This window comes from Hydra vulgaris, chromosome 08, assembly GCF_038396675.1.
Source record: "Hydra vulgaris chromosome 08, alternate assembly HydraT2T_AEP".
NCBI classification, from domain to species: Eukaryota; Metazoa; Cnidaria; class Hydrozoa; order Anthoathecata; family Hydridae; genus Hydra; species Hydra vulgaris.
The window spans coordinates 31684263-31812500 of record NC_088927.1 but is presented as its reverse complement, the minus strand read 5'-3'; the positions used below and the strand labels follow the sequence as shown (position 1 = coordinate 31812500).

Genomic DNA, 128238 nt, shown 5'->3' with positions numbered 1-128238 from the left:
CTGAAAATGATCTTTAAAGTGACCTACTTTAAGTTACTTTCAATTTTAATAAAAGTAGAAAGTAAAAAAAAATAAAGACCCCTGGAATGAGGTGTTTCTTAAGTTTTATCCTTCTTCAACAATAAATGTTTTACAATTTATTAAAAAAATAGTCGATTTTTTATTTATTTTTGTTCCTTAAATGTGTTTTTTTATTGTCAAGGGGAGCAAAAAGTTGTTTTGAATAACCAAAATTTCTAATAACTGCAGGTCCGAATAACTGAATTTCTGCATAACGGCTTTTGCATGAGTATGTTAAAGAAAATTCACAGTAAATAGAAAATAAAAAGGAAATGAAAATTGCTTCGAATAAGCAGAAAATTCTAATAAGCGCCATTTCAAATAACCTATATATATATATATATATATATATATATATATATATATATATATATATATATATATATATATATATATATATATATATATATATATATATATATATATATATATAATTTATATATAAATATATATATATATATATATATATATATATATATATATATATATATATATATATATATATATATATATATATATATATATATATATATATATATATAATTTATATATTTATATATAATTTATATATTTATATATATATATATATATATATATATATATATATATATATATATATATATATATATAAATTATATAAATAAATAGGTTATTTATAAATATAAATTATGTAAATAAATAGGTTATATGTATATATTTATATTTACTTTTTAAATTTAATAATAATTCAATAAAAAAAATTTTACATTTGCTTTCACACTACTAATGGTACAAGTTTTATTTTTTGATTTAGATTTTGTATCTCAATGATATCCTGGCCTATCGATACGATATCCTGTAAATTTTATTTTTATATTTTGCATAAATATATATACAAACACTCACACACATTAATCTTAAAGAAAATATTTATATTTATATATATATATATATATATATATATATATATATATATATATATATATATATATTAATTGTATATTTTAAGCTTTTTTATATTTATCATTGTATTTTACTGTTTGTATTAAAAAACGATTTTGGAAATATTGCAAGAGCGGAGTTCAACTTGCAATTTAGTTTTATTTGTCAAATCAATATATATTATAGCCACGTTTTAATACGTTAAATAATATTTTGCGATATTTTCTACAGCACATTTAAGCGTTGATTCAACGTTATATTTCAACCTTTACTCGGCGTCTTTGAGTCACGTTAATTTGACGTTTTACTAACAACGTTACAAATCCTTGCAAAATAGACTGATTTAACAGCGTTTATGCAACGCTTTTTAAGTAACCTCTTTTCAACGTTAAGTTGCGACGTTTGTTCAACGCTTTTTATGTAACGCTATTTCAACGTTTAGTTGCGACATTTTTGTAACGTCATTTAGTAACGTTTTTTCAACGTTACGCTTTAACGTTTAATCAACGTCTATTAAACAACGCTACATATCTTTGCAAAATCGATTGCTTTGTCAACGTTTCCGCAACATCTTTTGCGACCGGTTTTCAACGTTGATTCAACGCTGACATGTTTGCTGGGCACATACACACACGCACACACACATAGATATACGTGTGTATGAGTTTGTCTGTTTCCAAATTCCCTTAGTAGTTAAAATTTATTTTCTTAAATTTTGCATATTAATATAAGGTAAGGGAGGACATTAACCTGAGTTAAAATTATTTGAAACAAAATTTTTAAGTAAAATTGTTAAAATTAGAAACGAAGCATTGAAAAGAAAAAAAAAATTCTGAGAAAAAGTATGAAAATTAAAAAAGGAATAAAAATAAATTTTTTTATACATTAATTTGATTCAAAATTAGCAAAGCAAAAGACTCAGAAGTTTTAATATTAAGCATTAGAATCACATTAAAAAATCATAATAAAATATGTTCCCTACTTCAAACATTTAGGAAAGACTGTAGACTTGTAGTTTAAAGTAGCAAATTTTCTGGTATGTATATATTTTTTCAGATGTGGATCGTAAAATAAAATGCTGTTACGTTGTCTTTATAGATTGAAAAAAGAAGCTATGATTTTAAAGGTTGATCAGGTCTTTAAACTTGAAATACTAAATTTTAGCTACCATTACTTATATTCTTTCCATTATATTCTAGTTAAACCATTATTTACTAATTATCTTAAACTACCTTTAAACTACCTTTAAACTACCTCTAAACTACCTTTAAACTACCTTTAAACTACCTTTCAAGTGAAAGAAACTTAAAAGCTTGATAAGTAAGTGGAAATATATTTGGACTTTTTTCTCCTTCATTATTGAATCGTTCAAACAAGTACTTTCACATTTCAATTAATTGAAATTTTCGGGAACTTTACAACCTTTTTGAAATAATATCAGTTAACATTTGTGCCCAGTTTCTTCTGTCAAACTTTTATAGAAAGGTATGAATTTCATCCCATATTTACGCAGCATAAGTTGAGTCTCGTTTTTCTAAAACATATTTATTTCTTTTCTATAGAACTTTTTATTCTTAACTATTGAGTGAAATCAACGGGAATGAAAACTTATTCAAAATTCTACAAATGCAACGTGAAGCAACGGGAATGAAAACTTATTCAAAATTCTACAAATGCAACGTGAAGCAACGGGAATGAAAACTTATTCAAAACTCTACAAATGCAAATTTTTTAAATTTTTATTAAAAAGAAAATTCTTTCTATTAAAAGCTAAAAAAGCTGTTATATTCTTTTAAAGAATATAAGAATTTGTAATTCCTTAAACGTAGAAATGCTTGAATTTTATTTTTATTATTCTATTTTATTTTTACTTACAGTTAATTTTAATTAACTGTACATAGTTGTATTACTATACTAATATTATATAAATTGTATAACTTACTTTACTTGTAGTAAAAGTTTAACATTTAGTAGCGCTAAATAAACATAGCGTTATTAAACAAGCGTTATATAAACATAGCGTTATAAAAACATAGCGTTATATAAACATAGCGGTGAAACAAAAATATTGAAAGCTTTAACATCATTAAAGAGACTGGTATAGAGGGTAAAAAAATCTCATACAAATTTTTTACTTACCAATAAAAACTTGCACAAGATTTTAACTGGAAAATAAAATTAGGAGTAAAAATTTTCAACACCTACTATCTCCATAATTGAAAGCTTACAATGTCTATGCTACACCATTAATATCGGCCTTGTTACCCAAAAAACTTTCCTGGATAAATAAATCATTTTCTAGTAAAAAAAACTGTGATAAACTTTTACACTTATTTGCTAAAATATTCTTCTCAAGTCGTGCATAAAATATATATTTATCTAAAAAAATATATAAAAACTCAAAAAACAAAAATAACCAAAACTTATCAATATACTTGATAGTAATAATGTAGCGGTCTGCAAACCTTAACCAGCGGTTCATCACCAAACCTTTACAAACGGTTCGCCATCAAACCTTTACCAGCGTTTCGCCATCAAACCATTAGTTCATCAGGTTATCATAAGTAAAGAAAAAGAAAAAAAAAAGCAATTACCAAAAATGAATTAATAATTATATTTTGATATTTTTACACTCTAATTAAAATCAAACTATTATTATCGACGAAGTATATAATTCACTTAATTAGTATTTTATATAGTAATCAAAAATAGAAATACAGTATTGAATGCAATACTGAGATTATTTGTTGTTATTGTTTTTTATCGTTAGATTAAAATTACTTAGGCAGTATACACCCACTGTATATTGCCTAAGTAATTTTATGTAAAACCAAATCTGAGTTTTGAATAAAACGTGTCTCAAATGCGGTTTGTTAAAACACTTACAAAGTACATAATACACTATAAAGATATGCCTTATACGATAATGCATGTATAAATATATGCTTTACCGAACCTAAAACACGACTTTTTAGGTTCAATAAAATCTATCTTTAAGCTTACTTTAATTATATTATATAACTTTTTTTTGTTTTTCCTATTTTTTTCCCTTATCGATAAAAAAAAGAAGCTGTATTAAAAAGTTTTTAAGGTTTAAATTAAACGACAATAAAAAAAACATAGTTTTCCAGATTTACTCCATGATCAGGAAATGATAGAGATGTATAAAGCTATTTAAAAACTTTTTTCATTCAAACAACAGATTTTCTCAGCACCAAATTGACTTTATAAGTAAGAAAAAAATGTGTTTTTTTGTTTAAATATCGCTTTTTAATTAATGTTATCAACGCTTTCTATAGATGTTATTGGGCTAACTAATAACAATCAAACAATCCGAAATAAATAGCCTAATAAATTATTAATACATGTCTGGCTTATACTAAAAATATATATTTTTAAAAGGTTTATTAATTATCTTTTATCGCGTTAAAAATAGTATTACGTAGACAATTTTTTAGTTAGTATTTTTCTGATTTATATTGCGTTTTTCAAACTTTTAAATTTAATTTTTTAATTGTCTACATACCATTCTTTGAAATTTTTTTATACATACAAACATACATATATACATACATAAATACATACATACATACATACATACATACATACATACATACATACATACATACATACATACATACATACATACATACATACATACATACATACATACATACATACATACATACATACATACATTTAAAATAATTTTTTTTTTTTCAAAAAAAACTACGGAAACAAAATCTTTGATAAATGGTATGGAAAGGGGCCTCCTGCTTTAAAAAAGTCATACATTCATACATACATGTGTCTTATTGTGTTGCGCGACATAATGATAAAACACTCCTCAAAATTTCATAATACACTGTTGTGCAAAAACATTTTAAAATGATTTCAATATTATAGTGTTGCGTTCATATAGGAAATTAAAACTTAGCTTTGATTACGAAGCGCAGCCAAGAGTTGTTATAACAATATATATTTTATGTAAACATTACAACATTTTAAACGCTTTTTGAAGAGCTCAAAATTTAATTTAAATTTTACTATTTAATTATAAAATATTAAATTAATTAATTAAATTTTATTAAAAATAATTAATTTTAATGCTCAAGCATGCACAGTTAAACACTGATGAGAAAAAAGTCTTTTCTAACGAAGCAAAAAAATTCGATTATTGACATGATTAGATTCATTGGTGGCAGCCAAGCCGTTCATTTAAAAACAAATTATATAACTCTTATACATTTAAATAATAAGAAGTTCTTGACATCACAATATGCTACCATTATAAGCAAAGGTTGTTGCCTTAAAATTTTGGTTCTTTTCAAATTGCTGCAAAAGCAGATGTTAATTAATGCCAACTATTCATGATGCTATTCTCATTTGACGCAAAAAAACTTGAAAAAAACTACAATAAACCACCATTGACCAAATTGCACATGTATCAACTAAATTTCGGAAAAGACCACATAACATGGAAAAAAAAGCAGCAACAATTAATATTTCTTGACAAAAAGCAATTTTGTCTTGCTAGCCCTATAGGGCCGTATTAGGCCTAATATACTGAATTATTTTCACAATTAGCGTTATTATATTTATTATTATACTTATATATATATATATATATATATATATATATATATATATATTTCTCTCTTTTTCTTTTTTTTTTTTTTTTTTTTTTAGTTATATATTTCGTTGTTAATAGTATTTACAATAACAATGTTCATGAATAAAAAACAATATATGACAGGGGCAAAAAGAAGACTATAGTTGCCTTATCACTAAGCCCCGTAATAAATATACCGTAAATTACAATGCTAATAAAAACCGTAAAAGTTACATATGCTATAAATTATTTTTTTTTATTAACGCTTAAGTTTACTTTACTTACTAAAAAGACCAACAATAAAGAAGAAAAAACAAACAAACAAACAAACAAAAAAAAACAAAAAAAGACAAAACAAAAAAAAAAAAAATAAACAGAAACAAGACTAGAGACAAGATTATTTATCATATTTATGTATTAGAATAGACAATCTTAGTAATAAACAATTATTAATACTAAATCATTAATAATAGTACTCTCATTTTAAACGCTTCAGAAGAAATTTAGTTCATTGTCGTTTAGTAAAAGATTTTGCTTAAGTTTAGTTTTAAATTGATTAAGCGAAGAAAGTGGTTTAAAATCATTATTTAAAAGTGTATTCCAGAGTTTAGGTCCTCGGTTTGTGATTGAGTATCTAGTGGCAGAATAGTAGGTTTTGGATTGAGTATAGTTATTATTTGAAAATCTTGTGCTGTATATGTGATTTATTTTTTTAAATAAAGAGTTGAATTAATATGGTGCCATTTTTTTATCAAGTTTAAACATAAATATAAGAACATGATAGAGATTTAAATTATAAACATTTAGAATATTAAGTTTACTAAAAAGTATTTTTGAATGAGAGAAGCGATTTTCATTTGTAATAATCCTAATGGCGTGTTTTTGTTTACATAGAAGTTTACTTAGCTTTGTAACATTGGTGCTGCACCAAGCAATGTTAGCATAGTTTAGGTAACAGTGTATAAATGAAAAGTATATGTATTTAAGACAAGATTGGTTTAAGACCTGTTTAGCTTTATACAGTATACCAATATTTTTAGAAACCTTATTCTCACCAACACTTATATGTTCTCTCCATGTAACATTTTCATCGAGTATTACGCCCAAAAACTTTGACGATATTTCCCTTTTTATTATTTTTTTATCAATGAAAAGATTTGGAAGTTTAAGTGAAATATTTTCTTTTTTATGAACACGATGGAATAATTTGTATTTAGTTTTAGTAATGTTTAAAGATAATTTATTGGCTTTAAACCATTGGGTTAGGTTATCAAGTTCTTTGTTAACTGTTAAAAATAAAAATAAATAAATATATATATATATATATATATATATATATATATATATATATATATATATATATATATATATATGTATATATAAATATATATATATATATAATATATAAAATATATATATATATATATATATATATAATATATTTAATATATAATATATTAAATATAATATATATAATATATAATAATAATATATATATATATATATATATATATAAATATATATGTATATATAAATATATATATATATATATATATATATATATTTATATATTATTATTATTTTTTTGAATAAAATAAATGCAATATATAATATACTGCGTTTGTTTATTTATCTTAAATATTATACAATTTATTATAATGTCAATGTCATTTACATAAATATTAAATAAATGTTAAAATTGTTTCCGTAAAATATTATTTTATTTAAATTACAAATATATATTTCTGATTATTAACATACCGTGCTATAATATCCACGGATAATGAGATTCCTTTTAGTGGCTATATAAATCAAATTTACAATCAATATTACCACATGTCGCGTTAATATGAGTGATTTTGACAGCTTATATTTTATTTTTATCAAAAAGGGTTACTTTTTCTTATATTACAACTTTATTATTGTATGTATGTATGTATGTATGTATGTATGTATGTATGTATGTATGTATGTATGTATGTATGTATGTATGTATGTTTGAATGTATGTATGTATGTATGTATGTATGTATGTATGTATGTATGTATGTATGTATGTATGTATGTATGTATGTATGTATGTATGTATGTATGTATGTATGTATGTATGTATGTATGTATGTATGTATGTATGCATGAATATATGTATGTATGTATGTATGTATATATAAACTTTTATATAAAATCTTGTTTTCCTAAAACGTCCTCTTAACGTCTTGTATATTGTAACTGATTAGATTAATAAGAAATTATTAAATTTTATTAAAGCTTGAACATCTTTACTATCTTATTGTCAAACCATATGTAGCCAAAACTTTTAATCAGGCAGCATTTTTTGATCATTTTTAGCATTTAAAAACTATGCATTCTTACGTTCAAAAAATATAACTATACAAAGTTTGAACCCCCTTCGATATGAGGGTATTACAAATTTTATAAGGTCATAATTTTTGAACGCTTAAAGTTTATTACATGAAAATTAAAACTTATTATGAATATCAATTTAGTTGAGAATACTAAAAAAAAGAATTTTTAACTTGTTGCTCTCACATTTAGGGAATTTATTGCCAAAATTTAATGTTTTTTTGTTCCAAGCTGGTTGCTTGGAACAAAACTCCAAACATTTATATGTTTATACTCATGTCAAATAAAGATGCTTTGCAAAAAATTGTGGTTATTGGAGCCTGGAAACAAAAAAGCCCCAAAAATATTGCCCCCCCCCTACCCCAAACGTGAGAGCAACAAGTTGATTAAATAATATATTTTGTACTATTTTGTACTATTTTTAACTAGACTTATATTCATCGAGAAACTTTAAGTTTCATAGTATAATTTCTCGGTGTTTAAAAATTATAACCATATGAAATTTACAACCCCCTCAAATTGAGAGGGGTTTAAACTTTGTATGGTCATAATTTTTGAACGCTAAAGTGTTTTACTGTGAAATTTAAAATTTATCGATGAATATAAGTCTAATTAAAACAAGTACAAAAAAAATATTTGATCAACTTGTTGTACCCCACGTTTGGAGCCGGAAGGGAGGGGGGTGCTAAAATATCGGGGTTTTTTGTTCCCAGACTCCAATCATAGCAATTTTTTGCAAAGCATCCTTATTTGACATAAGTATAAAAATATAAATGCTTGGAGTTTGCTCCATGTCAAGAAGTTAGCTATCTCAAAGACCAAAAAATGCTGGATCCACCCCTGATGCAATTCGACTGATCCTGTAATAATTCTAGTTATACGTATAATGCATAAAAACTAACTCTGCTAAATATGATGTTGGAAGTGTATTTTAAATTTAAATTACTTTAACAACTTACAAAAGTCTGGTCTGCATGCATTGTTTAGTTTAAAATAATTGGCTTTTGTAAAATAAATTTTTAAAATTTGCACTAAGAATATATAAAGCATATATTTACTTTAAGCATCAAGTAAGTGTTTTAGTAGTATATTAATTAGTTTTGTGGAATAACCTAACAATATAAACCTTATTTTATAATATATTTAAAAATAGTAAAGAGTAAGCTGAAATGATATTGTTGCGAACTTCCTCATTTTAAACCATTAGTTTTATTTGAAAATTTTAGTGACGTCTGAAAATTAAAAAAAAATCATGAAATCATTAGTTTAAGATGGCATGAGCTTGTTTAACATGTTTAATTACAATTGCATTAAGAAGATGCAAAGTGTTTAATTTCCAGTTAAAACTTTTGGTTGGTTTTTAAAGCTAGAAATTAGAAAAAATTATAAGAAGAAGGTTCAGACTTCGTTATCTTTTTATTTTAATTGTTTTCGATTGTTTGCTCGTTTGAATTTATTTTGATAGTAACAAACAATAATTTGAAGCATTTGTAAAACCATACAAAGTATAAATAGTTGAACGTCCTTTAAAAGCTAACATATCCGCGATAGCAATTATGTCACATAACATTAGGTAACAGCTGTACTACGTGGGTTTATTTTAATTTTGTTTTACGTCAAAGTTATGACGGTATCGAATATCTTATCTTTTTACAATTAATATTTTATCTTTATTACGAAGCATCGTTTGTTAATACCTTTTCTAATTTGTAAATAATTATTGCATAATTATTGTTAATACCTTTTCTAATTGTATTGTATAAAATGCTGTAACTAGTATATTTTATTAAAAAAACTAACTTTTTTTAACATTTTATAATATTTGGATGATTTTGGATGATTAAATGATTTTCAAGTTAGTTTTATAATACGGTCTGCATCATTTTGGATTGCACCATCAAGAATAAATTAAAATCCGATAAACACTTTTAATGTGTAATGGTGTAACTCCTTTAAGCTAATGCACGGATTTTGAAGTTAAATTTTTTTCACATTTTTTGACCTCAAAGCTACTTAACAACATTTTAAAACGCAAGAAATATTCTTAATCGACTAAAATTTATTGTTACTCAAAAGAGTAAACAATTATCTTTTAATTTAATTTCTATTAAAAGAAATTGAGCCAAGGGTAAATGTTGAGTAAATGTTTTATTTCGGAAATTATTAATAAAATGTTACAAAACACGTACACTTCAGTAATTAGGCGGCGCCGCTGATCTAACAAAGGGAAAGTAAAGCAGTATGAAAAAATTTAAACCAATTAGCAAGAATAAGTTTTATTTTTTGTTTCAAAGTTGACTATTCTTTCATTATTGTCTAAGTGTTTTTATTTAGTAAAATTTAAAGGACTTGTAAGTGCAAAATCTACAATTTAAACAAGTTATTTATGGTATAGTAATAAACTGTTTTGTTTCCGAAATACTTTGTGTATTTATAAGCAATTAATTGTTTACAACTTTGAATAATAAACTGTAAACACGAGTCATCTGTGTCATACATCAAATGAGAACATATTGACAGCTCTTATACTGCATTGATTGCTTAATGTTCATGTACTTATTTTTACTTAAATTATAACTATCAAAAATTCATGCGGCAGTAGTAACATTTACATTTAAATGATTCTATGCATTTATTATTATTATTTTTTTAAAGTTAAAAGCTCACAGAAGTAGTTTAAAATATATTTCCTGTCTATATAATAAACTCTAGATTAAATTTTTTTAACGAAAAAAAAAAAAAAAATTAATAATATAGTTTAAAAGCATAAAATTTGAAGTAATTATGAAGAGAAAAAAATAATTGCAATATTTGAAAATGAAGATGTTTTCGAAAGCAATAAGCCTAAGCATATATGCATATACATATATATATATATAAATATATATATATATATATATATATATATATATATATATATATATATATATATATATATATATATATATATATATATATATATATATATATATATATATATGCTTATGCAGAATCAAAATTTGTTCTTTCAAGTTTCAATATTTGATTTTAATTCTGATCGTTAATGTGAAGTTATCACAGCATAACAGCTGTGGAATTCATTAAGCCGTAAGTATCCTTAATATTGTTTCATGATATCCGAGGATACCTAGAGATACTATGCTTTTACAATTCAACGACATACAAAACACCTTTTATTTTTCTAAAATATATTTTCAATTTCGAAAATTTATCAGAAGCTGTTGAGGGCGCCGTCACCCTTTGTCGTTTTTGGAAAACTATAAAGTAATAATTATTTTACTTTATCTTCACTATTTTGAATTTTGAAATTTGAAACGATTTAAATGATAAAAACTTTAGGATAGGCATATAAAAAAAAAAATTTATTACTTATACAACTTTTTCATTTATATCTAGGTTTCGATACAGTAGCAAAACATTATTATGAATTACATAACACAATCAATAACTTATTTTTTTCAAAGAATGGAAATAAATCAGGACAATTTTAACCTCGCAATATGGCTCAAAGTTGCCCTTCGTATTAAGTCCGACACCGCAGGTTACGTTAACATGCTAAAATAAACAAAATATTCTAATAAAATAAATTCTTAAAGTATGCGACTTTAAAATATTAGAAAAGTTGAAAAAAAAATAAAAATAAATAAAAACTTTTGAAAAAAAAAGATAAATATAAAAATTAACATTCCAATCTATTTTCCTGACCTTTGTCTTTTCAACAACAACAACAATAAACAACAACAACAATACAAAAAACAACAACAGCAATACAAAAAGCAAACAAACAACAATACAAAAAACAACAACATCAACAAAGACAACAACAATAACAACAAATAAATAATTATTTTGAAGTTAAAAAAAGTGCCACTAATAATAAAGTAACTTTTTTTTAGTAATGGAATGATTTAAATTATTAAATACAAAAGGGAAACAGTGAACAAATATTGGACTTCACCGTGACGCACATTTTGATTAGTGGATTTTATTTGACTCGTTAATGATAGTCTTATAACTCAGGATTAGTGGCTTTTTGTAAATAATCATTTTAAAGGTTCTAATAAATCCAGTAAGTCGTACTACTTTTTCTATTATATAAAACGTGAAATCATTTTGTTTCAATGCTGATAAAGATAAGTGTTTTTCGATGTAGTTTTACTCACTGTTTAAAAAATAAAAATTCATCCATTCTATTGGTATTTAAAAGTACGTCTGACTCGAAGTGACATACTTGAGCTGAAAAAAAAATTGATTATTTTTGTTGCAAATTGTTGATTTATATTTATTGTTGAATTAAAGTTGGTACTTATTTTTTTTTTTGCGTGACAATGCTTTGTGAGTATAAAAGTTAATTTTTGGTTCAAATCATCTCCGACAACAACAACGCGCAAATACAACGTCTTTCAAATGCATTTTACATTAATAACAAATACAAGTAATAAAATTCTTAAAATATTCGTATTGTATAAATAAATGAAATTAAAAAAAAAGCATGTATTTGTATAATAAAATTTTATATATAATTAATATAAGTAAGTAATAAATTTATTATTATGTAATAATAATTAAAATAATGATAATAATAATATGTAAATAATACTACGTATCGGTGAAATTTTATGCTAAATAAAATCGTTTGCAGTTCAAATATTATTTTGTTTTCAATAATTTTTAAATTAAGTTAAACAACAATTTAAGCAGAACGATCATCACACTAGAATACACGGAAAAGTAGAAGTATATATTTTTTATTAAAGTGAGCGATTGGTAACTTTAACAACTTTATCGAGTTGTGAGAAAACGCTTAATAATTATTGTTTTCAAAAAAAAGATAATCCCACGTTTTGTGTCTAAAGTCTAATTATCTTAGCTTAGCATAATATTGTACTGTCTCTCATATTTATATTATATGTTATAACTACTATTTTTTGAAATTAATTAACTTATTTATTTTGCAGCCTTAATGTATATTATCGTATGTCAAATTTGTACTTAATGTATCACCTTATTGTATCTTGTTGCATTACACTTGCATACTTTCGTATATTAACTATTTACACTATATTAAGAACTAAATTTGTTGTACAGTAAATTCCTAATATGCTACATCTATCTAACTGATGGAACAAAAATGCACCTTCAATCATAAAACAACCAGTTTACATTCAGCTAAAGAAATTGAAGAAGACATGACTGTTTCCACTTCAAAAAGACAAAGAACTTCACCCTCTCTTGATAACTTGTTTAGTAATAAAGAAGGTACTTTTTTAATTATTTTCATTCCAATGAAATGGTTATAAATTTTAAGCACACACATATAACATATACATACATACATACATACATACATACATACATACATACATACATACATACATACATACATACATACATACATACATACATACATACATACATACATACATACATACATACATACATACATAAATACATACATACATACATACATACATACATACATACATACATACATACATACATACATACATACATACATACATACCTACCTACCTACCTACCTACCTACCTACCTACCTACCTACCTACCTACCTACATACATACATACATACATACATACATACATACATACATACATACATACATACATACATACATACATACATACATACATACATGCATGCATGCATGCATAAATACATACATAAATACATAAACTGAGCTTTCAGTTCAGTTCCAGTTTAGCATCATCGATGATATTTTGTGCAGATCATAGTATGCTGTGTAAGATAATAGAGTTAAGCACATCCACATTATGTTATAATGTGTAAAACTTGCAGAAAGAAAATATATGGCTGCTTCTACTTTGTTGGATAATCTGAGCAATTGTTAAAATCCTCAAGCCATGTAATTATGGCTAAGAAATTATTAATAGCAGATTTTTTCAGGAGCCAGCAAGTGGACAAAAATTCCTGCAAAGTGGTTTGCTCTGAAATTATTAAAAAATTGATTAAAAATAATGTTTTTAAAAGCACTTTAACAAAAAGTAATAGTAACATAAATAATACAAACTACTGCAACAACTAATGTTGTAGAGTCTAAAATTTAAATTTTATACTTTAACAGTTGTTAACTAATGTTTATCTAGTTTAGCTTTGAAAAAATTTACTGTCTTTGCAAATACAAATGTTTATGGTAATCCATTTCAATGAACTTCTGTTTGTAAAAGAAATATTTTGAAAAAGAGCTTTATAAAGCTCCTTTCCGAAGTATACCACAGTATCTTATCAATCCCAGTTCTTATTTTGTAAAACGTAAATTCCTAATACTTGTTTTAAGTGTTACGAGAAAATGCTTTTAGTTCAGGTGCTAGTCATGTTGCTTGACTTTTAGTTTTTTTCTGAGTGATTGATATTTTTTGTATTACTTGGACTCTATACTAGAGCTGCAAATTTTAGGTGTCTAACCAGTGATGGTAACATACATACATACATACATATATATATATATATATATATATATATATATATATATATATATATATATATATATATATATATATATATATATATATATATATATATATATATATAATTCTATAGATTGTTGCATTTGGGAAGTAAGGAAGGTAAAAAATGATTCTTACAGCAACAAATACGTCACTTTTAATTACTTTTGACTTTCGTCCAACATTTGTGTGTTTTCAGAAAGTTAAAACATTAATTTAATTACAAATTAATTGCTTTTTAAAAAACCGCAAAAATGCTAAGTTAATTGACCAGAATGTTTTTAAAAACATTCTGAATGTTTTTAACAATATAAACAATGTTTTTATTTTTGTTTTTTTTAATAAAATGTTTTTATTTTTATTTATTTTTTTAATGTAAATCATGCGCAGAGTGTTGCTACATCGACTATCTTATAGCCTGACTCGCTGAGGGTTTGGTTGGGGCAGGCAGCCTATCAATTATAAAAAAAAAAATTCTGGTCTTGCATTTTAATTTTTACTTTTTGTCAACAAAATACGGAAAAAACTTTCTGACAACATATAAGAGTTCTATATATGTATGTATGTATATATATATATATATATATATATATATATATATATATATATATATATATATATATATATATATATATATATATAAATTTATATATATATATATATAGATCTATAGTTTGTTGTCTTTGGGAAGAGCGGAAGGAAAAAAGTGATTCTTACGTCAACACATACGACACTTTTAATTACTTTTGACTTTCGTCCAACATTTGCCTGTTGGACGAAAGTAAAAACCATTAATTTAATTACAAATAAATCGTTTTTTAAAAAAACTACAAAAACGCAAATTTAATTGACCTGAATGTTTTAAAAACATTCTGAATGTTTTTAACAATATAAACAATGTTTTTATTTTTATTTTTTTTAATAAAATGTTTTTTTTTTAATTTTTTTAATAAAATGTTTTTTACTTTTATTTTTTTTTACTGTAAATCATGCGCGGAGTGTTGCTACATTGACTATCTTATAGCCTGACTCGCATGGGAGTGCTGCTACATCTACTATCTTTTAGCCTGACCTGCAAGGGAGTGTTGCTACATTGACTGAGGGTTTGGTTAGGGCAGGCAGTATATCAATTAATAAAAAAATTCCGGTCTTGCATTTTAATTTTTACTTTTTGTCAACAAAATATGGAAAAAACTTTCGGACAACATCTGCGGGTTGAATATATATATATATATATATATATATATATATATATATATATATATATATATATATATATATATATATATCAGAGATGCGGAGTCCCAAAAGGACTCCGGCTTTATATCTCTACTTTTTCTAAGTCTGTAGTGTCCATTATACTTAAGGACTCCAGGCTCAAAAAATGATTGTTCCCCTAACCTAATAGTCTTAATTTTTTTCCAATTAGTAGTCCATACACTTATTTATAGTTTTAGAGCTCCTGGATACCAAAAACTAGGATAAAGTAATCTTTTTGCGACTTTCAAATCCGGAGTCCTTTTTGGGATGCATCCCTGATATATATATATATATATATATATATATATATATATATATATATATATATATATATATATATATATATATATATATATATTAGTAGAAAATCACTTAACAAAAATTTTTTCCATTTGACACTGTGTTTCATCAACAAAGATTCATCAGAAATCAAATCTTTGTTGATGAAACACAGTGTCAAATGAAAAAAATTTTTGTTAAGTGATTTTCTGCTAATATATAATTGCTCTGTTCTTTTAAGAAATATATGTTCTTTTAAGAAATATCTATTTTTAAATATAGAATTAATATTACAAGCTATTTCGGCAATGAGTATAGTGATAAAGTTTGCAGATTTGGTGTCGCAATACGATGGTTAGGGTGAGTTTTCAGAATGGATACAGAAATTGGAACTGGTTGCAAAACTTCAAAAAGTTGACGAGTTGCATGTGGTGCTCCCCTTATTTCTCTCTGGCGGAGCGTTTGCCGTTTATCAAGGTCTTAGTGATGAAATAAAAGAAGACTACAAAGAAGTGAAAAATGCACTGACTACTGCCTTCTCTGCTTCTCCGCTAACAGTATACGAAGAATTCGTAAATCGCCGTCTTAAAGAGAACGAGTCTGTTGACGTATATTTCGCAGAATTAACGAGGCTGAGCAAGCTAATATCAACTCACGTAAGCGAAGAGTGGATAAGGTGCGCATTCATTCTCGGGTTACCTGACGAAGCAAGAAAACAGCTGCAAACCGCATGCTCAATATCAACAATGTCGCTGTACCAGATTGCTGAAAAATCAAGAAGTTTGGTAATTTTACGTCGTAAAGAATCATGTTTTGTTAGTTGCGTGAATCCTGTTGCCATCAGTCCAAGGCAGGTTCCTCAAGGACGCGGAAGAAAGACCGTAACTTGCTACCGTTGCGGCGAGGATGGACATATCAGTCAAAATTGTAGCGAAGAAATTGACAAGAAGAGGTGCTTTGTGTGTGGAATGGACAATCACCTGGCCCTGCACTGTTCTAAAAAGTGTAAGAACTCAAAAAACGTGGAAGGGAAGCCACCCGTTTTTGTGCGAGCGGCTTCCCACAAAATTTAAAACCGCCAACTCTCTGCGTATATGTTAATGAAAGAAAAATAAAAGCCGAAATAGCTTGTAATATTAATTCTATATTTGTTTTTCTCACACACTTTGTAAATATCTTTACTCAATATATATACATTTGCAAATACCCCCGAGGGTATAATAAACATTATAAACGTTATATACAATGTAATAAATGACACACCCACAACGTTCCTTCTGTCGCAATACAACAATAGTTTATATATAATACAGTTATTTACACTAATTACAATCAAATCTTTGTTGATGAAACACAGTGTCAAATGGAAAAAATTTTTGTTAAGTGATTTTCTGCTAATATATAATTGCTCTGTTCTTTTAAGAACATTGAGCACTCTATTGTGTAGAATACTTTTTAAAGTTGTTTAAATATATATATATATATATATATATATATATATATATATATATATATATATATATATATATATATATATATATATGTTACCATTTCTAAGGAAATATAATAGTTATAATTATAGAGTTATAATAATAAGGTCAAAATGAGTTAATTTGGTCATTCTTCTTCTTTTTTTTCATATATATTGCTGGCAAAAAGTTTCTGGACAAGACATGATTTTGTATTAAAATACCTTAATATATTAAAATATATATACTTTTGTAAATCAATTGAAATATATTTATAAAATAATTCAATGATATTGTAAGGCTCTAGAGCAATTTGAACAAAATGATAAACAATAAATACAAAGTATGTCTGTTAAGCGAAATATTTATTTTACATAAATATTGTCTGCTGTCAGCAAAGCTGTACTATCGCATATGGATTAAATGCAATCGCACTGGGTTCCCTATATTTATGGGGTTAAAAACTAGCACTAGAAATGTTTTGGTTTCTAGTGCTAGTTTTTAAGAAATCAAAATCTTAGGAAAATTTTAGTGCTAAGTTACTCTTTTATTAGAAACTGTTTTATTAGGAGTTCAAGTAATATTTCCTAATTTTATTAGGAGTTAGGAGAATATTTCCTAATTTTTCACAAAAATAACATCAACAAAGCACAAAATTAAAACGAAGCACTATCTACAAACGGAAACAACAGTTTAAATGAGTATTTAAATTACATGTGCAATCAAATGCGATTGAAATTCACTTAAAATTTGTCTTAGGAAAAGTTTTTACTTAATAAATCAATTGAATGGAAACAATAATGGAAACAATATATACCTAATAGTTCTGTTGTTTTATTGCTTCAAGTTGTTTAATTTTTATTTATTTTTTAAACTGTTAATTTTTTAAACATACAACATTAAATTACCTCAAATGGCGAAAAGATGTTATGAAATTGGCACTCAATAAAGAGCAAATACTGCAAAATACTAAATTAAAGAAGTAGTCTTGCGCTAGATGAACTTAAAAATAAGCGCCTAGATTATAAAACTCTTGCTGCATATTTTATAAAAAAAAACTCTTATGAATTTGATGTGCTCTCAACAATTTGGTATCACTTGTTATCAAAGGTTCACATTCTCAGCCAATTGCTTCAGTAAAAGAATATGGCAGTTATTGCATTACAACATGCTATGCTTTTATTGCCTAATGTAATAATTTTTAAAAACAATTTTAAACAGATTATGAAAGGAGCACAAGAAGCATTGGTAGAAATAAATTTTATAGCACTGTTCACTAAATGGTCTTCTTGTGATACCCAAATATTAACAAGTTTAAAAAAGAGTGTCTTGATAAATCACCAGAACCTAGTTTACACTTAACAAAATGGAGAGAATGTAATCTCAAGACATTGGCAAAGAATCTCTTGAGATTATGTACTCTGGTGAAATTTAAATATGAACTTTCTATTTAAAGATATATTTCTGAAGATAATTATATAAAATACTATTATAGAGAACTTAGAGTTCATTTTAGAAAGAAATTTAGAAGAATTATATCCAAATGTATATACCATATATCAAATAATTTTAGCAATATCCATTATGGTTGCTTATTGTTAGCAATCATTTTCAAAACTAAAATTAATTAAAAAGTTATCTACGGTCTACAATGTCACAGGAAACACTTTTAGGATTAGTAATACTGTTAATAGAAAAAGCCACCGCCAGAACTATTGATTACTAAGATATAATTGATGAATTTACAAGTAAAAGGGCTAGGAAAATTGATTTATAATATCTTTGTATAATTTTTTCAAAATAAAACCCAGTGAAAACAAATTCAGTTGACAGTCAATTTTTTTTTTGGGCATCAAAATTTTATTTTTTTTTGTTTCAATTTTCATCTAAGTAATAGTTCTTCATGACTGAAACTAAACACAAAAATTACTTAATGCTTAACAACTATTGAACTCGTATTCTTTTTACAATAATATTTTCAAATAGAATCTATGTGTTTTTTTAAATTTAAACTCGCAATAACTAAAATTCAAATTACCTGCTAATGTTAAATTGTTTAAAATAACGCTCCTGCGTACAGATTTTTATTCAGTTAAAAAAAAGAAGTTTAATAATTTACAAATTTGATAATCCAAGTAATTTGATGTTTATTTTTTTTTTAATATCAAAGCAAATTTTATGCAATATTAAAAAAAATTTAAACTGAATTTTAAGGGGATTCCAAACCTCCGGTTCATATTAAAGAGAATCATTAAAAAAAAAATGTTTGGGCTAAATTTTTTTGATTAAAACAAAAGTATAAATGCATACCAAGAAAAACTAACTTTTTTATTTTAGCCGAAGCTTGCCTTCTCCGTTTTGTTAGGCCAAAAAGTTGGCATAATATATGCAGCAATCTACAGACTTGATAATTTATTCAAGCGTGTTTTGTTCCTAAAAGTTCCTAAAAGTACATGACGTCATTGATTTTTTTTGTTTGTTTGCATAATCAATCTTTTACACAAACATAAAAATCAATGACTTCATGTACTGAAATTCTAGTGTTAAATAAAACAAGATTTTAATAAATGTATATATTTTGAAAAGTCCTATTATAGAAAATTTTTAGGAAAAAAAAAAGAAAAAAAAAAAAGGTAACAGTTAAAAGAAAAAATGTTCTCAGCTAAATACAGCAATTATTATATATTTTTGTATTATTATAAAAATATTATATTAAATATTTTTATTAAAACAATAATTAAAAAAAAAAACTTCAATCATTTATAAAATAGAGGTTTTTTTAGCCACCAGTAAAATGTAAATAAGTAAAGCAAAAAAAATATATATATATACTTGGACTTTAGGGTATACACTTGGACTTTAGGTTGGTCCCCCGAAGGGCAACTGACTAGTTTGTTAATTTTGGTTGCCTGCTGACTTTTTGAATTGCCCGACACTATTTTTTATAAAAATTTTTGCATTCAGTAGATTTCTCACATATAATCATTTTTCATTATAGGGCTAAGTGTAGAATACAAGTAATTTACGCAAATAAAAGTAATAATATAAACTATTGATAACATTCACTTTCTATTGATAACATTCACTTTTCTATTAATAACATTCACTTTTCTGAATGAGCAAAAAAAAAACTTTTTTTTTTTTTTGCCTTGTTCAGTAGCACTATGCAGCTCGCTTTTTTGGTAGAAAGTGACCTGCATAGTGCTTCTTAACAAGGCATGTCAAAGTTTTTTTTTTTTGACAGGTTTAGTTCGATTACTTTATCTCTAAATCCTTAAATAAAATTTGTAAAAATATAAATATAAAGTAGTATATTTGTTTAAATGATAAAACTTTAGTTTTTTTATGAACTGTTTTATTAAATATGTTTAAATGCTCGTACAATTTTCTTATGTTCTAATTAATAATAGAAAATGTGGAAAACAAACTTTGACACTGTGACTTTAAAAATATAGTTTTAAAATCATTTTTCGATTGTTACTTTCCTTTTTATAGAATTTTTGAATTAAAAAAAAACAAAGTAGAACTGCCGATAAAAATCAATAGTCCTTTTGGGCGACTTAATTGCGTCAAAGGAATATTTTTAGCCGCCCTCCACAAAATTCGGTTGTCTGGTATCATCGGACGACCACAAGTGTACACCCCTGCTATAGTTTAAAACAAATAAAAGTAGCATTTTAAACAGCTTGTTTAAAATCTAAATGGTTTTATGAAATTTTGTATATGCATTTCCCAAATTACATCATAGTTATTTTTAAAACCTTGTTTTTAAAACTCTGATTTTTTTTCAACCAGTCTAGCATGGCCAGCAAGTCATGCTTGACCAGTTTAAACCTCTACTTAGGCAAGCAAGCACAGAGAAAAGGGACAAAAATACAAGTTGTGGACAAAAGAAGATTGGAAAAATGTATTGTGGTTAGATAAGTCCAAAGTTAAAGTTTTCAGTAACCAAAGACATGTCAATGTAAGAAGTACAGCGAAAATTCCATCATTAAAACATGGAGGTAGATCTGTTATAATGTGGGGATGTTTTGCTTTAACTGGCACTGAAGATCTTGTTAAAATTGATTGTATAATGAGAAAAGAACTTAAAAAAATATTTATAGAAAATGCTATTTCATATGGTTTATGATTAACTGGTCCGAGATTTTTGTTCATGCGGGATAATAATCAAATGTTAAAGTCAAATTTTAAAAGCTTTTAAAAAATGTTATAAGTAATTTTAATTGCATTTAGTTACAAAGAGATATTGGAATTTAAAATACATCTTCTTAAGATCATCATGAAATATTTTACTTGATTTAGTTTTTCATTGCTTTTTAGTTATATTATTAGTTTTATTATTTATTATTATTAGTTAAATTAAAAAAAAAAAAACATGCTTCAAAATGCAACAACCAAATTTTTAAAAACCAGTGTGAGAAAACAGGGAACATTAGACTTTGGGGAACATGTAGCTTTTTAAAATATTTCTAAACATGCATGAAATTACCACCTAAAATGTTTATGCATGTTTTGTCTGTTGATAAGCTATTAGGGAAAAAATTATCAATCCATCTTCATTAGCATTAGTACTTATACAGAATAAAATTTGATTATTGATATAAATTGTTATTTTTTCAAGTTTCAAAAAATCCGCAGAGAATCTCTTTTGCAATCTTAAACTCTTAAACTTTCATGTTGTTTATTGTTTAATGATATCTTGAGTTAAAACCTTTATGTGTTATATTATTTCATGATATCTTGAGTTAAAAACCTTAATGTTTTATATTATTTGAATAATATATCTGTATGGTACTGTTTAACTGTATATTACTGTTGTTACTGTATGGTACTGTTACTGTATACTCTTGATTGTGTACTTCAAAGATTACTAAAGTTTACTAATTCTTTTAATAGACTTTTAATCAGAATAAACACACAAGTATATTTTATTACTTATCATATACATCAGTTCATTGAGTATTAAAGGTCTGTATATGACCTTAAAAAGTACTCGAAACAAGCACTATATACTATCCACTAATATTTTAACTGACAATGAGAAGAGTTTGATTACAAAAAATAATAATTGCACAATGATTATTCAAAGTTGCTACTTTAATGTGAAGTCACATACAGTTTGAAACATGTTTAACCTTGTGGCAAGCGTTATCTTTAAAATTATGACCTTTATTGCAAAAAATATCGCTTTTCTTAATATCATTCATTATTTATACAATGAGGGCCTAAATTTTTTGTTTATAAATTTAAATGAAAAATGGCATACAAATCTCAAAGCTGTTTTTTTTTCCATTTTCAGTTTTTTTAATTAAATTTTTCTAAACATCTTTTAATTTTATCAAGCAGTCAAAGGGTTAACTGAACTATTTTTTTATGTTGTGATTAAATACATTATTTATATTGTTTGCAAAACTATAATATGTAAGATTTACTAATCTAAAATTTTTGTTCATAGAATATGTTTTGATTGTTTTTAAGGTAACTATGTTGAATATGTAATGCCGAAATATATTTAAAAAATTAATATTTTGAGAGACCCTTAACAAAACATTTTCAATTTTCAAGAAAAACAAATGAATAAAAATATGACAAGTTATTCCTTATTAATAGTTGTGATCTTTGAGTAAACAATTTTTTAACCCTTAGACCACATGACCACTGCTATGAAAAAAAACTTTTTGTTCAGTTTCAGTTTTATTTGGTCCTAATTTAAAATTTTTAATCTGAATACAAGAAGAAATACATATGTATTCCTTCAATTATACTCAGTTTTATATATATTCTTTTAAAAATATTTTACTATTTTTTTTCCTTTCAATTATAGTACTTGCAAGAAGGTTAAAACATAGACCAGATCGTGTGTCTTTGGTTGAGCGTCACATTATTCCAGGTTGGTTATCTACAAGTTTCTTTAAAAAATTTTTTTTTTCATTTTTTTCACTTTTTATCATTTCTTAATACTTGCCACAAATTTGAACTTAACTTATGAATCTGATTTTCTTGTTTTAAGCTAAAGTAAGAAAATTTTTGTTTCAATTTTTTTGAATAGTTAAATATTATTTTTGAAATTTTTGTTTTGAAACTTTAGAGTAAATTGTTAAGTTTTTTTATTTTTTCATAAAAATTTGATCAAATAATTTTGTAATAAAGAATAATCTTACCTCATCTTTAATCTCAAAATATCATATATGCAACAACTTTGTTGTAAAAGTCAAGGTTCAAAGATCTTTTATTTTAAAAATGTCTTTAAGTTACAATTGTTTTAAATGTTTTGTATAGTTTTGTATTAAATAAGCATATTAACATTTTTTACAATATCATATCATTATTACTATTACTATCATATTATTCTGTGCGGTAAAGGTAGAATATTTGCTTTATAATTGAGAAGTTCCGAGTTTGATCCCCACCACGTCACTGGTAGTATTGCACTCAAGGCTTGTTTGTCATGGTTTGAAGTTCTAGAGTTAAGAGAGGGTTGTAACAATAATTAAAAACAAAAGTAGCCTCCTTGACTTGAATTGGCCCCCTCTGCCTTGGAAAGTGAATACATTAAAAAAATATTTTGTTGTTGACATTTATCTCATTATTTACTAACAAACTTATAATTGAAGAGAATAATTAGTATATTTCATATAGCAAATATAAAAAAAAAAGCTTTATATCATTTACCCCAGGAAAACTATAAAAATATCTAGCATTATTTGCATTTATTTATTAATCACAGCTATTATATATATATATATATATATATATATATATATATATATATATATATATATATATATATATATATATATACAATCTATTTTTTGAAGAAAACTAATTTAAAATCATAATAAGGCATTATTTTTAGTAAATTGCATTTAAAAAAGTTTATATATATTTTTAAAGTTGTCTAAGAAGCATCGATTTGAGTTGTGTTCAATAGACCCAAGTCATATTTTTATTTTTTTGAAGAAATATTTCATGTAAACCATGACCAAAGTCATTAAGTATGTATTATATTTGAATTATTTGATCAAAAGTTTAAATATAGTACTTCAATTGATGTTTTAAATGCAAAAAAAAACTTTACTCATTCAAAGCACCAATTTAGAAATACAAAATAAGTAATTTTTTAATTTTTGTTTCCTGTTTTTGAAAGAATCAAGAGCTTACTTGTAGTTTAATTTCCACAGTTTTTTTTGCCACTTATCTAAATATGTAATAAAAATCACATTTTAATATTCAAATATTATTATAATATTCAAATTTGAAAGTCATAGTACTATTAAAAAGTTTAGATAAAATTTTGTTTAAGGAAGAATTTAAATTGAAAGCTACTATTAATTTAAAACAATATGACTCCATAAAAATTTTGCTTTTCCATCTTAAAATTAATTGAACTTAATTATCTAGTAATTTTTCTTCCGCATAAAACATTTTTTATATGTTATATGAGTCGATTTTTAACACCCTTTTCTCAAAGTTGAAGATTTTAGATAAAAATCTGATTAAATGTATGGACCATTTTGAATCTTCTTTAAAAATATACTTAAAAACTTGCAAAGAGGTTTCCCATAAATTACTTTATGCTCTAAGGAAGAAGAGGGGATAAGAGATTTGTTTCTTTGTTATGACTTGCACAGGAATTGAGAGTTACAATTTTGAGTTACAATTTACAATTAAAGAGTTACAATTTTGTTTTTCTTATAGACCTTTTTTCTGTAGGCCTTTTCTTCTGAAAAACTAATAAATGTTGATTAGATCCACATTATACCACTGACCAACATTACCCTACTTTACCCTACTTTACCCTACTTTAAAAAAACATAAAAAATAAGAAAGTTATTTACTTTTAATTAATTTTATATCATAATTAGAAAAATTATTGTCTTTATTGTCTTTTTTATTCAAATTTTAAAACTTGTTTGCAAAGCAGGCCTTAGCAGTATTTTCCATGGTAACTGTAAAACTTTTTATTACTAATTATGTTCATTATAAATACAATAGATTTTTTTCCAACCAATAAAAATATGTATAAATGTTTTTGAAAATAAATAAAGGTTTGTTTTGAAATCTGTATTTTTGTGTATTGTATAATTGTTAAAATATAAGATTATGAATGTATATATTTTTTACATTTGTTTAGCTCAATTAACAAATCCTGGCATATATGACAAAGTCACTCAGTTGGAGAGGAGAAAGGTAATAAGTAAACATTTGTGCTTCTTTTAATAATAGTTTTTTTCAAGTTTGTGTTATTAAAATAACTTTTTTTTTTTTTTGCTTTAATAAAAGTCTTTTTTATGTTGATACAACCCAAACATGCAGTTTTTGTATGTACTGAAACATTCTTTAGTCTTATTTAGTATGACATCAGTGATATTTAGTGTCAACCTAAATTAGCAGTATTTTTTGCCCACTTTTAAAGTAAACAAAAATACTGCTTCTCTCTCTCTCTCTCTCTCTCTCTCTCTCTCTCTCTCTCTCTCTCTCTCTCTCTCTCTCTCTCTCTCTCTCTTTCTCTGTCTCTGTTTCTCTCTCTATATATACATATATATACAAGATGTGTTCAAAAAATACCTGGAATTTTTAAATTTTGCGGGTTTGTAGAGTCCGATTGTCGGCATTTTTTTTTTGTGTTGGTATACATGCCCCTAAAGTATGATAAAATTCTCAGCTATATTTATTGTTTACTTTGTCTGTGGTAGTCACTAAGGTTCAACGTGTTTTTATGAGCTTGGCGATTTTTGCTTGTTTAAAAAATGGAAGATTTGAAGAGTCAAAGAATTTGTATTAAATTTTGCGTAAAAAATAAAATAAAGTGTAACAAAGTGTGTGAAATGTTGCAAAAAGCTTATGGTGAGTCTGCTATGAAGAAAAAAAGTGTTTACGAGTGGCATAAGCGTTTCCATAATGGCCGCAAAGACTTTGAAGATGACGAATGCTCCAGTTGACCCAGCATGTCAATAATCGATGAAAATGTGAAAAAAGTGGAAAAAATTATGAATGAATGAACGCCGAATCACAATAAGAGAAGTTGCCGATGAATTTGGCATATCAAAATGTTTTGGGCATGAAATAAGTGGCAGCAAAATTCATTCCAAAACGTTTGCTTGAAAAGGTCATAACCGGTAATGGAACATGGGTGTATGGTTACGATGTCAAAACCAAAGCACAATCGTCACATTGGAAGCACCCTGAATCACCAAGACTGAAAAAAGCACGTCAAGTTCGATCAAATTTAAGGTTTTGCTTACTGTTTTCTTCAATTATAATGGCGTAGTTCATCATGAGTTCTTACCACAAGGTTGTATGGTTAATAAAGAGTATTACCTTGAAGTTATGCGACATTTACTGAAGCAATCTGAAAAAAACGCCCAGTTTTATGGCATTAATTCATGACTTTTGCACCACAATAATGCACCTGCTCACTCGCCATTGCTTTTTCATAATTTTTTGGCCAAAAACAACACTGTAGTCATGCCCCAACCTCCATATTCACCAGATATGGCTCCGTGTAACTTTTTCTTATTCCCAAAAATGAAAAAAATCTTAAAAGGCTGTTGTTTCACTAGCATAGATGAGATTAAAAGCGCATTGCTAAATGAACTAGAGGCTATCCCAAAGATCCAGTTTGAGAAGAGTTTCAAGGATTGGCAGTAGCGTAGACAAATAAATAAATATTTTTTTGAAAAAACAAAAATTCCAGGTATATTTTAAACACACCTCGTATATATATATATATATATATATATATATATATATATATATATATATATATATATATATATATATATATATATATATATATATATATATATATATATATATTAGGGTGGTTCACATACCATAGCCAAAAAATAAGTTATTTCTAATCAAGTGCTAATACTTTTTTGTGTTTCTTTATATCACTGCAGCAAAAGTGTCAATTATTTTTGAGATACTACTTTGTTTAATACTGCCTCAAAGCACCTGAAGTTTGTATGGAATACGGGTTTACAAGTTTATGGATTGCTATTGCTTTGCAATACTATTATTTAATATTAAAAATTGTTTCCAAATATATTCCAACAAACTTACTTATTTAAAAAAATAGCACAATACATTTATAAATATTAAATATCTTATGCAGTGAAATAAATATTAAATATTCTATGTAAATTACACACTAGTCTGATATTTATAATTTCACAATAAGTTTCTCAAATATTCAAATTATAAGTAAAGTACTAGACATTGTTTTCAAAATTACTGAATAATACTAATTTAACAAAGAAAACACGGAGTTTTTTGGTCAAAATTAGCTTTATTCACCAACGTAATCTCCATCAAGAGCAACGCAATCATTCCAGCGCCGCTCTAACATTTCAATACCACTTTTGCAGACAATTTATCTTTTGCTTCAAAATAGGCCTCAAAATTTCTTACTGCTTAGCATTTTTTTGAGGTCTGCGAACAGCCAGTAGTCGCTGGGAACCAAATCTGGCAAATACGGTGGATGTGGAAGCAATTCGAAGTTCAATTCATGTAGTTTTGCCATTGTTTTGATTGACTTGTGACACGGTGAAAAAATGATGAAACAAATTTTTTTTCTTTGCCATATGCGGTCGTTTTTTTGCAATTTCGGCCTTCAAATGCTCCAATAACGCTATATAATATTCACTGTTGATGGTATTTCCCTTTTCAAGATAATCAATACATATTACACCACGCACATCTTAAAATACCAAAGCCATAACCTTTCAAGCCGATTGGCTTTCGGGCGCTTTGGACAAGTTTCACCAGTTGCTGTCCGCTCAGATGACGATCATTTTGATTCCGGAGTGAAGTGATGGATCCATGTTTCATCCATTGTCATATATCGACTCAAAAATTCCGGTTTGTTACGTTTAAGCATGGCCAAACACTGCTCAGAATCATCAACACGTTCTTGTTTTTGGTCAACAGTGAGCAAACGCGGCACCCACTTTGAACAGAGCTTTCTCATAGTCAAATGCTCATGCAATATAAAGCCAACACATTCTTTTGATATATTTACGATGTCAGCTAACTCACGTAACTTCACTTTTCAATCATTCAAAACAATTTTGTGGATTTTTTTGATGTTTTCTGGTGTTACCGCCTCATTTGGATGTCCACTGCGTTCTGCATCATCGGTGTCTCTACGAACATGTTTGAAGTCAGCAAACCAACGTTTTATTGTTGTTTTTGATGGAGAGGAGTCACCATAACACTTCTGAAGCTGAATCATCTCAAGATGAAGCATCTAGAGAAGATCAGGCCAGCTTCAATAAGACTCCAAAACGTGCAAAAGTAGTGGCCAAGCATGTTTTAACACCTGAGGTTGCAGCAGTGCTGGATCGTACAAATATCAGCGACAAAAAAGCTGCGTTGATCCTCACAGCAGCAGCACAAACCTTCAGTAACCAAAATGTAACTATCTTGCTACTGTCTCCCAGTAGTATTCGTAGAAGCAGAAGAATGCACTGAATCCATCAAGCTAACAGCATGAAGGCTTCATTTGCTGCTGATGGCCCCTTGGTTGTCCATATTGATGGTAAACTACTTCCAGCCATCAGTGGTGAACCAAAGAAAGAAGACCTTATCGCAATTCTGGTAACAGGCTGTCATACCAAGAAACTTCTTGCCATCCCCAAAATTGAACAGGGAACAGGAGAACAGGTGGTACAGTCAACATTTGCAACTTTACTGGAGTGGAATCTGATGGAGCAGATTTTGGAATATCATTTGACACAACTGCATCTAACACAGGTCATTTAAATGGATCTTGGGTTTTACTGGAGAAGAAGTTACGCAAAGATCTATTCTGGCTTGCTTGTAGACATCGTGTGCTTGTGGTATGTGGAGGCGTGTTTAAGAAATTGTTTGGTCTATTTCGTCGTTTTCAGGAATTTTAGCCTCAAATAGGCCAAGGCGATTACAAGTGTTGTATGGATAGTTGTTTAAATGCCAGTCTTGACAACCTCAAGTATGATGTACTCATTTTCAAAAAGAATGCTCTATCGGACAAGAAGAATGTTTTCCGAGAGAAGATTACCGAGAACTTCTTGAACTCACATTGATTTTCCTGGGACACTGTCCTCCAAGAGGTGTTAGTTTCAGAGTTTTTGGTGCATTCCATCATGCGAGATAGATGTCAAAGTTGCTATACAATTTGAAAATCTTTCTGTTTCAGTCTAGAGTACAGTTTGTTTGTCACACTGATTTATGTGAAGGCATCTCCAAATGCATGCAATGCTCTGAGCGATGATCTGAACTTCATTCGAGCCATTGCAGACTACCATTCAACTAATGATGCAGTAGCCTAAGCGGCTACCAGTGTAATTGGGCGTCATTTATGGTACTTAACAAAGAAATGGTACCTCTTAGCCTCTTCTCAGACATGTTGACACTGAACACAAAGCAGAAAATAGCGAGTCGACTGAGAGCACCCAGCCGGAAGAAATGAAAATTGTTCAGTCAGATATACAGGAAAAGAAAACTTCAGCACAAAAATTCTCTATCATTTCATTGGACCTGAATCCCACCTGTTCTTAGCAGCCCTTCAAATTGACACCTCCTTTCTGTCAGAAGATGTAGATAAGTGGCCGGAACTGCCATTGTTCATCATTGGAAAGAACACTGCTGAATCTTTAAATTAATTAATGACAGTGCTGAGAGGGCTATCACTTTAGCCACTACATTCAATTCCTCACTGACGAAACAGGAAGACCAGAAACAATATCTGTTTCAAGTTGTTGAACAACATCGTAAATGCTTTCCTAACTCAAAGAAAGCTACGCTACTTAATAAACATAAATAGACATTAGTTGTCTGTTTGTGATAGGCCTACTGCAGTTGTGACAAATATCAAACTTGAAACAAAGCGCTATAGGTCGAACTCGAATATACAAATATCAGTGAACTATTACAAATATTTGTCTACTTAGTTAATTAAACAATCAAATATTTACATTTTATTTACCATTGCATTTCAATAGCAAAAAGTGCGAAGTATGTTCACTTTTGACTCAAAATTTCAAATTAGCCAAATTATGAAACTTCATGGTCTTTGAGGCAGTTCTACAATATACGTTACACCAAAAATATTTTTTGTGGCTTATTTTATGAGCAAAAGGAACACAAAAAAATATATATTTGTGTGTGTGTGTGTGTGTTTATATACATGTATATGTATGTATGTATTTATGTATACTGCATAAAATTGCATCTGTATTGGTTTTATTTTGTATGATAGACAAGTGATTTTCTGCAGAAGAAGATTCGTGTACGACCTAGTCGTAACCAGTTAGTCCAAAGACATATACTGACAGGTGAACAAGAACCATTTGTTTACAGCAATTGTATCTCATCAATTAATTTGTTTTTTTATAAAAATGATAAATTACTCATAAAATATTTTGAGTAAGTTGATAAAATTTCATCAAAGTTTTAAAAATTCGATTATTGTTTAAGAATTAAAGTATATTGACTAAGATTATTGTAAAAGATTTTAAGAAACAACACAGTTGCAATGTAGTTAAAATACATTTTTTGCTTTTAATTTGATATTCTTACAGTAATATTTTTAGTAATTTTTTTAATATTCAGTAACAATCATCATGTTTAACTTATTTTAGACACTAAAGCTGATGGGACTTTACTTCAGTCACTTACAAAACTTGAGCGTCAGCGTATCGCTGATCATCTTAGTGAGCATTTACTTCAAAGACCTGGTCCTTTAGAACTTATACAGGAAAAGATTTTATCTGTTGAATCACCTATACAAAATGCCCTTAAAGAAGTTTCATTTGAAAATTTAAACAGAAATGTAGCAATGATTTCAGAATTAGAAAGTAAAATCAACACCCTTAAGTGTGCTCCTTCGCCTAGTTCTCCTTTGCAGAGTCCTTTACTTCACAAAAATTTCTTTGAGGCTGTTCAAGTCTCATCAACAAGTAATTTAATTTCAGATTTAAACAAAAAAGATCATCAAAAAGAACAATTAGTTAAATCCATATCCAATGAACTTCCAAATATATCCAATGAACTGTCAAATCAAATTCAATTTAAAGATTTTTCAACAAACGCTTTGTTTATACCAACACAGATTTCGTTATCCCAAAAAGAAAATGATAAGCTTATCAAAGCACTTGCAAATAAAAAGTTTCGACCTCAGAAACAAAGGGTAAAAAAATTAAAATTTCACGAGTGTCGCCCAGCTGATATGCACTCTTTAAAAGATAATCATATTGACGAACGTTATCAGAGTTTACTTGATCAGCAGACCTTGTATCTACGTTTGCAAGTTATGCAACAAAATGCAATGTTAAATGCAATTCAAGGTAATACAGATAATATGGTTAACGTGACAGAGAAAATTGAGAGTGTTGTAGAAAAAAACACAAGTATGAACAGTAAACCTGCTGTACTATTATCATTAGATGGCAAAAATCTTGAAGAGATGCGGGTTATAGAGTTGCGTGCACATTTAAAACAGCGTGGCTTGCTTGTTTCAGGCTCTAAAGCCCGACTAATTCAACGTTTGTTGGCTTATGAAGAAGGTCATTCAACACAAACTGATTATAACAGAGTTAAAGATTCACTGCTATTAGCTTCTCCTGAAAATTCATCTTGTCTTTCAATCTCTAATTCATCTGTTCTTCAAGTTACAACTTATTCTACTGCAGGAGGAAAAACGTATCAACTCATATATGCAGTTCCTAATCAATCTATTCCAGAGTATCAAATTAGTCAGACAAGTTTTGCTCCTACTCAACAAGTGCAGCACATTATTCAACCTTTAGTTAGTTATGCAAAAATAGACGATGTTAAAACAGGGATCAAAACAATTTTTCCAAAATCTTCTGAGCCTTCCCTTCAATTATCTTTAAGTGGCTCATCAACAATTATATATCAACAGCCTCATTATGTCAGTGAAAAGACTATAATTCCTCACTATTATCAATCTAATGGTGTGACATATATGATGCCACAACATATATCTGTTCATCCATCTGCTAACGAATTAGGCCAACTTTCTCAAAGTGTGCCTTCAACTATTAAGTACTCAAACGATTACATAATAAGTCCAACGATTGTAAACATTTCAGACAGTTTTAAAGTTTCAAATGTTAAAAATGATCAGTTAAGAGAAAGATCATTTTCAGAGCCACATAAGCCAAATAGTTTCATATCAAATTTAAATGAAAATAAGCAGACTAATAAAGATTCAGCAAGTACTCCTGTTCAAGATATAAACTCTCAAAAAGATCATTTACACACTCAGAGAGATGTGGTAAGTTTTAGCTAAATGCTATTCAACTTTTTTTTATTTATTATAGTTGCATATAATTTTGTTTGAATGATGGATAAGCTCTCATTCATATATGTACATATTTGTATGTATGTATGTATGTATGCATGTATGTAAATACATACATACATACATACATACATACATACATACATATGTGTGTGCGTATGTTTATATATATATATATATGTATATATATATATATATGTATATATATGTATATATATATATATATATATATATATATATATATATATATATATATATATATATATATATATATATATATATATATATATATATATATATAATATACAGGTCCGTATCAACCAGGGGGGACAACAGGGGCATTTTCCCCCCCAATAATTTTGAAAAAATTAACTGAAAAAATGACTTTAAAAAAATGTGTTTTTTAAAAGCATATCATGTTGGGTCTCAAAAGAAGTGAAATTTTATAAAAATTTGAAAAATAGTAAAAGAATATATATATATATATATATATATATATATATATATATATATATATATATATATATATATATATATATATATATATATATATATATATGTATATATATATTTGCGTGTTTAAAATAATAAAATTATTGTTAGATTTTTTTTCATTCAACATTTTGTCATTGTTTATGAAGTACATTTTTATGTAGTTGTACTTCATAACAAGGACTACATTTTGTCCTTGTTATAAAGTACAACTTGTTTGTTTATTAAGTACATTTTTATATTGAATGGGAAGAAAAAAGTTAAAAAAGTGCTGTGGTTGGACCCTAGAAAAAAAATCCTGTGGTCAAACCCTAGATGCAAACTAAGTATTATTACTTTAATAGAGAACTATTTTGAATTTGAAAAAAAATGTTTAGCTTTTTCTGTTAAAATTTCAAGAAGCTTTAAGGGTAACTGCTTAGATTTAAAATTTTAAAATGTAGTATGTTAGGTACTTTTATTTTTAAATATAGTATGTTAGGTACTTTTAATGGCAGAGAAAATTTTATACTGCTCAGATTGAGATCATTAAATGAAGTACAAAAATAGAATCTCCGGTAGATTAAATGAAGTGCATATAATTTGCTGGAACATGTTAAATGTTCTTTCATATTTCAATAGTCTTTCATATCTCTATAGAAGTAGTTTTATTCTTTACATGCAGCGAAGTGTACATTTATTTATTAAATCAGTCAATAAATGTATAGAGATAGGTGCAATGAGTGAACATGCGTTCACTATTTTTTTTAAAATAGGCAAAGTGTATATATACTGAAGGTTTTAGTTAAGTCTATATATATATATATATATATATATATATATATATATATATATATATATATATATATATATATATATATATATATATATATATATATATATATATTTATACATCTTCGCTTCCAACAAGGCTGCAAGCAGCCACTAATTAAAGTTGGAAGTTACTGAAAAAGAAAAGATGAAGATTGTAGAGCAAGATAACGATTGACGGACGACTTAAAAGATTGCAAATTATAAGAATCAGGAAAGCAAGATGAAGGAAGCAAATTCCAAAGAGCTGATGTTCGAGGAAAAAAACTAGACGAATAAGCGTTTTTAGAGCACTTAGGAACAGTCACAGAAAAAGGATGACACTTAATTGAGTGACGAGTAACACGAGAATGAATTATAGTAGATGGCACAAGAGAGGCTAGCTCTTTAGAGCAGTGCCCATAATAGTATTTGTAGAAAAGAGAAAGAGAAGCAACATTACGATGATGTGATAATAGTTGGAGGTTGGCTGCAAGAGCAGGTCCAACTATGTTTACAATGCGTTTTTGAACCTTGTTTAATAGGGCATCATTGGAAGATCCGCCCCAGATATGGCAACAATATTCCATAGAAGGCCAGATTTGAGATTTATAGAGATAGAGAATAGAATCCGAAGTAAGAAAGTGATGATAAAGAGATGCAACCTTAGCAGATGCTAATTTTGTAACTGATATATATATATATATATATATATATATATATATATATATATATATATATATATATATATATATATATATGTATATATATGTATATATATATATATATGTATATATATATATGTATATATATGTATATATATATATATATATGTATATATATATTTAAACAACTTTAAAAAGTATTCTACACAATAGAGTGCTCAATGTTCTTAAAAGAACAGAGCAATTATATATTAGTAGAAAATCACGTAATAAATTTTTTTTTCCATTTAACACTGTGTTTCATCAACAAAGATTCATCAGAAATGGATGATCAAATTATTAAAACTTAAATTTATACCGAAAATTAAATTACAGGAAGTTGCAAATGTCTTAACTATTGTAAATTTTCACACATTTGTGGAATTTGCTAACACTATTATAAAAAGAATTCTTTAAAAATGATTACTTATGCTATTTTTTAAATGTTTTTTCAAAAAGCTACAGTTGCACAAAAAATATGGAAAGAATTATAAAAGGTCACAATAAGGTTTTGTTAAACAAAAAAGAAATCCTAAATGAAAAAACTACAGAAAATTTTAATTGTAAACAAAAAATCAATTGTCCAATGAGTGGAAGTTGTTTATCAAAAAATGTGGTATATAAATGTGTTGTTTCCTCTAAGAATGTACCTGATAAACAATATATTGGCATAACAGAGGGTGAATGGAAAAAACGTTTTGCCAATCATAAGCAATCTTCAGTCAATCAAGAATAAAAAAGTATTCAAAACACACCATGCTGTCAAAATATATATGGGAATTAAAAGAAAAAAATATTGATGATTTTATACTGAATTGGTCTATCCTTAAAACAGCGCCTGCATATAACAATATTTCCAAAAAATGCATACTATGCCTACATGAAAAATTTGAAATAATTACATATGCAAATCAAGTATGTTTATTAAACAAAAGATCGGAGTTAATTTCTAAATGTAGGCACGAAAATAAGTTTCTCCTAAAAAACTATAAAAATAAATGAGTTCAAATAATATTTACATTAACTACCCTTTTTAAAAAAAAATTTAAAAAAATAGCATAAGTAATCATTTCTAAAGAATTCTTTTTATAATAGTGTCAGCAAATTTCACAAATGTGTGAAAATTTACAGTAGTTAAGACATTTGCAACTTCCTGTAATTTAATTTTTGGTATAAATTGAAGTTTTATTAATTTGATCATCCATTTCTGATGAATCTTTGTTGATGAAACACAGTATTAAATGGAAAAAAAATTTTATTAAGTGATTTTCTACTAATATATATATGTATATATATATATATATATGTATGTATATATATATATATATATGTATATATATATATATATATGCAGTAGTGGTGTAGTGGTAGAGCGCTCGCTTCGTAAGCGAGAGGTTCAGAGTTCGATTCCCACCACGTCCCTGGTAGTACCGCGCTCAACTTGTTTCTCCGCGCAGCGGCCTTGTTCGTCAAGGTTCGTGTTTTGGAGTTATAGAGTTGAGAGAGGGTGATAACCACAAGTAGCCTCCTCATCTGTAGTGGCCTTCTCGGCTTTGGGGAGGTGAATTATTTTAAAAAATATATATATATGTATATATATATGTATATATATATATATATATATATATATATATATATATATATATATATATATATATATATATGTATATATATATATATGTATATATATATTTATATGTATATATATATATATATATGTATATGTATAGGCCTCGGTGGGAGTAAATGAGTGCCAGGGCGTAGAAAAGCTCTCTTAAAACAAACATGACGAGCCATGCGAGCTGCTGCTCAAAACAGATTCTTACAAGAGCTTTTAGTTTTTGCACGATCTGTTTATTTATAAAAAAAATTGTTTATTAAATACAAAACTTGGTTTTATACTTGTTACAAGAATATGTTTGTAATGTTAATGTTACAAGAATATATATATAACAAGCGTCATTTGTTGCATTGTCAAACAATTCTTTAGAGAAGCATTGTCTTTGGGTTTTCACACTAGCTGTTCGTTTACTTATTAACATTACTTATTTAATAAAAAATTTGACCAAGAGGTATAGAAATTTTTACTGCTTATAAAAAATGTTTTATATTTTCTTACTATAATAGAATGCAAGCATTTTAAGAACTATTACAACAATCAAAATATGCACTATAAAAGTGAATAATATATTAAAGTAATTTTATATATATATATATATATATATATATATATATATATATATATATATATATATATATATATATATATATATATATATATATATATATATATATATATTTATATATATATATCAGGGATGCGGAGTCCTAAAAAGGACTCCGGATTTGAAAGTCACAAAAAGATTACTTTATGCTAGTTTTTGGTATCCAGGAGCTCTAAAAATATAAATAAGTTTATGGACTACTAATAGGAAAAAATTTAAGACTTTTAGGTTAGAGGAACAATCATTTTTTGAGCCTGGAGTTCTTTAGTATAATGGCGGCAAGGACTCCGGGCTAAAAAATAACAAGTTTCAAGTCATTAAATCTCATGAAATTTTTTCTTATAGCATATCATAAGTCAACAAACATGTTTAGAGCTTCTGGAAACTACAGACTTGGAAAAAGTAGAGATATAAAGCCGGAGTCCTTTTGGGACTCCGCATCCCTGATATATATATATATATACACACACACACACACACACACACACACACGTACACACACATAATGCTTGAAAAGAGGCGTGATGCCATCCTGTCACCTTTATATAAAGTATAAATTCAAAATCTAAAAATATGAGTTTTCTCATGATGCACGCTATTACCCAAAATTAAAATTTTTTAATTTTTCTTTAAGCACAGTATTTTTCTTCTTATTCTCTAAAATCCCCTCATTAAAATCCCCTCATTAAAATCATATCAAAATATTTTTATAGCTTAATTTCAGCAGTATATAAAATTCAATTTTTTGTTTAAAATTTTGTACATTAAATGTAAAATCAAATTCTGTACATTTTTCTCAAAAGGATACAAAAATATGTCAAAGAAATTATTTGAGCAAATACATTTAAACAGATTCTTGGAAAGATTTGTAAAATTTTCTTCTTTTTATCCTTGACCTAGCTTTCAGATGGAAGTCTGACATTATGTGACAGATACTAATGCTGGTAATAAGCCTCTGTTGCATATTGTCAGAGTTTCGCCGACAATGTTGAGTATCCACCAACAGTTGTTAACAATAGCTGACTAAGCACCAGCAAATAGTGTTTACATTAAACAAACAACTAACTATTTGTTATTTTATTTCATATTATTTGATTTTTACCTTTACTGCTATGGATTTTGCATGCATTCTCATGTAAACTTCTTTATGGGGGTATAATATCCATAAGAATTATTTGTGTTCTAAACATTAATGTCTAAAATAATTTATACAAACTGCTAACAATGTCCGAAGGGAGTTGACACAAGTTTGCTCATCAATAATTAGGTAGCTATCGAACTTTGTCAAATTGTTGTCATACAGTTTTCTTGCTCATGTTTTGATGCATTTTTACTGCTTTTCTGTATGGTTTGGATATTTTATCTTGCAATATAAATGAAAACTGTAAAAATTCTTTTCACAAAAAAACATGATGTATTGTATTTATTTCCTCTTTAATAGTCAGATAGCCCAGGATTCTTTAAGTATGAACAATGAATTTTTGAGTCCAATTTTTTTTTTTTGTTAAACCCCTTCTTTTTTGAAGAAAGGATTCTTGGATCCTGACTTGCGATTGATAGATTAAAGTTCATTGTAATGTTTGAAAATCCAAGAAACAGTTGACTGACTAACTTAGGCTAGTTAAGAAGTTGTTATAGATGATGATCCAGTCATTTATAAGTAAATGCCATCACTCTCAACATTTATAAAGCTTTTGATAAAGTTTAGCATGCTGGTCTTCTCCATAAGCTTTCTTCTTATGGTATATCAGGTAACATTTTTAAAATTATTGACTTCTTCCTTACCAATCGTAGTATAAAAGTTCTCTTCGATAGGCAACACTCTTCTTCATATCCTGTAACTTCAGGGGTTCCTCAAGGTTCTATCTTTGGCCCTACACTCTTTTTAATTTACATTAACAATCTTCCAGAGACTCTCACATCATTGTTTACATCAGCGAACAATTCTACAATGTGGCATTGTTCGTTGATGATACTACCATTTATTCTTGTTTTGATAAGAAGACAACATTCTCTGATTGAGCTTGAAAAAGATCTCACTTCTGCTACAGCATAAGGGGTCTCAGTGGCTGGTGAACTTTAACTTAGATAATACTCAATTTTTTTTAGCTAATCATTATTGCAATAATCTAGATCTTCCTATATTTATGAATTGATATGTTCTCAATTAGTCATCTACCCTACTAAGGTTGCATCCCTTTATCATGCGCACCACTTTTTTACTCCGAATTCTACTTTTTATCTCTATAAATCTCAAATCCGTCCTTGTATAGAATACTGTTGCCATATCTGGGGCGGATCTTCCAATGGTGCTCTTTGTCTTTTAGACAAGATGCAAAAGCGCATTGTAAACATAGTTGGACCTGCTCTTGCAGCCAACTTCCGACCATTATCACATCATTGTAATCTTGCTTCTCTTTCTCTTTTCTATAATACTATAATGGGCACTGCTCTAAAGAGCTAGCGCCTCGTGTGCTATCTACTAAAATTCATTCTCGCGTTACTCGTCATTCTATTAAGTCTCATTAAGTGCTCCAAAAATTCTTATTTGTCTAATTTTTCCTCGAACATCAGGTCTTTAGAATTTGCTTCCTTCATCTTGCTTTCCTGATTCATATAATTTGCAATCTTTTAAGTTGTCAGTCAATCGTTATCTTGCTCTATAAACTTCATCTTTTCTTTTCCAGTAACTTCCAATTCTAGTAGTGGTTGCTTGCAGCCTTGTTGGAAGTAAAGATGTTGAAAAAAAAAAATTTTTTTTACATCTTTACTTCCAACAAGGCATCTTTTTTTCATCTTTCAGGAAAATTTTTTTGTTTTTTGTTTTTAAAAAAGTAGTGAGCTTTGTTTATATTTAAAAAGTTTACTTTTTTTTTGCGTTTTTTGTTAATTTAAAGTTCTCAAAAGTTTAGTCTTAATAAGAATTTTATTTTTGCTATGCTTTAATATTTGTTTAACGATTAGTATTGTTCATTTAACAAATTACACTGTTAGTTTACTGAATAATAATATATGTTCAACAAATATTACAATTCATTTAACAAATAGTAGTATTTGTTAACCTTTGTAACCTAAGTTTAATAAATATTCGGTATTCAGCTTTGTTTAACTTTGATTGGCTTTTTATTTTTTTATTCGGCTTTGTTTAACTTTGATTGGCTTTTTATTTTTTTTATTCGGCTTTTTTTAACTTTGATTGGCTTTTTATTTTTTTTATTCGGCTTTGTTTAACTTTGATTGGCTTTTTATTTTTTTATTCGGCTTTGTTTAACTTTGATTGGCTTTTTATTTTTTTTATTTGGCTTTGTTTAACTTTGATTGGCTTTTTATTTTTTTTATTTGGCTTTGTTTAACTTTGATTGGTTTTTTATTTTTTTATTCGGCTTTGTTTAACTTTGATTAGCTTTTTATTTTTTTTATTCGGCTTTGTTTAACTTTGATTGGCAGAATTCAATAAACTGCTTAATGCTAACTATTCGCTTTCAAAGTTTCTCTTTGCACAGTCATTGATCAAGGTCATTAACAAAATTTTTGACTACAGTAAATAACTAACTGCCAGCTAACTGTACTTACCACCTTACACAGCTTGTGACTTGTGACAATCCTAAACTTGTTTGAAATATTGCACTCATATGTCTTATTCACTTCCTGCTCTACAATAGCAGGAATGCAAGAATTGTTCAGTCAAGTTGGTACTTGAATGAACAATTCTTGTATTCCTGCTATTGTATATATATATATATATATATATATATATATATATATATATATATATATATATATATATATATATATATATATATATATATATATATATATATATATATATATCATTATATCTCTGCATACTGGCAGTCAATGCAGACTCTTTGGGGTATAGATCTTTGAAACAAAATGTTATTTTGAAGTCAGTAAGATCATTTGAGACTGAGTTTGCAACCAGGTATGCTTCAGAAACAAGGGCAGACAGATATAAAGAAGGTTGCTGTTTCTACCATGTTTCTATCCTCCTTGTTACAAACTTATAAACTTGGTGTCTTATCCATAATACTCTGAGTACGAAAAGTACAAAACATCAGTCATAAACCTGAAGAGTAACATTTTCACTATCGCAATTTCTTCAAGTCTTACTTTTTTTATTTTTTTATTTATTATAATTACATATTGTTTTACAAAACAAATTTTATCAGTTTTTTCATTTATGAGGTGTTATCTTATAGTTTTCATGGCAGGCTCCAGATTGTTGGAAAGAAAATCCAGGAACATCTCTAAGTAAATGCTAAAAACATCTAAGGTAATGCATCTCTATTTAGGGTTCTTACAGAAACCATCTTGGTAGATCAAATCTCTGTAAGCTGCAGAGGGCAGGCTATTACCAGCTGATTGAAATCTGGTAGATCTAAAATCAAAATAGACAAATTATCTTTAAGTTTATTGTTATGATTTTTTGCTTTTATTTCTTTGTTTTGTTTTATTATTGACACTTATTAACTTTTTCCAAAATTGTAAAACCCTTTGGGGGTGTATTTGTATAACTAGTTGTAACCCCTGGGGGTGGGAAGTTTTATCATACTTTTATAGTGTATTTACAAAAATGTTTTTGGTTCTACCTGGGAGATTTAATTATAAAAAATTTGATAAAAACTAAAAAAACAATGTGTACATTATTTAAAATGTAATGCTATTTACCTCCAAGAGGTGCAGAATGCTCACTACAGTTGAGTAAGATGTTTTTGGTTTTATTTTTTTAATTGTTGTTAAACCTTTTTCTCAACTCTATAGTTTTGAAATACAAACAATGTATGTAATGAAGCACTCATTGATGACTATTTTAGTATGACATCATCAGTGACATCATACTTAAATAGAAGGCAAGTAACTCCTACACCAACCTATGTCTATGAGGGTTTGACCGATTATGTTTGACCAACCAGACTTTTAGCAATAGGCGTAAGTCTGGTTAAGGCTTCTAGAGGTAGGCACAAGTCTATGTTATGTCTATCTCTAAAAGATCCATTCATTTATGTGAAATTTAATTACATATATATAATATATATATAATATAATTAAATTTTCATTTGATTATATTATATTTATGTGAAATTTATGTTATATATATATATATATATATATATATATATATATATATATATATATATATATATGTATATACACACACATGTTAAATAACATATTATTTTTTCATGATGCAAGTTTTTATTAGGTTTTTAAAATTTAATGCTTTATTTTTTGGCTATTTTACTTACTCTAAACTGTAAACAATAAGCCAAAATCATCATTAAAGTTGTCTACAAATGTCTTTATGAGTGATAAAGCAATGTATTTGAGGGCTACCTTATGTAGACATTTGTAATATGCCGCATTGATCCCTAAATTAATCACTTGATGCATGACTACACCTAACCCTTGTTAAACCAGCTAATGAGTTATTTAAAAGTATTTGTTAACTCTTTTATGCGATTAATTTTTTTATCTCTTATGCAATTATTTTTGTTATCTTTTTTATGCAATTACTTTTGTTATCTCTTTTATGCAATTATTTATGTAATTAAAAAAGCTAATTCAATTTTTTTAAATTAAATTTAGAATGGTGCAAAGTCAATTAGTGAAATAGACGATATCATTGATATAATAGGAGGTGTGTATTATATATTTTTTAGTTTTAGTATTGTTAGAAATGGTTACGTTGAATTTTCATTAAGTCTATTGGTTTTGAATGATTTACTATTCTAGAATTATCAAGACCTTCGTCGCCGGTCAATGAAAATACTAAATTTACTACACAAGTTCCTAATAAATGTGATCTGCATCAACGTTCTTTATCTAGTAATAAAAAAAATAATAACTTTACATGTACTCAACAGTCAAGTTTTTTCTCCATTTCTGATATTTTAAGTAATTCAGATAACTTTGAAACGATTTCTTACAACAGGTTGGACTCTCATTGCGAGAGAAAAACAAACCATTCATTTTCTTCCCAAAATGGAGATTTCAATGACAATGATCAGCTGTTAAATAATTTTGAACCTAATGAATCGTTTCCTAAGCAAGATGATTCGTTAGGTAATAATAAACAATCTGAACAGATGACTGATGAAGCTTATAGTGAATACACCAGTAGATCGTCATTTATAAATTCTCCAAACACATCAGCGAACTGCTCTAACGTTGCCTTTGACTCTAGTTCTCCAAGTAGTTCATCAGACGAAATTGTAATGGATTTAGATAATTTTCAAAACAATTCTGTAAGTAGTATCAACCCCGAGAGTAATGAACAAGAACTTAGTTGGGTTGAAATGGATACAGAATTGACTCGCCCGATACATTTTCAAACCACACCATCGAAGGATATTCTCATTGATAATCCTTTTTTAGATCTGTCCTGCCAATCTCATTCAAATGAAACTGATCACCCAGTTCATTTACGGAACGAATATATGTTTAATGGCATAGATCAAAGCGAACAATTTGTTTCATTATTTGAGCTTGAGAGCTGCGACTATTAGTCAGAAAATGGGTTGTCCTTTTTTAGCGTATTTAATTTTTACTGAAAAGACGATTCTAGATTATTTATTTACTTATTATAAATTCTACTTGTTTAAAAATCATTTTAATAGGTTCAGAATTGATTTGTTAATACCAGCATTAATTTGAAAATATAAATCGAAAAATTCTGTTTTAATCAAGATCTATATATCTATTTTTTGTTAATTTCGTTAATATTGTATTATTAGCTTGTTTAAACACAACGTTTTAGATGTGTAAAAGTGACTATGCAACATAGTGCAGAATTTTGTTTTTGTTTGTATGTGTGTGCGTGTAAGCGTGTTATCTAAAGAATAGTTTTCTTTTTTAATTCACTTTAATATGTTGAAAATATTTTTTTTTAATTTTCTGCTTGCATTTCTCGTAAGCTTTCTAAATTTGTTTCTTTTTACTTGCTGTACAGTTTTTGTCCATGTGTTAGTGAATTTATTTGTTTATATTTTCTTGATATTTTTATTTCTATTGATATGCTTAAAGCGAATTTTCGAAACAATTTTGACTTTTAAATGATAAAGAAGACAAAACGACGTGTCACTAACATGATTTAAGAAAAAGTGTTAAAAAAGGTTATAAGAAATTTTGATACGATTTTGAAAGCATAACTTATCTTTGAGGTTTCGTTTTTGAGGAGAAACAGTTTTAGATCACCGAACTTGGAAGCTAACAAACTGTTTGCGTATACAAAATTATAGGGAGTGTTACAGCCCCGTAACCAGATTTTTTTTGAAGCACTGTCATTTTATTAATCTAAGAGGAAAAAATTCCGAAAATAAACTAATTTTTTTATATTTAAATAAAATGCAAATCAAAAAAAAAAAATTACTCAATTAGTCGGTACGACTGGAAACATGGTCTCTTCAAGGGGAAAGACAGGTCGTACTCTGGGGCCCGGCGGATATATTAATGCACACAATATGTATATATACATATTGTGTGCATTAATAGATACACTCGCCCGCGCATTTGCTTAAGATTTGAATTTAGTCTTTAATTTACTTGAATTTAGTGCAATTTTTTGAACTGTTGTGTGAACCATTTCCTGCGATTTTCAGTTTTTACTTGGTTGTAGAATTTGTAAACAAAATTAGGTCAGTAATCGTTCAGATTAATCATTTAAATTAATTGAATTTTGTTACAAAACCAATTTAGAATCAAAAATAGTTCTGAAATTATTTGAGTTTTGATGTTTATATAATTTGAAAATATTACGTTTTAAATTAATTTTGCTTCAAATCATATTTGTTGCTCAGGATTTAAATGCTGTCTCAAGAAAAATTAAACTGTGGTATCAATGTTAGAGCTGAGGACCGTATCAAAATAGGTTTATCAATTAAAAAAACATAGGAAGTGCACAGGGGTTGATTGCTTCTGAAGAACAAGTCACGAGAGAAAAGGCAAAAGACTAGCAGAAAAAGAATTGAATTCGGATAATGCTTTTGAGTCTAATCTTATCAAAAAATTTGAGGAAGCTTTTGATACCCAAGTATGTGGCGCAAATTTATTTCAGATGATCAGCATCAATATAAAGTAATTTACATTGGCGCTTATGCTCTGAAATAAATTTGCATCCGCTTAACGTTCTTAAAGCTTTGAGAAAGTTAAGGATTGATGAAAACTTACTAAGAGATCTACAAGGAAGAAAGTTTTATAAACCTGTTGCTTACAAAAATTAAAGATAAGCGAACACAAGATCTTTTTCCTGGAGAATGGTAAGCATGGAGTACAACAAAAGAAAAAAACTTTTTTTGTCAATCATAGCGTATTTTTCCCGATCAAAATAATAACAATTTGAGCAGCTATACCCGTTTAGGGTTTTCCCTATGAAAATTACCTTGAAAAAGTTGTATAATGATTTGTCCAATTATGCAAACAGTGCTAAAAATCAAAAACAATATTTTGTTGAGAAAGTTCTTTTGGAGTCATTAAATGGAATAGATAAACACTCCGGATAATTTAAGTCAAGGAAATCGAATAGATAAACACTTACAGCTTTAAAAACAGTGTGAAACCAATAAGTGGAGAGCAATCATGAAACGGATTATAGATGTCTCGCAATTTTAATAATCTAGAGGTTTAGCATTTCAAGGAAAAAGAACCAATGTTGGGGATGTTCATAATGGCAGTTTTCTAGGAATTTTAAAATTGATTGGAAAGTATAATGAAGTGGCACAATAACATCTTGCCAAAGTTCAACAAAACCAGTTGGAATCAAAAGGTATGAAAAGACAACCACATTATTTGTCTTGTTTTCTCAAAATGATCTAATCAAGTTAGGTCCAGACAAAGTTCTTCAAACTATACTTAACCAAAGATGCTATCTAGATGATATCTTTGAATCGTGAATCAACTGTTATTCCATAGAGATATTTTATATTGATTTATAGTTAACTCAATTCCGGATATTATGCACATAAAATAAAATGTTCTAACTCTTAGGTATGTGAAATGCAGTAGTGGTGTAGTGGTAGAGCGCTCGCTTCATAAGCGAGAGGTTCTAAGTTTGATTCCCACCACGTCCCTGGTAGTATCGTGCTCAACTTGCTTCTCCGCGCAGCGGCCTTGTTTGTCAAGGTTTGTGTTTTGGAGTTATAGAGTTGAGAGAGGGTTATAACCACAAGTAGTCTCTTCATCTGTAGTGGCCTTTTTGGCCTTGGGGAGATGAATTATAAATTTAAAAAAAAAAAATTTATCTAAAAATAAAGATATGAAGGAATTCGATGTAAACAAAAACAACAACAACAGAAAAATAATGGAAGAAATATTTGTCACTTTGGAAAGACACGACATAACTCTCCAAGATCGTTCTCCCTGTGTTAGACGATCTTCTTCAGGGAACAGTTTCAGAACTAACACCTTCAGCACGAAATATATACTTAATATATACATCTTATAAAGGTCCACTTATGACTATTTTTTGAGACAAAATACTTGCCACTATTGACAATAAAAATATCGTCATAAAAAGCAAAACGGGTATCACTTGATGTTGAAAAAACTCCTTTTTGAGATTTAGTAAATGGAATAGCGTGAGGCTAACGTTGAAGCAGAAGTTTTTGGAATAAAAACTCAATAACCAACAAAAGGAATTTGTTCTACCGAACCGGATCAAAATTTGAAATCTTCAGTAGCAGGGGTAAAAAAAAGTACCAACTCCGACTCTAATCGTTGAAATTTTCAGAGTACGACTCCAACTCCAACTCCAAAGCAAAATTTTTAAAAACTCTTTAAACTTTTTAAAAAATATTACACAATAATTAAAAAATTTTTTTTGCCAGATTTATGAAAAGTTCTTTGAAGGTTTAATATGAATATAAATATTTTTGTTTTTTTAATATGAAGGTTAATTGAATATAAGGTTAATATGAAGGTTAATATGAATATAAGGTTAATATGAAGGTTAATTGAATATTTTGTACATGCTCGTGCCATACTATTGGAGTCGAAGTCGCATTTTTGTTTAGCGACTCAAACTCCGACTTTGACTCCGCTAAAAATGTCGCGACTTCACGATTACGACTCTGACTCGGACTCTGACATCGACTCCACAGCCCTGTTCAGTAGATTACCCAGTACTGGATTTAATAATTAAAGATTTGAGTGCATAACTTGAAGCAGCCAATTCAATATATGATTTATTCTAACCCATTTTGAATTTTGAATAACAGAAATTTGAGGATGGAGAGCTTAGTTCAAGAGCAGTCAAACTTGTAAATGCATTTAAGAAAGATCTGTCAGATCTACCTACTTAGTGAAGTATTTCTTTTTAAAAGTGTTGACAAAACTTTTTTTGGCATTGAAAGTTTTCCTTTTTGTTCTCTAAATTAAATTTATAACAAACATCTTGAAGGAACTTTGCCAACATTTTTCTGGCAATCAAACTGTTTTGTACAACTCAAGTAACTGTATTATCAGCAGAACAATCTTTTAACAAACTGGAAAGTTCATTTAAAACATGGCAAAGAAGCACAACATATTGAAATCGTTTCATCTTGCCATTTTATATATTAAAAATAACTTAGATATGAGAGCTGATTGTAGTAATATCATAAAAATGTTTGCTTTGAAAAAAACTCAAAAAATGTCGACTGCGATAATGTTTATATTTTTAAACATTAACAATACTATTTAATATTTTTTGTCTTTCAAATAAATCTTAAAATATTTTTTTGATGTTATCTTATTATATAAACAACATTTTTATAGGTCTTGGTTTTTAGTCCTCATGGAATTAACAAGTCAAGAGCAATAATATTAGCTCATGGTACACTGTCAATATAATTTCTTATTTAAAGTAACATTAAAAAATGATGTTATAATAAATAATGAAAATAATGTTTGGATAAATAAAAATTAACGACAAAACAAGGAAACTATCTTGTTTGGTTGAATGAAATCAGGGCAAGCTTGGTCGTTTTTGTGGTTTTAATTTAAGAAGTTAGTTAATATTTTATAAGGGGGCGTAATGGTACCATTTCATTATGAAAGTAAAGTTAAGCACTTTAATCTTTAAGTGAATAAATCTTTAAAATCTTTCCGTCTCATTATATAGAAAAGTTTTGAAGAAATTTGAGTTTTAATTTTTAAACATTTTTACATCTAACTCTTTTTAAAACAAAAATCCCTAAATAAATATAAAAATAATATAGAGTTTGAAAGTAAAAGAAGTTTTTTAAATAACAATTTTTACATGTTTTTTTGTGGTTTTTACCCTTCTTTTTATTCGTCAAAGATTTTTTCTTTTTCTTTTTGTTTGCACAACAATTAAAGAGGGGGTCCACAGAAGGCTCAAGCATAGGACCCTGTTTCATAATGTGGGGGCCATGACGGGTAATGAAATATTCTTCAAATGAGTCTTCAGATGTGGCCATAGATTTTTTATTTTCTAAAACTGTCTCACTTTGCTTGATTTCTAATAAACTAAATAAATCAGGATTCATTTTAATACTCTTATTTTTAAGGCTTAAACTTGCAATAGCCTGATCTGAAGTAGTAAGAAGTCTGTTTAATATTAAATTTGTGCCTATTTGTAATGTTTTTCTCTTGAATTGTTAAAAAGTTTAAATGTTTTAATTTTTGTCAAAAAATGTTTTAGCGCCGACAATAATCGGACTATTTGCAGAGAAATATTTGGAAATGTTATACTTGTCTCTAGTCAGCGGTCGACAGTGACCTATCTTAATGTGACCTCTGACAGCACAGTTGAAAATTTTATTGTATATAATAATGCCACTCCAAATGCTGGTGCATCAAGTAACACTCTGGAGGAATGGATATTGTATCTAAATGATAAAGATACAAGTTTGAATATACTCTGAATAGGTATAAAACCATTAAGAAAACTACTCGGTCACTGTTTTTCAAATTCAATACCACTATACCATCGTCAGCTCCTGCCAAACGATTATTTGGAACAGCGAGACAAATACAAACGCCTAAACATAACTGTCTAAGTGATATCATGCTCGAATGACTGATGCTTCTAAACAGATGTGGATGACTTAATGAATAATATTTAAATATAAAAAAACATTGTATGTATTTTATATAACAATGTATTTTATATTGCAATGTATTTTATATTACAATGTATTTTATATTACAATGTATTTTATATTACAATGTATTTTATATAAATTTTGATAATGGTCATAGCAGTAAATTTTAGTAAAGTATTTTGTATTTCGTATTTTAAATACTTTTATAAAAGTACTTTTTTTTAAATACTTTGAAGTATCTGTATTTAAAATAGTTTCAGTACTTGTATTTGTATTGTAAATTTTGTAGATACTTTAATACAATATTTTACTCAACACTACACAATTGGTATTATTTTAGTCAAGAACTACTAGAGATACGTTTGGTGACGGCAAGCATTTCAAATTTTTGCCTTTTGTCATTGACTTCATTGTCCTTAGCTTCATTGTCGTGGCTATAGTTAGTTTTTGATTACTTGATTCCAGGTATTGTTGCGCTTTTTATTTTTTAACTTTAGGACTGCATGACTGAAAGATTTTGTTGACTGGGAAGGTCTGATTTTTTTTGGAGATGCTCGCCACGCTTTGTTATATTGATATTAGGGTATATTGATATAAGATCAGTATTTTAAATTTTTTACTTATCCAAGTAGAGTAGGTGTCCATAAAGCGCTACCAATATCTTCCATTTTTTGTCTGTTTTTTCTCATATGTTTGACAAAAGCTTGTAGTTTCAAATTTTAAACGCTTTAAAGCAGAATCAAACATTCCAATGTATACTATTTCTCCAATAGCGTAACATTTCATTTATAAAATTTTTTGGGGTTTGTACCTATATATCAGGAAGAGCTGGGAAATGAAAGAAGTGATTCTGTAAAAAAAGGAATATAATTATTTCGCAAATAAGTTTTGTTATCCTATAGGTATAAAAGATTTAGTTTCCATATTATTATGCAGTGATATTAGATAATATGCTAAAAATTACATCATGAATGACATCATGAATGACATTAAGCTTGTAAAATAACTTCATAACTTGTTACAAAATTACTCACATAATAGAACTCTTTAAGTCAATAAAAAATATTTATTAAAAGCTCAAAACAATAATAATAAGAATAAAAACCCTTATTTAAAAATAAAACAATTTAGAATGAATTTTTAAACACACAACATTCGCAATTACTAAAGATGTCAAGTTATTGTCTACAAATCTATTCCACATGCTTTTTAAATTTGCGCATGCGATCGCGATTATCTGGTTGAGATCAAACAATATCTTTTGCCACAATTATTATTTTGTCAAGAGTATTAAAGTTGAAAAGATCATTTTCATAATTTATGACTTGCAGGCACAACAGGCTGCACCTATTTCAAAAGTTGGGTTCACTCGATGAGTTTGTTGGCCACTGTGAACTCGTTTTGATTTTATAATTGATTTTTCGGAAATAATTGATGCATATATATTATATAGTGGCCAATATATAATGTATATGCATCAATTATTTCCGAAAAATCAATTATAAAATCAAAACGAGTTCACAGTGGCCAACAAACTCATTTGCCGAACATATTATGTTCTGCAATTATATTAATGTCTATTATCAAGACTTCTTTTTCTCAAATGGTTTACATTTATAAACATATATAATGCCGCCGGCAAAAGAAAAAACAAAACAAAGAAAACCATATAGTTCGCTGCAGCGTAACAAGTGATATAATCAAATCAAAACACTCAAATGCTTTAAGAAGAAACAATGTTTGTCTTCAGCAGTCAACTAATGCAGACATTGGGAAAGTTATCCGATTTTTTTTAAATGTCTTCAAAATAAAACGGATGAGCTAAACAAAAATTTTCTGTTAACCATCAAAGTTTTCAACTAATTTTTTGAATACTACAGATATTGTTTCTTAAAGTATGACTCAAACAAAATAAGCATAACTAATCCAAATTCTTCGGATTCTTAATGTGCCACCACAAAATATTTTGTGTTTGTCATTAAGTCTATTTTACAAAAACAAATTTTTAAAGAAGAAGGATATTAGTGATATTCAGTATTTGAATGTCACCAATTTCACAAATATGTTTGTAAGTTTTATAAATAAAGTTTTTTTTATTTAAACATGATTTGTGTAATACAAACAAAAAGCAATATTTTTAATCTTCAAAATGAAACTTTTTATTTTAAATTATCTTATGCAGAGATGGCAATCTCTGATGATACGCGCGTCACTAAGCAACACACTATTTTTCTAATGTAATTTGTAAACACTAAAAAGTATTTACAAATAGTAACCAGACTAGTCTATGGATAGACTTACAACACAGACATAGACAATTCTGTATGTTGTATTGGACACAACAAATGTTTAATTTTTTGTCCTTGTTGTGTCTATCAAATTTTTGATGGTGTCCAAAGATTGCTCAGTTAAAAAATAATTTTCACTTCATAAGTCTACAAAGCATAATTTTTTGTCTATTTGGTGTCTGTGATTTTGTCTAAATTTACTTGATTTCATAAAACCAGAAATCTTTCATTACCTTATTATTTGAAGATTGTTATGTAGTAAATTTATAATATTAAAAAAATATTGAAATGACATCAAAACTCCAAATGACGATCATTGCCCATGATTAATTATTGTTTAAAACTTGCGTACATATTCATCAATAAAATGAAAGTAAAAAACATTTTTCTTTTTCACTATTGTTTTATTCACAAACCTAAATAAATTTTAACACCTATTGGAATCTTCTACTTACTAATCCACATTTTATAAAGGACAACTCCTTGATCACATATTTTTAAAATAATTTTATTGAAGGTGATAAAGATTTTAGTGACTAAGGAAAATTTTTTAAATGATAAACTTACCTTCAACTTTTTTGAAGTAATCCCAAACTGGAGAGGGCATTTTAAAAATAAATTTTCACGCACATTCACTGAGAATTGAAAAACAACTGAACTGAGTAATTAATGAACTTCAATTGAGCACAAAATAGTCCATTTTGAGGTTTTTAAATAGACATTAACTTTTTAATCAACAGCACACGCTGGACAAAAAATTAAAAAATGAACTTCTGTTAGAAAAGTTGTATTTTTAATTTTGTGCTCGTTTTCAGTTTTTAAAACGATGCTGCAGTGAAAATTTAATTACTCGTTATAAGTCCAAATTATATATTAAATAGATCTTCTATACCTCATTAAAAAATCGAGATTGTTCATTTAGTGTCCGTTTTTAAAATGATTGTCTAGAAAGACAAACATTTTTTATAGACAATTCATTTTTGATAGTTGTAATTAAAATGGTTGCAATTAGTGCTTTGTCGAAGTCTATTTTTGTCCTTTTATAATAAGTCCATTAGAGATTGTCTGGTTGCTATTTACAAATTACATCATAAAAAGAAACTCCTCAGAAAATGTCATGCTCTAACTTGTGTTTTTTTTTAATTTTTATTTTTTATGCGACGCAAAGATCGCAGAAAGTGACCAACGGAGCCGTCCAGTTACGTAGACCTGGGAGATGTGAAAATAAAAACAGATTGTAGATGGTGTCATTGAATAAAAAATCATAAGAAAATGTAAAAAAAGTGGCAAGAGTTTTGTGAAGTAGAAAAAAGAAGAATAGACGATAAGGGGGTATGGGGAGAAACAACTAACGCCAACTAAGTATTATGTCATACTCTAACTTGTGTTTTTTTTTAATTTTTAACTATTATATTAATTTATTTATTTAGCCGTTAGCATAATACTTACAAGTTTCGTGAATTAAAGAAGGAGACGCTTATCACCTAGTCCCTTATTTATCTACACACACTAATATAAATCCACTTAATTAAAGATAAAAAATGAGAATGTAAATAAAAAGCAAAGTTTTGTGAAGAAATTTGAAAAAATGCAAAATAAATAAAATATTCTCGACTTTAAAAATTACTTTAACAGTATAATTGATAAGATTAAAAGTTATTTCGAAGCAAATATAATGAACAGATAATTTGTAATCATAATTGAGAATTTTATATAATACAACTAAAAAAAAAAAAGTCATTAGAGTTCATCAAAAATAAAAAGTAAAAATAAATAAATATAGTAACAAATTCAAATTGTAAAAAATCCATTATAGTCTAAAACTAAAAAAAAAAAAGTTTTTTTTTTTAACTCTAAATATTTTTTTGACAGTTAAAATAAAGTATAAACTATAAACAAAATTATAATTTTTAAAGGCGACACTTTGTTAATATTATTGTCATTAATTTTCTTTAGTATAAAATACTATAATATAATTATACCAAAGACTTCAATCTTTACAAAATAAAATATACATTATATCATGTCTTTCCAGGAATGATCTGTTCATAAATAAATTAGAAATAATCTTCAATTCTCTCATTATTCAAAAGTAATTGTTTTGGTTTTTGTTTAAACTGATCAAGATTTGCAATTACTTTAATATCGTTACTGATTATCTTATTCCATACATTGGGTCCTCTAATAGTTTATTTCATATATTGGGACTTCTAATAGTTTATTCCATACATTAGGTCCTCTAATAGTTTATTCCATACAATTGGTCCTCTAATAGTAATAATTTTGATGAATTAGATTTAGGTTAGGACTGACAGGTGCGGACTGGCCCACCGGGAAACCGGGAAGTTTCCCGATGCACCTCACTAACCTTGGCACCCCCCTCCACGCCACAATATTATTAACATATGCTATATATAAATAGTAAACTATAAAACCATTTAGTGTTATTGCTTCAAGTGCAAATTCATAATTCTTTAATTTCTGACAATGCAATTGAAACATCATGTATATCAGGGGCGGATCAAGAAATATTTTAGGGAAGGGGGTCTCAATGATTTTCGAATGTATTGTGAAAAATCTTTGTTGGCTTTTAACAAATACTCCCTTGAATCTGTTTTTCTTATGCTGTTTATTACTATTCTATTCTTATGCTGTTACATTACTAAATGATAGTTTAAACTAGACCTGAAAGAACATTTTTTCGTTCGAAATTAAAATTTGAAAAAAGTGATGTTAGGAAAAACTTGAATGGAATCTGAAGACCCTTAGAACCCCCCTCCCTAAATCCCCTCCTGATAAATACAACACACTTCTTATTTTTTATTCCAAAAGCGTGTCACAGAGTTTCTTTAAATACAAAATTGTTGCTTTTATTTGCATTAATTTGATTTTTTTGCTTCTTTTTGGGGACGATTGAATAAGTGCAAACTGGCATAAGTGCGAAGCGTTGCAAAAACTGTCATAAGTGGTAATCAGTTACAAAAACTGGTATAAGTGCGAATTGGCATTAGTGCGCCGAACTAAATTGCAAACATTGGCATAAGTACGAATTGGATTGAAAGTGAAAACTAGCACAGGTGCGAAGAAAATGCAAAAACTGGCATATGGACTGGGATAACAGTAGATGATGTAATATTATTATAACGAGAATTTAATAACACATAAAACACATGTTTTGTATGTATATTTTTTTTTGCTTTGTATATTTCAAATAACTAAGTTTATCTGCAAATCTAGTGTGCATGTCATGTTTAAATGTAACTCCGTTAATAATAATTTGAGAGTAAAAGTAAAACGCAGCGAATTAAAGTCTCGACGCTTTTTTAACTCCTCGGTTTAAATTTAAATATAGTTTGTATATCTATGGTATGAGATTTTACTCGGACGTAAAATCTCATACTTTAGTATACCTGTAGTACTACTGGTGTAGTATGGGAGTAAAATTTGGTGTTTCCATAAATTTTAACAATATCGACTAAAAGTTGACTTGACGAAAGTTGAAATTAGTCGACTTTTGAAAACCATATAGTCGATTTAATCGACTATGGACTTTTTACTAATCGACTAAAAGTCGATTTAGTTGGGTAAAAATTTTAAAATCCTTATATCTTTTTATTCGATTTAACTTTCAATTTTTAATTTTTGTTTGTACATTTAACGACAAATGTAATGTTATAACTATTACTTAGTTTTTTGTTTACTCTCTTTAAATTCTTAACTCGTGACATGTTTGCTTTTCCACGGCGCTCTGTGATAAGATCTTTATGGCTTCTTGGAGCACCTTAATAATCATATATATATATATATATATATATATATATATATATATATATATATATATATATATATATATATATATATATATATATATACATATATATATATACATATATATATATATATATATATATATATATATATGTATATATATATACACGTATTTTATATTTCTGTTATGTATTTCATAAATAACTTTTTTTTTCTTTTGTTATTTCGATGCTTTTGATTTTTATAAATACTTTCATACAGGGCCGCTCCAAGCTGGCTCAGCGCCCTGGGGCAAAATTAAGTTGTGAAACATCAAAATCTAAATGTCACCTTAAAAATCACAGTGTAAATATGGTTGTAAAGACCTATATCAGTGAGGTCTGCGAATAAATTGTCCCGTTGTCGGAGCGGCCTTTCTCTCAAATTGTTTTATTCTATTAATATTTAAATGATATGATGTTAAATAATAGAAAGCGGATATAAACTACTTTATTATTTTTATTACAATTTATTTCAAAAAATAAGTTACTCCCAGATTTCGAGTTTAAGTCAACATAGGTAGAGTCCTTCGGTCAGCTAAGTAACGTGCGCAACAAGTTTTTCAAAAATTTAAATGACTTAATATAATATAAATTTCTTTTTTTTTTTGTATAAGCTAATTATCATTTGTTATTGTTATTCAAAAAAAAGCAAAAGATAAATAAAAAGTTTGGCATAAGTAGATCATTTTATTGACAGTGATCAGCAACGCAACGCGTAAAAAAGCCTTTTTTTTATCTAAATTTTAAACTAATTTTTCTCTTAAATTATCATTTATATTTTCATAAAATTTTTTTTTTGCTTCATTAACGATTATTTTGTCCTAGTTTTATTTATAAAAATTTTTAAATATAATTATAATTACATGTCAGAAAAAAAGTTTTTTAAAAACCAGCCACGCAACTATCAGCTACGCACCATGCGGTTTATAATTATAATTTAGATTATAATTATAAAGCAAATTTCATATTTTATTTATAGCTTTTATTTAGAAATGATAAAAATTGTTTCTACAATTTATAAAGATCGTTTTTAAGATAGCTGGTCACTTCTATATATAGAAATTCTATATATACTGTCTAAACACTAAATGTAAATTTACAGTTTTTATACCTTTGTTAAAATGCAATTTTCGGCAAACAACCGTTTGCCGCTGTTCACAAACAGCTGTTCACCAACATTGCTTCCGTCTAAAACTTGAAAGTAATGGCATTTACACAATTCTTTAATTTTTTTTGTTTTCTTAAAAAAGGCGTTCAAACCAAGAGAGTTGTTTATTTCCAGCCTTTCTTTTTCATTCAGTATTTTTTTCTTTGTAGCGATTGCCAAGTCGCTAGCGCAAGAAATTATATATTTTTCCGTTAAAACAATTTTTCAGGTAATACGTTTTACAATGGTCCCATGTCCATCCACAACTCATTTCCATGCATTGCAGCAAAAAAATGCCAGTGCATTTTAATTGTACGCATTTCTTGTAAAATTTTCATTGATGCTAAAATATACTTATTTTTGAATTGAGATGTTGCGTTGTCATTGAAAATATTAACTTCTGTAATATCGTCTGATAGAAGCTCGATAATTTTATTTATGTTTGGAACAATAGATAAATTTGTATGGTCGCTTGAATCAGAAACTAGCGCAAAAGATTTAATTTGACGATGCCAAACTGCACATGTAAAATAAGAAAGATGATTTTGACCGAAATGAGCTGTCTGCGTTTCGTTTTGGTAAAAACAAGTATAATTTTCTGCCCAGTCAACTTGAATAACAGCCTTATTTGAGTCTTTTTGAATCGCTGATTCTATATTTAATTTAAATTCGGATGATTGACTGATTTTGACATTACTATAAATAATAAACTTCTTTTTTACGCATTTTTTCAATATGTGATAATAAAACTGCAATTGTTCCTTTTTTGTTAACCTTTTCTATTTTAATAGCCAATTTTGCTTGAGGTTTCTGTCACTGATTCCACGAAACGTCTAACTCAAATTGTTCGAACTGAAGTAATAATTCATTAAAAAGACCATAAACGGTACATTCCTTGCAAACGGCATTGAAACATTGCTTTGTTGGTTTTTCACAAATAAAATTCAAAATCATTAAGTTTCCCGTTTTAATTGTAGAAAATATCTGAACCCCGCGAAAGTGGATCAAGAGCATAACGCAAATTTTCATGTAACATGCAAACACATACGTTATGAGGAGTTGTTGATATACATCGAACGTAAATTGGTCTCAACTGACAAAATTTTGACAGACTTAATTTAATACCTGTATGGTTTAGCTTAAACTCTTCGAAAGCTTCTTTTAGCATATATAACATGTGTCGGATTTGAACAAGCACCTTTTTGTCTCCTATCACTACAGAAGTATAATCTGCCGTTCTGAAGGAAAGTCGACTAATTTCATCGTCGCACTAAAAAATATTACTAACCACGAAGTTTTTCTCTCTGAGATTGTTTGTTGATTTTTGAATTGAATAAGTTAATGGTTGAGTTTCATTGAGTAAGCAACACTTTTTTCAAGATTTAGCTCCAGATGAGCAAAATTTAGTTGCGCTGAGGTCTGGTGTTTCTCCTGTTTTGATTATTGACTTATGTTTTCATCATCAAAAGTTCTATCTTGAGAAGTTGTGTCTTTCAGAATAAATGCTGTGATCCGCTGTTAGTTCACAAAAGACCGTGCAAAGATTAGTAAAGCTTGTCATAAACTTTTTTATAAGTGTTACTTTGTCATAATTTTATGTTCTTTATGTTTATTAATACTAGGCGCATTTTATTTGATTAAGTTATATTTTTTAATTTATCTCAAATTAAAAGCTTCCACTAAAATTAATACTGATAACATTGATATTGCTGATGATTACACAAATGAAAGTATAAATAAAGAAAACGTATTTAATGTTCAACAAGAAGCTGATATAAATAAAAACAGACAAGAACTTTCTGATTATCTCAGTATAATTGGCGTGTCACCAGTCAAGCTTCACGGAAAGCCATTTGCGAATCGTATGAGTTTTGACCGAAGTTGAAGCTTTCGATAATGAATATATTCTTGCATTAAAAAAAAAAGTTGTTCAGTTCAAAAAAATGTTTGTTTTGATAAAAGATAAACTTGAAAAATGCTGTTCATTTAGGGACAAAATTCAAGTATTGACTTTGTGCCCACAAGAATGGACGATTGAAGCAGCTAGTGAGTATTTTGGCGGTTCAAAGTATCTAATAATAAAATCTAGATCTTTAGCAAAGAAGGAAGGAGTTCTTGCAGTTCCACAAACAAAGCGAGGTAAAATGCTGCCTGATCAAATAAATACTTTGGTGAAAATTTTTTATGAAGATGGTGAAAACTCTTGCCAGATGCCTGGTCAAAAGGATTTTGTGAGTGTTAGTAGGAAAGTCCATATGCAAAAGCGACTACTTTATCAAGCTTAAAAGAGTTATTTGTCTCATTTAAAATTCTATATCCACATGTAAAGTTAGGTTTTTCCAAGTTTTGTATTTTAAGACCTAAATGGTGTGTTTTGCCAAACTTATCAGGAACCCATTTTGAGTGCGTTTGTATCTACCATCAAAACAAGAAGTTAATTCTCCTTCCTATTAAAATTGAGTACCATGAACTATATAAATTTATTGTTTGTGATATGCAAAACAAAGAATGCATGTTAAATCGATGTACACAATGTCGGAAAAATACATCTAAATTAGAAGAAAAGCTATTCGAACTAATAGGGCAGTTTGAGGAAGAAGATACTATCGAATTTAACCAATTTAGTTATACAGCTTGTAAGCATACCAGATTATGTAAATATGGTTATGGAAAAACTAGTCAAGCTAACAGCCCATTCATATATTTCTAAATGCCAATCTAAATATTTAAAAAATATTAAAGAAGAACTGCCATCAAATAGTGCAATAATTCTATGAGATTTTGCAGAAAACTATAGTTTTGTTGTGCAGGATGAAGTACAAGGTTTCCATTGGTATAATCTTTAGTGCAAACTTCATCCAGTAGTTGTGTACTATAAAGAAAATCAAGTGTTGCATTCCACTTCGTATTGCATTACATCAGATGATAACAATCATGATGTACCAATGGTTTACAAGGTACAAAAATCAGTTATCAATAATTTGAAGCAAAATATATCCAGCATTGTAAACGTGATCTACTTTTCTGATAGCTGTTCATCTCAATATAAAAACTGCAAAAACATTTTTAACTTATGTCAGCATAAATCAGACTTTAGAATAGATGCAAAATGGGTTTTCTTTGCAACTAGCTATGGAAAGCAACCTTGGATGGTATAAGAGGAACAGTTAAACTGCTTGTAGCTAATGCTAGTTTGCAGAGAATTTCTACAAATCAAATATTGAACTCACATGATATGTTTATATATTGCACAACATCAAAGGTATAAACTTTATTTTTATTTCAAGTGAAAGTTTGGTTGAAACAAGATTATTACAATCTGAACGATTTAAAAATGTAAAAACAATACCAGGAACAAGAGACTTTCATAATTTTATTCTTGTATGTCAAAATGAAGTTTAGATGAGATACTGCAGTGATGACACTATGCTTAGTTTGACTTACATGTTTAAAAATTGTGAGATGCAAGGTGATCTGCAAAGTTGATGTGGAATTTAAATTTATGTACCAACATTGCCCTTGAATCTTGAAAGACATTTGCTTGCTTCTTTTTATCAATTATTACTCAGAATCGACATTTTGTGTATGTCTATGATACGTATATGAAAATATATTTCATTTGTTAAAAAAAAATTACCTAATTTTGTTTTATTTTACAATTCAAAGAAGAAAAAAATATTTATAGTTCATTAATTTTTATAAAGATTTGTCAGTTCATAAAAGCACGAAATTCAAAGAGTTAATGCGTTTTGATATTTAAAATTGAGTTTGTTTATGTACATGCATGTCATGGATATTGCAGTTTTACACCTAAGTGAAAATACCTTTTATTTTTTTGACTAGCTCTGAGTGAATATATCTGTTTTTAATATTTAAATATATTTAATTGAGTTCATTAAATATGTATATTGCAGTTTTACACATAAGTGAGAACTCTTACTTTCTGGTTGTGCCTAAACATAAATACCAATCAATCTTCTGTCTCAATCTATATACTTTCAATCAAAAATTAAAATTAAATTTTTTAGATTAGTAGTCAAAAAAACAGCTCAGATTTTTTTTTTTTTAATATTTATATATACTTTAAGAATATGAAGTTTGGAAGTATATAGAGTTTAACCTTTTCTGTAATTCTTCTTAAATTCTATTAAAAACGCCGATTTACTCTTATTGATTTATTAAAAAATATAAAAAAATATTATTTCTTAGTATAACTTTATGGTTTAGCATCTAATAATATGAGGAAATTATGAAATAATATAGTTAAGGTAACAACGTATGTATCGACGTTTACTTGTTACTAAGGACGTTGCTAGGGGAGCGTGATAAGTAAAAATGTTATTAAGTTTTGAATTTCAAACTAGCATAACTTATAAAATATTCCGATTTGTTTAAAACAACTTTAAGAAAATTCTTTTTAGCGTATTTTTAAGTATCTTTGTTGCAAAATTTAAGTTATTTAAAGATAGTGGGTTGTTTTTTTGAATTTTTGTTGCTATATTGACACGGAATTACCCTATTACGTTATTTAAAATAAAGTAACAGTGCAATAATACGGTTGCATATGTAAACGCAACCGTATTATTGCATTGTTACATATTATGTTAACATATTTGTACGGTTGCGTAAAGTATGATGAAACCAAAAAAACAATGGATCCATTTAAGAAAAATCATACAATAAAATAAAAAATCAATTCAAAATCCATATATTTGAAATGGGTAAAAACGGAAAAGGAGGAAAGAGTCGGTATGAAAAAAACGACAAAAAAATATCAATACATAATTCAAGAAAGCTAAAAAACTTGAGTGATGAACAGGAAATTTCGTTACCAAATCAAGAACTAAACGAGGGTTCGTATTATTTACCCATATATCTGTGAACCCACTCTAGAATTAGTTTATAACCACGATCTGATAAATCATGTATAAAATGTATCCAAGAAAATTTTCAAAAATATGATATTTTTGATTGTAAAAGTGCTATATAGTCCATTATGTAAAATTAGTTATAGATTAAGTTTAGAAAGTTCAAGACCAGTTAGTCTTTCCAGTTAAATTCGTAAGCTATTTGAATTATTAATGTGAGATGCCTCAATGAATTACCCTAAAATTAGCACAAAACTAATTCATAAAATCAATCAATATACTCCGAATTACATGATTTACAATTCAAGGATGTTTACAAAAGGATAATTACGTTTGACCATTTTATTATTATTTTCACACAATTTGGTAACAATAGTGGTTGTGTAGATGTGATATTCTTGATTTTGAAAAAAGCCTTCAATAAATTTCCTCATCAAAAGTTGCCTAAAATTTTAAAAAAGTATGGGATTCACAATAAAATCAATATTCTGCAGTATTAATTTTATTGTGTCAATAAAGTCTTAGTTGATTAATTCTACTTAAGATAAATAATGGAATCCATAATTTTAATTATTGTAATGAAGTCTTGTATAATTGTAATATCATTAATATAAATTTATCCTATATTTATCTTAATAATTTTGACATAGGTATGAAAAACTGTTTATTCATTTTAGATAAATTTGCTGATTGTACCAAAATTTTTTTTAAAGGGAATGCCACAAATGAAGGTTTGAAATTAAAAAAAAAATCTGTAAAAGATCGTTGATTTGGTTAGTTAAACAGCAAATGCTTTTAACATTATAAAATACTATATTTATAAAAGTGGTCACTTTAAAAAAATCTTCGGGTTTGGAAATGATAAATTGTAGGATTGCCTACAAACACTTATTTATATAGTTTCATGTTATGATAAAACCATATAAATCAGTAGTTTGTCTTTACATTGAATATTGCACATCACATCACTTAAAATAATAAACTGGATTAATAAACACTTAACAAACAGATTTGACCTAATAGAAGTGTACAAGCCTTTGCATGGGTTTTCTATAGTATTGCATGATAAAATACTTTAACAAGCCATAAAAAATAAAACTAGAGGTCTTATACCAAGTAAAACTTAGATAAGTAACTGCAACTGTAAAATATTCTTTCTAGAATTTATATATATAGATGCATATATAGTAGTCGATGTGGGAAAAAAAGTTTTGAGGTATTAAAATACAAATATATAAACGCTTAAATTGACTGTTTTTTCAATGTTATGAGATGTCAATGTATTTTTATCAGAATAAAGGTTGGTACAGATTTAGAAATATTTCATGCATGTATCATGTATTTTTTGTGATTTACTAAAAAGTTTAGAGGACTAATGATCAATATAGCTTTGATGTATTATGAAAAAGAATCATATTTTATAATGATGAATTAATTAATGTATTATTATTTTTATATTGTATACTAGTACGCCTGTAACTTATTGTATATTAGTATACCTGAAATTTTTATATTTGATTCAAATAGTCTGTTTATGTTATGTCAATAATTATATCAATTAGTTCAGAGTAGGTAATTAATGAATTAATTGTAACTAGTTATGCAAATAATGAATAATTTAATTTCAATCATTTTTACTCTTATGGTTAATGGTTATTTTTTTTAATATTATTTATATTTTAGGATCTCATTCAAACTTCCCACTAACGCTTGCTATGTGGGTAAGTTTTTGTTTTTTGTAAATAACAGTAATTAAATGTGTTTTGTAAATCATTTAATTCTCTTTCATCTTCATTGACTTATTTATTGATTAAAAAAAATTTAAAGCATAATGATATAGCATAAGATATAAGCTCTGAATGAACAATGTGTTTACTCTCTAACAATGATGTTTAGTGTTAATAAAATTATGCATGAATACTGTATTTTTATTAAATAATTATTTGGCTTTTCATGGTTGGTTTTTTATATTTAAAATAGCTGTGAAATTATTAGTTGTGTGAGCAATAAGTTTGTATCAAGTTTTTTATATCAATATTTTTCTCTAATGTTGCTTAAAAATGAATTGATCCTAGAAGTGATTAGTGTGGCTGTAGGTATCTTATTGTTAGTTGATTAAAATTAATCATTAACAGTGTATTTGTCTTGCTCTCCATCAACCTGTACAAATTATATAGAACAGTTTTACCAGGTTTTTTTTCTGGTTTAGAAAATAAACAAAACAAAAGACCAAAAAAATTGAAAATAAATCTGGTAAATGAATGATAATAAAAAATAAGTTTTTATTTCCTTTTTTCTTGTAATAAAAGCTTTTTTATTACATTAAAACTGATTTAAAGGAAGCTTTTTGAGAATGAAAATTCAAAGTATTTATATTTATAAATAAGTTTGTACTTATTTTATTTTATTTATATAATTAAATTTATATTGTATATTTTTATAAATAAGTTAATAAATTTTTTGCAGCAAAATTTAGTTTTAAATATATTTTTTCTTTAAGTTTCTCAAATCTTTTCCCAACTGCTTCAACATGTGCATTTGCGTAATTTTTTTGTTTTTAATTGTATAATTTTTAGATTTTGTTTTTAATTCATTTATAGACAAAATTTGCATATAACAATTGCGTATAACGGCTATACAAAATGCTAAATTGGTAGAAATAAAGTTTAGTTTCAATGTATTTATAACAATTTAAATAAGAAGTTAATACAAAAAAATCAGGTACAGTTCTATGTTTAGTGCTACAAGAAATGTTAAAAATGTTATATTTTTTTAGGTAACCAAGCAAGACTCTTTTATTTAAGATAGTATTTCACATTTCTCTAAATGTATTTTGATTATATAATTTAGAAGTTGTATATATAAATAAAAAATAATTAAGCTTTTTAATACATTATTTATCAATAATTGCATTAAACGAATTTAAAAAAACTATTAAAAGAAATACTAAATTTTTAATTATCATTTTGATATCAAATTCATGTTGTTATGTTGTTATTGAACTTTTTTTTAGGATTTAGGACACTGTGATCCAAAAAGATGCACTGGTAGAAAGCTTCAGCGTCTTGAGCTTCTTAAACTTCTAAGGTTAAATCATAGATTTAATGGGATTGTTCTTAGTCCTATAGGACAAAAATATGTGTCAAAAGCAGACTACACCATTGTTCTTAATCATGGAGTTGCTGTCATTGATTGCTCTTGGGCAAAGTTAGATTCTACTCCCTTTGATAAAATGAAGTGTAATAATCCAAGGTTGTTACCACATTTGTTAGCAGCCAACCCAGTAAATTATGGAAAACCATTTAAATTATCATGTGTAGAAGCGTTTGCTGCAACTTTATTTATAATTGGTAAAAAAAAAAATTATAAATAAAATAAAAATAAATTTTGAAGTTGCTTTTTTACTTTTTTATCAATAAATATTTTTTATTCAATGATTTTATGTACTTTATGTTCTTTTGTTTATTTCAATCTTCTATAATTCTTATTTAAATTTAAAACTCAGAGCACGTCATACTATGTAAACAACTTTTTTTACTTAGATTATCTCAAAAAAAAAATTTTCATAAAAAAAAATTACTAAGTTTTTGTGCTTCTTTTTTTTTTAATTTTATATATTTTACCATTGTAAATTATATAAAATTATGAATTCAGTAAAACTATATAAATTGTAATTGTTCTGTTAGACTACTCTGTGTTTTAATAATAACATGATGCAATAACATAAAAAACTTCTAAAATCAAAATATCTTTTGCATACCTCACTTATGAATGTATTGTTTAGCTTACATAAGCTTATAAGCTGTTTTTATTGTATTTTTGTTTTTTTTTATTTATATATTATATATTTATATATTAAAGTATTTTTGTTGCATTAACAAATTAGTATAAAGATTAACAAATTAGTATTGAAGATTTTTTTTTTTTCCCCAGGTTTTAGAGATTTGGGCGAGAATTTACTGGAGAGGTTTAAATGGGGTCCAAACTTTTTTCATTTAAATAGGTATTGTATGAATATATTAAAACGTTTTCCTTTCAAATAGTTTATTATTTAGATTAATGTTTAGTGAACAAATTTAAATTTATTATGGTAAGATAACAAAAACTCTTTAAAAAAAAGTAAAATAAAGAACTATTTTTGAAACATATTGCGAAAGTATTTTTATTGAATCGTGTAAAGTAATTTAAAATTAATTTATCAAAATTCAATGATATTGCTTTAGTTTTAACTATGTTGATTTATTAGTTCAACATTCCCAAAATTGAATAGGCCTTATAACATCAATTTCCTGTAGATAGAGCAAAATTATTGGCTATTTAAAGTTTATTAGTTATGATTATGATTGATTACAATTATAGTTATCATTATGCTAGTTATAATGTTTATTACAATTATAATTATGCTTATTATGAGTATAATTATGCTAATATGAGTATAATTATGTGGATAGTTATGTTTATCATGAGTATAATTATGCTTATTATGAGCATAATTATGCTTATTACTATTTTGATTTGATTATTTGTGGTTGATTAAGATAAGTTTATGAACTAAACTATAAAACTAGAAAGGTTTTATTGTTTTATAAAATGAGTGTGATTGGGTAATTACTTATGCATAGTTGATTAATAATTTAAGTGCTTTACTTATATATTTGCATTTTGCATACACATTCTATTAGAGAATTATTGGAAATGTATAGTGCGTGTGGTACTGATGAAGAGGTGCGTATCTGTGAGAAGAGTTGGCTTGAAAAATGTGAAGCTGAATATCAATCAATAAAAAATACAGGTTTTTAATATTTTTCTATTTTAATCTTGTATTTTATAAGTTTATAACTTTTTTTTGTTATGAAATTATAAATATAATTATAAATTTATTTTCATTTCCTTGTCATTAAATAATTGATGAATATTTTATTGTTTATTGATTATTTTAAGATATGGAAAATATTGACATGAGTCTTACTGAAGGTTTTAACCCTAACAGAGCTTCAAAACTGTTACCTGGGAGAAAGTATGTTTTTAGGTTTTTTTATTAATATATATGATTTTTAAAAACATAAAAATTCATTCTTTTATGAAAGTAAAGCTAATTCCATCAAACTTTCTAAAATAATATGGGAAATGAAAAAAAGAGTTTAAATCCTGTCCTTCTGTGGAAAATTTAGACCAGGAAAAACCTGGTGGTAAATCATGCAATCTATGCTTGATAAAGAAATATCATATAATTTCATGTGTTTAAGTAATTAAAGTTGTTTATAATTTAATTGCTGTCATGAAAAAAGTACATCAATATGAAAACAAGATCAGTAGTTTTAATGCAATCAAGGAGGACACTCCACAGCATTTTTAATATATATTTTTTCATTATCTTTTTAAGATTTGTACGACCTGATGCTTAGTAATTTGCGCGAAACTCTGATTTATGTATAAAATAAATCTAGTTTTTTAGTTAGTAACTATTTCGTTATTATTAAATAGTTAAATTAAATTTTATATACACCGTAAAATCGCGTAAATTTAATCACATAAGCTTTGAACTTTTAATTATCATGCATTAATAAAAAATTTCCAATTTTTTTTCCTGAAACATACAGGCAATTACATTGATTGGAACATAGAGAAAATTGTATTGATAATTGAAATTGTAAAAATAAAAAAATGAAAAATAAAAACTAGTACTCAATATTTAGTTTGATATGAAAACATTTACTTTGACCGAACTTTCAATACCATCTCATAAGTTCAGTTGTTATATAAATTCTAATAACACATCATGTCACAAATAATGAAAACTAATTTTTAAATGTTGTTTTATTGTTTAATGATGATATAATATCAGGTAATACCAGTAACCAAAGAGAGCGTTGTTCCTGACCCTAAAACAAAATCTTTTGGGGCTCCAAAAAAACAAACATGAAGCACATATAAAAAAGACTTCTTTAAATATAAATAGTATTTCTTATTTTTTTAATAATTAGTCAACAGTTTATTACTTTGATCTTGATCACTTTTTTATTTCCAGATGCCCCAAGAAGTCCTTATAGTCTTATCACAGAAAAGACCTTTAAGACTTTTTGAGACATCTACATGCTACGTTCGCTACACTGCTGATTAATATAAATAAAAAGGTATTTTTCAATTAAGCTAAAAAGAATTTTTAAACAAAAAAAAGACTAGTTTGCTTTTAATAAGCTTTGTATGTTTATTGGCAATTCTTGCACATGTCGTCGACCAAAGTAGAACAGCAAGATCCACACCACCAATTGTCACAGAATTGGAAACACATCAATAATTGTTGTTGAGCTGTAATTTTATCTCCAAAAAAAATGTCACAAGCTTGACATTTTTTTTAATTCAAAGAACCATCAGATTTACAGTGTTGATATATGAAAGTCGCTTTGATTCTGATATTGTTGGAACTTTGATTGCCTCCATTAGTTGTCATTTATGTTGTTTAATAGTTGCTTTGTTAAACAAACCAGCTTTCTTTGCCAAACGTTTTTGAGTCCTAATTGAATTAGCCTCACGCAAAACCTTTCTAGCTTGTATTTTGTTCTTCTTTTCTTTTTTTTTTTTTGCTTTTTGTTTTAAGTTCTATCAACACTTCTTCAGAATTCATATTGTAACTTTTCACAAGGCGCATGTTATTATTAGAAACAGTTAGCTTTGACTCTGATACGGAGCTTTTGGGCAGGCCAACATTTTAAGCATCTAAAATTGATGTCTTTAAATTCAACATGTTTAAGGAGGTCTTTGTTTTAATGAGCTTGAAGAAGTTTGTTTAAAGAGTTTTTTTGGATTGCCATAACTGGTATAGGCAGTGTTGGTAAGGCTTGAGTACTTTGCGCAAAAATTGATACAATAGCTAATTTTTCATTAGTTATTTTTTCCCAACACAAAAGAAAAATACCTGTTGCTTTGATGCCAGAATGCACTTTGTCACTAAAAAAGCTTTGGTCAATAAGCTGTTTGAGCAACCCAGGATAGCTAGGTTTTGTGAGATATTTAAAACCATTTTGAATAAATTGTTTATATAGGATTTTGCACCATTTATTTTTCACCATCCTATATACGCCTACATCAAATGGCTGTAGCACATGAGATGGATGAGTTGGTCGCTTAAAAATAATAATATTTTCTTCTTTTGCTTAGTGAATTAGTTCCAGAGTTACATGTGAGGCATGGCCAGCTAGAAAAGGACTTTGGATCCTTCAAAGTTGCGACAATGTGCGACAAATGTCTTTTCAAACCATCCAGCAAAAGTAGGTCCTTCCATTCAACCGTTTGACCCTTCCTGAGTTAGAAGCCATTTGGACATCAATCTAAAAATTCAAATATTGAATAGTAGTTTTTAAAATGTGGAGTTTTCCGGATTCTTCGCACATCTGTTTTAAATGCTTCTTAGATAAATACCCAAATTTATCATAAATACCTTTGGCCTTTGAACAAAACATGAACAAGCAAAAATGTCCCAAAAGCATTACAGCTAACGAGTATTGTGACTGAAGCCTTTTTGTTGCTACTGCAAAGTTTCTCAGGTCTTTTTGAACCTTTTCAACACACTACCTTAAATTTGTGTTGATCACATTGAAGACCAGATTCATCGCAATTAAAAATGTGGAATGGCTTAATTGAAAATCCATGTATATTGTACATATCAGAAACTTGTGATTCAAAAATTTAAAAAAATTATAAAGTAGGTTATTAAAATGCTATAAATTAGGCAGTTTATAAGAAAGGGACAATTTGTAAACATTACAAACAAACTGAATTTTACCTTTTAAAGGCTTTTTTTTTTAAAAAAACAATTTTTTATAAAGTATATTTACATATAAACATAATTTTAATGAATACCATCAATCAGTAGTGCCTGGCTGAGTCAACATTGCACGGTTTGACAGCATATTATTTGAAGTTCTGAACGATAGCTCATCACAATGATGTCCAATATACGAGTAATACCAGGCAAGTTTAACTTTGCCGTCATTATACATTTGATTTGAATTAACCAAGTAGTTATTAACAGCACACAGTATTTCAAGTCTAGTCAAACTAAAACCAATATCACTCATAAATATTAAAACACAAATGGTGTTGTCACTCAACAAACAAAAAGCCATTTTTTTTTTAGTATGCTTGCCATCAATGAAAGTTGATTTTTTGAAGCCAAATGTTATAGCTGCTTTCTATTTACTCATTCCTTTATCCACAGCCTTCAAATCACGAGCCATCCGAGCTTCCTCACGTAAATCCATAGATGACATAGATAACTTGAAAAAGAACTGTTTCAGTGTGTTACAATATATATATATATATATATATTACTCTTTTGTAATTAATTCATATTCAGTGATTTAAATTTACCAGTAAATTTTGAAATCAAAACTTACCTGCAAATTGACCATTAAAATTTATTTTAAAACTGGTTAATTTTGAAATTATAAACAAATTCTTTATTCAAATAAAATACCATGGTGAGTGTTCATTATAAAAATGTCAAAACTTACAGGTAAATTCACTGGTCAAGTTATCTGTAAATTTACGCAATCGCAACACAAGTTCATATTCACAAAGTCACATTTTTAACATATCAACATTTAACAACATTCCTGCTAATTGTCTGCTTCGTTGTTTATCCATTAATGACCGAAATTAAAGTATTTCAAAATTTCACTTTCATAAAAAAAGATAGTTAATATTCAAAAATTAACAATTTTTTTTTGTAAATATAATTATTTTGGTTCTTAATGATACTCTGGTTAAACTTGATCATTTATTTTAATACTTTGCTTATTTTAGATTTTAAGTATGCCTTTTTTTGAATTGTTGTTTTGCTCAAGAATTATTTCAGCAGGTTGCAAATAAACATTAAAAAAATTTTTTCATAGATTTATATTTACAAGTAATAACAAATATTATTCAAGAAAAAAAAGTTTGTAAATTTTTGAGTAAAGTATGCTTATTTATATTTTTTCTTAAATGACCGAAGTTATATGGTGACCAAACTTAAATGACCGAAGTTATATGGTGACCAAACTTAAATGACCGAAGTTATATGGTGACCAAACTTAGGCAATTTTATGGTATATTAGTCTTTTCCATTTGAAATTAAATGCCAGCGCACAAAAAAACCCCAGCAGGATGGTCATTTTTTAGTTAGCCTGCGCAATTTAAAAAATTCTTTTTTTTTATATTTAAATTAAAATAGAAGTAGCCAAAAGAATGCTTTAAATAAATACTTGATGAAATAATTTTTAAAAAAACTGGTAAAAAAAAGCCATTTTTCATAAAAGTTGCACAAATGAACAAAAAAGTTTTGTTGCAATTTAAAACGCTTTTAATTTTTTAGCAAATGCTTTTGTATGCGCTCGCCAAAGTTTTTGTTGGCATGAGGGCGAGCAGGAAAAGATTTTAGCGCAAAAGCAAAATGGAAATGACTGATATATATATATATATATATATATATATATATATATATATTTATTTATGTATATATATATACATACATATATATATATTTATTTAGGTATATATATATATATATATATATATATATATATACATACATATACATATACATATACATATATATATATATATATATATATATATATATATACATATATATATATAAATATATATATATATATATATATATATATATATATATATATATATATATATATATATATATATATATGTATGTATATATATATATATATATATATATATATATATATATATATATATATATATATATATATATATATATATATATATATATATATATATATATATATATATATATATATATATATACACATTTATATAGAACTCTTATATGTTGTCCAAAAGTTTTTTCCATATTTTAATGACAAAAAGTAAAAATCAAAATGCAAGACCGGAATTTTTTTTTTTTATTAATTGATAGACTGCCTGCCCCTACCAAACCCTCAGTCGATGTAGCAGCACTCCCTTGCGGGTCGGGCTAAAAGATAGTAGATGTAGCAGCACTCCGTTGCGAGTCAGGCTATTTGTCAGTCGATATAGCAGCACTCCCTTGCAAGTCAGGCTACTTGTCAGTCGATGTAGCAGCACTCCCTTGCGAGTCAGGCTAAAAGATAGTAGATGTAGCAGCACTCCCTTGCGGGTCAGACTATTTGTCAGTCGATGTAGCAGCACTCCCTTGCGAGTCAGGCTATTTGTCAGTCGATGTAGCAGCACTCCCTTGTGAGTCAGGCTATAAGATAGTCGATGTAGCAACACTCCGCGCATGATTTACAGTAAAAAATAAATAAAAACAAAAACATTTTATTAAAAAAATTAAAAATAAAAACATTTTATTAAAAAATATAAAAATAAAAACATTGTTTATATAGTTAAAAACATTCAGAATGTTTTTAAAACATTCTGGTCAATCAAATTTGCGTTTTTGTGTTTTTTTAAAAAAACTATTTATTTGTAATTAAATTAATGGTTTTTACTTTCATCCAACACGCAAATGTTGGACGAAAGTCAAAAGTAATTAAAAGTGATATATGTGTTGGCGTAAGAATCACTTTTTTCCTTCCGCTCTTCCCAAAGACAACAAACTATAGATCTATATATATATATATATATATATATATATATATATATATATATATATATTATATATATATATATATATATATATATATATATATGTGTGTGTGTATATATATGTGTGTGTATATATATATATATATATATATATATATATATATATATATATATATATATATATAATATATATATATATATATATATATATATAGTATAAGCCAGGGATGCGGAGTCCCAAAAAGGACTCCGGATTTGAAAGTCATTAAAAGATTACTTTATCCTAGTTTTTGGTATCCAGGAGCTCTAAAAATATAAATAGGTTTGTGGATTACTAACAGGAAAAAAATTAAGACTTTAAGGTTAGAGGAACAATCATTTTTTGAACCTGGAGTCCTTAAGTATAATGGCCGCAAGACTCCAGGACTCCGGGCTTTAAAACACTAAGTTTCAAGTCATAAATCTCATGAATTTATTTCTTATAGCAGATCATAAGTCAACAAACATGTTTAGAGCTTCTGGACATTACAGACTTGGAAAAAGTAGAGATATAAAGCCGGAGTCCTTTTGGGACTCCGCATCCCTGGTGTAAGCTTTAAATTTACAGTTTGTGGTAAAAAATGGCTCGTACAGACTCTGTCTTTAATAAAGAAAAAATCAAATACACTTTATTTAAAAACTATTAAATTTAATTGAGGAAACTAATTAATTTTTCTAGCTTTTTTATAAACCACAAAAACCTAACTTAATAGACTTGAATGTTGTTGTTTCTTTTTAAATTATTTTAAAAAAAAAAACATGTTTTTGTTTTTACTTTTTTACTGTTTACATACATTGACAAATAGGTAGAATTTTAGGTAGAACATTGTTGATGTACATGTGAGGAGTAACTAATATAGTTTTTTAAGACAAAGAAATGCTTTCAAATAGAATGGCTATAATAAATAAAAAGTATTTTTCTTGGCTATACAATAAAAAGAATTTTTTTTGGATAAATATTTGCTTCCAGTACTCTTGCCTACTTTGTACTTTGTTTGTTTGTTACTTTTGTACTTTTGTACAGTACTACTTGCCTACAAGGGGGAATAAGAATAAGAGGGTGGGGGGACTTTTAGTCCAGATCTAATAAAGGAGGGGAGGGGGTTCTTAATTAAAGAGTAGATGGAACTTTTTTACAGAACACATGTAAATCATTCTGTCCATTAATGAGGCTTGCAGTCAAATGCACATTTTTTAACAGCTATTTCATCATAACTTCAATAGGACTTAATATGCTTATATAAGTTATTTATGCTTTATATAAGTCCTATAGGTAAAGAATAAAACAAAAGCTAGTTTTTTACAAATCAAGATTTATGAGATTTTTTATAGGTTGACATTTTTTATAGGTCGACATTTTTTATAGGTCGACGTTTTTTATAGGTCGACATTTTTTTAAGCCTGGTTAAACTGAAAGTTTTTATTCTTATCAGTGACAGATATTTTTTTTTTAAACTTTGAAATTTTTTTTTTTGAGTTTTTTTGTTGATTACAAATAAAAGTTAGTGAACAAGAGAGGAGAGGAGGGGGTCTTAATAAGTTTGGGGTGGGTAAATTTTCCAAAAGCAAATGTTCACTCTTGTGTATTAAGGTTGCAAGAGTAACTCACAAAAACATTCTCCTGATTCAAACAAAGCTATAAACTATAAGTTGACACAGCCTACTATGGGGATTTTCAATCTTCAAGCTTAGGTCATTAAGGCAGGAGTAAGATGAACCCTAAATGTTGTAATGTCATATTTTTCATTAAGGTCATAGTTATATTTAAATGAAATATTCAAATTCATGTTTTCTTGAAGCATAACAGCATCAAAGTTTGCATTAAGCAAAACAAAATATGGTTACCTTTTTAATTTTAGATTGGCTTTATACTATCAAGACCAGCTTATTTCTGAAGTCAAAGCATTAGTCTTTGAAGTCTCTGAAGTCAGCCACCAATCTTTGTTTTTTAATATGATGAGAGTTTTTATTTTCATACATTTATTTATTTCTATTTTTATATATGTATATATATAAATATATATGTGTGTATATATATATATATATATATATATATATATATATATAAATATATATATATATATATATATATATATATATATATATATATATATATATATATATATATATATATTTGTATATATATATATATGTATATATATATATATATATATATATATATATATATATATATATATATATATATATATATATATATACAAATTCCCAAAAGTTAGAGCTAGCAAAAATACTTTGTGCAGTTTAAAACTTTATCAAAGATTCACCAGCTAAAATAAAAATGTATGCATTAGAGTTTGTGAATTCGATCTTTTTGCTTTACAGTAAGCATTTTTTAACAGAAAGATAAAGTAGGTAAGAATTAAAAAAAAGTTAATTGATTAGACAGCTTATGACTTTCAATAACTTTTTTGACTTTAGTCTGTTTTTCAAAATGCAATTCATTTTCTCTGTATTTTCCTGTATGTACTTTATCAAAGGTCAGTAGTGAACTATGTATGTACTTCATAAAAGGTCAGAAGTGAACTATGTATGTACTTCATGAAACGTAAGGTAAAAAATAATCCAAGAAAACTTAAAGAACGAAATTAGTAAAAGTGTTACCATTAATCAATATTTTTTTAATTTCTTTATTCTTTTTTTATTATGATATCTATATTTGTAAACTTTATTTTGTATATTTGTATAGATTATTATAAAAAACAAAACAAACATATAAAAAATATATAAAGGAATATCCATATGATCAATATGAATAAAGTAGGTTTTTTTTAAACATATAATTTATCTTATTATATTTACATATAAGTTTAAAATTTTTCAGCTTTTATATTTTTGTGTATTATTGTGTTACAGTTTTGTAATTTTCTGAGTAGAGTATGAAGGTTTAGAAAAAAATTTTATTAAAAAAATTGTCAGAAAGTTTTGACTTGAATGTAATTAGTGTAGTAGCAAATTCGTAACTTTATTAGGCAGTCAGCAAATGTCATTTTTTTCTTTTCTTTTTGTCACTAATTGGCATAAAGCAGATATGTCATCTCCTCCCCCTCCTTTAAGATCTTTTCAGGATGGCCCTGCTTAGGAACAGCACTAGAGAAATGGGTATTTAAAAAGGAATGTATGCAGATCATAAAAAACGTTGTTGTAAAATTACAAGATGCCTATTGAAATATTCTTTAGTGAGGAATGCTTTATTTTTGTCTCTAAATGTAATGGTTCAAAACAACGAAGTATGCACCCTTGAATTTCATGGTCTTGCTGAAAAATTAAGTATATGCGGTAGTGGTGTAGTGGTAGAACGCTCGCTTCATAAGCAAGAGGTTCCTAGTTCGATTCCCGCCACGTCCCTGGTAGTACCGCGCCCAACTTGTTTCTCCGCGCAGCGGCCTTGTTCGTCAAGGTTCGTGTTTCGGAGTTATAGAGTTGAGAGAGGGCTATAACCACAAGTAGCCTCCTCATCTGTAGTGGCCTTCTCGGCCTTGGGGAGGTGAAATTAGGAATTAGTGATAAGTGAAAAAACAAAAACAAAAATATTGAAATGACTTTTAATTGATAATGCTTGGTGCAAAACACTACGATGAATTACTTGGTGCAGAATGTGTTCAGTGTTAAAGAAAAGTTTGAGTCATTTAATTGTTTCAATATCATATCTTGTTGTACCTGAATATATATATTTAAAGGTCATAGATTAAACAACAGCAGCGAACTAATTAAATTTTTCTTTGTAACATTTTGATCTGTTTTGCACAGATTGTCATCAGACAAAACATCAGTGAAATTTCTTTTCTCTAAAACAATGTCAACCCTGGGTCTCAAAAGAACTTGAATTTTATTAAGATTTAAAATATTTCATTTTTATTTCATTAAAAATTATATTTTATTGCTACAAAATATCACAAGAAATTGCCTTATCAGTTTTTGCATATAAAATAAAATACAATAGTTTTTATTTAAAATCAATATTATTTCAAAACACATTTGTTTTTTGTAATTGAAGTATCAACACTGCCAGTAATCTCATTAAGAAAGATAAAGCATATGTATTATTTTGGCTAACTTTTATTTTCAGATATCTTGATTCCTCTGACAATGATAGTGACGAGTCACCGAATGACATTTCAAATGAATCCGAAAGCAACAAGGATGAATCTTCTGAAAACGATGAGGATGACTCCTCCGAAAACGGTGAAGAACTTGATAGATTTGGAAATACTATGCCCAAAACTAAGCAAGTTTTAAAAACTGTATTGAAACGCGATTAAACTTAGAACTTTTAAAAACTATTAAAGTGAAATAGAAGTCTGGTTTTGTAGTTGGTTGTGATTTTCTATATCAGAGAGTACTTATTTTTAATCGCTTCTGATTATTTTCATGTTAATTTCAGAAGCCATTACGAATTCAAAAAAAAAATATTTTTTATGGATTTAATCACATTGACTTCTGAACGGCTCATATATCGGTCACTGATAAGAATAAAAACTTTTAATGTCATCTGGCTTGAAAAATCGTTTTTTTTTTTTAAATCAGGAAAAACCCTCCCTGAAAAAATTCCCTTGAGTAAAAATCCAACATTAGGCAATTTTTTAAAGGTATACAATTATATAAGTATAAAAAGGTATATAGTTATATAAGCATATATTAATTTTGAAATTATGATAAAACAGCTGTTAAAAAATTTGCATTTGAACGCGAGCCATACTGGAATTAAATACTTTTGTGCGCGTTCTGTAAAAAATTTGTATTAAGTACGCGAGGCTAACCTCGATGAATAAAGAAAAGTTCTGTTAAATGTTAGATTTTTTAAAATATAAATAATTGTTTACAAAATAAATCATGCCAATATATACTAATGCACCATTTTAGCCTGAGACTTTAAAATTATTTTGAATGTTGCAAAGAACTTTATTTAGAATATTTTTATGTGACCTTTAAAATAGATATTTGTTGTCTTTTAAACTAAGTTTTAATTTAATGAAGAACTTAATACAGTTTCCTTATATAAGATGGTTACTGCTTATAGTTAAGGCGAAGGTTGAATTACTTAAAAGTTTTCGATAATTGAGATTACTTAAAAATATCAAAATGGTACGTAATTTAAAATAAATATATAATAATATAGTACATAATAATAATATATGTAATAAATAAAAACTTACTAAAAAATAAAACAATTCAATTTTTCTTATAATCATAATAATTTATAGGCGGTGTTTTGCAACAATGGAATTCTGAACCGGAAAACTTTAAATTACGGCTTAAAATTAGAGCAAACAAACTTCAAACTGAAAAAGGTAACGGCACCAGTAATTGACCGTCTAAGAGAAAAAATTTCGTATGACTAACATATCTTTAAGATTGTTTGCCAATTATATAGTCTTAATAGTTCTAATAACTTACTATACTATCTTCTAGCATACTATTAAGCAATTTTTTACAAAGTACAATTTTTTCATGTTTTTAGTAGCTGTTTTTTTAAAACATGATTTTGTGTTAGTAATTGACCGTTTAAAAAAACAAAAACTCAGGATTCGACCGTCCTTTGCTTTTGTATTTGACCATATGTTAAACGAGAGAAAAATAAAAGCCGTGTATTTTTTTTACTTTAATTCAGTTGATATAACATTGCAAAGACATATTGGAATTTTTTTAAGCGATGCAACACAAATAAAATATTTTATTAAAAATGAAATGTTGAGTAAGCGTTCATTTCGGATATAAAGTATGACCCACGTCGGGAACACAACAAAGACAAAATTTTAATTTTATATATATATATATTTTTTTATGTCAACAAATAAAAAATTGTATTACATATGAAATGACGAATAAACGTTCATTTCCTGTATTAGGTATGATCCACGTCGAAAACACAAGTTGGCGGATTTTCCTTTGTATTTGGTCCCTTAAATATACAAGTTTATCTTCCTTATCTGGCCAACGATAAGAAGAAATTCCACTCTGAACAATTGTGGCTATCTTATAGCCATTTGCCACAACTTGCACTACTTTTTTGCACTACTGGAAAATGACTCTCACTCTACAATTACAAAGTCATGAGTTTTAAACGTAAATAAATCTTCATCTGAAGAATATTTATACCATTCAAAATCTTCAACATCGCTTAGCTCAGGAATAGAAATAGATGAGTCTGAATCAGACTCTTCATAGCGTTTCCTTTTCTTTAACTGTTGCTTACTTTTTTTTTCTTTTTTTCCCTCTCATTCTCTTTCATTTTCTCTTCTTTCTTTCCCGTTCAGCTGCTCTTTCTTGTTTCAGTCTTTCTATTTCATTTTTTTTTTTTGGTTTCTTTTGTAAATACAATTGGCCAAATTCCCAAACACTATAGCGGGTATTCTATTTTGGGGGCTTTTCTTCCGTAGCTTTTTTTTGCCAACAACAGGGGAACAGAATCTATGTTTTTTAAACGAAGATGATATACTTGACTGTCCAGCGATTGCAGTATCTTCAATTCTTTCAACTATGATAGATCGTACATTTGATAGTCCTGCGATTGTGGTATCTTTATTGCCTTCAACTATGGGGGACACTACATGTGAGGATCCTGCGATTGCAGTATCTTCATTGAAATCAACTATGGGAGACAGCACATGTAATGGTCCTGCAATTGCGGTATCTTCACCGAAATCAATTATGAGAGACAGTATATTGCTTTCAACTATGGGGGACACTAGGGGAAGTTGGGGTACAGTGGGTCAAGAGGGTACAGTGAATAAGAGACATTTTCTCAAAGAATAGAATTTTGTTCATCTTGTTAATGTAATCATTTTATGTGCTCGTATATCAGCCATCTTTATTTATAGTTTTTACCATATAATTTTTAACTACCGGTTTTGGGTTTGTAGTTTTTGTTTTTAGCTAACTAAAGTAAATTTTCTCACCTTCCTAATGTTTGTTAAGGAAATCATAATTGAAATAATTTTAAAAGTTGAAGTTTTTCTTTCGGATTATCGATATTTAGGCGTTCTTATAGTAGTTTAGCTTTTCTTCTAACAACACTCAAGTCCCAAGAAATCAGACTTAAACTTAATTTTTTATGGTGGAGCACAGTGAATTAGGATAAGTGAATAGGTTGATTTACTATACTTCATTAATGATCTTATAGATTAAATTCATGCATTTTTAACAAACAAACTGCATGAAAATGAATTTATTAGTTTTATGTTATGAATAATAATATTTGAATAATTTTTGAATTTAACAATATTTTTATAAGTTTTGTTACCAATAAAGTTCTTTTTTTTTCTTCTCAACTTTCAAAATGCTTATTTTTTCGATTTTATACTAATCTAATTATTAAAAGTGCCCAAAATATAGTGTACAGTGTCTTTACTCCCTCAGCCTCATAGTTATTAGGTTATGTCCTTATTCACTATCAATAATTCATAGCTGTGTCCATTGATTCACTGTACCCTAGTACTGGGGCACAGTAAATAACGTAACACAACTCACTTTAAACTTTTTTGTGAGTCGTTAGATAGTAAACATATGAGTTTTAGTAATTTATTATCTTGAAGGACATCTCAATCCTTTCGCCTTGAAAAAGATAAAATACATATTTTAACTTTAGCTCAATTTAAAAAGTAAAGAAATCCGATCCACTGTGCCCCAACTGCCCTATACATGTGATGGTTCTGCGATTGCAATATCTGTATGGCCTTCAACTATGGAAGAAAGCCTTTTAGTTCTAATTCAGTTTTCTTCCACAACAAGAAAAGTGATCTGTCAGAAGGATCTCGTTCCCAATTAATTGTAGATTGCTTAGATAATTCCAATTTTTGCTTTCCCTCTCTCATTTAAGAATTGCAATCCCTGCTTAACATATTTCAAACGCGTGTGTCGTCATTTAACACAGCATTCTGCACTGTAATGTTATTTTTATTTCATGGAACCCTCGGTACGGTTGGATCCCAGGGATAGAGTCCACACTTGCGGAAACCGTTGGCCAACACAGAATGAGTAACATGCTTGTCTACTATTTTTTTTAGCAGTTTAGCCAAATTTTTTTTTTTAAGATGGGGTCATCTAAATAATTGCTGCGCTACTTATGAACATGTTGCTTCCAATTCTCTTTTGATGTTCGAAATACTGCAACATCCATGGACTGTAAAATGTGCGTAGCATTAGAATATAAAGCCACCAAAATAATTCTATTTTGATCGCAGAACTGACTTGTTTGCATACTTAAATGGGAAACATGTCCATCGACAAATAAAATAACAGGAAGTGTTATATTATTCACTTTAAGCCAAAGGTGAAAAAAGTTTGACAAGAATTCATAAAATAGTTCCAACTGCATTCAACCGGAATCACTTTCAACCGGAATCACTTTCCTAGTGCCCAACAGGAAGAAAAGTTTAGCGTTATTTCCATTGGCAGCCACCCATATTTGTAGATTACTAATGGTGTTACAACACTGCCAACTTCTTTTTTTTAAGTATTCCTTAATTTCTGTGAACCACCGTAAAATATTTTCCTGTGTCACTGATGCACGGGAAACTGTTAAGTTTTGGCTTACACGTTTAGATATACTTTCATTTCTTTATAAAAATCCGTGGATATATGTCCTCCCAGGTTGATTGTTATTAAAAGGATTGTGTCTACTAAGGTCAGTCACCAACCGTTGTACACTATCTTGAAGTTGTTTTACAGTTACAGGAATCCTGCTTCAGCCATTTTTAGGACCCAGTTAGCAATAACTTTTTCCTTTTTATAGCTTAGGACAATTTGAGGTCCCATTTTTCTTTCAATAGGTGACTTGCCTTCCAATTTATATTTTAGAGTAATTCTTGGTACATCATGTTTTTTTAGCTGCTACCCGGACTGGTGTATTATTATTTTTTACATCTTGGATCGCTTCCTTTATCGTTTTCTCTGAGTATTTTCGAAATTGACCTATTATGGCAGGCATAATGAATCTAAAAGAATACAAAAATAAATGGATTCAATAGTTGACACATTATTGTTTTAGTATTTGACCACCTGGTCATCTATTAGATAAACCTAACATATATTACGTTAAGTATATAAAAACAAGTGTAGTTTGCTAAAAAAACATGAAACATGCATTACGATGAGTTAAGATAAACAAAGAAATAACTTAGTAATTGACCACCCCTGGTCAATTACTAAATTATTTAAATTTTCTGATCCAATATATGACCACCCCCATAACTGAACACAGATGGCAGTAAACAGATAATAAACAATTTTTAATTAATATTAAGCAATATATATAATAATATTTTCCCCTCTGTTTTTCAAAATTGTGTTCCATAGTAGGGCCTATTTTAACAACTTTTTTCCTAAATGGTCAATTACTGGCACATGGTCAATTACTGATACCGTTACCTTACCTTACTTGTTTTATAAAAGTGATCAATCCAGTGTTGATAAAAGGCGTAATTCTTCTAGCATCAACTTTTCTTCCGCAGCTGCCTCCCAATAAATTTTTAGAAACAAAATGTTTTGGCTTCCGCTTTTTTATTGGGCCGCAGCCAGTGTTTTTTTTTTTGTTTTTTTTTTGATGACAAAATGTTTTGGAGACCGACTCTAAAAGGGAAACGAAGCCATTGGTTTTGGAGGAGAAACGATTTGGAGACCGTCTTCAGTGACTTCTGCCACACACCTGATATGTAGTCGTAGTCGCATTGTATCTTTACATTTATATTAAAATGTATTAAGAGAGTTTTTTAAAAAAGCTTAAACTTTCAATAAACAGCGCGCTCTTTTGAGGTTTTATTGTATATATATTATTATATATATATATATATATATATATATATATATATATATATATATATATATATATATATATATATATATATATATATGTTTTATATTTTAAACTTTTACCGCTGCAGCGGTAGAAGTTTTTTGCTCACATGCCACGATAGAGATACTTAAGTTATTAATGTGCTTTTAATAAGTTAAGTCTGCGCATTTAACTGCGCATCTAACTGCGCATATAACTCACTTTAAAAAGACAACTTTTTTTCTTATACAAAAAAAGATTTTAGATTCAAACTTTTATTATTGTCAAAATTAGTTAAATGGGCGAGGATCCTTATAAGCTGCGGATAGTCTGAAAAAAAATTTAATAAAAACTTAATAGAAACTAATTAAAAAAAAAATTTGTAAGTCTGTACATGTTTTTTACATATTTATATACATAGTTATGGTAATATTTATAAAAAAAATGTTTTCATTGTAATGTTTGGTTTATAAATATTATTGTGTGTTCCTTTGCTACACAATTATAAATTTGAATAAAAAAAAAAAAATTATTGCACATAACTAATTTCTGTATGCTATGGTTTAAAAAATGCTGCATAGAAACTTAATGTTCCATTTAACTAGTGCTGTTTGTGTGACCTTTAATTTAACTAGTGCTGCTTGTGCGACCTTTAATTTAACTAGTACTGTTTGTGCGACCTTTAATTTAACCAGTGCTGTTTGTGCGACCTTTAGTTTAATTAGTGCTGTTTGTGCGACGTTTAATTTAACTAGTGCTGTTTGTGCGACCTTTAATTTAACTAGTGCTGTTTGTGCGACCTTTAATTTAACTAGTGCTGTTTGTGCGACCTTTAATTTAACTAGTGCTGTTTGTGCGACCTTTGCTGAGGTGATTTTTGTTAAATAATTGTACGCAAAGTTAAGTAAATCTCAAGTTATAATAATGACAACCTTAGCATGTTTTCAATTGTAATGGTCCTGAACTTTTAATTATCTGAAATTTTGATTTTACTTTCTGAGCTTTTTTTATTTTGCTTATATTCATGGTAATTTTGTTAGCAAGTGTCTGCATAGTTTTGTCTTGCACACAGTTGAACCATTACTTGTACGTTATGCTGCAATAATCTTGTGTATCAAATGAACTTTGATGCATTCATTATGTTTTGTCTTTAGCTTCACAGCTACTCCTTAATTTCATTTTCATTTTTTTTATATATTTAATTTATTATTTAATAATAATAAGTTATATATTTAATTTATTACAAGTATATGGCATACCTGATTAACCGTCATTCATTTATATAAATCTTGAAAAACGAGTTTATCACTTTACATTAAATAAACACTTAAACCATAAGTAAACTTAAATATACTTGATTTAATTGGTTAGAAATACGAGTGTAATTTCTTTTCTAATACCTAGCTTTAATAAGCATCATCTTACATAGAACCTTAATAATCATGCAATGAGCATTACGCAATTATTGATTTATATTACATTTTAACATTTGGGTGAATATTTATATATGTCTTATTAAACAATTATTATTTATTTAAAATCTGTTTAGACAATCCTTGATGGCAAGATCTTATAATCTTCTGCGAGTCTCCGCGTTCTTATTATATATTTATTATTATATCTTATAAACAAAATTTGTAATTCTTTGTATGTGTATTTAATTAATTCTTAAAATTTGAAAATTATTTTGAATAAATAAAAACAACAAAAAATAAAAAAACAAAAAAACAAAAAACATGATTTAAACTTTATTAGGAATGTCTATTGTATGGTTGTCTTTTTTATTGATGCAGGTTCCAAAACTTATTTAAAATAATTAGTTAAAACGCATAGAGGAAAACAAAAAAAGATTTTAAATCCTCTGAGAAAGACTAAGCCTGTGAAAGATTAATCCTTCTCAGCGAAAGGCTGCTTGGCACCGATAAATCGTCACCAGTGACTAGTAGCTTCAGGAATGATTTATTTCCTGCTCGTAAGGAAAAGAAATTCTCAAATTAGACAACAAACCCTTACAAGTTGTGGTCAGCAAACGAAAAGTATTATCCTAACACAACTTGGTAAATTTCTTATTATCTTGGAATTTGGCTATTTTGGAAGTATGTACAATTTCTGAGGAATTTGCAATCATTCGCTATCATCAAACAATAAAAATGTTTAAAAAAACACGATAAAAAAACAAAAAAAAAGATACTTATTTGTAATCTGTTTTTATAAAGTTTTTTGTTACACTCTGGTATTCGGTATACATAACAGTCATCAAATATTCTTAACATCTCTATTAATTACATTAAACTAAAAGTTATATATTTTTAATTATTGCCGTAACACTCAGGGTAGCAAACATTTCGGGGTAATTTGTTCACAAATTACACAAATCACCAATTACCGCAATTTTTTGCAAAACGTTCTCATTTGGCACAAGCATGAACATACTAAAATATACATATCTGAAATACCAAAAAAAAATCCTGGCTATGCCATTGGGTGTGTCTCAAATATTGTTGAATATTTTCAATACTCAACTCAACGCCGTTAATGCAAGTTCTCAAACTTTTTTGTCTCGTTTGTTCTCGGTGACAACAAACATATTTTTTCTCCGGTCTGCAACATTTGTTTATAAACAATATATGTTAAGTTTTAAAAGATATGTTAAGTTTAAACAATATCTATATATATTGTTTAAAACTCAACATATCTTTTACGATGGAGTAAAAAAATATGTATACATATTTTCTACAAAAAAAAATTAAAAATATATATATATTCAAATAAAATATATATATATTAATCTATGGTAATTTAAAGACCGGAATTTTAGTTAAATAGTTTTATGGCATTATAAAATAGGGGTGATCAGGTCACATCACAGTAATGTTTGGTGAATAGGTCACATCACAGTAATGTTTAAATTTTGAGCTTAGACTTTTAAATAAACCTTCAAAGGTTTAACTTTAAAAGTCTAACTAGTCGTATGTCAATTTGTGTGTTCTTCACACTCATACTAATAAAAACTTTCATATAAAATGGAAAAAACAGATTTTAAACTTGAAATAACTAATTTTTTTCGACCTTTACTATGTTTGCAGACATATGACTGGTTAGAAATTAAAAATATAACTTAAAACTTGTTTTAAAAAGTTGTTTCTCAATTTAATGTTTTATCTTCATTGAGATCAGCACCATTTTATACCAAAATATGGTGCAAAGTAATTTAAAAAAAATTTAACTTTTTTTGATTTTAGACAAACTAAAGGGCTAGGAGAAAAATAAAAATTATTCGGGCTTAAAAAAATGCAGTGAAATATAACCTTTTTATAAAAACGCAAAATGCGTGTATTTTCCAGTACATGCATTAACGGCGTTGAGAATAAAGAGTACACGGGAAAAAACGGCATAACCGCATTTAAAAAGTTTTCAGAAAGTATTTATGAATCATTTATAAAAGTCTTTGTATAAAGTTAGGAAAAAATTTTTTTTTTAATAAAAGTTACAAATATTTTATTAAAAATGTAAACTTCAGATAAATTAATCAAGAAATATTTTTTTCTAATTTACTTCTATGCTTTATAAGAAAATTTTTATAAATGATTAATATATATTTTCTCAAAACTTTTTAAATGTGACACGTTTTTTTCCGTGTACTCTTCAAATGTAGGTCCTAAAAAAACCTTGAACACAAACTGTAAGGGTTCTTTAAATCATAATCTTTTTTCTTAATCTTGTCAGTCAAGTACCCTTTAAACATAGTAAATTTCGGTTTTTAACTCCATAGTGTTTTAGTTTTTAAAAGTTATCTTTTAGCAGTCACTTTTAAACATTATATAATATTTAAACATTATATAATATTTCACTTTTAAACATTATATAATATTTCTTCGATTTCTTGAGTAAAAAGTTCTTCATTTCTTTGCTGAGTTTCTGTTTTGCGACCTTTATTCTTTTTCAGCTTTCGGCATTTCTCAACAAGTTTTTTAATGTGTTGCAACATGATGACGTTGCTTTATTGGAATTCTAGCTCTTTGCTAAAACTCTAGAATCTGATCTGTCACAAGGCGCGCACTTTTTAATACTTTGAGCTATACACCATACTTTATTTTGACTTCTAGTTTTACTTTATTTTAAATCCACTTTGAAAATTTTTGAATTTTTTTTTTGTAAAAATGCACTTGATAGCACGCGTTTTTTTTTTAAAGTTTTGTATATCAATATTTCGTAATACCGAAAATATCTTTTCATGTCAAATGTCACAACGCTGTATAATAACAAATTTTATTTGCTGATTTTTTATATTCACTTTGACACTTCAACCAGCACGTAATTATTATTTCATTATTATTATAAGTGCACGTAATTTATTATTATTATATACTGCACGTAATGTACTTTTTGATACCACACGTGCAAAATTACAAACTACAATGCACGTATGAATTTACTAATGTCTCGTTATATAAGATGTAAAATGTTATTTTAGTTTTAAACTATAATTAAAATAGAAAAAAATGATTTGAGATCAAATTATCATCATTATTATTATGGTTTCTTAAAAAAATCATTTTAATTTTCAATTTTTTTTTTTCAAACTTTCTCAGCTTTATTTAATTCTTATAATTTATAATTTAATAAAATTACATGTTGTGTTTCTCATTAACATATTATAATTTCTTAATTATAACATGTTCTCAATTACATCTTGAAAAAGTGTAGTGTGCTTTTAAATTTTTTTTTTCTTCTTTTATTATAATCATGTTACTAAATTTCAATGAATTTTTATAAACATTGCAATATTCAAGGTAAACAAAAAATAAATTTAAATCGTTTTTTACTCTCGTTTTGATAACATTTTTTTATTTGTGTATTTCTTAAATGTTGTGTATTTCTAACATGTTTATGTATGTCAACCTCGTAACTTTACATGGTTTTAAAATTTACAAGCAATTTATAAGGCAATAAAACCAATAAAGATGAAATAAAAACTAGGATTATAACCCTGGTTTTTCATCATTAGTGGTCTTATCGCCTTATAGTTTGCTTGTAAATTTTAATAATAATTTTTAACAATATAATTATATTGTACATTTTATTTCCTAGTGTTTGCTTATGTTTTGTTCTTTTGTGTAACACTATTCTTTATGCTTCTTACTTCTTACTAATATTCCCAGGAGCAAAATTGAGACTGTAAAATATGATTAGTATGAGCTTACTTTATTAAGCATCAGGGCTTAAGTATGCTAATAAACTCGAACCCAAGCTTCTTAAAAACTAATGCAAATGCTTTACATTGTTTTGATTTCTTAAAACAAGCCCTGAAGCTTAATAAAATAAGCTCATATTTTTAAAAATACGAGATTCTTAAGTTATGTATGGAACGGTGTAAATATTGAACAATAATTGTTTGTTGTTAAAGATAAAGTAAAGATAATTTTCTGGAACGGAGAAAACTTATGGAGTTTTTTTAATATTTAAATCTTTATTTGGACAGCCGCTCTATGAGCCTACATAGCTTCTACCACCCGTAATAAATAAGGATTTCAAAAAACATAAATACTTTTATTTAAAATTTATTGACAGAAAATTATTGTGATAAAACGCTAAAGAGTATCAAAATAATCTTAATGAAATGTTTTTCACTGATAAAATAATATTTTTATTTAGAACAAATAAATATTATTTGAAATGTTTTTAAAATCTCTATAAAAGAACGCTTCTTTTGAGAACTAGGTTGACATTCTTTTGAAAAAGTGTTTTTGGGGGAAATATTATTATTAGGGATTTTACCCCAATATTTGGGATATGAACCCTAATATCTTTAAAACTTGACGTGATAGAAGAAAAAGGGTTGCATATTTGAAATCAGGATTACTATAAGAAAAACATATTGTATGCAAAAAAAAGTAAAAAAGTAAAATTTCGTTGGCCTGTGATATTATTTTCTTGTTTTGTACAAAATTTATCAAAATCTTAAAACCATTTTTTAAAAATTGCTATAGATCTCCATTAAACTAAATTTATTGAGCCCTAGTATTTAAGGCTTCCTTAACAACCACCGTAGCAACGGCACTATTTTTTACCTTCATTAAAAAAAACTGTGCCAGAATCATACTTTTTCATAATAAACCAATTTATGATGAATTAAGTAGTGACATTTTTTTACTTAAAGTTTATATTTAACAAACCATAAATTTTTGTATAATTTGTTGGTTTTGTTTGTTTGTTTTTAATTATTTGTCATTTTATCTACGAGGACTTATTTAAATATATTACTACTATTATTCTTTTGAATAATGTCTTTATGATCTCACCCAAAATAACAATGAATTTTTTTTCTCCGTCAGATGTAAAAATACAGAACGCGCAAAGAAATGCAGCAAGTAAATTGTGGAAAATGAAGAATAGCTATGACAAATCCCTTAAAAAGAGAGAAATACATATCAAACTGGTGCATACTAAGATTTAACTTTTTTTTTATATATGATGACTTGCATATTTATCTACATTATTTTTAAAATCTGTTTTTCTCAGATTAAGGGCTCTAAAGACACCGCCCAGCTTACCTCAAAAACTAAAAATGGTGTAGAGATGAAATTTTTAGTATAATTTTGTTATCTTCCGTAATTTAAACGTGACAGTATCCAGTCATTTGTCTATTTTAGTGATAGGTGCCATTTTACTAAAAAAAATTATTGTTGCTTTTTTCAGTTAATTTTGTTATTTACTTTATGGATATGAAGTTAAATTTATAAAATATTGATAATTATTAAAAAAAAGTTTTCAGGGGTTTTTCCCCTTAATAAAATCAAGCTTGCGTTCTAAAAATAGGTTCTTTTTCAGTAACGTAAAGCTGATATTTGTTCAGAAATAAAAAAAATTTCTTGAGTAGTTGTGGGATTGATATTCGGGATAAACAAACAGTTTGACGTCACCAAAACAACGAAATGACGGTTGTTTTTATTACATAATGCGCATTTCGTACCTATATAACCATAGAGAAATAAAGATAAAGATTAAACTATCTTTGAAACTAGATATTTGTATATTATAAGACTGTAAATTCATCATGGATAATTTACAGAAAAGTTCGGAAATGAAAACGAAAGATATAGAAAAATGCATTTGTGAAAAACAGGAATTTGTTAGGGATAATATTTGTAAAAAAATATCTTCATTATCGGAGTTAAGCTACCAAGATCTTTTGAAGAAAGCTCAAGAATATCGAAGTTATAACATCAATTTGCTTGAAAAAAACAGACTTTTGCTTTTGGAATCACAAGAATTAAAGAAATTATTACAACAAGTATGTTAAAGTTTTTTTTATAAGCTAACAAATTGCTACCAAAAGTTTTGGCAGCAAATTTTTTGCTGTTGTTGATGTTGTTGATGATATTTTAGTAAAACATATTAAATATATTTTATTTATGAATATATATATTGTAATCTAAAATAAATTAAGTATGCTTTTAAATTAAATTATAATATTAAAAAAAATGCTAGTAGTACTCTTTTATTATAAAATTGACTGTTTTAATTTTTCTTTTTAAAAATCATTTCCACTAATTTACTTGTTTTAGGAGCATTTATTTTTTATTTTTTTTAAATTCAGAAGTTTTTTCCAATTCTTATCTCGAAAATTTAAGGTTGCTTAAAAAAAACAACAGATTTTTATTTCTAGAATGAAAAACAAACAAGCATACACACAAATATATACATATATATATTTATATATATATAAATATATATATATATATATATATATATATATATATATATATATATATATATATATATATATATATATATATAAATGTATATGTATATATTTGTGTGTATGCTTGTTTGTTTTTCATTCTAGAAATAAAAATCTGTTTTTTTTTTAAGCAACCTTAAATTTTCGATTTATATATATATATATATATATATATATATATATATATATATATATATATATATATATATATATATATATATATATATATATATATTTGTATATTAACTTTAGAATTTGAAAATTTCTTCATCCAATAAAGACCCAAGTGTAAATCTTTCAAATGAGTCAAATGCAGTTTGCACTTGCGAGGCTATGAATAAATTAAATCAGGTAGTTTAACTTATACATTCAAATATTTACTATAAGTTATATGTTGGCGACATTTCATAAATTATTTTAAACCAATCAATTATATAAACATCTAGATATTAAATAATATTAATGGCTATCATATAATAATAAAAATAATGGTTTTGGATTAGGCTATCGTAATTAACCACATGTGGCAGAATGATTATAATACGCTGAAAGAAGAGTTAGTAAAAGCTAACATTTTGTTGGAAGATTATAGAACTCAAATTACAAGTTTAAAAAGTATGTTGAATGGTTTGCAACTCAAAAGCTCGAACAGTTCAAGTTTTAATTCAAGATTTACAAATGATGATGTTGAAGCATTTAAACAGCAGGTATGTGTTTTTACTTTCTATATTTTATAATTTATAATGAAATAAACAAAATTCAATATTTTTTTGAAGTAAAATTCTTAAATTGCTCATAAAAATTGTAATTTGCAACTAATTGATATTCAGATGCTAGTCTACAAAGAAGATTATGATGCAAGCCAAGTTGTTATTTCAAAATTGCAACAGGATCTCTCTGAAATGAAAATTCAGTTGAACCAATCTCAGGAATTCATAAAAGAACTCATGCGTAAAAATGAAGCAGCCAAAAACAATTTTGACAGAGTTAATATAGAAAATGTGCATATATTATCTCAACTGCGGAGATTGACTTCACAATCCCTCCCTATAAAATCAGAAGAGAAAAAGAAAGAAAATTCTAAAAGTCCATCCTCACTATAGGGTGCAACTTTTACTGCTTTTTTATCTTACAATTATGCAGTAGTTGTTTAATATCAAGAAAATTTTAGCATCAAGTTTTATTCATTATAAATTTTTGTTTATATAGTATTACTTTTTTATTTCTTTATCTTTTTTTTTTTTTTTTTTAATAAATTAAATCTTGCTTTTTATTTTAATTTCAAAAAATATTTATTTATGATTTTTTATGAATGATATTTATAGAATAGATTTAAAAATTGATATAACATATATTTATTTCTGAAATTTATAAAGTGTAATTATTAATATTTAGAAATGCTGTTTATTATTTACAATTTATTTATTTAGGTTTTAGGTAGTTTTTTCAAATTAAAATTTTTGTAACATTTTTTCAGTTTTTCAAAATTGAAATAAATATATTTATATTTTATTACAGACTTGAATTTTACTGTTTTCATGTTAAAGTTAAAAATTAATGTAATGTTAATTGAACGCAATATTTCAATGACATAATTAGTAAATCTAAAAAGAAATAAATTGTTGATTTGATGAAATATTAATTTACTATTATTTTGAATTGATATCATTATGTTTCATTATGTTGTGCTTCGTTATCAAGCACATTCTTTAGAGACCTTTTTCCCACCAGCTTAAAAAGGGAAAATTAAATTTTTTTATTTGGACGATTTATGGGAAATTATCGGCTTTAAACAACAAAAATATATCGCATTGACTACGTTTTTTACGTATAAGGCGTATTGATGGTGAATTAAGTGTCATTTTATCCTAATTATATACTCTTTATCTCTGTGTTCTTTACAAAATATAAGAAACAAAAACAAATGTAAATGAAAAAATTCAGAAAATGTAATTACATTTTATGTATTTATTTACAAAAAACGCCCAAATAAAAATGTTTGTATATTACATAATATCACATAAGACGTTATTTATAAATATGTTACGTAAAAATATTCTTATGTTGACATAATTGTTGAGTAGGCAAATTTTTAGTCTACTTAAGTTATATAACTAACTTTAATGTGTACACTAAAGATTACATTCATCGGATTAGTTAAAAAATGATGAAATCTAAATCTTTGCAAATCACGTTTAGCTGCTGGTAATGTTAAAATAAAATTATTTATTTGCTCTTACTCAGTGGAAGTGGATAATGACGTGCTGAGAGCTTAATCTATTTTCTGCGAACCTCGGTGTGTGGCCTCTATTACTGTAAAAGTATGGCAATTAGCCGGAGGAGGATAAACCACAATACCATATTATTATTCAAGTTAACAAAAAATGTGAAGTCATAAGGGTCTCTGGGAAACTTATGAAAATTCCCCACAACGTGCAAAACCCGAAAAAACTTTCTGATATACGTTGAAAGGATCTTGTTACTTAAGTTTTTTTTCTTGACATAAAAAATCAACCTGTAAATGTTAAGTATAATAAATGTTAAATAAACTTCAAAGTAATGGGGCAAAAAATCATCAATACTTATAATATTAAATTTTTAATTGAATAAAATTTAAACATTAGTCTGATTAAGCCAAAAGTTTTTAATTAATTTAATTTCATTAATTAATGATCAACTTAAGTTGATCATTAAAAATCTGGTGACGTATTTTTCAGCTAAGACCAAACTGTGGACCGAGTTGCAAACTTTAGACTTGTATCAAGCAATATTGCTGAATTGTAAAAAACTTGTATAAATTGTTAATAAATATGTAGAGTTAATAACTTTTAAAGATATGACGTTTAATATTTTGATTCATTCTATACATTATAGAATTAATTTCCAAGAGTTTTTTTAACAACATCTTCATAAAACTTCCATAATAAAGTTTCACCCTAAGAAGTTTATTTGTAAAATTTTCTTCTTAGGAATCTTTTTATGTTATTTTTATTAATTTTAAAACTGTGTAGGTGATATTAAAAGAGTATATTCAACTTTGTTTAGTTTATAAACTTAGTTAATTAAAATTTTGGGTAAAGTTTATGTATAAACCGTTTTTCAACTCTCAGTTAGCTACATTGGAGTGTGTTTGAGTAATTCTTAATTTTTCAAACTGAAATATTTTAATGTTTATACATAAGAAAGTGGCTGTCGACAAACCAAACATTTTATCAAAGGAATTTTCATAAAAATTTCCTCATCTTTTACCAATAAGGTTAATATCGTAATCCTTTCTTTGTAGCAGCACTTAACGATGTTTAAAGTATATTATATCTGATGTGTATACAAAGTTTCCATGACGACAATTTGTTTATTACATATACTTACAATTTGATTGTTATTATTATAATATAGATAAAAGGAAAAACTTAAACAACTAATTCAATATTAAAAAAACCATAATTTGATTTTTTTTTTTTTTCACATATAATACTTTACAGCTTAAATAATTTCTATGAAGTATACCCATATTTTTCCACCTTATTTATCCGCTTTATTCATCCGTTTTTTTTAAATATACTTAACTAAATTGAGTAAAGTTAGGGTATAGTTTTGAAACATTCAAATATGGATTAGCAATTATCAAGGATTAGCACAGTTTCGTAATTTGCGTAAATTGTAGTTTTCTCGCCTAGTCTCCAATATTTTAAAAAATTTTACAGTAAGTTTTTAAACAATTATTCGAGAACTTTTAATATGTTGTAGTGTATTACACTAGTGAATAATAAAACTAAAAATTCTTTAATAATTGTTAAATTGGTAACGCAGTATCATGTTTGGGCGTTTCTCCAATATTGTGTTATTATCTTTAACCTCTCGATACAATTCATTGATTTGCCAGCATGCGCGTGTCTGCTGAACCGCATAAACGAACGCGTACTCAACGCCGTTAATGCAAGTTTTTAAACTTTTTTGTCTTGTTTGTTCTCGGTGATATCAAACATATTTTTTTTCCGGTCTGCAACATTTGTTTTTAAACAATATGATATGTTAAGTTTTAAAAGATATGTGAAGTTTAAACAATATCTATATATATATTGTTTAAAACTTAACATATCTTTTGCAATGGAGTATGAAAATATGTATATATATTTTCTACAAAAAAAAAAATATATATATATTCAAATCAAAAATATATATATTAATTTATGATAATTTAAAGACCGGAATTTTAGTTAAATAGTTTTATAGCATTATAAAATAGGGATGGCTCATATCACAGTAATGTTTGAATTTTGAGCTTAGACTTTTAAATAAACCTTAAGAGGTTTAACTTTAAAAGTCTAACTAGTCGTATGTCAATTTGTGTGTTCTTCACACTCATACTAATAAAAACTTTTATATAAAATGGAAAAAACAGATTTTAAACTTGAAATAACTAATTTTTTTCGACCTTTAATATGTTTGCAGACATATGACTGGTTAGAAATTAAACATATAACTTAAAACTTGTTTGAAAAAGTTGTTTTCTCAGTTTAATGTTTTATCTTCATTGAGAGCAGCACTATTTTATACCAAAATAGGGTCCATCAACTATAAAGCAAAATTTTATATCTAAACTTGAGTAATTAAAAAAAAATTTAACTTTGTTTGACTTTAGACAAACTAAAGTGCTAGGAGAAAAAAAAACTTTTTTTTCTAAAAATTATTCGGGTTAAAAAAATGCAGCGAAACATAACCTTTTTATAACAACGCAAAATTCGTGTATTTTCCAGTACCGCGTACCATTAACCGCGTTGAGTAGTACTCTACTTTGCACAGTAGCACGCAGGATAGGCAAAAGTTAAAAAAATATCGGCTTCAATTTGGATAAAACAAGACATACGGAAAGCTTACAGCATAAATAAGGAAATTATAAAATATTAGTCTCGCGTGATTTTTAGTTCCAAAAATATCGTTATTCAAACAAGTTAGATGTTTCGCTATTCAAACAATTAAGATGTTTCAGTATTCAAACAAGTTAGATGTTACATGTTTTAATATCAATATAGTTTAAAAAAAGTTATTTTTAATGGAGCCGTAAAAAAACAACCTTAAAACATCTCCTCATTTTACAAAAAATTAAAGTTGTTAATATTAAATATGTCCTTAATTAACTTTACAAAAATTAGCTACCCCGAGCTGCCCCAAAAAAGAATTTGAGAGATTAAAAATATCATGTTATCTATCCAAAAATGCAATTTGATAAACTATTAATTCATTTAATAAGTGATCGTTAGTGAGAAAATAAAGTATTAAGTTAATATTATAAATAGATCCAACATGTAAAAGGTAGTCTATGTAAAAAACTTCAGGTCGATTTATTATTCCGTTCATCAAATATTTTATGACAATAAAGCATAAATGAAAGAACTTAAACGTGAGTATTTTAAGAAACGTAAGGAGTTCTAACTTTTAGATTTTCCTAGTTTTATAATATATATAAAAATTAGCAAAATCCAAACATTTTTTGTTTTTTCTGCTGATTTGAATCACAAACCTCTCGGCTCTGAGCCAGAATCTAACCACTACACCACAGGTGTTAAATGACTCTACTACTAACATAGAAGAAGAATTATAAGAATAATAGAAGAAGTTAATAATGATTAGAATAAAAAAATGATAATAAACTGCATCATTGAAAATTTGAAAAGAAAAAAAAAACTCTGTGAAACATATTAAAAAATATCTACTTATTCTTTACGATTTTTCCTTAAAAACTGATTTGAGCTTTTAAGAAGAGTTACGGGAGGGGAGGAAAAAGGAAAATTGACTTCCCCTAAGTTTTTTTGAGGACCTGATTTGTGTTTATATCTATATATACATTTTATTTCATTTGAATTTTGTTATAGTATTCGTTATTCAATTCACATCTCTTACTACCTATATCATTTCTTCAAAAATATTGGTGCTTTGGGTGAAGTTAGGGTTATGGCTATTTGTAGTGAAGTCCTTTTTTGCTGCAGTATGGAGCACGCGTAAATACCAGAGAAAACCATTAATGGCAATGATGTTTATATGACGGGAAAGTTCAGGGACCCATGTGTATATATATATATATATATATATATATATATATATATATATATATATATATATATATATATATATATGTATATATATATATATATATATATATATATATATATATATATATATATATATATATATATATATATATATAATTAGTAAAAAACACTTATCTAACTTTTATCTTCGACTTGAAGTTTCACCATTGCTGGATCATCAGGAAGAGTTACTAAATCTCAAAAAAATTTAATTTATAGAAAAAAATATTTTACAGGAAGTTATAAATTATTATAAAAATTTTTTAATTACTATATTTTTTTGTTAACAGGAAGTAATTATGAAATAATTTTCTTTGGAATGGGGATAGTTTAATTTGGTCATTTGTTTTTATAATTTTTTAAGAGGTATTTATTTCGTGCCTACATTTCCACAGTAAATAAAAAAACCGTTATATTTTTAAAAAACATAACGGGAGTTTTCCTCGCACATAACGGTTAATTGCCGTTATGTTTAATACTTAATATGTATGAAAATAACATAACGGTTTTAGCGTTATGTTTTTTCATAGCAAAATTGCCTTGAACATAACGGTTACATAACGCCAATTAGCCGTTATGTGAGAGAAAACTCCCGTTATATAACGCGTATTTTACCGTTATGTTTGAAACCTGATATAACGGGTACCCGTTACGTCAAATTATAATTATTTATTTTAAAGTAGGTTTTTTGAAACGCATGATTAATAGCAGAAACTGCTAAATAAACAAACAAACTAACCTTGAGCATTTTTTATGTTTATAAAAGTTAAATTAAAAAATAAAACAAATTTATGCAGTTTAATTTCCTAATATATTTATTTTAAATTATGTTTCATTATCGTGAAAATTATTTACAAAATAATTGAAGAAATTAACTTATTAACATTTATTAATTCAAAAATACTTCATATTGCTGTGAAAAGATTGCAAAAGAAATGTGCATTTTTTAGATAGTAAAGCCGATTGTCCAAAGCCGCAAATATCTTGCAAACAACCCAGAAGCTGCCCAAAACAAGAAGGATATGTCAAATCTAGCAAATAATAAACGGCCATCAAAACAACCACCATTTCACATGTACTGATCAAGGGCTGAGCATCCATCTCGACACCGCTACGACTCCTTACTCCATATTCCGTTTTATTATAGATAACTTGTGGACCATACAAGCTTGGCACTCTTAAGTATTCATGTATTGAATCACACTAAAATATTATAAATACAAAATAAGTAATGTAACCATAAAAAAAAAAAAAACTATTATTAATACATTAAATGGATTTGAATCAAGTTAAGTTTATATTTTATAGAACTGGCTTAATACCAAATAAAAAAAACAAATAAAACTTACATCAACTTTCATAAACAACTTATCAGTTGTCTTCTTAGAAATAAGTGATTTCTGGAGCAGCATTAAACTTTCAGTATGGGTTTGCGAATCAGGAGAAATCCAAACCAACATCTTTTGAATCTTAAGAGATGAGTCTTTAAAAATAGGGTACAAACGAATCGCTTCTTCCAGCATTAATCCAGGAGCATATGTAACTCTTTTTGGAAATACACTATAAGTCTTGTTATTAAAAAGATGTCTGTTAAGAATAGACAGTGTTGAAAGCGATGGCTTTTTCTTATTAAATTCATTCTAGGTGAAAGAAAGAGTTATATACATACTTTATTTTATAGCTATTTAATAAAATAAAGTAACGAGCTGACACCTAATATTAATCATAATATTTCTAAATTTTTTGCATCTAAGTTTACCTAATTAGACTATAACTTCTGATATTAGAATTAGAAATCATTTTTATACAAAAATTAATAAACACAGAAAAAATCTTTCTATAACATCTTGTAATAGCTGTTCTTTATCTACAACTGATTCGGACAAAATTGGATTTACTGCTTGGTCTCTATTATTGATGGAACTATTTACAACTGAAAAATGAGGAAATCACTTAACCTTTAAACTATGACATTTACTAAATTGTCTTTGTCGATAATTATTCGGCAACTTTTTGAACAAGAAATCCTAATAGAAAATTAGAAAATTAAATAATATGAATTAAACAATTTATGTATGCAGCAGCAAATTTGAAAATCTGAAGTAAAATATAAAAACGATGGAAAAGGAAAGAGATCAAAAAAGTATATTAAAATAATAAATATTACAAATTTTAATTAAAAAAATATTATAGTATCAAAGACGTGATTCTTACCCATTTATGGCTGTAAGAAGGATATAAAGAAATGCAAGTAGACTTTAACTTCGCAAAAAATATTTTTCGTAACAATATTCTATTTTATATATTACTATGATTAGGCACATATGAACAACAAAAAGCTAATAAACAAGACATTAGCTCTCTAGATATCACCTTATCTTCAATAGAAAACTTGCTGCTCAGAAATAGTTTTATGTGAGGTGGAAAAAAATCAATGAGAGTTTGTTTAATTTCACCATCAAAAGGGATTCTGTTAATCTAAAAATTTATTATTAATGTCAATATTAAAAACATAAAAGGAAAATTAAAAAACATTTAGTTTCATCTTGTGAAAATTGACGGAATAAAACATTTACAACTACTAAAGACAATGGTGTACACTGGATTTTTAGATGTTTGAGTTTTGACTTTTACAGGTATTGTGCAAACTTTTGTATGTTTATGCTTATATCAAAAAATAATGTTTTGCAAAGAATTGGGGTGATTGGAGCTTCGGAACAAAAAAACCTTAATTTTTGGGCCCATCTGGCCCTGAATGTGGGAGCAACAAGTTTATAAAATTTTTTTTTTTACTATTTTTATCTAAATTTATGTCCATCAACAAATTTCAAATTTCAAAAATAATCACTTATTTTTCAAAACCCCCCTCAATTTGAGGGGGCTGTAAACATTGCAGGGTCATAAAAACTAAACACTAAGAGATTATTGCATGAAACTTGAAATTTGTTGATGAACATGAATTTAGATAAAAATAGTAAAGGAAATATTTTATCAACTCGTTGCTGCCACATTAAGGGCTGGGTGGGCCCAAAAGGTTTTTTTAGGGTTTTTTTGTTCCCAAGCTCCAATCACCTTAATTCTTTGCAAAACATTCTTTTTTGACATAAGCATTAACATACAAAAGTTTGGAGTTTGCACAATGCTTGTAAGTGTCAAAACTCAAACATCTAAAATTCCAGTGTACACCACTGAAAGTTGACAAAATAAATAAAACAAATTTGACTAAAGCAACCATATTTATTGCAAATAATATAAACTTTGTATAAAATTAGTTTTCTTTCAATGCAACTATATGATAAGGACTGGCAATGCTGGGGGTACAACATAGAAAATATCCCCTTCTTTAAAACAAAATGCTGGCCAAGGAAAAGCTAAGCCTTCAGCTGCAATAGTTTTAAAAGGAACTGTGTCGTCCTCAACAGCAGTAAAAAAACCTCGTAACACATTGTAAGTAAGGCACTGAAACTGTGAGGTAATGAATGCTGTTTTTTCTCCTTTTACTTGTATTTCTTTAATAATATAAGCAGAAGATTGAAAACCATCATGAAACCATAAAGACGATTCAGGACAATATTTAATACCATTAATCCGGATGCAGGTAATAATATTTTTTTTTAAAGTAACTTGATTTAATTCACAAAGAACTCCATTATTAATTTCTCCAAAAGAATTATAAAAAGATGCAACAGTGTTTAAAACCATACTCTTCATAGCACTATAAGGCATATTTTTGAAGTTAAAATGCCTAATATTTTTTATTACTTGGTGTTTCCTCTCAAAAGCCATACACATGTGGTATCGTAGTGGACCAAATTGTCTGGATTGCTGAGGATAATGAATAAGAAAATGAAGCTTTGGTATAAACTTATCTGGATATAAATTCATAAAAAGAGTATGATGGGCTGCAATTGCTTCTTCTAAAGAGATGAAGTAAGCCTCAGTGGTAACTGGAGAGAGACACATTTGAAGAATATGCAGCAGCTTAATAAGACATAAGAAATGACAATCAATAGTGATACTTCTTAAAAAAATTGGTAAAATACGACAAATAGAAAGAACTTGAGCACTGCCAAATTTCCCCTTAATAACCAAATCAACTATTACAGGTGGTTTTTCACTGTCTTTTGGGTATTGAAACAATTTCACAAAATCGTTCAAGCTATCTATTGTAAAAAAACCTTTCAAAACCCCATGATTCAAGTAAAGTTCTATCTGCAAAGGTATTACACCTTCTAACAAATCATGCATTGGATCAAAAAGAACTTGCTAGTTCTTTTTGATCCAATGCATGATAGTTTTGACCATTTTAAACGTTCAACTCTGGGAAGACTAGGATTATCTAGTTCTTTGACTCTTATCTTGTGTTCCTCTAAATTCCTTACTTTACACTGAGAATGTTTATTATAAACTAACATTTCTGACCTGGTCGAATTACACACTCTACAGCACCTCACAACTTTCTTGCTAAAACCCTCTTTAAAACCAGCAATTGCATTGCAAGTTAATGAATCACCAATAAAGTGTTTTAACTTTACTATGAATTTTTTACCTTTAGCATTAGTTAAAGTTGAGGAATCAATCAATGATAGTTCATTTAGAGATTGTACCAAGTCAAGAAGAAGAGATTTCATAAAGCTTTTTACCTTAACAGATTTAGAACCAGTTATTGCTAAAGGGAATATTGAGAAAGATTTACTTAAACAGCATTGTGGAATGTTTAACAACTGAAAATATAAAACCCACAACTTGTGTTTTCCTCTAGATTTGCCTATTGGATTAGTTACACCTAAATCATCTGAATACAATGAGATAGATATTTCTGAAGAATACTCTAGAAACTTATCATATTCATTTGATGTAAAAATAAACTGAAGTATTTCTTTAAATGGAATAAAACATCCATGTAAACTATTTTTGGATACTAACTGAATTTGTGGCATTTTAAAAGCAGTTTGAAAATATCTTGTTCTAAAATATTCTGTTGATAGTTGTTTACAAATTGTAGAAATCTCTTCGTTTTGTGATTTATTATTAAAAATATTTTGCAAGTTTGAAAAAATAATGTTGACCACATTTTCAGAGCATCGATATTTATTGTTTACTTGTTTGAAAACTACAATTAGAACAAGATAAAATTACTTTTTGAGATGCAGGTGGTTCAGCACTTGATTTTGGTGGTTCAGCAACTTGTGCAGCAGTTAATAATAAACTTGAATTTTGCGATTTTGAAGACACATCTAAATCCTCAAGTACATCTTCTTCATAATTGGAGTCTTGGTAAAATGTAGATTCAGTTGGAAGTTGAGGAATAATGGATTGTTGGTTGTGAAAATCGAATGAAACAGGATCAGAGTAACTATCTACAGCAGAAAAAACAGCTTTAACAGGAGAAAATCCCTTTAAACTTTGAACAAAAGTGCTGAGCTCATTATTTTTTGCTACAGCTTCCACTTCCAGATTTTGTTCATTTAAAATAGCAACAAATGTTTCAGAATCGACTTCACATCCATTCCACATGATGCCACTTATATCACTGTCACCAAACTTCTTAGAAGCTAAAAAAGTATAATTTTAAATTAAAAAGCTCAACTATTGTTTTTGGCATATGTAATATTTTGAATATTATGAACTGTGAAGAACTTGAAGATTCATATAAAAAAAATGAAGATTAAATAAACAAAGAATCTGGATTAAAAAATAAGCTTACCATTAGTTAAAAAGTCTGCAATATTGCTATTACTAGCAAGAACAATTTTTCTTTCACCAAGATACTTGACAACAATAGCCTTTATCATTTTGAACTATTAATTATTGCAGTTATTATTACTTATAAAACTTAAATTATACAAATAGTATATTTAACATTATTTAACACTTGCAATATAAAACAAAATTAATTTTAAGAATAGTAATATGTAACAAATAGTAAGTATTAAATATAAATAGTAGTAAAGAACATTATTAAGCAACATACAAATACAGTGAACTCCCAATATCTTGAAGCCTCCAAAGGACCAAGAAAATAGTTGAATTAGCAATACTATTATATATATTTAATAATTGAAATATAATATCTATATATATATATATATATATATATATATATATATATATATATATATATATATATATATATATATATATATATATATATATATACATATACATATACATATACATATACATATATATATATATATATATATATATATATATATATATATATATATATATATATATATATATATATATATATATATATATATATATATATATATATATATACATATATATATATATATATATATATATATATATATATATACATTATTATTTTTATTATTATTATTATTGTTATTATTGTTATTATTATTATTATTATTACTAATTACTAAATAATAATAATGTAAACAAATATAAATACTAATCATTAACAACCCAAATGTTGTTTAAATGCTTGAGAAAATTAAATAAGAAAACTAAAATAGTAAAGACCTTACAAACAGAAATTGCAAAGATCCTTTAGATCCGCGCTGTTTTTTACTGATAAAATAATCTGTTTAACATAACGGTTAACCATAACGGTTAAAAATAAATTTACAAATGTTACCATACCACAGTGGGCCAGTAGGTGGACAAAATGGGAAAAATTTTAGTTGTCTAATCTTGAAAACCTATTTAATTTTAGTATCTACATATATTAGGAGAAATCTATTGATAATTTATTTATATTAAATCCCTTAGTTACCAGGACTCTAAGCATTTGAATATTGAGATAAAATAAAAAAATAAAAAAATTATAAATAAGTAATTAACGGTGACATCAACGTTGTGTTATATTTCAATTACATCTACGTTTTTGAAACAAAAAATTAGTACATGTTATTCTAGAGTATTTAGAGATAAGAAAAACCAATGTGTGAAATAAATTTGTCATAGCATGTTATCTCAGTTATACTTTGAAAATCACAGATTAAAAAAAAAATTTCTTAAGAAACTTATTTTTTACCGCACAATAACTAATAATTACCACAATTTGCCATGTGTTGTCTTATATTTATTTGAGCTATATGATGCTTCAATCGAGTTTTAATTGATTGCTCGTCCCCTTAAATCCCCGTTCAGATTTTATGTATGTTTTAACTTGGTTGCTATGGTACTAAATTTTGCATAGCAACAACTCATTTTTACATTAACGTTGTTTTAACAGTATTTTACTTGCGCTAAATACACAATATTGGGGGTATGTATTAAAATGAGATTCAGAATTCTTATGAGGTTAACTTTTTTTGGTTACTATGGATACCTTACTTTGCATAACATAGCAACAACATATTTTCGGTAGTTGTTAGTAATTTAATTACTAACACTGACAGTAATTTAATTACTTTTAATTTTAATTACTAACACTTGTAGTAACTTAATTACTAACAAGTATTAGTAGTCCAGGTGGCATATATATTATAACATTTTACTTTTAAATACAAAATACTTGTTACAATAATTATTTAGATATGGTTTTGTTAAACTTAGACATTCATAATTTTCTCCAAAAAAACAATCTTAGTATTTCAAAACAAAATATTACTGAAGGTATATTAAAATTTATTCAGCCAAAATTTGCTGATTTTAAAGACGTTGATTTTAGACATGCTGTTCAACGATTTGTTTACTTGTATAAAAAAAAGTGGAAATCTGCAAACTATACTGTGAAAAATTTTGAAAAGAAGTTTGTGAACTGGCTTAATGAATATTTAATTGTCAGAAAAAAAGACAATGAACCAACTGCAAGTAGACGTGGTCAAAAACCAGTTGCATTTGATAATAGTTCTAATAAAACTAAAAAACGGCGTGTATCTTGTTTAATTGAATCTCATTCATCCAATGAATTATTTTTTGCTGCTAATAAAAAATTTAGAGATGAATCTGTTGTTATTGCTGCCAAGAATGTTTTAAATATATCAAATACAGATAAAGCAACTAAATATTCAGCAGACGAAGCACTGGCTTTAATAATTGATGCAAGTCTGACAAAAGCTTCCTATCAATTGATTAGAAGCGGAGCCTTGGAGAAAGAATATAACATCTACCCCGCTTACAATGATGTCAGAGATGCAAAATTGAAATGTTATCCTGCAAACATAACAGTGGAGGACTATTCAGCTTCAGTTCCTTTAAAAGATTTAATGACTCATACTTTGCAAAGAATCTGTGCAGTTCAGGAACCTGTGCTAAGGCACTTGATATTGAACGACAAAGCAATAAAAACAATGACACCAACGTGTAAGGCTGGTTTTGATGGTGCTACTGGCCAAAGCATTTATAAACAAGTTTTATCAGAACCCGACATTAACAGAGATTTAAAGCGTGAAGAATCATTATTTATTACTTGTCTTGTCCCATTGGATTTGACTGGATTTAACAACAGCAACGAAAAGGTGCCTATTTGGAGAAATCAAAAGTCGTCCTCCACAGCCTATTGTAGACCCATAAGATTTGCATACAAAATGGAATCCAAGGAATCTGTGATTGAAGAAGATCAGTACATTAAAAGTGAGATAGAAAGCTTGGGTATGATTTTATTAGAGTTTTGCGGATCTTCTATTGAAGTGAATTGTATTATTGAACTTACAATGATTGATGGGAAGGTTCAAACAATACTATCTGAAAAAAATAACTCATACCAATGCTGTTCAGTGTGTGGTGTCTCTCCAAAAAATATGAATAGTCTTGATATCCTTAATATAGATTATACTAACAGAGAGTTCAAATATGGTCTTTCCAGTCTTCATGCATGGATTCGATTTTTTGAGATGTTATTGCACATTGCATATAAAAAAGAAACAAGAAAGTGGCAAGCAAGATCTAAAGAACACAAAGAAAAGGCATCTGTAGCTAAACAAAAGACTCAGACTGATTTTATGAACAAAATGGGCCTTGTTGTTGATTTCCCTAAAAGTGGTGGTTCTGGAACAAGTAATGATGGCAATACCTCAAGGCGTGCTTTTGCAGCATATGAACAAACATCTGAAATTCTGGGTATTGACCAAAACCTTATATTCAGATTTTACATTATCTTGGTAACGCTCTCTTCAGGATATGAAATAGACTGCTTAAAGTTCAAGGATTATTATTTTGACACTTTTAGACTATATGTGTCCCTTTATCCATGGTATTACATGGCTCAATCAGTTCACAAAGTATTGATACATAGACATGACATAATCAAAAGCCTTACATTATCCATCGGACTTATGTCAGAGGAAGCTCAAGAGGCTAGAAATAAAGACTTTAAATCTTATCGCGAAAATTTTAGCCGAAAAACATCCAGAAAAGCAACAAATACTGATCTTATCAATAGACTCCTAGTTTCCAGTGATCCTGTTATTTCATCATTGCGTAAAACAACATCACACCAAACAAATCATAAAGCATTTCCTTCAGATGTTTTACAATTACTTAAACAATCTTCAAACGATATTATTGTTTTATAATTTTTTGATGTAATTTAAAATTGATAACGTTTTCTTGCACTATTTTTTGCTTTTATTATTCCTAAAACATTACTTACCTAAATACTCAATTTTTATTCAATATAGGTGGGTCAAAAATCCGATAAGATATTCAAATATCAATTTACCACTTTGTAACTAAGGAAAGTATCCGGTAACTAAGCAATATAAGTATCCATAACAACTAAATTTAAAAAATTATCACTTTTGTAAGAAGTGTGATCTCATATTGGTACTCATGCCAAATTTAGTGAATATAGCACTTATAAAATATCTGCAGATAACAAAAGTAGGTTGTTGCTAAGCAAAATAAAGGTATCCATAGCAACGAAATAAAAAAATATTACCTTCATAAAAAGCGCAGACATCATATTAGTACTCATACTAATTTTAGTGAATATAGCTCTAATATTAAATTAGTTATGAATTTTGTCCAGTAAAAGTGCATTCTGGCCCACTGTGCATACGAATGATTTAGGCGTTATATCACTTTCAACATAATTTCAAGTTAACATAACGGTTAACATAACGCCAAAATTTTCGTTTACCGTTATGTAACCGTTATTTTAGCGTTATGTTTTTTGCTGTGTAGAAATTAATTCAGATTTTTTATTTAATAAATTTCCTGTAACTTCCCGTTAACAAAAAAATATAGTAATTAAAAATTTTTTATAATAATTTATAACTTCCTGTAAAATATTTTTTTCTATAAATTGAATTTTTATTTGAGATTTAGTAACTCTTCCTGATGATCCAGCAATGGTGAAACTTCAAGTCGAAGATAAAAGTTAGATAAGTGTTTTTTACTAATTAATTATTGCTCTGTTCTTTAAGAACATTGAGCACTCTATTTGTAAAATACACTAACATAATTTACATATATATATAAATATATATATATATATAAATATATATATGTAAATATATATATATATATATATATATATATATATATATAAATATATATATATGTATATATATATATATATATATATATATATATATATATATATATATATATATATATATATATATATATATATTATTGTATATATATATATATATGTATTATAATGTATGTGTATATATATACATACATATATATATACATATATATATTTATATATATATATACATATATATATATATATTTGTGTATATATATATATATATATATATATATATATATATATATACTATATATATATACATATATATATATATATATACAACCCTTAGATGTTGTCCGAAAGTTTTTTCGATATTTTGTTGACAAAAAGTAAAAATTAAAATGCAAGACCGGAATTTTTTTTTTTTAATAATGATAGACTGCCTGCCCCAACCAAACCCTCAGTCGATGTAGCAGCACTCCCTTGCGGGTCAGGCTATTTGTCAGTCGATGTAGCAGCACTCCCTTGCGAGTCAGGCTATTTGTCAGTCGATGTAGCAGCACTCCCTTGCGAGTCAGGCTATTTGTCAGTCGATGTAGCAGCACTCCCTTGCGAGTCAGGCTATAAGATAGTCGATGTAGCAACACTCCGCGCATGATTTACAGAAAAAAAATAAAAATAAAAACATTTTATTAAAAAAAATAAAAATAAAAACATTTTATTAAAAAAAATAAAAATAAAAACTTTGTTTATATTGTTAAAAACATTCAAAATGTTATAAAAACATTCAGAATGTTTTTAAAAACATTCTGGTCAATTAAATTTGCGTTTTTGTGGTTTTTTTAAAAAACGATTAATTTGTAATTAAATTAATGGTTTTTACTTTCGTCCAACACGGAAATGTTGGACGAAAGTCAAAAGTAATTAAAAGTGACGTATGTGTTGGCGTAAGAATCACTTTTTTCCTTCCGCTCTTCCTAAAGCCAACAAACTATAGATCTATATATATATATATATATATATATATATACAAATATATATATATATATATATATATATATAATATATATATATATATATATATATATATATATATATATATATGGTTATTTCCACGATGGAAGAGATAAATTTCGAGTTTAAACTTTTTTTTTTTCAAAAAACTTTTTTTCTTTAATTGTAGTTTAAACACTGAACCCATCAACGGGACAATTAGCGGGATCATCAACGGGACAATAAGCGTTTTTTAATATTTTTAATTTTTAATAGCGTGGTAAGGAGGTCAAAATCTCGGGTTTGGGTAACAACATCAGTTTTTACCATGTCTAATAACATCTGTCCAACAACATCTGTAAATACAATGAACTATAATAACGTCTGTCCAACAACATCTGAAAATTTATTGATGTCTAACAACATCTGCGCAAAAATTAAATGAGTATTACAGATGTAGTTACGTCTTTTAAATCATCAAAGTGTTATAACATCTGTGCAACTACATCTGTGAATTCTACAGATTTAGTTACATCTTTTAAATTATCAAAGTGTAATAACATCTGTTTAACTATATCTGTGGATTCTACATCTGTAGAATCCAAGATTAACTACATCTGTGGATTCTACATCTGTAGAATTCACAGATTAACTACATCTGTGGATTCTACATCTGTAGAATCCACAATTTAAAAGATGTAGTTACATCTTTTAAATTATCAAAGTATAATAACATCTTTTCAACAACATCTGTGAATTTTAAAAAATATTAACAAATAATGCATTATTTTAACCAGATAAAGTTACATATAGAAATTTTTTCATATGTAACTACATCTGGGAAAAAATGTTAACTTATAAGCATTAAATTTTAACCAGATGTTGTTACATACAGAAATTTTTTCAGATGCAAATACATCTGGAAAAAATATTTTAACCAGATGTTGTTACATATAGGAATTTTTTCAGATGTAACTACATCTGGAGAAAATTCACTTTAATGGATTTGGAGAAAAGTTACCAGATGCTGTTACCTCTTCCTAAAGATGCTATTAGGAGTTATTGAATTTTCAGATGATATTGGACAGATGTTATTAGAGGAAAAAAAAAATACTGATGATATTAGACTACTCCACAGATGTTGTCGGACAGATGTAGTAATCTTTTACCAAAATATCATCCAAATGTTCAGATTTCGTTGTGGGTTTTGGTCAAATAAGTTTTGCATTTTAGTATTGTAAAGGGCAATTTGTATATATTTGTAAATAATTAGATTTATGTTGGCATTTTCTTATAAAGTTGTAAATTTTTAAGAAATGGAATCAAAATTAAAAGTAAGAAAAAAACGTTATGCAGAATATCAAGCTAATTATGTTTCTCGGAATGCTGATAAAAAGAAAGAAATGTCAAGAGTAAGATCTAAGAGACATCAATAAAAATTGAAAACCGATCCTAATAAAAAAGCAGCTTATGCTGTAAAAGCAAAATTAAGAGTTGTAAAAAGTCGCGCTCTAAAAAGAAAACTTTTAAATCAATCTCAAAGACTAAGCTCATTTTTTAAAAACGTTCAGCAAAAAAGAAAACCAACTTCAAAAAAGAAACAATCTGAAATTCTTTTTATTCTTTTAAATAGCTCTGCTTGTAAAGATAATTCGGGTCTACCTCCCGCATGTTCAAAGCTGTATGGTCTTTCTGAAAGCGATGTTTTAGCAGTTGTAAAGTTTTATAATGAAGATGAAGTTTCCCAAATATCAACAAACAAAAAAGATGTCACTTGAATTCAATTATCTGATGGAAAAACAAACAATATTCCAAAACATTATGTATATTATACGCTAAAAGAAGATTTCGAGTTATTCAAGGAAAAGCATCAGCACATAAAAATTGGACTCAGCAAATTTTGGGATCTTTGTCCACGCAATGTGAAATCTGTTACAAAATTTCCGCGTAATTTTGTGTTTGTGGTTTGCATGAAAACATACAATTTGCCTTAGATGCATTAAAAAAATCAATTCAAGCGTCTTCAATCAAAGTTGGATCTGAAATGATAAATAACTTTGTTTATGAACCGTACTCATATGATTGTGCCTATGATAAATGCGTTGCATGCAAAGGTATGAAACAGTTTGATAAACACTTGCAAACTGTTAATACATTTGGTTTCGAAGTATTCTGGGACGAGTGGAGAAAGCCTAAATAATATGCAAACATCGAAAAAATTTCAAAGAAGTCTACTGTAACAAAACTCATCCAACACATATCAGCGATGCGTGACAAGTTCGTCAAACACGCATTTGTAAAGAAAAATCAATCAACAATTTTTAATAAACTGAAGGAGGTTTCGATGAGTGTTAATTCTGAAATTGCGGTAATCCAAGTTGACTGGGCTGAAAACGCTAGGTGTTTCTATCATAATGAGCCACAAGCGGCTCATTTTGGTCAAAATTAAGTTTCTATCATGACCCTAGCAGTCTGGAACATTGAGTTAAAAACATTTGCCATAGTTTCAGATTCAACTGATCATACTAAGTCTTCCGTTATACCGTACATTGACAAAATCCTTCACTTTATTCCTGATCAAGTCAAAGAAGTACACATGTTCAGCGATAATGCCACTTCTCAGTTCAAAAACAAAAGCATTATGGCTGCAATGGTTGTGTTTGAAAAACGTTTTCATAAAAAATTCTTCTGGCATTTCTTTGCAGCGATGCACGGGAAAGGAGTGGTTGACGGAATAGGAGCTACTGTTGAGCGAATCGCAGCCCTGAGAGTTAAAACTAGTCAATACGAAATCAGGTCAGCAGCAGATTTTGCGTTAGCATTACAAGATTTGCAAATATCTGTAATTCACATGTCAGAAAACGATACAAGACAACAACAAAATGAACTTGGATTCAGTTCAATTTTAAGTTATTTAAGAAAAATCAAAGGTATATCAAAATCACATTATTTTTATGTTCAGAATGATAACGTTGTTCCGATGCTATTTTCACCTGAGTATAATTAAAATTTATTACAAAATAACAAAACTTTTTAAAATGATTTTAATTTCGTCTTTTTGTTTCGTTACTGAACGTTGCGTCACTGAACTGATAGTTTTTTTTCTGTAAAATAAAACGATATGAAAACTTTATTGTTTGTGGCTTTTTTTATGACTACCTTATTGCCAAATGAATAAATTACAACAAAAAAATCTAATAAGTCAAGCAAGAATTAAAATTTCAGCAAAAACTCCATTTAAAAGTATCCTGATAAAAATTTTCACTGAACTCATGTTTTAATTTTTGCTATGTGCCAGTGTTATGTTAATACAATTGTGTTTAATTTATATTATAAAATTTTAATTCAAGAATAATTTAGAGTAATAAAAAATTATTTTTAAGTTATAAAAATATTTTTACTAAAGAAAATATCTCCGCATGATGCGTCAGTGAACTATGGAATTAGCCATATAAATAAATAAATAAATATATATATATATATATATATATATATATATATATATATATATATATATATTTATATATATATATATATATATATATATATATATATATATATATATATATATATATATATATATATATATATATATATATATATATATATATACTGGTGTAGCCTAGAAGCATCAGTTCCTTAACCATTTTATATTATGGAATCTTCTTAATGATTTTCTATTTGAAATCATTAAGACTAATTGAGCTACAACTAATTAGGCTTCAAGAGTATGGAAATTGTACGTAATTTTAGGCTAAAAAATAAATTAGCTCAACCAGGATCAAATCCCTAAGCTTTACTTTACCACTGTTTTAAGTAAAAGCTTTTTTCAAAATCAATTTTTTATTATTGTACAAACTGATCGCCAGTACATTACTGACATGCAGTGGTATTGTTAATTTGACTGTTCAGAAGTGTGTGCTGTCCTTACATTGTAATATAGGTATCTCTGGTATATAACTCAACAATCATATATCAATTATATCAGTTGTGTTCATCTTGTTTGTAAATCTGTTTTAGCAATTAAAAAACCAGTAGAAGCTTTGAAAATGTTTAAAACCGAAAGAAAAGAAAAAACTTTATCCAGTTCACTTTTTGTCTCGTTGATTGGGCTAGACTCCTGAGCACTTTTGATTTACTCAATATAAAACTTAATCAAGTGGGTTGAATGCAACTACCAGTAAAGTATTAAACAAAGATGAAAGACTATACCTAAGTTTAAAACGTAGTCAAGTTTTTAGACGTGTTTAATGAATGTGCTGAACGAGGAGTCAAGTTGATCCACAATTTCAAAGACTAAGTCAAAGATCCAAAACAATTAAAATACGCATTTCATGTTATTGAGAACGATTGCAAACAAGTGTCTCTAATCGGAAGAAAGAAAAACTTGAATAACATATGGCTCTCTTTTTACTTTTTCATTGTTTTATGCAACTTTGTACTTAGTAACATAGTATTTCAGTCCTGCGTGACCACTACATACGTTTAAATATTTAGAGGCCCATATCTACGCAAGCCCAAAATCTTTAATTTGTTACTAAATGAAAAATAACATACTAAAAGTTCTTAAATAAGTGTAAAAAATTTTTAACATTCATTAAAGAACTTTTAGTCTGTTTTTTTTTCACTTAGTAACGAGTTAAACATTTCGGCGTTGCGTTAAACTTTAATTTACACCGGTTTGAGTTAAACTTTTTAAGTTTGATGCATAATCATTCAAAAATAATAATTTTCATGGTTTGGGTATTATTTAAGTGTAAGACAGCTACGTAGCTTCTGTAAATTTTGGTTTTCGCATCTAATTTTAAAAATCTTACTTTCAGTTTTAAAACAATAGGGTTTCATATTTCAATGCATGCTTAGATATGAAACCCTATTGTTTTAAAACTGAAAGTAAAATAAAAACACCTGAAGAATGAGAACCAAAATATACAATTTTATAAAAATCAGTGCAAATGTAGCATATGGCTGCACCAAGCTGTAGAAAAAATTTCAGCCGGATTGGTTCACTGGTTAAGAATTTATAGCAGTTTTAGTTTATATTTTGTTAGTTTTTTGCTACTTAAACCTCAAAACATTACCAATTACTGTGTTATTTGGTCACTATTTTCAAAATAATGGTTGCATGAGTGTTCTACCATGTAATACCAACAATTTTTGTTATAGTTGTTTTTTTGCTACATATACCATTTTCATTTTATAGACAAAAATATTGATTTGCTATTTAAATCGTGTTTTGAATATGCTTGTGCATAGCGTAAATATCTCTAAAGTATAAACTACTGCCAAATGCAAACAAAAGTGCTAAATAAGTGAAAAACATCGCAAAATGAATTTTAGTTGGTAAAAACAAAAAAGAAAAAAAAAGGTTTCTGTTAAAAGAATTTTTATTGGCTCTTGAAAACTTATCAAATACTTTTAAAATGAAGTGAAAAAATAACTATATAAACCCTGTTTTTTTACATTAAGTTTGCCATCAAATAGCATCTAATTAAATTGTAAGGCATAGTCTTTGATTTTTACACTTTTAGTCAAATACTCTTCAATATTTTTACATGCAATATTAAAATTCACAATTATTAACAGCAGTTAATGATTAAAATGGTTAAAATGTTCATTATAACCGTAAGCTATGACTTTCTGCTGCCTAATCTAATAAATCGAATTATGGTAGCATTTCTTTAATGATACTTACTATTTAGATCAGTAATGCAGCATAACAGTCTTTCTTTGTACTGAGGATTATTATTGTTTTGTTTTTACTTTAACCAATAATTATAAAAGTCTTGATGAGCAGTTTCGACAGTTTGTTTACGATAGATCCACAAAGGATATCCTTTGCGACTGATGAAATTTTTGACGTAAAAGACAGTGTGAATTTTGGGTGTTGCACTTGTTTTGGGTGTTGCACTTGTGTCGGGTGTTGCACTTGTGTCGGGTGTTGCACTTGTGTCGACACTTGCACTAGATATCATAAGTAACATCTTTTGAAATTTTCAATTTGTTTCCAGCTAATAATAAATCCAGCTGAAGGATAAATCCAGAACAAGCTTTTACAACTAAATTGAAACTTTTGAAGGCTTAAATTATGTGAAGAATGTTGGGAACCGATTTTGTATCAGCATGTTAGTGGACCACGTCTTTATTTTTAAGAAACTTTCTACCTTCATTTCACTCAAACTGGCCCCCATGATACGAGCTCAATTAAATATAGAGGGCAGCTGGCCACTTAACAGCTTCTATCCAAGCAGTTTTATCTTATTTTATCTTTATTTTATCTTAAGTATCTTGAAAAGATGATTGACAACTCCAATAAAAAGATTTCATCAGTAGGATTATTTTCAAAATCAGAACATTTTCAGGTCCATTGATAATTGGTTTTTGAATGACACATTCAAACAGTTTTGCACTACCAACAACCCCGCCAGATTGCCAGACTCGAGGCTAGATTTGATTGTTCGCAAGTTTCCAGATTTGGCAAGATACTTGAATAGGTTTTAAGATCACAAATTATATTAGCAACTTTCAAATCGCGAACCAAAATTAGTTTAACTCCATTTGCATTAATCAGAGACTAGATTTATTCAATGTTGGAGAGAGTTTCTGGCAAATCTTCTGGTATCGCAACAAGAATTTGTCTCTTAACTCCAGTGTCTTTGCCAGTCTTTTGAGTGAGAGGTTGTTTTTGAGGCGGTGAGCTGGTATCAACCCTTAACGCATTATCAACAATGCTCAGACAAAACTTAAGAAAACCTTTACCACCATCATTTTCAAGCTTAACAAAATATGCACCAGAAATTTTGCAAGATTGAATAACGTGATTCACAAGACTTGATAAATCATTGCACCGAACAACAACCCAAACTGTACCAGGAATCTCCATTTCCGTCGGTAATTTTTAAGTCACTGCAGATGAAGAAATTACTCAAGTGTTGACCTGCTTTTAAGAAATTCTGATAAAGACTTGGCTATAGAATCTTACTGCTTGATGTTTGGTTTACAGTTCTGACCAGCTTATTTATTCCACTGTTTGATAGTCCCGTAATTAATTCTACAATTACATGAGCTAGAGTGGTCAATATCCGAGCGCTTGATAGTGGCTGGGCACTAATTTGACCTACAACCATACATATTTTACATAATTTTTATAAACACATTTTATCTTTATATTAAACTTTGTTCAGAAAGTTTCTTTAAAACTTTTCAAATTATTTGTTTTAAAGTGATTAGAAACTAGTTAAAAATATATATCTTGTTTTTTTTTTTAAAGAATTTTTTTGAATATATTTATTTTGAATATATTTGTAAAAATTATTTACGTACTAATATTTTCTGTCGTAATTGTAAGGAGACCAAAGGTTTTCCCTGAACTTTATTTGAGAGCATCAGTGAGGCAAACCTTTTCCTCAAGGGCAGAGGTATCTGCTGCAATTTACATTTGGTTCTTTCTCAATGATGGTTTGCTTTTCAAGTGGTTGTTTTTCTTGCAGCTTTGAACGACCACTTCATGGAGCTAAGTCTGGTGAGTATGGCGGGTGGCGAATTATTGTAATTCCAGCTTGGTTTAGACAGTTTGTGACGGTTTCAGTCACATGGGGTCGAGTCATAGAGAAATTTGAAATTTTGAGTGCCTGTTTTAGGTCTTTGCTTATTTATTTCGCATATAAGAGGTTTCAAACAATTTTTTATATAATATTCGCTAGTAATTTTTTCTCCCTTTTCAACATAACCCAAATGAACAACACCTGTTGTTTTGAAGAAGATGTAGAACATATTTTTCGGCTGAAACCTGTCGCATCTTACTATAGTTCTTGGACTTATACCTTCACCGACTCAACTAGCATTAGCCACTTGTGTCCAACTTGACTCAAATAAAACCAGGACTCATCCCCTGTAATAATATCACATAGTCTCCATGGGCCGTTTCTGGAAAGGGCTAAATTTTCCTTACATGCCTCAACTCTATTCTTGCAATTTTGATTGGTTAACTCGTGGGGTATCCAACGTGATGTTGGTTTTCTTTTTTTAAGTGCGTTGTGAATGATTTCGTTGATTGTAAAACGATTAATCGATGTCAGGGCTTCAATTATATCATGTGTTGCATGCGGATTTTCTTCAATAATGGCTCGCACACGTTCAAAATTCTCAGCTGTATACGTGGTTCGAGGGTACCCTGAGCGAGAATCATCTTCGAGACTCTCTCTACCATCTTTAAATAAAGTAGCCCACTTGGCAACTCTACTATATTTTGGAGCTGGGTTACCATGAACTAAAACCAACTCATTGGATATGTGCTGAAACTCCAAGTAGAGCACGGGTTTTAATATATGCTCGATATTCAAATTTTTCTATTTTTTAATTTTTTTTCGTATATAATAAAATTTAAATAACTTTTTTAATAAATATTCAAAATATTTCAACAAGTACTTAAAATGTTCATAATTAAACACAGTTTAAAATGATATACAAGTATTTAATTATTTCCTGTCTCATTGTATCTTTACAGATGAAGTTCTACGAATTTTCCTAACGACCTTAAGTATAATTAGCAAAAAACTAATAAAATATAATTTAAAATTGCCATAAATTTTTAACCAGTTAATCAATCCTGCTAAAATTTTATCCAAAGTTTGGTGTAGCCATATGCTACATATGCACTAATTTTTATCATTTTATATAAAATGTTTCTTATTTTAGAACTTTTGTTTTATTTTATTGTACAATTTTATTCTATTTTTATTGTCCCCCTATAAAATCAAAGTTTCACTTAAACATTCAAATTAAATTATTTTCCGCGGAAAAAATTAAAAGATTTCAAAATTAGCATCACAGGGTACCTTAATGTGTACCCTATCACCCCATCAATTCCTTGATGTATACGCTATCACCCCGTATGGGGGTGATAGTACTTGGTTGGGGAAACTGGATTTTTGATTAAATAAGAATTTGAGCAAAAGCTCTAAAGTTTGAGATTTTTTCAGCTACATTCGAACAACTGATTGATGCAAAAACTGAGTATTTGGTAACTCATGTGAACCCCAGGTGTTTAAGTTAAAAAAATGCCTTTAATACCATAAATATTTCAGTATTGGCTCTAGTACCACAAAATCTGTTTCAAAAAACCTTGTTTTTTTCTTACTCATAAAGTCTTAATCTATACTTTGTGACTCGTTTTTCAGACAAACATATTCACTAAACTTTACTCTTGATTTGTTTCTTGCATGACCTCAGCCTCTTTTCTATTTCTCTTTGTAATCCTTTAGCTGGTTCAAACCATGCTACGATCTCACTACAACTTTTATCGCATACTTATATTTTAAACTCATGCTATCACGGCACCTCTTACTGCTTGAATTTCTTTCGTGATTTTCTTCTTGACCGACTTGTAATAATATCTTCCCAGTTTCACAATTTACTGGACTCATTAAAACTTCTTTTTTTGGGAGGGTGGGGTGGGGGTGGGTGGGTGGGGAGGGGTAGGGGGGGGGGGAGTTTGGAGGATTCATTTCAAGTCTTATTCTACTCCGTGGTTTTAATTTTTTTGTGCAGCTATTATTTCTAGTTGTAATTTCTTAAATAATTTTTACAAGAACAACTCTCTTATAAACAAACGACTTTTATTACATGAAATAAATTTAAAAAAGTATTGACTTACGCAAATCTCCATTATTCTTTGTTACTAAATCTTGTACTTTATCTAATAAATTAGGTTCTGGAAAAAAATCATTAACAGTGTCTTTAACAAAGATAATTTTAATGTTCTATATTTAATACATGGGACTGATTTTATTTCCTCTTCCAAGGTTAATTTTGAACTATTTGTTAAAGTTATTTCGTTTTAAAACTTTTTTATAGCTTGTGGTCCAGACAGCATTTCTGTTTTAGTCTCGCCAAAGTGTTTAACATAACCTTGTTTTCATGTCGTCTGGAAAATGGTATTTTTAATTAATTTAAACAAAAACTTTGGAAAGCACTCTTGCACCTCTAACTATCGTCTAAGTCTTCTCCGTTAACAAGTTGACTTGTTAACTGTTGTAAAAGAAAGGTTCTATCGTGCGTTATATAGAGAAGGTGAGGCAAGGGTGATTTTCTTAACTTATTAAAGACTTCCAATCAACTTTAGCATCCTGGTCTTCTTCATGAGCTTGTTTTACCTGTTGTACCTGAGAAAGAAATACTGTGGTTAGAGATTTCTTTTCTGAGTGCAGTATTAAAGTCGCTCATTTAAGCCAACACACTTCTTTTTTTCCAAAAAAATTTTTGGCAACACAAGGTTCTATGCTTGAACCTGTATTGTTTTTTAACTATATTGATACTCATTCTGGTGATATCAAATTTAAAAGATTCTATTTGCTGACGACACAGCTATATATTTTAATCTTAACAAAAAATTATCATTTTTTGATCGCTTCGAACAGGTAACCGATCTTAAATCTAAATTCTTTACTACGACATTTTGGAGATTGCAGTGGTTTATGAGTTTTAACCCAAGAAAAACTCAGTCATTTACTACTGAAAATTCTTTCAATGATGTTAATATTTCTATATCTATTTCTATATTGATGAATGGTAACACTCTTACAGAAACATCTACTTTACGTTTCCTCAAATTATCAGTCACAACTGGTCTCTCATATAAACTATATACGATTAATTGCAAAGTTTTCAACTGCTAAGGTTGCCACTCTTTATCGTGTTTTTGATTTTTTTACTCCCAACTCCAACAACAATTTTCTAACTAACAAATTTCCTGCCACATCAATGATTTAGAATTCTCTCCCATCTTTATATTTAATTTGTAGCGAATGAGATTTTAAAAAAGAAAATAATTTTTTATACGTACAAAGTTTGTTTTGGCACTTTCTTTCCTATGTACACATAAAAATTGCTGTAAATATATTTTGAAATTAAATAAAAGTATTAGTAAGGAATCGTCTTAAATAAAATATTTCTTGTACTTATTTGAGTAAATATAAATAGCTTTATCAGTATGACAAGGTATGTAATGCAAATTTTTTGTAATATCACATTCCAAAGTAAAGGTTTTCTTGGTAAATTAATAATTTTTTGCACTAAAATTGGCTTACTTAAACTCCTCAGTTATTTGAAAGGATAGATTTGCACTCCTACCCAAAAAAGGAGTGCAAAAAAACTTGAAACCTTACATATCAACTTGATGGTTTCAAAAGAGAAAAGATTCCATTTCTGAAGTTATAAATGCATCTTGACTAAACCGGTTGAGCTAATTTTCTTTTTTATTTGACTTACTTGACCTGTTTTTATTTGACTTACTTGACCTGTTTTTATTTGACTTACTTGACCTGTTTACTCATTTTCCATTTTGTTTTAAACTAGCAGATAATAGTTTTAAAATCTGATATCATATTAATGAAATTTTTAACGCTTTTTTCAGGGAGAAAACTGGTTGCCGGAGTATACTGTCTGATTGGACGCTTTAGTCCGGACTAAATTATCGTACATTGGAATAAGTAGTCCGCTTTGAGTAAAGTGAAACTTCAACAGTCAAAGTAGCATATTTTAATAGTAAAGATTGCGGATGTTTTTCCTAAAAAAAAAAATCCAAAATCTTTACTGTTTAAAAAACAAAATGAGGTCAAAAGCTTCGTTTTATATTATCAAAGTTACTTTGAAAAATATTTTCAACACATTTTTTATGTTGTGTTGTTATGATTGATTCATAAATAGTTCTTAAATAGTTATTATGTCAGATCCTTAAACTCTCTTGGTTTTGCCCTGAGTCTCACGATTAAATAACAGTTTTTACGGTCTTAAAGTTGATCTAAAGTTCTATAGGTAATTTTTAAAATTGTTCGTAAAAATTGGTTGTTATACCTGATTTTTTTTTTTATTCAGCTCTTCAGTTAACTATTTTGAACACTGTCTTAATGATATAAATAATTATCTAAAGATAAAAATATTATTTTTAAATTTTCAATTAAGTATTAGTGCCCAACTTATAACCTTAAGATAACTTTAAATCTATAGATGTAAACAAAGTTCAATAAGGAAGCTGAAAATATGGTAGTTGTCATACTAAACAAAAAGTCAATTGCATTATTGTGCGGTATGAAATGCATATGTTTCTAAGTTCAATATCCTTTAGATCCCCAGTCTAGTTATGAAGCAAGTTGAAATAATTCCTCACTTGTCATAGCTCATAATTTTTTGTTCGTCTTGATATTGCTGAAGATTGTTTATGCCATTTTAGCATAAAAAATTTTTTTGTTTACTTTATTCTTTGTTTTTAGCAACAAAAAAAAAGCCTCAATATTAGGATGATAATAATAAAAGTAGAAAAATTCTTCAAAAGAAATTTGCTGAACAATTATTAGATTATCAATGATTTGATTTTTGAAATTTTATTTCTTTTTCAATTTAAACGTGAGAACAAAGTTTTGTTTCCCAGTAAAGTTAATTTGGTTGTTCAGCAAAAGTCCAGCTAACTTTTATAAAAGTGTAAGTTTGTAAGGGTTATCCAAACTAGTAGCTAACTCAATGTTTTCAAAAGGTGAATTATTTGGTTTTGCAAGTATATTCCTCTAATGGTTTTCTTGATGCTAATCGATCAGAATCATGCGTGAGTTTTCAAGCAATCTTTTATACAAAAACTGAGTGGCATTGTTTGAGCACTTCAAAGTAGGACTCCAACATATGATAAATTTGCTCGGAAGTTAATTGGACTCATAGGGCAACTATTCTATTTACATTTAACGTTTGCAAACATAAATGATTTTAAATCAATACTAAGGAAAGAATTTTAACTTATCAAAACATGGAGAACTTCTTCGAGAGCTATATAAATTTATTATTCTTCAAAATATTATATGGTCAATTTTCTTTTTGAATGCAAAGATTTAAGTTCTTTAAAAGTTTTAAAATTTTTGCTCTTTACACTTTTCCAATATATATAGTTATAAATTTTTCTGAAAATTGTTCAATTCTTTATTTTACATTTCTTAATACTATATAATCGTAATAACTGAAAACTGTTTTCATATAATTTTGAACTTTTCGTTTGTGTATTGTTTTACTTAGTGTTCATTTGTTATTGAAAATCAATTTTTGAGTTTATTATCTTTATTTTTCCAACTTGTTTGTATTATCACGTGCAGAGAAGCATACTCTAAGACCTATCAACACATCCCCAGAAAATTTTTTTGTTTCAGAAGACTCTTCCCAATTATAAAAATGTAAAAAACAATTTTTTTAACCGGTGCCTGGGTAGAAAACACATATTTTGGCGAGTGCCCAGTAATTTTGTTGTTCAAGTTAAGTAACTAAGAACCGTGTGGCATACTTAAATTTCTAGTATGTTAATATTAAATGAGAATAATGTGGAAAAATTTTAGGTAATTGGAGCTAATCGAAACCTGCCCCAACCACAAATTACCTCCTTCCTAGAATACTTCTCCTAAGATTATAAAAATATTTTTTAAGTTCTATCATGAATTAGATCAAAATTTTTCGACAGATTTTAAATTTTATCAAAAAATCTCCTTTCGTTTAAGATTTATGACCATAAGAAGTTTAAAAATTTCCTCATTTACCCCCTGAAATAATTTTGAATGGTTGCAACTTCGAAACGAGTAACGTTTCTAAATTTGTCGATGAACTTCGATCTAGTTTAATATAGCACAAAAAAAAGTTGGAAAAATCCCTTTTAGGAACCACACCCTCGGGTGAGTGTGGTTAAATTGCTATTTCAATATTTAATTACTATTATTTATTATATACAACTACTATTTCATAATAATTAGGTGTTAATTGTTAATAATTAAAATAACTCCTCACACGCGTTGATGTATGAACTGAAAACATTACATTGAAATTTAAATAATAGGACCGATATATCATGCCAACATCATAAATGCATATCAGAAGTTTTTATTTGAAGCATTCATTTAAAATGCGTAATCATGCAAAAGAACACGTTTATTTTCTTAAAATGTTTTGCATTGGCTTAGAAAAGGCAAGGACCTATAAACAATGATAAAACATCATATATAAAGGTAAATAAAAAGAAAAAAGACTACTCAAGCCTTATCAAAACTATATTCTGAAAAGATTCAGCTAATAAGACCTTCCTACTATGCTTTGCTCAAAATGAAAAAAAAGCCTTCTGGGACTGACACTTACTGACTGTGGTGACAATGCGAGCTTCTCCAAAACATCAATCTTGTTAGCCTCTTGATTCGAAATCCCTGTACTTCTCCTCGAAAGGCATCTGTTCCATGTTTACCTCGTCCCATAGTTAAAAGAATTTGATTTTTTCAAAATGAATAACAGGTTTATCCTTAAAATACTGAGTATAATGATTTTCTTTTAATATAATACAAGAACTATGTTTTTTTTTTTAAGAAAAAGTAAATGTGTACTATTTAAAATGCCCTCAAAAGTTTAAATGCGACCTCTAAAATGCTAAAAACATGCAATTTTGATAATTATAAATGTCTAATGAGTAGTTCCGTTCAAAAAAGTAAACATTATTGATGCAATAAAAAATAACTGCAATTGCTATAAAAACATAAAACTTGATATCAAAAAGTAAAACCAACTGGTCATGAAAGTGTACTATTTATATTGTAGCCACTTTAGTTGAAATTTAGTCACGTTATAATAGCAACTATGGTTTCTAGACATACACTATCAAATTTAGATCTGAATACAAGAGTTATCACAGGGAGAAAATATGAATGTTTTATATGTAAAAATGGGCGCAAATCAAAAATGAAAAAATATATGGCCCCTATAGTTGAATGTGTTTCGGGAAAACCTGTTTATAAAGGCGTCGACGATGTTTCAAATATGTTCATCCTTGTACAAAGTTAGAAAGACTAAGGAACTTGACGGGCATTATAAGATCAACATTGCCTACAACGCAAGAAAAAGTTCTGTTCAGCTCTATCAAAACTTTGAGCACGAATGAACTATTGAAGTTGCACACTTTCTAAGGAGTGAAAGAGGACGGAAAAGTGCGGTGTTTGGTTTCCATATTAAACTGACTGAGAACAAGCTGATTGTAATACTATTATTTAAACTATGTAAAACTATTCGATGGTGATATATTCCTACTGTTATTAGGAGTAAATGAAAATAATAATCTAATACCTACAACTTCTTTAGATAACTAGAATGCAATCCTATGGTTTATTGCAATGACGTTCCTTGTAGCAATGGTGTTTCATCACAGACATTAAGAGACAAATGATTTTGATACCAAAATAGGCGTAGATGAAGGGCAAAGATTATTTAAAGTTACTCTATCAATTACCCTAAAACCAGAGTTAGAAAATAATACAATCCCAAATAAATTTAGAAGGTGTAATGAATATGCGTTCAAAGATTTCAAAGATTCAAGTGTACACAAAACTATTATACTGACCATTCTGCCTTCATTGAACAAAAAATATCATAATCTGCGGATAATTTTGGATAATTTAAACATTTCTTCCTTATTTATTTCTTACATAGTATCTAAAGATCTAAAAGTTTTGCTTCAAATGGTTGGAAAAAAAATGCAGCATCAAAGCATCCTAGTTCATTTTGCGTGACCTTATCTCCTAACTTTTAAAAAACTAATCATTATTCTTTAGAATCTGTGCAAATGATATGATTTAGTGTAAATTATATGATCCATGGATATCTGATGGTGTAAAACTAAAAAATCCAAAAATAGACACAAATGTTGTTTAACTCCCTTTATTAACGGACAAATATAAAAAAACAATAGAGCAGTAGAAAATTTTTTAAAAAAGATTAAAAAAATATGTTTGAAAACAAGGAGTGCGGGTTACAATTTGTGAACCGATATCTATCTACAATAAACATCTGCAGAGTGTTTTACCAAGAGCAGCGCCGTTTGGAGGACAATACTTACAATAAGTTGCTTAAAAACATAAAGAGCTTTGAGCTATTTTTCAGGAGTCCAGTCATGGAGATCCCGCTGCCAAATACATTAAGGTACTTTCATTAAGCTCTACTTATGTCAAATGTTATGTTCGCTACAAGCTATAGAAATCTGGGGACAACAATTCCTTTGAAGGTACACATAATTAAGCAACATATTATTGAATTCATTGAAATGAAAGGTGGAGTTTTAACATTAAGGTGGCTCATATAGAAAAAATACTTAATTAATAAAAAAAAATTCTAATTTTTTTTTTAATATACCATTTGATTCGAAATTTATAATTCTTTCAGAAAATATATACATTTTGCATAAAATACTTCTAATATTACCTTACTTAAACTTTTTTATTGGTCAGTTTCATTTTTTTGCTAATAATTTCTATTTATCGGAAAACTTTGGTCATGATTTTCATAGCTTTTTAATTTTAATCTTTTTTTGAACTTCAAAACATGATATCTCGAGATTAAGAAAAACTTTTTGGCTGAAATTTTTAGTGTATGTTCCTTAATCATAAAGATTTCAGATGTACTAAAATGATCAACTAAGAATAGTTTTATCAATTTTTATAACACAACACCCGTTTTTTATTACGTAAAAATTTGTGATTTTTTTAAGTATTGCGTCCCGTATTTGATATTTTAATTATTTTTCTATTCTTTTAGTAGAAATGAATGAAAATAATGAAATGAAGCTATAACCAAAAGGTTTTTGAGTTTAAACCAAAATTAATCAAGAAACATTGTTTTGAATTTTTTCAAATTTGCGTTTTTTCCCTCTTATTTTGTTGAAAGTTGCCTAAAATATAATTCATCTACAGTTTTTTTAATGAAATTTGAGTTTCTTATATCATCAAAAATAAAAAAAGTATACATGAACCGTTGCAATTTATTATATTAAGAAATTTTTTTTTTCTATACGAGCCACCTTAACTAATTATAATAATAGTAATTAAATACTTATTATTAAAATATTATAATGGTTTATGCAAGTTAAAACTTGCATAAACTACGACGATTATTCTATAAATAAACAGAATTTATTTAACGCATGTTATATCTGTAAGCTTAGGTTACTGGACCGAACTTTTCTCATTTTTTGAAACTGATTTCAATCAGTTTTGCAAATGAGAAAAGTTGAGAAGCACAATCCAAACTATTGCGCTAAAAAAAACCAGGTTGATGCTTACAACTTTTTTTCTACGGCAATAAAGTATTATCGACGTAAAAAAAAAACAACCCTATATGACCCCCAATGACTCCGGGATCCAATAGGATTAGCTACAATTACTTAATTGCCGTAAAAAAAAAATGTTCTGGTCAATGTGGTTAGTTTATTATTTATATTTTGCATGTCATATACCATGTACACCTGGGGCCTGGGGTAAGGTTCCTAATAGGGATTTTTCAAATGTTTTTTTATTTTATTATTTTAAACTAGATCAAAATTCATCAACAGATGTTCAATTTCATTAAAAAAAAAGTTTATTGTTTAGAAGTTATGATCATTCAAAGTTATTTTTGAGGGTAAATGAGAGGATTTTTACATTTTTAGAATAAGTAAGAGTCTTCTGATGATAAACAAAAAAAGCATTTCTAGGGATGTGTTGCTGGGTCTTAGATCATGATCCTACGCAACGTGTTATGTTTCTTTAAATTTTTTATGACGTTTAACGATTTGTGAATATATATTATTTACGGATTGTTAATGGGCTTTGCGGTAAGATTACTTTGTCTTCTTCTTGCTCTTGCCATTTGTATATTTTACAAATAGGAAAATTATTATTATTCCTAACACCAAATTAAAATATAAAAATACTAATAAAATCTCTGCGGAAAGTTTTCTCCATGACACTTCTTTGCATATTGTCAATTGTGATGACATATTTTATGTGGGTTCATGCGTTAAATCAAACATGCGTTAAATCAAGCCCAACACCTAAATCTAATAACCATACTTGAAGTTGTAACTTCATTAAGAAAAGTAGCCACCTCGATTGTAGTGGCCTACTCCGTTAGTCTTGGGGAGAAAAATAACATTAAAAAGAAAAAAATTAGAAATTAATGTACAAATAAATTGCAGGGAGTTCAAAGATTTGTTTATAATTTCAACTTTACTCACTTTAAAGTTTGAAAACCTTATCACTTGTTAGGAAGTTCTCATTAAAGAGTTGATTAAACCAAGAAAAAAATGCTTAAAAATTGCATAGTTTAATTAATACTAAAATAATATTTAATTATAAAATAATATTTAATTATAAAATAATATTTAATTATAAAACAATATTTAATTATAAATAATATTTAATTATAAAATAATATTTAATTATAAAATAGTATTTAATTATATCATGTTTGAATTAAACAAACACTTATTATAAACACGTTTTTTCTTTATAAAAATAAAAATGCTTCATAAGTAATTTAATAAGTAAAAACAATGCATTAATATATAGTTTTCAACATTTTTATTATTTCAATTTGTTAACACCTTAAAACTTTTTTTGTTTGGTTCTTAAATTATATTTTGACGTTTTCTACAATTTTTTTATTTTTTTATTTAGTATATAGATATTAATTTAGCGTTTTATATATACTTTTTATATATGAAAATTAGATAAAATAATTATTTACTAAAAATATTCATGTCTCACAATTTCGACCAAACTTTTATTCAGATATTTTCACGTTATTACTTCAAATAACAAATAGTCAATTAAAAAAAAATCAGGAGAAAATAATAAAAGTCATAAAAATAAAACTGGAAAAAATTAAAAAATAGTAAATTTTATAAAAATAATAAATGCAATAAATTGTTCTTTGTACATTAAGACAATCTTTATGGCTAAAATTCGTAGGTATGAAGCTCAAAGATCAAAGTTGAATAATATTAATTTGATTATAACACTGATAATTGAATAAGTTATCAGATGATAAACTTGATTATCAACTTCTTATCTTTGAGAGTCGAGCAGCTGTCGCGCAATGGATGCGCACTTGCCTCAAAAACAAAGCATCCGGGCAACTAAAAAAAAAAAAAAAAGTGTATGGCGGTATTAAAGTTATCAGCTAGTTATAAAAAATAGCAATTATATTTTTGAACTAAAAACCTTTAAACTTTATTTCTTTTTTCAAGACTTTTACTTCGAGCTTTTTAAGCCGCTTTTTCTAGTATTTTGACATGAAATAGAAATTGGTGAAAACGAATTAAAAAACCTCTTTTTTATATTTTTCTTTCTTATTCTAAACTTTATATGGCGGTATCTTTTGAGTACCAAAATAAATCTTAATGAAATTTAAAATCTATTTATAAATTATGATTGTATTTAAGATAAAGGTTTTCTTTTTCAAAAACTAATTTTCGTCAACCAGGAGAATACTAGAGGCGTTTTTTAAGGGTATTTTTACTCCAATTTGCAAATCACGTGGTATCTGCCTTAAACCAAAGTCTTTATTCATTTAGAGACTAATTTATTTTATATTTTTGTAACAATTTAAAACTTGCAACAGGAGGAAACACACTTTCTGTTTAAGTGTACTGAGACCGATCAACTGTAAAATGTATAAAAAGTGAAACCATTATGAACTTGAAGATAAATTAAGTTAAGTCTTTAGAATGTTGCGATCTTAGTTATAATGAAAGAGATAAGATAAGATGTAGGGTGATCTGGAATAAAGAAAAGTCCTGTGCGAATATTACAAGTAGGTCTGGCTAATTGGAGTTTTCGGAATATGACATGACATATCGAGAACTAAAAATATGGAATATATATCTAAAAAGGTTCGAATGATTGGCAACAGCGTTACGTTCATTTAAGTTACTGAAAAAAAAACATTTGTGTTTAAGTAACTGCTCTAAAGTAACTTTACCTTTTTTTCGGTTTTTTTTTGTCTTCATTTGATTATCTTATCAGCGTAGTACCAGTAGCTTATTAAGGTCTTTTATATAATTACTATACTTTGTTAAAAATTTACATGGAAACTCTTTGAAAAGATTAGTGTGATTGCATATTGTCAATTTCAACTTGAATCCCCACTGTTTTATTCTTTATTTTATAAAAATCTTTTTTTTATAAAAGTTTATCTTTTATATAAATAAGCGATGCTGGTGCAAAAGCTTCACATTTTTAACTATGGATTCTGAAATACACCGGGGGTTCACTTTTTTAACTAAGGGTCCAGAAGAACACCGGGGTAAACAAAGCGATCATACTAAACATAGCTTGAAATATTGAAAAAAATCCTCTTAATCTGAAAACACTTTTCCAACACCTTTCTAACACTTTTTCAACACCTTTCTAACACCTTAATCAATTGAAATTACCTTAGCCTACCTAAGTTTACATTATTTCATTATCTTGAATTAAACTGCAATGGAAATTTAAAATGAGCCTTACCTAAAAAATCTTTCAAAAATATAGGGTCAAGGTGACCAATACCCTTGTTGCGATTGTGAAGGGGCAACGGATGAAAAAGAAGTTCTAAAGACTTTGGATCACTTGCAAACAAATTCGGAATGCACCAATTTGATAGTAAACCTTATATAAAACACAATTCCACCCCTTAATACCCTATTTATAAACATTATGAAAGTAAAATTGTTGTTACTCTTTACTGACAAAATTTTAAATTCAAGAAAACTGTTTTCAGGCAAAGCTATAATGATTGTGAATTTGATGAACCTAACTGTGACAAATAATTAAAATTTAGGCACGAAATACACTTCATTATCAAATCAAGTATTTGGAGTGTATTGAAATCCTGGGAAGGTTTAAAGAAGAGAGATCATTTTTTTTTAATTATTTTAGAACATTTTCAATTCAGTTAATAAAGATTAACAAGACGATTTACGAGATATCAGTCAACATAAGATTAACAGACACGAATATATAAGTACCATTGTTTTTACGAGATATCAGTCAACATAAGATTAACAGACGCAAATATATAAGTACCATTGTTTTTACGAAATATCAGTCAACATAAAATAAAATAAGAACCATTGTTTTTGGCAAGTTAATACTTATTAGCCTTTGTTAGATTTAGTTAATAAATACTGTTTTGAAATGAAACTTGATATATCTAACAAAGAGCAAAGAAAAAATTTGTAGAGTCTATGCCTAACTTTAAACTATATGTTCATAATGTATTTGCAGAGAAAGTTACACTTGGATGAAAGTTTCACATTAATAGATTCCATCTCATGAAGTAACACCACGCTTGGTGTTACAACAAAACAAACATCAAAGCAGAGCATAAAAACCAAATACAAGACACCGAAAAGATTTTTTGTGTATAAGATAAATGTCTACATTGACATCAATGTGAAAAATTAGAAGCCTTTGTTATTGAATACACTTCAATAAGACGATTTTCAAAGATGAATTTATGTTAAGAAAATACGAAACCTTTTTTGTAGCAAATATTTAAAATACTGTTTACGGCTTTTTATTTGTCTGAATTTTTATTTAAGATTTATGCATGGTTTGTGTGTGCCAGTAGGAGCAGAACATTT

The 128238-nt window shown here is 27.4% G+C and overlaps 4 protein-coding genes and 1 long non-coding RNA gene across 10 annotated transcripts in view; 4 read left to right on the top strand and 1 right to left on the bottom strand.

Annotated features, from left to right (window-relative positions):
* Positions 1–981, top strand: part of LOC136083759 (uncharacterized) — a 9812-nt gene extending 8831 nt beyond the window's left edge. Inside the window, exon 5 of the long non-coding RNA XR_010640059.1 lies at positions 854–981. This is a non-coding gene — a long non-coding RNA (uncharacterized LOC136083759). The remainder of the gene's footprint in view (positions 1–853) is intronic.
* Positions 982–11850: 10869 nt separating this feature from the next.
* Positions 11851–44038, top strand: LOC100200594 (uncharacterized). Of its 2 annotated transcripts, none has more exons than XM_065803424.1 (8): positions 11851–12025; positions 13045–13215; positions 23280–23345; positions 25590–25645; positions 30702–30777; positions 31084–32741; positions 42586–42637; positions 42733–44038. In XM_065803424.1, the coding sequence occupies exons 2-8, from the start codon at positions 13077–13079 to the stop codon at positions 43503–43505; spliced, it is 2820 nt and encodes a 939-aa protein (XP_065659496.1). In that variant the 5' UTR covers positions 11851–12025; positions 13045–13076; the 3' UTR covers positions 43506–44038. The 2 variants fall into 2 exon arrangements, with proteins under 2 accessions (XP_065659496.1, XP_065659497.1); XM_065803425.1 differs by lacking the exon at positions 11851–12025 and adding an exon at positions 12314–12391.
* Positions 44039–60869: 16831 nt separating this feature from the next.
* LOC100199319 (18S rRNA aminocarboxypropyltransferase) lies at positions 60870–88856 on the top strand. 4 transcript variants are annotated; one of them, XM_065803421.1, is made up of 8 exons: positions 60889–61137; positions 62836–62873; positions 64166–64502; positions 65086–65155; positions 65835–65944; positions 66094–66169; positions 73638–73740; positions 75866–76149. In XM_065803421.1, exons 1-8 carry the CDS (start codon positions 61002–61004, stop codon positions 75872–75874), a joined length of 879 nt encoding a protein of 292 aa, XP_065659493.1. In that variant the 5' UTR covers positions 60889–61001; the 3' UTR covers positions 75875–76149. The 4 variants fall into 4 exon arrangements, with proteins under 4 accessions (XP_065659491.1, XP_065659493.1, XP_065659492.1 ...); XM_065803419.1 differs by lacking the exon at positions 73638–73740 and having other exon boundaries at positions 60870–61137; XM_065803420.1 differs by lacking the exon at positions 73638–73740 and having other exon boundaries at positions 65856–65944.
* On the top strand, positions 88626–90829 carry LOC136083758 (uncharacterized). Its single transcript, XM_065803423.1, has 4 exons — positions 88626–88862; positions 89565–89663; positions 89816–90019; positions 90143–90829. Exons 1-4 carry the CDS (start codon positions 88626–88628, stop codon positions 90413–90415), a joined length of 813 nt encoding a protein of 270 aa, XP_065659495.1. The 3' UTR covers positions 90416–90829.
* A 5360-nt stretch (positions 90830–96189) lies between these two features.
* On the bottom strand, positions 96190–101477 carry LOC136083757 (uncharacterized). 2 transcript variants are annotated; one of them, XM_065803418.1, is made up of 5 exons: positions 101376–101477; positions 101109–101202; positions 100541–100956; positions 96751–97041; positions 96190–96604 (listed from the first exon to the last, which is right to left on the bottom strand). In XM_065803418.1, the coding sequence occupies exons 2-5, from the start codon at positions 101194–101196 to the stop codon at positions 96296–96298; spliced, it is 1104 nt and encodes a 367-aa protein (XP_065659490.1). In that variant the 5' UTR covers positions 101197–101202; positions 101376–101477; the 3' UTR covers positions 96190–96295. The 2 variants fall into 2 exon arrangements, with proteins under 2 accessions (XP_065659490.1, XP_065659489.1); XM_065803417.1 differs by lacking the exon at positions 101376–101477 and having other exon boundaries at positions 101109–101317.
* Between the last annotated feature and the right edge of the window lie 26761 nt (positions 101478–128238).

Coding starts and splice junctions, on each gene's coding strand:
- LOC100200594 (XM_065803424.1), top strand. CDS start 13,077: ATGGAACAAAAATGCACCTTCAATCATAAAACAACCAGTTTACATTCA. Junction 23,346..25,589: donor TGAGCGTCACATTATTCCAG/GTTGGTTATCTA, acceptor ACATTTGTTTAG/CTCAATTAACAAATCCTGGC. Junction 25,646..30,701: donor CTCAGTTGGAGAGGAGAAAG/GTAATAAGTAAA, acceptor TTTGTATGATAG/ACAAGTGATTTTCTGCAGAA.
- LOC136083757 (XM_065803418.1), bottom strand. CDS start 101,196: ATGATAAAGGCTATTGTTGTCAAGTATCTTGGTGAAAGAAAAATTGTT. Junction 100,957..101,108: donor TGCAGACTTTTTAACTAATG/GTAAGCTTATTT, acceptor ATACTTTTTTAG/CTTCTAAGAAGTTTGGTGAC. Junction 96,605..96,750: donor AGTTGTTTATGAAAGTTGAT/GTAAGTTTTATT, acceptor ATAATATTTTAG/TGTGATTCAATACATGAATA.
- LOC100199319 (XM_065803419.1), top strand. CDS start 61,002: ATGGGTAAAAACGGAAAAGGAGGAAAGAGTCGGTATGAAAAAAACGAC. Junction 65,156..65,834: donor AACTTTTTTCATTTAAATAG/GTATTGTATGAA, acceptor ACATTCTATTAG/AGAATTATTGGAAATGTATA. Junction 65,945..66,093: donor TCAATCAATAAAAAATACAG/GTTTTTAATATT, acceptor GATTATTTTAAG/ATATGGAAAATATTGACATG.
- LOC136083758 (XM_065803423.1), top strand. CDS start 88,626: ATGGATAATTTACAGAAAAGTTCGGAAATGAAAACGAAAGATATAGAA. Junction 88,863..89,564: donor TAAAGAAATTATTACAACAA/GTATGTTAAAGT, acceptor TATTAACTTTAG/AATTTGAAAATTTCTTCATC. Junction 90,020..90,142: donor TTGAAGCATTTAAACAGCAG/GTATGTGTTTTT, acceptor ATTGATATTCAG/ATGCTAGTCTACAAAGAAGA.